At 51.1% G+C, this 121,929-nt stretch overlaps 2 protein-coding genes and 1 pseudogene across 4 annotated transcripts; 2 read left to right on the forward strand and 1 right to left on the reverse strand.

The window, feature by feature from the left end:
• Positions 1-3,155: 3,155 nt before the first annotated feature.
• LOC121443537 (Fanconi anemia core complex-associated protein 20-like) lies at positions 3,156-12,799 on the forward strand. The gene is made up of 6 exons (XM_041645300.1): positions 3,156-3,298; positions 5,619-5,667; positions 7,065-7,255; positions 7,737-7,881; positions 7,982-8,262; positions 12,210-12,799. The coding sequence occupies exons 1-6, from the start codon at positions 3,156-3,158 to the stop codon at positions 12,280-12,282; spliced, it is 882 nt and encodes a 293-aa protein (XP_041501234.1). The 3' UTR covers positions 12,283-12,799.
• Positions 12,800-15,748: 2,949 nt separating this feature from the next.
• LOC121443525 (protein kinase C zeta type) lies at positions 15,749-120,444 on the reverse strand. 3 transcript variants are annotated; one of them, XM_041645275.1, is made up of 18 exons: positions 120,227-120,444; positions 116,444-116,565; positions 115,283-115,369; positions 113,576-113,626; positions 54,046-54,131; positions 47,692-47,823; positions 46,954-47,035; positions 44,953-45,005; positions 43,939-44,127; positions 40,244-40,341; positions 27,542-27,628; positions 25,907-26,042; positions 25,668-25,755; positions 24,049-24,168; positions 23,535-23,614; positions 22,774-22,863; positions 16,852-16,967; positions 15,749-16,721 (listed from the first exon to the last, which is right to left on the reverse strand). In XM_041645275.1, the coding sequence occupies exons 1-18, from the start codon at positions 120,295-120,297 to the stop codon at positions 16,634-16,636; spliced, it is 1,776 nt and encodes a 591-aa protein (XP_041501209.1). In that variant the 5' UTR covers positions 120,298-120,444; the 3' UTR covers positions 15,749-16,633. The 3 variants fall into 3 exon arrangements, with proteins under 3 accessions (XP_041501209.1, XP_041501210.1, XP_041501211.1); XM_041645276.1 differs by lacking the exons at positions 113,576-113,626; positions 115,283-115,369; positions 116,444-116,565; positions 120,227-120,444 and adding an exon at positions 101,234-101,258; XM_041645277.1 differs by lacking the exons at positions 113,576-113,626; positions 115,283-115,369; positions 116,444-116,565; positions 120,227-120,444 and adding an exon at positions 54,398-54,419.
• LOC121443519 lies at positions 62,070-69,549 on the forward strand (annotated as a pseudogene).
• Positions 120,445-121,929: the final 1,485 nt, after the last annotated feature.

Here is a 121,929-nt window from a genome sequence, read left to right on the forward strand (position 1 = left end):
CAGTGAGCTGGACCCTCCCACATCAATCATCAATTAAAAAAATTGCGTCGGGCCAGGAAGTGATCATGCACACCTTTAATCCCAGCACTCGGAGGCAGAGACAAGTTTCTCATAGATTTCTCACAGATCTCTGTGAGTTCAAGGCCAGCTTGGGCTACAGAGCAAGTTCCAGGACAGGCTCCAAAGCTACAGAGAAAAAAGTCTCATAGGTTGCCTATCTGATGGGGGCATTTTCTCTCTTCTCAAATGACTCTGTCTTGTGTCAAGTTGACTGAAAACTACCCAGAACACCTTGGTTGGGTCTTCCAGGATGGGGACTCCAGTCTCAGGTCCTAGAGAGGGCTACTTCATCCCCTGACCCCTGATATCCAGATGGACCTCACTCATTGCTAATAAGCAGGGAAGACTTGGCTTCAATGCCAGCTTGGTCAGTCACTGTCATGTGTCCCGTGACATTTGGTGCATGCCTTGGGCCTCAGTTGGGCTCATCTGTACATGTATCAATCCACAGTACCTCCACCACACACAGGTCATGGAAAGCACGCATAGGTCACAAGGTTGGATGTGGCGGGGAACAGCAGTTCTTAGGAAGAGGATCACATGGCTGTGGTGAGGGTTGAGATCCCAGGGGCCAGGGCGTATGGGATGTGACTTGAAGAGGATAGACCCAGCAGTCACCCTCAGCTTGACATGTCCCCTCTGCTCAGGCCCCAGGTGTAGACTCTTACCTGTTGCCATTTTGAGGAATCAGGGTACTGCCCCTACCTCCATCCCAGACAAAGTCTTGGGGCACAGGCCGGCTCCAAATCTGGAAAGTGAGACACTGCTCCTACCCAAGCAGCCCATCCTGGCTGAAGGGGTAAGCGGGCCAGCATCCGGTTGACCCCAGAGAGAACAGCCATGCTGAGTGGAGCTGACTACAAAGAGAGGAACACCTGACTCAGCCAGGTCTCAGTCAGGCAGATTAGCCTTAAGTGCGGAGATCTGTAAGGAGAGTGACCTCGCCACAGAACGGCCCACAGAAAAGAGGCAACAGAGTGGAAGGTAGAACATGAGGTGGGGTGTGTTTCGACTCCACCCTGAGCTGTGTGTTGGTCGTAGTTATGGGGCAGAGCCGTAGATTCAGCCAGGTATCAGACACTCTCTGTGGACAGAAAGCCCCGCTGAGGGCGACTCACAGTCCCTAACCAGCTCCGCACAGGAGGCCCCTAGCGAGGAAGACAAAAGCTATCCATCCCATAACTACCTTACACAGAAGTGGGGTAATGTAGACCTGATACTCTTGGTGCTGGGTTTCAGGGTGGCACATGGTGAGTAAGCTGGGAAAAGGCACCTCCTTGGGCACCAGGGAAAAGATGTGGCTGAGGGAATGCAGGATAGTATCTGGGATCAAGGCCTGGGAGTCACACAGTGCTCAAGTTTACTGGGACAGCCCTACTAAGCCTGCTTCTCCAGTCTACAAGGAGCACAAGGTGGGGAAATATAGAAACCTTGGGTCAAGGGGCTAGGGAGACTGCGCAATCAGAAAGTACTTGCTGTACAAGCATAAAAGGACCCGAGTTTGATCTCCAAAACCCATCTAAGAAGATAGCCACATTTGCAATTCCAGCACAGGGGAGGTAGAGACCGCTGTATTCTTGGGGTTCACTGGCCAGTCAGCCTAGCCTAACCGGCAAACTTAGTCCCACCGTCTCAGAAAATAAGGTGGACAGCTGCGAGCTCCTGTAATTGACCCCTGACCTTGACAAGCACATACACATGTGGAACCCACAACACAATTATGAATGTACACTTGCACGTGCACACACACACACACACACACACACACACGTGTGCGCGCACACACACATTAGTTGAGCCGAACGCATTTCAGATAATTTTTTTCACTATAACATACAATTCTTCCAGGTGAGCAAATAAGACAGACCCCTAGGCAATGCCTTTTCAATTCCCTGCTCACTGGGTTCTGGTTTCTTATAGAAAGTGCTGTGAAGCCCAAAGAAGATGCTCTTGTCCTTATGTTCCTGGATCTCAGGAGCCTGAGCTTTGTGCCAAGCCCGGATGGCTCACCTGCTTGATTTTCTAGCGCAAGGAGTACCCAGGGTGTCCACGCGGTGTCATTCCAAGTCAGACTACATGCAGGGGTGCAGCTCAGCAACACAGCATTCAACTAGCATGCCTTGGGTTCTATCCCCAGAAGCAAGGGCAGAAAAAAAGAAATCACAAAAAAAACCCAAACCAGAAAGTTAGAGTGTAGCGGCCACAGCCCGAAACTGATGGCGGAGATAAACACCACCCATGATCTATGCACTTCAGATGCTGCTGGAAACCTGAACCCCACCTGGCTGAGGGGCCCAGAAGCTCGAGGGACCTCCAGCATCTGGGTCAAGGGCCTTCCCATGAGCAGGTTTCCTGTAAATGCTCTTGGATCCGGGTCAAGGCTGACTCTGTGGGAGCTGAGAAACCACAGCCTCCTTGGGGAGTCCCCTGGGGTTCCCACTCACCCCTTACACCAGGAAAGCTTGGTTTCTGCTTGACTTGTTGTCTCCACAGGAGGGGCCCCCAGTTTTCCCCTTCTGCTGCCCCTGCTCCGTAGGGCTTGGTCCTTATCTCTGCTGTACCTGTGGTCCCGCAGTTCCTCTGAAGCTCCGGACACAGCTGGGGCACAGCATACAGGACTGCCTTCTGGAAATTACCATGCAGTAATTCAGGAAAACCTAGAAGGGCATGGGGGGGGGGGGCAGGGCTGGGAGGCTTCTTGTTAAGGCTGGGCCTTAGGGCTGCAGGAGGTAGCCACCTGGGGAAGGGCCGACAAAGGCACAGGCCCTGGACTGAGTGTGAACTGGGCCATAAGAAGGTTTTGTAAAAGTGCGTCAGAAGGACCGCCGTGAACAGACAGGAGTGGCCAGGTAGAAGCATTGGCCAGAAGGGGGGCCAAGGAGTGAGAGCTGAAACAGGCAAGGTCTAGTCCCCCAGTGCACTCTCTCTTAGCATCCCTTGGCATTTTGGGTAAGGTTGCCCCACCCTTGGCTTTGACCCGCCGACCACATGCAGGTTCTAGCCATGATCCTAGGCTGGAGGCATGAGGAGGTACCATATGGGAACCGTAATGTCTGAGCCTCCCCCTTCCCCGCAAACCCTTGCCCCCACACTCCATGTGCAGGCCTGAACAACCACTCTGCTGCCTGACGGATCCTGCGATGTTTCCCAGGCAACTGTCTCATACAGCCTGTCTGCCTGGCATTCCCACACCCCATAAATGCCACCGTGCCTGGCTCCAGGCAGCTTTGCCTGCTTGGCATACACAGACCAAACGCAGCCCGCCCGCTGCCTGACTCTGTCGCCCGGGCCTCTTGGACATCCTCACACAGCCGGTGAGCATTGCTGGGGTACCCCATGCAGCGAGTGTCCTGCCGTTCTGCCATACAGAAGAATGAGGATAGCTGAGTGGCACCAGCATGTACCCAAGCGTGCTCGCCTACCACGGGTCCCACTTGAAAGCTAGAGCCCGTGTTCCTTTCCGGGCTCAGTCACAGACAGATACTGTCATGGCCCACATGTAAGGTAAATTAATGGTAAACCCCTGTCTCCAAGAAGGCAATGAGGGTATAGAGAGCCGAGTAGGACTCAGACTACCCAGCAGCTGAAGACTGGGGCCTGATGGACCGCTTCATCTAGTCCAGCAGCTGAGAAGCCCCTGTTAGTGGCAGAGACCAACTCTGGGACCAGCCTAGCATAGTGAGGAGTTAGAACCCTGTTAGCACCACCCTGAGAAAACGGCTGTGGAGACACCAACCTCAGAACCTCCTCATTTCTGAGACTAACTTTGGAGGGTGGAGTTTGGGCTCTTCCTCCAAAAAATATGGTCTGCCGGGGTTGTGGTGGCGCACGCTTTTAATCCCAGCACTCGGGAGGTTGAGACAGGTGGATCTCTTTGAGTTTGAGGCCAGCCTGGTCTACAGAGTGAGTTCCAGGACAGGCTCCAAAGCTACAGAGAAATCCTGTCTTGAAAAACAAACAAACAAATAAACAAAACAAAAAAAACAACAAAACCAAACAAACAAAATGTCTAATGGTGGACAAAGCCCAGGAGATGGAGGTCTTCACCGTGAGGCACTTTTTGGATGCAGGAGGCTTCATTGCTTCCCACACTGGAGAGCACTTTCTGCTTCCCCCGTGTGTCTCCTCCAAAGGGCTGAAATATCCTTTTGTAAATGTGAATTTTCATCTCAAAGTTGTTTCTGCAGTGCAAGGGTCATTCCCAACCAGAAAAATTATTTTCCAATAACATTAATCCCTTTCACCACAGCACATGGCTCAGGAGATGGGTCTTCTCATCAAGTTCAACTTTTACTCTTTAATTGCTCCCCTCTGTGGCAGTGTGAGGATGGACATGAGCACCACAGGGCGGGCATTGAGGTCAGATGACCTCCATTGGTGGTCCTCACCTTCTGCCTTGTTTGAGACAGTCTCCTGTTTGGCACTGGGTATACAAGGCTAGCTGGCTCAGAAGCTTTAGGGAGGGGCATGGATCTCCTGTCCCTGTCCCTGTCCCTGTCCCTGTCTCAGAGCAGCACTGGGATTACATACATACATACATTTCATACATACATTACATTACATACACATACACTCATGCTGTCATGCCTGGCTTCACGTGAATTCAGCGCCTTACCTTTGCACAGCCAGAAAGGATTTACCACACCGCTCCATCTCTCTAGACCCAATTCAACTCTTTGTTTGGTTTAATTTTTGAGACAGGGTCTTTCTACAGAGCCCTGGCTGTCCTGGAACTCACTCTGTAGACCAGGCTGGCCTCGAACTCACAGAAATCCACCTGCCTCTGCCTCCCAAGTGCTGGGATTAAAGATGTGAACCACCACTGCCCAAATTCGATTTTTAAAGCCTGTTGTGATACTTTGCAGACAGCTGGGACAAAGTAGGTTTGTTGGGGTTGCCCATCACCCCTATTTCTGCCTCCTCAGGTTCTAAAGATGGTTGGATTGGGCCTAGAGAGACGGCACAGTGGTTAAGAGCACTTGCCGCTCTTGCAAAGAACCTGGGTTCATTTCCCAGCACTCACATGGTAGTGCACAACTCACCCCACTTCTAGGGAACCAAGACCTTCTTTCGACCTCTGTGGGCAACAGACACACTTGGCATAAATACATGTATGAAGACAAAACAATGACACAGATAAAAAAATCATTTTTTTTTTCTTTAGAAATGGCTGGATCCTATAATTCCTGGGTGAACTCAAGCCTCAGGGACAGTGGTCAACAAGAGGGATTCAGATGTGGGCAGAGCTTCACTCGCTCGGCACAGAGCAGCAGACCTCCCTTTATTCCGTCCTCTGCTGAGGAGTTCCAGGTTGCTGGCCACAAGGCCTTTGCTGGCCCCTGCCCTGGTGGCAATGAAGAAGGACAATCCAGGGGATGCAGCAAGTCCCAGAAGAACGGCGTTTCACACCTGCCTGAGTGCCAAACCTGGAGGACCTGTGTTCTGCAGCTGGGGCAGGCTATCCTGGGGTCAGTGCCCCTTTCTTCTAACAGCCAAACGTCTATCAGAGCGGCCAAGGCCGAAAGATAATGGGGTACCCTCACTCTCTGTGTCCTTAGCCTCAGGGTGCTTGAAGAGAGAACTCCTTCAGGTGTCCGCAGTTTGGGGGTAAGTCTGCCTGGGTAGCCACACAGGCTCCGCCCCTGCTTCACGCTGACCCTCTGGGCCAGCTGGTGTTGCACCTGTGCAGGCAGGCAGGCCATCTGGGCTCTGTAGAGGGGTACGGAAGAGGCTGGAATGCAGAAAATCTCAGGGAGGCCCCTGTGCTCTGGTTTTAGGGTGTGCCCGAGCTGGGCCTTCTTGCCCACACAGGGCCCTTTCAGCACTTGGCTGGGCACCCTCCTCAGGCCTTCCTCCTGCTTGGAGGTTGGAGCCAGACCTCCTAGAGTCCTCAAGGTTCCCTGCAAAAGTACAGTGATACTTTCATCAAAAGCCTAGGAGCCAGGTCAGTGGGAGCCAGGGCCAGGCCGACTGGAAGTGTTCCATCAGCATGCGCTTCTTAGACCTGGGACTCCTCACAACTGCCTTCTCACCTGGGTGGCCCAGTCCCAGGTCACCCCTGATGGTTCAACACCCCACCCTGGCCCTTTCTGCATGGGCAGCCATCGGCTGCACCTTTGGCCATCGCTCTGGGTTCTTCAGTCTAGTAGAGGCAGGTTCCCAAGATGGCCACTCTCTAAAAGACCTCAGAACAGAACCTGGTGTGTGATCTGGGATCCTTTAGAGATTAAACTTCTCATCCTCTTCAAATCTGCAGAGATAAAAAGCAACCTCAGTCCAGAATCCATCCCCTGCTTCTAGGCTGGACCACACACGGGGGTGGGGGTGGGTGGGGGTGGGGGGTGACCTCGCCTAGGGATGGGAGGCAAGGTTCTGATGAGGGGAGAGCAGGGGGGGGAGGGAAGAGGACCTAGGAAGAGGGAGGGGTCAGGGAGTCAGATGGTTGCCAACGGGGCTTTTGGAACAGCCCTGACCCCTGGGGGCTGTGGAGAAATAGCCACTAGTGTACGCCAATATAAACACTAAAGTCCCTGGGCGTCTGCTGCCACCAAGTGACGGACTTCAGAATTGCAGGGCGGGTTTATTGGCTGGATAGGAAGCCCGGGTTTCTGTGCTTGGTCCCCTGAGCTTTGCGGCTCCGTTGCCTCTTTGGTGGAGAAACCCAGGTCCTTCCATAATAAGAAAAAAAAAATGGTGGTAAAGTTGGATCTGGAAGTCCTGTCCTTGGGACCATCCTGGGAAAGGCTGCAGAACTGGAAACTGAGGCAGAGCATTGTCTAGTACCGCCGGGAGGAGGCACGGGCAGGGCAAGCCTGACAGCTATCTGCACGTGCTGTTAACAGAAGGGCACACCAGGCTCCAGAGTGGCCTGCACAGGGTCGGGTGGGCCCAGCCTCGCACGCCTGCAAGCTGGGGGGGGGGCAGCTCTACCGTCCCGCCCCTCCCTCAAGGCGGCAGCGTAGCGCCCCCCAAAAGGTTAGGATTCCGGCGCCTTAATTCTCAAGTGCCACAAAGGGGAGATGGCACTCGGCAGAGTGGGCAGTGGGGGAGTCTGGAGGCCAAGAGAGCTGGTCCGGGTCGGAGGGCGGGTCGGGTTGCACGTCTCACTTCCGCCGGACGCTCTTGGGAAAAGGATGGAGGAGGAGCAGAGGCTCCGGGGGAGGCTGAGCCGCCGCAGGCCGCCCGCAGGGGGCGGGTGAGGCGGGATGGAAGGGAGAGGGTGGGAACGCTGGGGATTCGGGCAGGCGGTGGGGCCGCGGGAAGACAAGGGGGGATACCGCGACTTTCCCGTCGAGGTGCGGGGTTCCTTGCACACTTGCACCCCGCCACTGTGAGGCCTGCCTCCAGCAACGCTCCGCCTTTCTCCGGGCGCGGTCGCTTCTTCCGCCCAACCCTGCGGTCCCCCCCCCCCCAACGCACACACAGCCCCTCCACCCCTCTTCCCGTCGCCTTTCGAGGCTCTCCCTGAGAGCCAGCCCCGGGCTCCATCGCCCCTAGAGCCCACTTAGCCTCCAACGTGAACTGCACTCCTGATCCCTTACTTCGGACTGCCCCCCTCCATGACTCCACCGTCGTTTCCTTCCGCTCCCCTCCCCCAGTCTTGCTACCCCTCCCTGTAGAGCCCCTCGTGACCTCCCTTTCGGGATTCCCTGGCTGACACTTCTTGTGCTTCCCAGGGCCCCCAACTGCCCGCCCTGGTTTCTCTTGGAGGACCGTCAGAGAGAGCCATGGGCTGCCCTGCTGCGTAGCACTGTGAGCGGGAACGTGCATTTGACCCCGAAAGTCGAGCCATTGCCAACACTGCCAGCTTTGCCCAGCCAGGTGTGTCCAGAAGCACTGAGGGAAGTCGTAGGAGAGGGTTCCCAGGCCCTGGGAGGTCATGGTGGCGGCGGCTATGACCTCATGGGCTTCTGTTTTTCAGGAGTCTCTGCCTGACCCAGAGCCCACAGTGCCTCCTGAGGTCTTCACTGTGGGATCCAAGACTTTTTCCTGGACGCCTTTTCCGCCTGCCCTTGGTGGTTCTGGAAACTCCTACGAGTTGTTCCGCGGGATTGGAGGCTCCCTGGGGTCACCCACTCCACCCCTGAAAGGATATTCTGCACCAGATTCCCGTCAGACTCCCAGCACGGAAGAGTGTGTGTCCGTGCAGAGTCCACCCGTGTTGCTGAACTGCCCATTGTGCCAGAAAGCATTTGACCCGAAGTGAGTGTTCCACCCCAGACGTTAGGCTTAAGATTTAGCCCGAGGTAAAACCTCCTGCTTGGGAGGCTGAGAGAGTGCCTGGATGTGGCTCTTTTTATTTATTTAACTAATTTTTTGTTGTTCTTTGTTTTTTTTTGAGATAGAATTTCTCTGTGTAGCCCCAGCTGTCCTGGAGCTCAGGGCTGTAGACAAGGCTGGCCTCGAACTCACTGAGATCTGCCTGCCTCTGCCTCCAGAGTGCTGGGATTAAAGGTATGGGCCACCACCGCCAGGTTTATTTAATATTTTTTTTTAAATATTTATTTATTTATTAGGTATACATTATTCTGTTTGCTTGTATGCCTGCAGGGCAGAAGAGGGCACCAGACCTCATTACAGATGGTTGTGAGCCACCATGTGGTTGCTGGGAATTGAACTCAGGACCTTTGGAAGAGCAGGCAATGCTCTTAACCACTGAGCCATCTCTCCAGCCCTATTTAACTAATATTTAAGTTAAAAATAGTTACATGTATGTGTCATGGTGCACATGCATGTGGAGGTCAGAGGAAAGTTTGCTGAAGTCTGTCCTCACGTTTCACCGTGTGACCCTCGGAACTGAATTTACTACTCAGGCTTGGCAACAGGTGCCTCTTCTTGCTGAGCCATTTTGCTAGCCCCCCCCCCTTTTTTTTTTGGACTCTCGGTGATGCTCTTTATTCTGCCTCCCAAATGCTGGGATTTCAAAAATGTACCACCACATTTGGTTAGCTTTGGTTACTTAAAGTGACCCAGAAACTTGCAGAACTTGAGCCCACTGTTGCCGGCTCGCAAGGCAGTGTGTTTTAGATGGTATTTAGCTGGGTGTACCTGTATCCCCTGTGTGACGTAGAAACAGCCTGGGAAGGAAATGGATTCTCCCAAGTTCGCTGCTAAGTTGACAAAACCAGAAGTGAACCACAAAGTTAGCTTGGTTATCAGAAGATAAGGCAGGTGGAACCCTAGTTCAGAGCCCAACAGGTCCGCCAAATATTCTTTAAAAGGATTTGTCCTGAGCCGTGAGTGTTGCCCACGTCTTTAATCCCAGCACTCAGGAGACAGACGTCTGTGAGTTTAAGGTCAGCCTGGTCTATGTAGTGAGCTCCAGAACAGCCAGTGATATGTAGAGAGGCCCTCTCTCAAAAAAACAAAGCAAACCAAAATGTTCTTATTACTGTTTGTGTGATGTATGTATATGTCCATGTAGGTTTGTGTGCAGACGTGCCCATGTATATGGAGGCCACGTCAAGTGTTTTTCCTGATCACTTTTCACCTTATTTTTTTATTTTTTTATTTTTTTTTTTTTTAAAAATATTTATTTATTTATTATGTATACAATATTCTGTGTGTATGTCTGAAGGCCAGAAGAGGGCACCGGACCTCATTACAGATGGTTGTGAGCCACCATGTGGTTGCTGGGAATTGAACTCAGGACCTTTGGAAGAGCAGGCAATGCTCTTAACCTCTGAGCCATCTCTCCAGCCCCTATTTTTTTATTTTTAATTTTTAAAAAAATTTATTATGTATAGTGCTCTGCCTGCAGGTATGCCTACAGACCAGAAGAGGGCACCAGACCTCATTCTGGATGGTTGTGAGCCACTGTATGGTTGCTGGAAATTGAACTCAGGACCTCTGGAAGAACAGCCAGTGCTCTTAACCGCTGAGCCATCTCTCCAGTCCCCTTTTGAATTTTATTCTTTCTTTCTATCTATCTGTCTGTCTATCTGTCTTTGGTTTCTTGAGACAGGGTTTTTCTGTGTAACAGCCCCAGTTGTCCTGGAACTAGCTGTGTAGACCAGATTGGCCTCGAACTCACAGAGATTCACCTGCCTCTGCCTCATGAGTGCTGGGATTAGAGGTGTGCGCTACCACTGCCCAGCCCCACCTTATTCTTTGAGGCAGTCTCTCACTGAACCTAGACTCATTGTTTTGGCTAGGCTGGCCAGATGAGTTCCAGGGACCCACCCCTGTCTGCTGCCACCCCCAGTGCTTGCCCTTTTATGTGGATGATGTTTGCCCAGCAGGTACTTTATCAAAGGAGCTGTTTCCCCAGCCTCCAGACTGTGGCTTTTTTATCAGAATCAAGTCTTTATGAATTTGGGAGGGGCCCCAATCCCAACCCTCAGCAACAAGTATCTCTACCCATAACCACATAGCTCAGACAAAGGGATGTTGGGTGTGGGCTGGCTCGAGGCAGGTTGTGGTTATCCCTGAGTGGGTCCTGTTTATGTGACAGTGAATGGTTTGCAAAGTTGGCATCTCCATGCTTCTTACCCATCGGGAGAACCAGGGGAAGAAGCTGGGGTTGGGAGCCCTTTTGGGAAATCCATTCTCGCAGAACCCGTGTGATCTTGCCAGGGTTCCCAGCCCCTCTCGTTCCAGGAGGGCTTTTTACCTGTGCCGTCTTTGCATTTCAAGGCTGAAGTAGTCCTGAAGATAGGACTACTGAAGGGGGAAGCTCTGCCCACTGGGCGCCTCTCAAGTGGCTGTCCAAAGTGGGTATCAACAAGGCAGGCTCAAGTCTGCAATGACTATGACAAGCTGTTACATCAAACTGTACAGCAGCTAGGATGTATTGGGCCAGCCTTACTCCTGGAGGTGGCAGCCACATCGTCGGGCTGCCTGGGGGGAACTCATGTCTCATGCTCTTGAAGGAGCCCTCTTTCATTTCTGCCCCTGTGCAGGATGTTGTCACAGTGGGCAAGACCCAGGCCAGGAAGCAGACTGGCGTTGGGTGGGTCAGCAGCTAGACCCAGAACGAGCTGTCCTGTTGTCCCCTGAGGGCAGTCTGTGCAGCCATTGCTGCCCACCCTCAAATGAGCCTGGGATGCCCTTCAGGGAGGCCAGGCAATCTTCTTGCTCAGCCTTCAGAGTAGCTGGGAAGACAGGTGTGTACCACGCCTGGCTCATAGCTGTGACTCTATAGTTTGTTCATATTCCGATTCTGGGCCTGACATCCCTGAATCCATGCTGGTTAGCCATAGCCAGGACTCAGCTGTGGCTGGGAGTTAGCAGAAGCCCCGCTGTGAAAACAGCTCTGGAGGAATCCCTGAGAACCCACTTGAGGGATGCTGCCTGGGAACTCCCGACAGATGGCTGAGATGCACACGGAACCTTGATGTTCCTTGGAGAAAGCCAGAGGGAGGAAGTGCTAATACCTTGGTTAGATTGGCCGAGGGGCTCTCAGGGACTTCAGAGACGATTTGCCGGGGACTGCCAAGTTAGGGGGCCACTGGACGTCACGGGAACTGGGACTCAGGCGAGGGACCTTGCTGTCCGTCCATTCTCTGTTGTTCATCTTAGGGGAGGTCTGTTTCCATTCTGGCATGGATCCGGGCGGACTAGGATGAGGTGAGCAGGCCAAGGCCTGGGGTGCCATGACGGCAGGTAACGGGCATCAGGTTGGCCAGCAGGATGTCCAGAGGATACTTGGGACTCCTGTGGGTAAGCTCACCAGCCTCAGACATTCAAGCTGAGCTGGCTGCTGCGAGAATTCTTTTCTTTTATTGTGTGGGTTCTGGGATTGAACTCAGGTCATCGGTCGCTATCTTGCTAGCTCCAGAGAGTCTTTTGGGTCTAGCTTTTGGCATGGCCAGGATGAGTGATCCAACAGATGAGGTGGGAGCTTCTCAGACATTGGTTAGGGTAGGAGTCTGTAGGACCAAGAATCTCTGGTGTAAAGAAGAGTTCTCAGGCAACAAGGAAGGCCTAACTCAACCCTACTGACCATTTCCTCCAACTGACTAGTCATGGAAGAGTCCAGGATTCTCCTCAGTGGTTCAGAAATAGGTGGAGTTGCCAGGCGGTGTTGGCACACACCTTTAATCCCAGCACTCGGGAGGCAGAGGCAGATGGATCTCTGTGAGTCCGAGGCCAGCCTGGTCTACAGAGCGAGTTCGGGAGGCCTTGTGACTGTTTCCTCCCTCTTACAGGCTAGCCCAGCTGGATGTGGATAGCCACCTTGCTCAGTGCCTGGCTGAAAGCACAGAAGACGTGGTGTGGTGAGCAGCAGGAGACGTAGCGTGGTGATGTGACTGCTGGGACGTGTTCGTGTGGACATCCGAGCACGGGAGTCTTCTGGTTTCGCTCGTGGGCACTGAGAATAATGCTGATCGCTGTGGTGCAGACAGCAGCAGGTCCCTACCATGGTTCCTCTCATTGCCGACTTAACTGGGTTTAGAATCACCTATCAGACAGACCTCAGGCTGTGTCTGTGGAGCTGTCTCCAGGGATTAACTGAGAATGGAAGACCCACCTTGGATGTGGGTGGTGCTGTCCTGTGGCCTGGGGTCTCACTGAATGAAAAGGGAAAAAGGAGAAATTGAGCTGCTTCCTTACTGGGGACGGATGCTCTTCTGACCTGGCCACCAGAGCTACAGCAACATTTGCTGCTGTGCCTTCCCTGCTGCGATGGACCGCACTTCAGCCATGAGCCAGAATAAATCTTTTCTTAAAAAATTATTTATTTATTAATTATGTATACTACATTCTGCCTCCATGTATGCCTGCAGGCCAGAAGAGGGCACGAGATATCATTACAGATGGCTGTGAGCCACCATGTGGTTGCTGGGAATTGAACTCAGAACCTCTGGAAGAGCAGCCAGTGCTCTTAGCCACTGAGCCATCCCTCCAGCACCCCCAAGTAAATCTTAAGTTGCTTTGATCAAGTATTTTGTCATAGCAAGAAGAACCCCACCCAGGCAGGGGAGCCAGGCTCTGTCACGAGGCAGAATTGGGTATCTCTACCCAAGTCAGCATTTATACACAGGTAATGCCCTTCTCCTGACTAAGAGTGACATACTGGATTACATTCCACAGACATTAATAATAATAATAAAAAAAAGCTAATGATGTGTATTCGTGTGTCTATGTGCATGTGAATATGGTTGCCCAGAGGCCAGAGGAGGGTATTGGATTCCCTGTAGTTTTATGGGCAGCTTTGAACTGCTGGGAACCAAACTTGGGTCCTTTGCGAGAGCAGTGTGTCCTAACCATTGAAGCCTGTCAGTAGCCCCAGTCACGCTTTTACTTCCCCAAATGCACTCAGCTCTCCATTCAGAAACACAGTGCTGCAGGCTGAAAGCTTCGCTCTCACTGACTGTGCTGAGGTCCTCACCCCTAGAGACAGTGGTGTGGAGATGGAGCCCTAGGGAGGTGACAGGTCATGAGGGCCAAGCAGCCTAGCAGACAGGAACCCCAGTGGACATGGACCTCCACCAGAACTCAGTTGGCACCTTGGTTTCCAGGACCAACCATGTTGGAAGCATGGTGTCTACCTATGGCACGGCATTTGCTCAGCCTGAACCAACCCCTGGTTCTAGTAGGGCACTGGGCAGCAAGGAATGTGTCCTGGGCAGCTAGATCTGACTTCCACAGCATGTAGGGTTTCTGCAACCCTACCTACCGCTAAGGGGCGGGGCTCAGAGCACTTCACATCAAATCGGTTCCTGAAGAATGGAATTTAAGGGAGCGCTATGGGCCACATCTTGCCACCCACACGTGAAATGTGGCTGACATACAAAAGCAAATTTAGTTTTGTTTTTTTTTTCTTCTTGTGCTAAAGCCCAGATTCTAGATAGGGGCTCCAATACCAGCCTGGTACCCTTCCTTCCCCCTTTGTGTTTGAACTCATTGTGTGGCTGAGGACAACTTGATTTTCCTGTTACTACCTTCCAAGTCCTGGGATTACAATGTCCACTACTAAATTTGTTCGTGTCTAACCTTCTTGTCTACGGAAACTAGCGTTGGCCTGGGGTTAGCGGTAGGCGTGGCTTGAAAGCTCGAGTTAACCAGAAAATCCGTATTTTCCTTTGAAGAACGGTTTCCATGAGTTGGATATGGTGGCCACGTGGAGTCTCAGCACTTGGCAGGGGAAGGCAAAGGAGTTCACGTCTTCAGTTTTGAGGACGGACTCACTTCATGGGGATGTTGACAGTGGCACTGAGTATCTGGGACACTTACTTGTTCTTCTGTTTTGTGTTGTGAGCCTAAATGTCTTCTAGGAAGGGACTTCTAGGGAACAGAGTAAAACCCTTCACTCTCCCCAGACGCCTACGTCGAACACAATAACAGTAAGGGCGTTTTCATCAAAGTTTTTAATAGATGTGCAAGAATACGAACGACCTTGGCCATGGAGGGCGAGAACAGCATCCACAGAAGGAACGCCGGCTGGCGATGGGCTCCACCGATCAATTGTACAAAACCACATGGTCATGGTTACTGCTTTACAATCGTGAGAGTCACCAGTGTTCGCGAACCATTGTTAAAAGACACGCGCTCTCTTGCCCGGAGCCGTTTGCAAACGTTAGGGTATTTCCCACCCCACCCCCCAGTCACATTTCAATACATCCTTCACTTTCTTTAGTTTATAAAACAAATTACTATATATAAAAATCTCCCCTTCTGGTGGGCACAATATTATTCACACATTTGTACATGAGCAGCCGAACCAGTAACCAGTAAGTCATTTGGCAATAGGGCAGTATCCAAGTATACACCCCCATTTCTAACAAACCAAGGGCCCCTGTGCTGTTTGGGCAAAGGAGTTGTTGCTGTCCCTAGGCAGCACACTGGGAGGAAAGGAGCTAGCAGGAGCCAGTTTGCTCTTGGACCACTCGTGGGCTCTTCATCATAGCAGTGTGGCTCATAGGCAAGTGTGACCGCACAGCCCTCAGATTGGGGCTCCAGCCACTTGGACATCCCCAGGCTGGGCTGGGCACCACTGGGAGGCCCAAACATTGGCTCTTAGGCTGTGTTTGCATTTTTTTTTCTGACCGGTTGCTGGGAGTTAGTCTTACTGATGGACACTAGGAGTGCTGGTTGAAATGTGTCCACGTTCAATGGGTGTTACAGAGCCACCCAGAAGCCTGGGCCGTCTGCTCTGTCCCAGCACCTGGGTGTGGCTCTGATGTGTTCAGCGCCAGACATGGCGATGGCCTGAGAAACCTGAGTGCATTGGGGCGAGGGCTGCGGGCGGCTACGGGGCAGCATGGCAGACAGCGCCTCTGAGTTTTCATTTTCTCTGACTTCAATTTTCAACAGGGCCGCCAGCCCCCGAGGCCTGCATGAAGCAGCCATGACTGGACTCCACCCTGCCTCGTGTGGAGATGCCAGGTCTCGCTCTGGCAGGGTTGGGGGGTATGTAGCCTGTTTGCTACCTGGGTCAGCCTGGCTCAGGGAGACCTGGGGTACTCCATCACTGTAGTGCGGCGTCTGTCTCCGGCCCACTCCCAAGGTGCTTAAATGATGGCTCCTGACACACCTGACCTGAGGACTTAGCTAACCTCTTTCCAGAAAGCCTTGGGCTAGCCTCCTGACTGCCTCTAATCTGAGGAGGAGGATGGCCGAGCACAACAGTTATGGAAGCGGACACGCTTCCTCAGTAAGAGTACAGGATTATGGGTATTCTGTCACGTTAAGGCTAGGGTCCGTCACACAAGTCTTTAAATTTTTCTAATCTGGAGTATTAGTGATAAAAATATTTTCCAAAAAATCTAATGTATAACACAAGACATCTTGGAGGCACTGGCTAGTGTTTTCAGAAATATATATTTTTTTTTTTTTTGCGGATTTAGTTTTCAATTATTCTTTCCCTTTTTATTTATTTACCTATTTATTTGGTTTTACTGGTGCTTTGGTAAGCAATGTTTTAGAATCGCTATAATCCAGTTTCCCCCATCAGAGTCCACGGGGCTGGTGGGAACAGCATCACCAACCTGGCCAGGATGTCACTGCAGCCTTGGACTACCATGGCTAGCTGCGCTGGGTATGAAAATACATGTTAAATATTAACAACAAAACTTACCGGGATTTAGAAAAAAGTTCCGAATCTGTAACAATTCTCGTTGCAGTGCATTCCTGCAGGCACTTGGGTGCCCGTCCCCTGCCTACGTTCTGCCTGCTCGGAACACGCAGCTCCTCCTCACGTGGGGGCTGCGCTGGGGACGTCAGGCGGGTGCCACTCAGAAAAAAGGCAGCAGAGGAAGCTTCGACATCATCGGTACATTTTATTCCTCAGGGCATTACACGCTAACTTTCCTGGAGCGGGTCAGTGCATCGAGTTCTGTTTCTGTGGAAAATGTGCACCTTCGAAATGGCGTGACTGTCTTGCCCTCTGGTAGGGCTGCCACGGGCACAGGAAGCTATTCCTCCAGCACAAAGCCAGCCTCTGGGGCCTGGACACAAGAGACTGCTCTGTCCAGAAGTGCCTGCTGGGTGCCCCTCTGCGGTCTCGGTGGCCAGCATCCCTCCTTGGCTGCTCGGAGCCTCGTGCCCAGCCTGGCATGCATATGCTGTGGTTAAGGGTAAAGTGACAGGGTCATTCACAGGCGTGTCCACAAGGGAGACGCTCATGGCCTCACACGGACTCCTCAGCAGACAGCAGAAGCGGGTTGATGTACTCAAAGCCTTCAAACTCAGACTGGTCAATCCTCTTTATGACGTCCCTAGGAGCACAGGGAGGAGGTGAAGAGTGGCACCCGTGTCCCTCCCTCGGGTACTATCCTTCCCACCAGCCCACGCAGCAGAAACAGGAACCCAGGTCTGGAGCCTTGCAGGGTCGTGCCCAGGACTTACTCGTCATCTGGAGTCAGCTGCACAGGCTCGCTGGTGAACTGCGTATCAAAGTTATCCAGGCCATAGTCGTCTGTGATCTGGGGCTGGAAGGGAGGCAGGGCCTGCTTCTTTTCCAGCTGAGAATATCGACAAGGGATTGTCAGACAGTGAGATGGTCAGATGGGTGTCAGCACCCTCTGCCCTCTTCTCGTCTTTGTATGCACATAAATCACGGAATAAAACGGGAAGCTCAGCTTTTCAACAGGCCTGGCATTTCAATGCCAGTCCCGCCCCCATCAAAGTATAGAATCTAGGAGAAAATATCCAATGCCAGGAAAAGTCTACTTCAGTTAAAAAGTGATGGATGTACAGGCCCTGGAGACATGTGCCAGGGGAACAATGTTACTGCCAGTGGCTGGAAGCTTGCTTGCTCTCTCTCTCTCTCTCCCTCTCTCTCCTTATTCTTTTCTTCTCTCTCTCTCTCTCTTTTTTTTTTTTTGTTTTTTTGAGACAGGGTTTCTCTGTGTAACTTTGGTGCCTGTCCTGGAACTAGCTCTTGTAGATCAGGCTGGCCTCGAACTCACAGAGATCCGCCTGCCTCTGCCTCCCGAGTGCACCACTGCCCGGCAGGATTGGTTATTTATAATACAGCTGTTCAACCAGGTAGTGGTGCACACCTTTAATCTCAGCACTCGGGAGACAGAGGCAGGCGGATCTCTGTGAGTTCGAGGCCAGCCAGGGCTACATAGAGAAACCTGATCTTGAAAAACAAAAATCAACCAACTAAAATATATAGCTGTTCTTCTTTATCAAGCAGGGTCCTTGGGCCACACAGGGGCAACACACGTAGGGTATTTCTCAGCATTCGGTGCCCAGTGCGAGAGCTTTCTTTCCAGCATTCATTCGGCTCTTCCAGGGGAAGGTGGGTGACAGCTGGTCCCAGAACAATGTATGTATCTGTCCTATGAGCCCCACTGCCCTGCCTAAGCTAGGGCTGCAGGCCTTGAAGAGACTGCATGCATCTGCACTTGACCTCACATGTGGCTGGCATGGGAGCTGATGTCTAACACTCCTCTAGTCTATCGGATGCTGGCTCAGTGTCTTGGTTATAGCTGCATCTCTGTATTCTTAGAAACAACAAACCTCACCCAACAATGGCGCACAGCATGCATGGGTGGGTGAGTCAGAGAGTAAGCGAGAAAAATGGATGGAGGTGTGGAGAAGGGCTGGATTCATGGCTGAATAAGAGACTAAGAGCAAGCGAGGGTCCCAGCCTGCTAGGACAAGAGAAGACCCGGGACTGCGTAGCCTGTGAGGTTTGTCCTTGTGTTCAGAGGGCGACTCTTTCCCAGCACTGCTGTGGGCAGGGAGATTAGCAGAGAGTACATGGACGGCACAGGCTATGCTGACTTTTAGTGTCCAAGCAAAGAAATGCCCCGAAGGCCAGGACAGCGTTGCCACCATTGCCTTCTGAAGGCTGGGCAGTGAGGGGAGCTGGTCCTATTCAGTCTTAAGGGCAGAGAGGCACACAGCAGCTGTGACCCCATTTCTGATGCCCCCACCTGGCTGTGGTTCCCACAACTGCCTGTTTGTCCCTGGAGCCCCGTGCCTGGGCCTTCAATGGGTGGCCCTTTATCTTATCCCCCTAGATCTTCCTTTCTTTTCTCTCCTGGCCACAGGCACACGCCACGACCAAGGACTCAGTCCTTTCCTTTTTCTTTGGCAGGTTGCCTGGGAAACCAGAGGGTTTAGTGACAGTCTGTCCTCCTACTTGCTTCCCTCTCTGGAGTCTTTCTCCTAGAAGCCTTGGACCTATTATTTAAACTTTAAAATATTACATTTATTTAACTGTGTGTGAGTGAGTGGGCACACATGAGCCAGAGGACGACTTTCAGGAGACAGCGCTCCCATTTCATCCTGGAAGTCTAACCCAGGCTGTCAGCTTGGTGGGAAGTACCTTTACCCGAGGACTGGTCTGGGCCCATTTAATTTGCCCGACAGAGGGCAGGAGTGGAGGCCATCAACTTCCTGTCAGCTCTCACAGGTCAGGTCTCGCTGATGTCAAGAAAGCTTGTTTTAGCCACACTCTGACTCACTCCTCAGGGTGGACTTGCCATGGCACCTGCCAGTAACCCGGAACACAGTAGGTTTGATGGCAGGGGGTAGCAATGCCCAGATGGCTTCTTCAACTCTGTCCGGTTCATGGTGGGTCAGGGATTTGCAGCCATTGGAAAGATCCGACATGCTGTCAAACCATGTCTGACGGAGCACCAGACACAGAGGGTCTGTGGACAGACCCGTGTGGTAAGTAGCCTAGTCAAGTTTCCAAAGGGAGTCAAGACTTTGCTGTATAGACTCATTTCTCTCAGAACCAATCTACTGACCAGTCACAACCCTGCCTGGGACTGTGTCCAACAACTTTCCCATGGTCTTCATGCTACCATCTAAACCTTCTGGTGGAGACTTGGCAGCGGAGGGTGTGCCGGATGGCCCGTGATGGACTCTGTGTGCTCAGTGGAGCATATGCTCCTATCCTCACATCCCAGAGCGGGGCAGGAGGACTGGCCCCACAGGCCATCCCTGTACCCCTAGAGATAGATGGCTGGCAGGTGACTCCCTTCTGACTGTCTCTCTCTCCAGAGCAGTGGAGGGGGATGGGAGACGAGCCCACGGCTAAGGTCCAGGGAGGACCCTGAACACCAAACTCTAGGGTGGGTGGCCGCTGCTGTGAGGCTTAAAGGCTCTGGTAGCGCCAAGGTCGCTATCAGGGATGGCTTGCCATGCAGACGGTAGTTCTCAGATCAGCCAGCCACTGGAGTAGGCAGATGGATCTCTGTCCCCAGAAGAGGGTCTCTCTCTCTCTCTCTCTCTCTCTGAGACAGGGTTTTTCTGTGTAATAGCCCTAGCCATCCTGGAACTAGCTCTTATAGACCCGGCTGGCCTCAAACTCACAGAGATCCGCCTGCCTTTGCCTCCCAAGTGCTGGGATTAAAGGCGTGCACAACCATTGTCCAGCTGAGGGTCTCATTTGTATCTTTACCCACTTACATTCATCAAGACCACCCCCCTGGACTTGTCTGAAGCAGAAACCTTGGATTCAGGTGGAACCTTCCCTCCCCCGGTCTGTGAGGACAGCCAGTGTTATGACGATTTGAGCCTGCCATGATGCCCTCTGCCCCATGGCACTCAGGATGGAGGATGGTCCTGGGGGACCTTAGAACAGGCTGTGCCATAAGAACAGTGTTAGTTCAGGGAGGAGGCAGGTGTAGTAGGCTGGCTCCTGCCAGTCTACCAGGCTACTCACAGGGACCTTACCCCATAAATAAGCCATTCCAGAGCCTGGATCTCCTCAGCTCTGGCGTCCCAGAGTCTCAAGTTACAGGAGTTTGGGTGTCGTTCCTGTCTCTCAAAACCCAAGCTCACAAGGGTCAAAAAAAAAGGCGGGGGGAGGACACCAGGGACAAGCCTGGCTTTCCTCTGGCCACATAGCCTTTAATCCCTGAAGGAGACCCATGCCAGCTGGCTTTGTGCAAATCTTAAGAGGATGGCAGAGGTGGCCTCAGGTCCAGTTACCACCATGGCCGCCCTGACGGTGCTGACAGGAGTGGCACTGGGTCAGCTAGGGGAGGGCTGGGTCGGCGAGGGGAGGAGGGCTGGGATTAGGAGCCTCTCCAGTGCTGTCACGGGGGGGCTCACGGCAGGGCCCAGTTCCGATTCTCCTTGCTGTCCACATCTGTCTCCTCCTTCACAGCACCAGACCTGCACCAGGGACCAGCATCCTGAGTTCCATGGTGACATCTCTAGACCTGAGCTCCCCCCTCAGACGAACAGTCCTGACACTGTAATCCCTGGAGCTGTTGCTGGGCTGTGCAGTCCTCAGGTCCTAAGAAGTCATGGGGTACAGCCCCTCAGGAGGTGGGATACCCAGTGACAGCCTGGACAGTGGCTCATCTGGAGGAAGATCCCCCAGAAAACTAGACAAGAGCCCCAACAGACAGGCTACACAGGTCGCTCAACAATCTAAGAACCAGAAGTGGACCCTGCCCACGTGACCACCAGTGGACAAACACGTGGTCCATCTGCGCAATGCAACACCAGATAACTGTGAAGGCATGTAACATGTTTATCACCACGACAAAGATGATCCTGGAAGATGCTTCACCGAGCGGAGCGTGCCATAATGCAAGGTCACCTCCTGGATGGACCTCCTTTCAAGGCAGAGTTGTGAATCAAACCGCAAGACAGAGCACAGTTGGCTATGGCCAGGGAAGGGGATGGAAGTATAGACGTGATGACCCATGGCATGAGTCCGCTGGGCTGGGGTGGAGAGGCTCTGTGACAAGACTCCAGGCCCACAAGATGTACTAAGAACCACTGAGCCATGGGAATGATGCAGAGGAAGACCTCCTCCGTCCTCCCCTCTTGCTGCTCAGAACCACTTGGCTAGCCGGCCTAGAGGCAGCTGGGCTGAAATAAGACACTATTTATACCATATCCACTCTCTTACGGCGAGGCAAGGGTAGGCAGCTACTGATGCCATGTGGGAGGCCAGGGCCAGGGCCAGGGCCAGAGGAAGAACTCAGATTCTACAGGCTCAGAAGAAGGCGGACCATGGCGAGGCAAGCTCAGAGGAGGAACAAGGATGCAGGATTCTCCCTGTACCCCACTCTTAGATCTGACTCCGTGTCAGAGTGGGGGTGACAGGTTTCAAAGACTGGGGAGTCAGTGAGCCTGTTGTAACATTTGCCACTACTGGGCCTGGGCCAAGACTGAGTTAGAAAGAAACCCAGGCTTCCCTCTGATGCTACCAGAGCTAGAAAATGAAATTAAAAGCTGACAGAATTGGTTCTTAAGTATCAAGGCGAGTGAGATGGTTCAGCAGATAATGGTGCTTGGTGCCAAAACTGACGGCCTGAGTTTGTCCCTAGACCTATATCGTGGGAGGGGAGAAGCGACTCTCAAAAGCTGTCCTCTGAGAACCAACTCTCAAAAGCTGTCCTCTGACCTCCATATGTCACACCCACACACCACACACACAGACACCCCCCAGATACACACACACACACAGACACCCCCCCAGACAGACAGACAGACAGACATACACACACCCCAAGTTAAAAAACATCAATGCACCGAATAGACATTTACACCCAAACAAGGGAGTGAACGAGAGGTTCTGGTTTTGTGGCTCTAGAAGGGCCATGGGTTGTGGGCATCGCCTGTCCTGACCACCTGCTGCCCCTGCAGCCTGGTCCCTCCCCATTCCGCACAGTACGCTAGACACAAACAGTCCTGTAAATAGAGTGACTGGTTGTACCGGGTAGTGGTGGCCTACACCCTTTGATTCCAAAAGCAGGCAAAGCTATGAGTTCGAGGCCAGCCTGGTCAACACAGAGAGAGAGAGAGAGCTGCAGGACAGCGAAACCCTGTTTTGAAAAACAAAAACAACAACAAACACGTGGCTGGTTAAATGATAAGATCCTTCCCCGGGGAATAGACGTTAGAGCTGGTGGGGGCCATCTGAAAAGGTCAAGATGGGTTGGGGAGGAGGGTGTCCAGTGTGCCACAGCCGGGCAAGTTCCAGATTTACTCAATGGGTTAGCTTTTATATTTTCCCTCAAAAGGGTGTATTATTTCGACACAGGGTTTCTCTGTGTAACAACCCTGACTGTCCTAGAAATCTCTCTGTAGACCAGGCTGGCCTCAAACTCACAAGAGATCCGCCTGCCTAATATCAGGAATGGACGCGACTCAGAAGCTCAAAGTCTGTGCCTGCTACCCTGCCAGTAACTAGTGATACAGATGGGGTTTGGGCAGCTTTGGGTAACTAACTACACCAAAGAAAGTGCCCTCGGGGCCCAGACACCATTACCAGGCACCCAAGTGCACACGGGGCCACTCTGACTACGGGCACAACCCATCTCACAGACCCCTGAGGCTTACCAGGTCCCAGTCTATGCTGCGGAAGAAGGCATGGGACTTGATGTCAGAAAATCCAGTCTGCGGCCGGCAGCCAAGCCTCTCTTTGGGATCCTGGGGGGTCAGAGTGCAAATAACGGTGAGTCAGGACTCCCAAGAAAACCCCTGATTCAGCCCCTACCCAACGGGATGACCCAGCTTCCCCCACGGGAGCTCACTGTCTCCAGCCGCCCTCCTGTCCTGCGGGGTGTGACCGTCCCTCTGTTGGGATCCCTTCCCCAAAAAGCTACTTTCTCACTGTTTGTTATGCTAAGTATCAATAAAAATTAAACTCACTGGGCAGTGGTGGCACATACTGTTAATCCCAGCATTCAGGAGGCAGAGGCAGGAGGATCTCTGTGAGTTCAAGGCTAGCTTGGTGTACAAAGAGAAACCCTGTCTTGAAGAAAAAAAAAAAAGAAGCAAACTTTGGACTCTCATTCTTTTGGGGTTAGAGATATGGCTCTCAGTGGTTAAGAGCACTGACTGCTCTTCCAGAGGACCAGGGTTCAATTCCCAGCACCCACATGGCAGCTCACAACTGTCTGTAACGCCAGTTCCAGGGGACCAGACACATCCATGGTACAACATCAATGCACATGAAACAATAAATAAATAAGTAATAAAGTCTCTGAGTGCAGAGAGCCCCAGTGCCAACGCCTATGACCAAACACAGAGAACAGCTTCAGTAGGGGGACTCTGCCCACCCGCTCCCAGAGTATTCTGTCACCAAGGCCAGAGCATACCTTATTTAAAAACCCTTTCAGGACGTGTGAGGCCTTGACGGACAGGAAGCGGGGGATCCGGATTGGCTTTTCCAGGATCACTGTGTGGATAGAACCCAAGTGAGATGACCCTTGGCAGTATTCACTCTTCCCGGAAGCCTACAGGACTCCTGAACTCTGTCTTTTGGTCCCAGACACGTGGAGGCCTCTGCACCGGTCACCAGAGGGCGCTGAGGGACAGCCCTGAGGGCATACTAAAGGCCATTAACTCTGGGCAGGAGTAAGGTGTGTGTGGGGTGTGTGTGTGTGTGGGGGGCTATCAGGGGCCACAGGGAATGAACCTGGCTGGGCAGAGGGGGGCTCTGGCTACATCAGAGCATTCTCCCTCTAGGTGACTGATGGTGAACTATGGTCACCTCACCACATTCTCTGCCGGAGGAATGGCTCTGTGCAGGCTTCACCAGCCTGGGCACTGCCTCCCAACCTCACCTTTGAGAAGGAAAGAAAGGGGGTGGACACGCTGCGGGCCACCAACCTTGGAAAAGGTAATCTTCAGTGTTCATGTCCGGGTTGTCCGTGATGATATCAAAGGGGGAGCGTCCAGCCATCATCTCAAACATGAGGACGCCCAGCGCCCACCAGTCCACGCTGAACCCTGGGGAAAAGTGGGCAGTCACTAGGCGGGAGGTGGCTGGGAAGCTGACACACTCAGCCCGTGACTGTGAATGTGCCAAAGGATGCGGCATCCATCTCTGCGGGCGGCTGGACCGCCGGGCATCCTTTTCCTTAGAAGCTGCGGAGCTGGCGCGTGGCTGTGACTCCTCCAGCTCACTGTGGGTTACCCTGGCTGTTACCCGGCCCGCCAGCTCTGCTGGGATTGCTGCACAAACATGCAGAATGGGTCCAAGAACGAACCCTGCTTTGCTCTGGTTATTACTGTTATTATTATTATTATTATTATGTGGATCTTGCTGGCCTTCAAACTGGGACTGCTGCCCCAGGCTCTGGAGTGCATGCCACCATAACCGGCTTTCTTCTTGTTTTCATTTAAGGTTACAAAGTCCCCTTCTCACTGAGGAGCGCAGCTCAGTGGGAGAGAACTCTAGCTTCAATCCCCAGTGCTGCCCAAACAGAACCGGCCGGAACCCACTTCTCTGAGGTAAGAATCAGTTTGCTATAGTCCCTTCTGCCTTCACTACTTTGTCTTTCTCTGCTTTTTTTCAGCTCTGTTCTAGACAGCCTGGCCATCCCTGTGGTCTCTGAACATCTGCTCCACCACACATAGAATCAGGTTGGAATCATGGCTGGTTCTAGACTGGTTTCTGGCTCCAACCTGCCATCTTTCCTTCTCTGGTTCCTGAGCAGCTGCAACTGAAGCAGCTTCTAGGAGCCCAGTCATTCTCTCGGGTCAGTGATCTGCACACGCTGCCGGCACACTCGTGCATTTATGACTGCTTTCACCAACGCCACCAACATGAGTCAGGGATAGATAGCACATGTCTGTAATCCCACCTGCGAGACAGAAAACTCTAGGATGCAAAGGTGTGTGGGCGCACAAGCACATACATACCATGTATATGTTCATACGTAATGCACACACACACACCTACTGCATGCTATATACTCTCCCCTACCACGTGGATGTATATGTACCTGTATATGTATGCCACCCCATCTCCACACATGGCTATGTATGATGGCTTCCACTCAGAGAAAGAGGAGGAGCAGACGTATACCATTGTGTCTACAGGGTTTCCCAGATCAGTCGCCCTCTGCTTTGGATCCTGACTGGGGGCACTTCTACCATTCCCAAGGATACTTTGATTCTTCTACACACGCATGGCCAGTGGCCGTCAACCTGGGGGCCTGTCTTGTCTTTGTTTCAGGCTCCTTTTCATCCTCCCCACCCTGGCTCGCCAGGGAGAGGACATTGTTCAGGGTCACCTGGTGGGCTTGAGAAGGTATGAAGGGGGTAACAGGCATCCGGGAGACACCAAGGGGTGTGGTGTGTTGTCTCTGGGTGTCACATGGCCATGGTGCTCTCCCTGCCTATTGTTGACAGGGCGGGTTCCTGCTCTGGGTGAACATGCCAGGTGGCAGCGACTTCTGTAGCGTGTCTGCCTACATTTACCTCCTATGGGTCCCTGTACTCACCGTATTCTTCTCCTCGCAGGATTTCAGGGGCAATATAGTTCGGGGTCCCACAGAAAGTGCTTGTCGTGTCACCGGGGCCTAGGCCTTCCTGTGGGGACACAGTTATCAGGAGGGTGACCCTCGCGTGCAGCGGCGCCCCTTAGGAGTGACCGGTTACGGGCAGGGGTGCCTTGGCTGAGCTGTGCCCAGTCGGGATGACAAGGGCAGACAGGCAAGGTGGGGGAGGGCAGGGCAGGCACCTTGCACATGCCGTAGTCTGTCAGCTTAATGTGTCCGTCAGCATCAAGGAGGACGTTGTCCAGTTTCAGGTCCCGGTAGATGATCCCTCTCTCATGTAGGAAGTTGAGAGCAATACAGATCTCAGCAGCATAGAACCTGAGGTGGGGGCATTCTGCAGTGAGCAGAGGGACTGTGGCAGCCAGCCAGCCAGGGAGCTGCCACACACAGAGCCCCACAATGCATCCTGGTCACCAGGGAAATGCAAATTTAAATTATAGTGGGAGTCTACCTCCTAGCCACCAGAATGTCTATTTAACACGACCAGAGTAAGTGGTGAGGACATAGGAAGCTGGAGCCCTGTGTACCACTGTATGGAATTCAATGAATGAAAAATGTGACCCTCAGAACATGAAAACTGGGGCTGAGTGCAACTCGATGGGAAAGCTCCTGCCTAGCTTCATCAGTATGGTCTACAGCACCAGAACAAACAATCATGAAAAAGAGAAAGAAGACGTGCTAAACACCTCTACTTATGCACATGTGTCCAGGGCTGGAGACAGCAGGACCAATAAGAACAATGTATATGTGAAAAATGCCATTATGAAGTCCATTACTTTGTATGCTAATTTAAAAGTAATTTGAAAGTAAAAAAAAATTGTAAGCAGGGCCTTAAACACGTATGTTTAATACTATGTCCACAGCGACCCTATTCATAAAGAATAAAATGCGGGAGTAAGCACTGACGGGGGAGTGGATAGAGGATGCATGGGTGGGGAAGGATGGCTCATGGCTGCAAGTCTGAGGCCCGTCTAGGTAACAGGAGAAAGAGATGGCTACACAGTGAATCATGGAGACATTGTATCCAGTCATATAGAAAGACAGGTAGCCTGAGATTCCGCTCAGGGAGGACTCTGGAATCAGACAGAGGGAGGGAGGTGCCAGGGCTGGGGATCAGGAGCCTGGGAAGTCACAGGGTACAGGTTCCGTTGTGGGAAATAAAGAGGGGCTCTGTGCAGCTGTGTGGCAGTGTGGTCAGCTTTATGGCTCTGAACTACCCATATACTTAAAATGTCTGAAATGATAACATCAATGCTGTGTGCATTTTACCATGAGTTTTATAAAAGGCAAGTGGAAAGGCAATAAATGGTTGCTGCTTCTGCCCACTTCCCTCGGAGGGAACCTAGGTGATGATTCACAGGACTTCATGGGGGGATAACTAAGGTGGATAAGAAGGGACCACCCAAATTTAAATCTCCCCAGCCTTCCTTCAAGGCCTGGGCTGCAGGGGAGGTACCAGGACAGTGGGCTGGATGGCAACCGTCCAAGGCCAGAAGCAGGACCAGTGGGTTCTTTCCTGATGCCAGCAGAGACCTGCTGTGCTCTGCCACTGAGAGAGTGTGGGACTTAACAGAGGGAGAAGGGCAATGCCAAGATGTCACGACTGTGAAAACAGCCCAGAGGGCCTGCTCTCCTGAGTGGGGGCTTCTGCTCAAGGTCTGGGAGGGGTCAGCTTCCCCAGAGGTTCGGGAATCCCTTACACCATGGCAAAGTCCCATCTTTGCCACCTTCTGCCCAAACTCCACCCTGCTCTTTTCACTGCTGGCATGAGGGAGGGGGGGTTCCGCAGGCCATGCTCTCCGTGGACGTAGACCCACCTGGCGTGCTCCTCTGGTAGCTTCCTCTGCCTCTGCATGTGGAACATGAGGTCCCCGCCATTGACGTATTCTATGACCAGGAACAACCTAGGAGGAGAGAAGGGCAAAGGATCAGGGACCGAAACTGCCCTAAAGCCCGTGCTAGGTTCATTCCAGTCAAAGGCACCAGCAAGGTGGCCAGAGTGAGTGGAACCTCCACAGGGGGTCCCCTCTGGGTGCTAGCCTGCTGCCTCTCAGGGTGATTCCTAAGTACCTACAAGAAGGGGGTGTGGGCTACCTAGGAGCTTAGGGGGTCAGCAGGAAAAAACCTAGGGTGAAAGGGAAGGTGAGGCTGAGTTTGGCATTTGGATCGGTGAGGCATGAGGCATGGGTTCAGATCCTGACATCTGGGGTCCAATACCATGTTGGATGTGAGTTTATCACAGATACTAAGGTAGGACACTGTTTTTATGAAAGAAGAAAGAGACTTAGGTATTTGTTTGCCTATCATTTGTCTCTGTGTTTCCAATGGTGCTAGGTCTGTTTTAGGGCGCACGCAAGGGCACATACACACAAAAAGGCAGAGATGTGGCAGTCCCCGGGGTTAGGGATGGATGAGCAGGTGACCAAAGAAGGAGCAGAGGACTAACAGAGCCTGAGGTAAGGAAAGAGCAAAAAGCTGGGGGCCGTCCTGGAGGTGGGACAAGTCTGGCTCAGATGGTCTAAGGGCACCCACGGGGCAGGTGTGGAAATGTATCAGGGGACATGGCTTAGGGGTTGGCTGCTCTAGTCTCTGCATGCGGATGGACCTCAGGAACATGTAAATGGGCAGGGCCAGGAACCACAGAGTTGCCTGTCCACCTGGTGAGAGAGGGTCAGCGTGGATCAGGGAGAAGAGTGAGGAGAAGCCAGGCTGAGCTGAATGGATCTGCCAGTAGCTGGACACGGGGAAGATGGACAAGAATGGGCTTGCCTCAGGGGTGCAGCCTGGCTGCTGGGGACTATAGGTAAGAGGAAGGGCAGCAGGGGTCAGGCAGAGGTCAGGATCCAGCACACGGCCCTCACGTCTCCTCACACTGGCCATGTGTTTTCTTTCACTAATGAGATCTTTGCTGCATTTAATAAGACTTAATTTTCAAAATCCAATTCACAATAATTTCCCGAGATGCCCCGCTGAGGGCACCTTGGGGACATCTGGGCTGGCAGCTCACATGTGCCTGGACTGTTTATCTGCAGTCTGCGGCTCATGGTTTGCAGGCCCACCAGCAGAGGGTGGGAGCCAGTGTTGGAAGGAACAAGCAAACCCTTCACCTCCTGGCTCCTGTAAGGGCTCTCAGCACACACTGGACTGAATGAACCTCGTTGGCTAACTGTGACTCTGCTGTGGGCAGATGCCAGCATTCAGCCTCCAAAGCTTGGGCAGGGAAGATGGCAAGTTAAATGGCGATAAACCACTCGCCAAATTTCAAATTACATACTTAGATGAGAAACAATTCCTAATATGTGGAAATTAAAACAAAAGACCTCGGCACCAGATGAGGAGCTATATAGTTCCCCTAAGTCAGCCCTAGATGTCCTGATCCCAAAGAAAACCTAGTATGCTTGTGTTAGGGCTGAGGACACCTCCTTCCTCCAATCGTATTCAATATTCCAGCCTCTATGGAAGGCTTTTCAGTCTCCTATGGAACCCCTTGCTTTGCCCCCGGGGATTCACAGGCCTGCTGCAGACTACTTTGAAAGTAAAGTTTTACTGAAACATTGTCATACTGTTTATGTATATAGTCGGCTCTTGGTATTTCCCGGGAACTGATTGCATGACCCTCTTCAATGGCAAAATCATTGTTGCTCAAGCCTTGTATGTAAAACGGACCCTCTGCTACAGTGTAAATCAGGTCTGCATTGCTCACAACCCTCAACACAATGAGAAAACCATGCAAATTGTTACCTTGTATTGTTAGGGAATAAAGGCAAGGGAAGTCAGAACCTGACCTGGGGTGCGGTTCAGCAGTAGCGTGTTGCCTAGCGTGTGTGGAGCCATAGCTCCACCCCAGCACCACACGTGCCAGCACATGTTCAGCACAGACACACGCTCCCCACAGGGACTTCTGACACCGCGGCTGAAGCTGCAGAGGAGAACCCACGGAACACGGCAGAACCAGCGCGTGCCAACTGCGGCAGCTTTTCTGTTGCTGTTCACAAAGGCAAAGGTGTTTGTGCTCTGGCCCTTAGAGATGCAGCCTCCCTGGTGCAGACAAGCAGGGCATGCAACCCTGAGCCGCAAAGAAGCGTTCAAGTGTCAACTCTCATAACCACCATGGCACCATAGGAGGCGGGTCCCGTGATGCTTGTCAGACTCTGCGAGACGCCTAACATCTCAAAACTAGTAGGAGGGATCTCCTCCAGACTCTCTGGACGACCACAAAGCACAGTGTCTTTCCCCCTACTCGGAATCGCAAACGTGACAGGTCCTGCCATCAGGGAGGGGCCGAGCCCTTCCCTTGGGTGCCAACACTTCTAGCAGACATTGGTGATAATGGTGTCCCATAATAGGGAGAAACTTCAGTCACTTCCAGGAAACACAGGCAAACATCCTAGCCTGGAGGATGTTAAGCTCCCCAAAAAGCGGAAAGGCAGAATCTCTGTCTAGAGAGGCCATGGTGGATTTCTGTCTCTGTGCCGGGGCTGTGTCTCTCTTCCTTCCCTCCCTCTCGAGGAACTCACAACACAGACCAAGACGCTCTCTTTGTTCCTCCTGCCTTGGGCTCCTGAGTGCTGAGATTACACCACGATGCCTAACTTTCTTTCACCTATTTGGCAGGGTGTATGCGGTATTTCTAGGGGTGCACTGTCAACAACATGCATGTGAGGGCTGGGGACAACTTTCAGGGGTCGGTTCTCTCCCTCTACCTAGGCTAACAGCTAAGCCATCCTGCTGCCTCCCTGCCCCCTTCTTCCCGTTCCTGTCGTAAAAGCAGCTGTGACACTAAGGACTCTGGAGGGGAGGGTTCCGCAGACGAAACCTCAGTACTGTTCTCAACATTTTTTCACAGCAGAAATCCCCAGGAGTACCGTGTGGACTGCCCCGTAGGCGACTTGGGTTGGTTTGGGTGTTTGTGGCCGTGACAACACAAGGTCCTATCTGCTCCCACAGCTCGCTCTGTATGCCTGGCAGGTACTTCCTGCACCAAGTTCTTCAGCCTCAGATGCTGTCTTGGGCCATGGCCATGTTTCTCAGTCAGGTTGAGGTCAACACCTGAACACAGGCACCTGTCACTGTCCACAGTCCCTTGGTCACACAGCCACACCAACCCTCAAGGGAGAGGTATTAGGATGGGCAGGGGTCTGTTGAGGGCACTGCCCTCAACACTCTACAGTCAGATCTCTAACGCTTTTAAGGTCACACCACTGTAGGAAGGAAGCAAGTAATGGCTCAGATGGTGGATATTATCACTTATTCTTAGCAAAACGTGCAAAAGTTACTAACACCCAGTAGAAACGGATCCGTCCGCACAAGCACATGGGGGAAGGGTATAAAGAGAAGCAGTGAGCGCCCGGATCCTGGGCCAGAGAGTGGCAGAGTTGCAGGCAGTGGCCAAGTCCACTGCTCCCCTCACCAGGAGAGGACCCAGATGGGACCCTGTGAGGACCCCTGTTCCCCAGCAACCTAAGCACCCAGCCCTGACTTGGTCTAGAGGGAAAACCTGATGGCACAAGACAACGTGGGGACAATCAAGAAGCACCTGGCTGGCTGTTTACTGCCTTGTGTTTTATCTGAACAAACCATGCACATTTTCTTCCTTTCTTCTTCTCTCCCTCCCTCCCTCCTTCCTGGTGGTGGGGAGGGGCTTAAAGTAGCCCAGGGAGGTCTTGAACTTTTGATCTGCCTCTGCCTCCAGATTGCTGAGATTACAACCACACACACCACCGTGTCTCTCCGTGCCACTTCTTAACATTTGTCTGTGGCTTTTGGGCCGGAACAAGCAGCCACAATGAAGACTATATAGCTGAGAAAGTGAAATTGGTCATGAGCCACAGCTGTCACCAAGTGACGTCACAGCCTAGCCTGTATAAGCTATGACAGTCAGGAACACACTTGTCTAATGACAAGTTCCCCAGATCACATTGCTGCTGTCAAGATACTGTGCTACGCTGATTAGTCATTTGAAAAAGGCTGCTAACTCTTGGTATAAATAGGAACAGTGACACAAAAGTTTCGGGGGCCCACACTCTATGGAGAATTCATTTGTTCCCAAAACTATGAGATAAATTCTGCCATTTTCCTGATTATATGGAGAGAGACACAGGCACCAAAGGTTACACAGTCCTGATATCAGACAGTCTATTCATGGGGACCTCATTTCAAGGTCCGGCCTCTGTTCCCAACAGATGAGCCATGCAGATGACAGAGCAACGGCAAGGGCGAGAGGGACGTGGAGTATCAGCCTAGAATCCAGCCGGTGTCTCAGAGAACAAGGAGGAGAGGGATGTGGAGAGTCAGCCTAGAATCCAGCCGGTGTCGCAGAGAACAAGAGGCCTAGAGAACAGAGGTGAGGCTCAAACTCCTGCCACACCAAAGACAACCCCCGAGCAGCACAGTGGGAAGGAGGCGTCAGATTCCACTTCCCTGGCCCAGACAAAGCTCTGTGTTCCAAGAAAGATGTGGACAGACAAGGAAACCCGAAACGGTTGATCCAACAAGAGGATTTTAATCTTGTGCAAAGAAACCGAGCAGGGTGGGGAGCGGGCAAACTGACTTAGGCGTCTACAGGGACAGATGCAGGCAGAGCGTGCCGTGAACTGTGACTCAGAGGGGCTGGTATCCTCAACACCACAGGATACAAGACACACACTCTTCCCAGGGTCAGAAACAGTGTTTGACAGAGAAACTGAGGGACAGGAGAAAGCAACCAAATGGCTTGGGAGAAAGCCGTCATTTAGAAACCCCCAGATAGCAGGGGCAAAGGCACTGAGGAAAATTCCCACAGTATCTACCATGAGGTAATCCTGGGCCTGTGGTTCAGAGTGCTCACCTGTCATGTATGAGACTCTGGCCTCTCAACCCAGTACCAAAAAGGGATGGGGAGGGGGTTGGCTGGAAAGGTGACTTACTGATTATGAGTATATACTGCTTGTGCACAGGACCCAAGTTCAGTTCCCAGCACCCACATCAGGTGGCTCACAGACTCTATAACTCCCGCTCCACAGAATCTGCTGCCCTCTGTTGGTACCTGTATGTGTATACACACACACACACACACACACACACATCTTAAAAGCAGTTGTAGCTGATAATTGCCATTATTTAAGATTTTCTAAAGAATAAAATATTGAATCTAATAAAGATTGCCTAAAAAAACTATAGATCAATTATACATCACGATAGATAGCAATGGAAAAAATCCTTAACAACAGCAAAGTTTGAAAGCATGTCAGACTAATACCGGGCATGGCTATCTCTGAGCATCCAGGGACAGCCTAGCATCAGAACCATTTTTGCAGTGTTTAGGTGACACAGTTCATTTCAGGAGGCTCCAGGGAGTAAAAATTCAGCCATCTTCAGAACTGGTGACCTTCCAAGGAAATATGCATTCTTTTTCTTTTGCAGGGGACTCCTTTTCATGTGTATCCATATGTGATGTGTTTATACATGTGTACACATGCTTGCATATGTGTGGACACATGTGTGTTTAGAGATCTTAGACTGGTGTTGAACGTCTTCCTCTATTCCTCTTCCACCTTATTCACTAAGGTAGGGTCTCTCAATCAAACCCAGATTTCACTGATTGATACTGCTCCTGTTGGGTCTCTCAGTCAAACTCAGATTTCACTGATGGACACTGCTCCTGTTGCTAGCCAGCTTGCTTCGGCCAAGGCTTGAACTGGAATTGCAGGTGAACGGCCCCAGTCACCCAGCATTTACATGGGTTTTGGGGATCCAAACTTCAGTCCTCTTGGCCTGTGCAGCTTTAACTGCTGAGCCATCTCCCCAGCCCATAATGCTCTCCTAACAGGATATAATCTCCCTGACAAGATATAACCACCTTTCTGAGCCGTTCACAGGTTCCTCTTCTTGCCCACACTGCCCTCTTAGTGTCTCTAGAACATTCTACCACCTGCAGGACTTCAGGTGGCCGGGTCTAGGATCGGAGGGATGAGGGATGGTTCCTCGTCTCTTACAACTACTGCCACAGCTCTCCTGGGAACCAGAGCCTGGAGCAACAGCCGAGGGTGGAGCTCGCTATTGTCCCTTCCAGTCTCACACTCGGTGAGCACCTCTCACCCCCTTTCTGTCTGTCTTTCTCAGTTGTTTTTTCTGATGGCATGTGACTGATGCTTGTGGCTAGCACTGTACCGTCTTAGTCTTCTATCCCTGGCAGAGGACAGTGCTGTCGTTCTTGCCAGGCACCTGGAAGGAGGAGAGCCCAGTTGGCACCAGCAGCCTGAGGGAGATGCCCTGTGGGGGAGGCAGTGTCTGCCACCCAAAATAAAAAAGGAGGGGGCGTGGAAGTCAATTCTGGCCTTCGCACGCACGCACGCACGCACGCACGCACGCACGTCTACCAGCGTATACACACATACGCCCCCCACCCCACAAGGAATCCACCAATCCAACCACAAGGAGCACCAACCAATCCACAACACAAGGAGCTGAATGCTAGGCAGGGTAGCACATGTGTGTTTGTGAACCTAACACTCAGCAGATGGAGGCAGGAGGACAGAAAGTTCCAGGTATAGCCTATGCTTCACGGTAAGACTATGGGGAGTGGGGGGGAGAAACTGACTTTCAGGGCTGACCCTGAGAGTCACATTAACAAAAGCAAAGCCTGGCACTGTCCCCAGGGCAAGGCGGAACACTGCAAGAAGAGTGTTCAGCTCTGAATGGAGAGAGAAGCACACTGCAATCTCATATCCACCTGGGTAGCAGGACCACCTTTAGGTCTGTCAGTCAAGGCCACTGGCTCAAGGGCGGGGCTGTGCAGAGTGTGACCTCACTCCCACCCCCCCCCCAGCGATACACCCAAAAGCAGCCAGTCACTTCCTAGCTGGGAACAGACCACTAATCTCTCTCATAGATGGTGGAGGGCATGCCCTAATGAGAGAAACACCTCTGTGTTGTTCAGTGGACACACGCTACATCACAGGGTCCCAAGGGTCCCTCTGCTGCCTGGAGCTTCATGATGACTCACGATAAGCTACCCCATGTTCCTAAGATGGCAGAGAAAGCTAACATTCAACAAAAACTTCCCCGGAACTTCTATATCTGGGTGAGCCGCCATTCATCTGCCTAGTGGCCTGGGCTGTGTTCTACAGTAAGGGGCTGCTGGGGCTGCCCTAGAACCACTTCAGGGTTTGCGATGTTACACCGTCGGCATCAAGGCTGCTCTAGAACCACTTCGGGGTTTGCGATGTTAGACTCTCGACATGAAGGCTGCCCTAGAACCACTTCAGGGCTTGCAATGTTACGCTCTCAGCATCAAGGCTGACGTGGCTCCCACGCTCAGCTCCACGGCTGCCACTCAGCACTCGTTCTTTCTATTCTGGGCTCCAGTGTGACGACAGCGAGTGTACAGGAGCCTGACAGAGCCTGAGTCACCACCTGCCTGCCCTCCCTCCCTCCCACGGCCTCTGAGTGATGCTTGCCCAGTTCACGGGAGTGTGGGCCCTGTCCCTCCAACTTGCAGGAGGAAGTGGTTCTGAGGGCTGGACCTGGTCCGCCCTGCCCACTGTCACTTCCTGGTTCTTATCACGACGACCTCATCTGCTCTGTCTCCCACACCCACTGGGCTTCTCTTTACATCCAGCTCAGCCCTGCCCAGGGATCACTGGGCTGCTTTGCTTATTCCTGGGGAGTTAGGTAGGCTCAAGTTGGGGGACTTCCTCTCTCTCCACTGTGGCACGGGATAGGTACCTGAGGCCCTGTGGCTGCTCAGTCCCAATGTGTCACCTAGCCAAGCTTTTCCTCCTTCCCAGGCATACCTGTGGACCCATAGGCATCTTCTTCACTCCTATGTCCTCGTCTGGATGCCAATCTCTGTGCCCCCGCCTCCTGATACATCTATGACCTATTCCAGGGGGATTACTTCCTGATCTCCTAAGAGAAGAATATCTCTCCTGCTTTTGCACCGTGGCTGATTTTATCGTTATCCATAAATACACACAGAGGATCAAGTGGTATTTAATACCCAGAAGCCACTTTAGGCAGAACGAGTTTCCTCAAGTATGGAAGACAAGATACCTTTGGGGAGCTTCTCTAAGAACAAACAGTGAGCAGGTCTGTCCTGCCTTAAAAGTAAGAGCTGGGTGGCAGCAATAGGCTTGCAGAGCAAGCCTGGTGACCTGAGTTTGAACCCCACAACCCACATAAAGGTAAACGGAAAGAAACAACTCTCTAGAATTGTCCTCTGACTTCCAGAAAGGCTGGCACACCCCTCCTCCCACACACAATGGTAATAAAAAACTCCACAGCAGGCCAAGGAACTTTTTTTTTTTTTTTTGGTGCTCAGAACTGAACCTAAGGCTCTGCCCATGTTAAACCTACACTCAGCTGGGCGGTGGTGGTGCACTCCTTTAATCCCAGCACTCGAGGGCAGAGGTAGGTGGATCTCTGTGAGTTTGAGGCCAGCCTGGTCTACAGGATAGGTAGAACCCTTACACAGAGAAACCCTGCCTTGAAAAACAAAACGACAAAACAAAAACACACACAAAAAACCCCTATTCTCTGTCTCAAGCAAGTCTGTAGCCAGCAACAGACACTCCAGTGGCGGCCTGCATCCCTGTCCCAGGCCACACTTAAACTGGGGGCACATACCAAAGGGTTCAAAAGGTGGCCTTTTTGGTTGCCATTTTTCCTGGAATAGTGCCAGCTGAAAGGATTTCCCTGTTTTTAAGAGGTATTGTGGCAGATTTTTAATTTTGGTTACTGTTGGAAAAAACCATGGAGCCATGGGGTATGGTTCCTCGTACACAGATGCTTAGTGTTACAAATGCTCCATCCTTGTAACCCGCGTTACACACATCCTGGAAGAGGAGCTGGCCTATGAGAGCAAGGGTTCTGTGAGGCCCACCAGAACAGGCACCACTAGATCGGGGAAGGGAAGAAAGAAATCCTTATCCCTCGATCCCCCAAGCCTGAAGAGGCCTCTTTATAATCACCAGGCACATGTGGAAACCATTGTCTTTTATTTACTAGATTTCCACTCGCGGCTGCCAGCGAGTGCTCGCGCGCATCCTGTCTGGAGTTTCATTGGTTTCCTGTTGTGTGTGATCTGCCGGGATGCAGAACACACTGACATTCATCCAGCCCCTAGCAACAGGCTCGGCGAGACCTCAGGCTGACTTTCTGGGAGACGTCTTTATAAGCCGCGTGGTCACGAGGTGGGTGAGGCAGGGCAAGCAGGCATCAGGTGTATCCCATACCCAACTGCAGGCACCAGATTTTCTGTTCCTGGAAGCTCTGCCTCACCTTGTGACCAGAGGGAGGACCTGTGGTCAGTGTCTCTGAGGGAGAAGCTGGCTTCCCTTTCCTTGGGGCTGGCTCACAATGCTGCCACTGGCTTGTGCAAAAGACACAGCGCCAACCGGGAGAAGGGCTTCCCACATCAAGTACCTTCCAGAACTTTCCAGCTTTGTTCCCATTGGAAACACATGGGTGTTTGCGCAGGGCAGGAACCAAGAACTAGGAAGGGTGGGCTTCGGCCTTGACTGACTGCTGTCAGCAAATCTTCAGGGCAGACCAAGTGAGGATAAGACATCTTAGGGGATCAGGAACTGTGTGGCTGGTGCTGTCTCTGATGCCTGTTTCTAGAGTTTTGTGGCCTGTGACAGGGGCCAGTCTGTGAGAGGGGCTTCATGGACAGTAACACGAAAGAAGTGTTTCCTAGACCTGCCAGTTAGGTCTGTTGAGTGAAGGAGCTTTGTCAACCCTGTTTCTGAGCCGTCGTGAATCCACTGACATTCTAAGCTGCCACTGTGCCAGGGCTGGCGGCAATGTCTTGCTGGTTCCCTTGCAAGTCAGGAAATCTTGGTTTTGTTTGTTTTTTGAGACAGGGTCTTTCTGTGTAACAGCCCTGGATGTCCTGGAACTCTCTCTGTAGACCAGGCTGGCCTTGAACTCACAGAGACCCGCCTGCCTCTGCCTCCCGAGTGTTGGCGTTAAAGGTGTGTGCCACCACACCTGGCAACAAGTCATGAAATTTATGAGTGCACATTTTATGTTTGTACAGGAAACATGATTTTACCTTAAGTCTTCCCCACTTGGACCATCACAGTTTACTGACAGGCACCCAAACGCTGGAGGTATAAAAACACATAGCAAGCCCTTCTCTGAGGGAGTTCACAGCAAGGGAGACATACATACATATACATCCGCTGAAGGTCAAAGTAGATGGACCCAAAGGAAAACACCACGGGAGAGATGCAAACCCTAAACAACCCAGGCCAGATGCTTCCAGGGTCAGTGAGAGAGCCAGTGCAAAGAAACACGGGCAAAGAAACTTGACAGTAGTGCCCGGGCGTTATTCCTGGGACCAGGCCGTACCGCTGTGGGTGCTGAAGCTGCTGTATGGCCATTGTCCCGGCATCGCTTTCTGCACTGAGGTGACCTGGGTGGAGCTGCTGGGACTCCCGAGCCCTGCAAATGCGGACTAGACCAGACCAGTGCTTTGCGGTCTCACCCCTTGAGAGCTCCAAGGCTGGGCTGGGCTGCCTTCCCTCAGGCTTGTTCCCACTCACAAGAGACGTGGTCAGGGCCAGGGCAGTGTGGAGACAAGGCCATCGGGGTGCACAAAGGGGACCATTGACTGCTGAGCCTTTTTGGTGGCTCTGGCTCGGGGGCGGGGATGGAACAGGGAGAAAGGGCTCTATGAGGCAAGGGCAGGGGATGACTCTGGAGTGCGGAGATGGGGCCTGGGCACAATGTCCTTTCTCCCATGTACAGGAAACCTGCATTTCCTCCCAGTGGTGACTACAGAGTAATCAGAGCTGCCCCGGTCAGGAGACAGATCTCAGAATTCCTTGGTTCCATACCATGGAAGTAACAGTGTGGGGAGCTCAGGGCCTGGGCATCCTGAGGCAGCTGTGGCCAGGCTTCAAGCAGGAGAAAGGAAAGAATATCAGACACATTCAGGAGTGAGAAGCAGGGAGGGGATGACAACAGAATTCCCAACAGGTGACAGGAATGCTACCAGTCACAATAGACTTATACCCAACTGGTCTGGGAAAAGACCAGTTCAGTTCAGGGCTTTTCAGATAGAATCACACCAAAGGCCAAAGCTGGGGAACTTGAACCACAAATTGGTCCCTACAAAATGTGCCCTACGGCTGGGCAGTGATGGTACATGCCAGCACTCGGGAGGCAGAGGCAGGCGGGTCTCTGTGAGTATGAGGCCAGCCTGGTCTACAGAGCAAGTTCTAAGACAGGCTCCAAAGCTACAGAAAACAAACACACAAACAAAAAGTGCCCTATGTAGGCAGCATGGCTCATTGTGCCAACTGCACACAGCGAGGGCTTCAGCTTATGATTTTATATTAACTGTGCTGACCTAGCTAAGCAGTATCTGTGAGTGTATTTCTTAGTATGTTTCTATGTCACATGTGAAAACACAGAATAAGCAAAGCAGAGGTCCTTCCCTGAATGGGGGAGATGGGAATCAGTGAACACCCATCCGCAGGGCTGAGGGGTTGGGCAGTCTGTCCTTGCCCTCCACAGCTGGCTTTCCTGGTCTCGAGTTCATGGTCTATGACAAGAATACTTCTAGATCAGGACTTTTGGCCTTTATAACCAGTCTGATAAAACTGCTGGAGGGCTAGGACAATGTCCCGAGATTTGTGTCTAGCTTCTTCTGGAGTTTGCCTTAAGCACCATTTTCCCTTTGCCCAGTTGGCTTTTAGATCGGATTTTATTATTTAGTTCAGGCTGGCCTCAAACTCATAATCCTCCTGCCTCTGTTTTCTGAGAGTCACATCTGGCTCAGCTTTGCCAGTTTTTATCCTTTTGGTTCGATAAATCCTTGCCTTGAGAAGGGGCTGCAAAGCTCCCACGAGTCCTGCTAGCGACAGACCGAGTGGGGGACGGCTGCAGGGACATTGTGGATAAACACGTTAGTCCAAGTCAGCTGGTCCCCAGATTCTCCACAGCATACGGCTGTGCTCTTAGGCCACGGAAGTTCAAACTTTTTTTTTTTTTTTTTGGTTTTTCTCTGTGGCTTTGGAGCCTGTCCTGGAACCAGTTCTGTAGACCAGGCTGGTCTCGAACTCACAGAGATCCACCTGCCTCTGCCTCCCGAGTGCTGGGATTAAAGGCGTGCGCCACCATCGCCCGGCAAGTTCAAACATTTTTAAAGCAGCAGAATTTCAGCATATATCGTAAAGCTCAGAAGTGACACCTGTAGTGCTAAGTAATGCAGGTCTCTGCTCAGCGAGCAGCAGCACAGGATATCCGCGATTGCTCCGGCACCCTGCGTCGGACCTACGACCTGCACTTGGTAGGGTGCCTTCAAGAAGGTCCCACGAATGGTGTCACATACACTCGGAGACGTGAAGTCTACTGAACATAACACCGACTAATGGGAACCACAAAATAACCCACGCTCGTGGTCGGAAGAGGCCCGTGTGGGACACCTGGGACTGCACCTATGCGGGACACCTGGGACTGCAGTTCAGCTTGGCTTCTGGGGGGTCCGTATCAGAAAGCAGCAGAACCTAAGGAAACCCGTTTCTCCTTACCGGCTTGTTGTCTGGAAACAGGAGTGTAAGCCAACCAGGAAGGGGTTGCTGGATGCCTGCTCGAACACGTGCTTCTCTGTCTGCACCCAGTCGATATCCTGAAACAGAGACCAAGCAGTGCCAGTGAGGCTCCTGAGCGCCGTGCAGGGTGCCCTGGAGAAGGCAGGGGTGAGACGGGAAAGGATTTCTTCTCTGAGGTCGAGAAGACAGTTTGCAGATGGAAAAGAAATGCATCACAAGCAGGTGTGGTAGCTCACACCTGTGGTCCCAGCACTGAGGCAGGCAAGGCAGGAAGATTGTTGCAAGTTCAATACCAGCTTGGGCTATACAGTAAGTTCCTAGGCAGCCTGCAGTCTGAGAGAGAATGATGCTGTCTCAAACAAGCAAAACAAAACAAAAAATACCAAACTATCACCATCACTACCATCATCCACCCTGTAATCCTCATCCTGACACCATCGTCCCTCAGGGTCATCGCCACCATCACCCATCCATCCCCGCTTCTGTCATCACCATTATCACCATCTCCACAGCACCTCCATCAGCCTCCCCCCGTCAAGATGCTTGCTGGGGTTGGCTCTCCATACCCTGGCTTGTGTTCCCCATCAAAGTTCTTGAAAGGTTGTTTCGTAATCAATTAGGACACACCAAAGGAAGACTAAGGAAGATTCCTAAGGCCCACGGTCACTGAGTCTGCAGACAAGCCGCAGTTAGGTCCAGGGCTCAGCTGCTGCCACAGGGCCATCTCCCCCAGCTCTGTGCAGCTCGGTGGGATTCTGCAAAGTCTGAGACTACAGCTTGGCTCCACCACAGCCCCAGGGAACAGAGTGGGGTGAGGCTCCCAACCCCATCTTGATATGCAGAAAAGTGAGAAGGTAGACATGTTCAAATAGTGCTGTCTTCACTGGAAGGTTTTTGGAAAAGAAGATAAGCACCCAATTAGTGGGCTGGAGACAGCCATGGTATGCCCTCTGTTGCTCCTGATCCCTAGAAGCTAAAGTATGAATATCAAAAACCCGGAGATAGACAGATATTAGGGTTCAAGCTGAAGATCAGAAGAGTAAAGCAGCCAGGCCACTAGAGTGTCTCAGTCTGCAGTCACTCTGAGAACAGGATCGCCCCTTTATTTGTCCAAGTCTTGGTAGTAGTAAGAACTCTCTAGTGGTTGGCTGCTTTGCTTTTCTGATCCTCAGCTTGAACCCCAACATCTATCTCTGGGCTTTTATTATTTGTGCTACAAGAAGATCCACCTGGTGGAACAGCTTCGGCCTTTCTCCACGCAGAAGACACCTAGGCATACTTCGTCTGGACTCTAGACCTGCTCACCCGGTGGCTACCCGACCTGATTGTCACACTCAGGCAGCCCACCCAGATTCCTGGGTGGAAACCCAGCGGGTTGGCTGTCTTCCACCTCTCCCAAGCCTGGGCCACCCTGCCCCAGTGGCTACCGGACCTGACTGTCACAGGCAGCTCAACCAGATTCCTGGGTGGAAACCCAGCGGGTTGGCTGTCTTCCACCTCTCCCAAGCCTGGGCCACCCTGCCCCAGAAGCTTCACTATAGGCTCTAATGAACACCTGGCACCATGCAGGGCTGACGCTGCCGCACAAAAAGAGGGGGCTTGACAGCAGCTTGGCAGGGAACAAGCTGGAAGGGCACCGGGAGAACCAATGCATTAGGAGATGATTTTACTTGAAACCAGCCAAGGCTTGGCAAACCAGCACCGCATAACAATGCCTGGGGCCAGGCGGGACAAAGCTGGTGAGTTCCCCGGGAGAGAAGCTGAGGGGCTGTGTGTCCCAGGAGTCTCAGCTCTGTGCAAGCAGAGACCAGGTTCAAGGACACCAGGAGCCACTGGGTGTTTGTCAATGGGGGACTCAGGCCTTGTTCAGATCCCAGACAAAGCAACCTGGGAAACGCAAGACACTTGGGAAGCAGTGGCTGCGGTGCAGCCAGGGGCAAAGGTGACTCAAGAAAGAGAACCAGTTTTAGCTCAGGAGGGAGAGGTGACACCTGGTGGTGAGGACAGGCTTAAGTCATGGGGACACCCACTCACTCAGCAGTTCAGCATCCAGGGACACAGGGACAGCCTGACAGGCTGTTGTAAAGAATAAAACTCAGGGACAGATATTGGGTTCAACCTGAAGATCAGAAAAGCAAAGCGGCCAGGCCACTAGAGAGTTCTCACCTCTCTGACATCTTCAGACTGAAAGAGAGCGAGTTCCTGTCATATCCCACCTTACACTCCTCTCTAGTGCGGGGATTAAAGGTGTGCACCACCACTGCCTGGCCTGTATGGTTGACCAGTGTGGCTGTTTTACGCTCTGATCTTCAGGCAAGCTTTATTTAGTAAAACACAAGTTAAATATCACTACAGGCTGTGCACTGTACAAATGCACCCTTCACATGAAGGTCCCAAAACAACCTCAGCCCCAAGTCCTGAAGGCCGGGGTGGGGGTGGAGATCCTTGATGTGACCTGACAAACACGACACTGCTTAGTGTGGCAGCAGCCAATGGGCAGCATCACTGATATCACGTACTGGCCTTTCTCTGCCCCTGAGAGACAGAACAGGCATTCAGGATAACAGCACAACAGCAAACGGACCTGAAGCAACAAGCAGACAGCAAAGAGTCAGCCCAGCCATCATCAGAGTTGCTGCAAGTCAAGGCCACAGTGGGTACTCACACACGTGACTGACACACGTACGGGGAGGGAAGGACACACAGTGGGTACTCACATACGTACTGGCAGGGAAAGGCACACAGTGGGTACTCACATATGTACTGGCAGGGAAAGGCGCACAGTGGGTACTCACACACATACTGGCAGGGAAAGGCACACAGTGGGTACTCACACACATATTGGGAGGGAAAGGCACACAGTGGGTACTCATGTACATACTGGGAGGGAAAGGCACACAGTGGGTACTCACACACATACTGGGAGGGAAGGGCACACAGTGGGTACTCATGTACGTACTGAGAGGGAGAGGCACACAGTGGGTACTCACACACATACTGGGAGGGAAAAGCGCACAGTGGGTACTCACACACGTACTGGGAGGGAAAGGCACACAGTGGGTACTCACATACACACTGGGTAGGAAAGGCGCACAGTGGGTACTCACACACGTACTAGAAGGGAAGGGCACACAGTGGATACTCACACACGTATTGGGAGGGAAAGACACACAGCGGGTACTCACATACACACTGGGTAGGAAAGGCGCACAGTGGGTACTCACACACGTACTAGAAGGGAAGGGCACACAGTGGATACTCACACACGTATTGGGAGGGAAAGACACACAGCGGGTACTCACATACGTCCTGGGAGGGAAAGGCGCACAGTGGGTACTCACATACACACTGGGTAGGAAAGGCGCACAGTGGGTACTCACACACGTACTGGGAGGGAAAGACACACAGCGGGTACTCACATACGTACTGGGAGGGAAAGGCGCACAGTGGGTACTCACATACGTACTGGCAGGGAAAGGCGCACAGTGGGTACTCACACACGTACTGGGAGAGAAACAACAAAGTCAGAAAGTGTTGGTGAAGATGGAAGATGGAGCCCTGTGTCCCACTGGCAGGAACATAAAATGATACAACCATGTTGGACACAGTTTTGGAATATCTCCAGAAACTGCACCCAGAATTACCACGCGACTCTCTGGTGGGCCTGCACTCACCTCGTCGTCATGGACTAGTTCCTTCTTCACCACCTTCATGGCATAGATCTGGTCGTTCTTCTTCAGCCGCACCAGGAGGACCTTGGCATAGCTCCCACGCCCGATAACTCTGATGAGGTCGAAGTCCTGCAGCCCCAGCCCCTGAGAGATTTTGATCCCATCTACCCCGTCAATGACAGGCTTAAGGTCCTAGGGAGACCAGAGAGGGCAGGGGACACCATTGGCCAGAATCCAAGAATTGTTCACCCTCACACGGAAGGCAGCAAGGCCTATTCTCCAGCGCGGAGCCAGGCCCATGCCCCAGCACCCGGTCCCATCTAACTCTGGTTAGAACAACTAGAGCCAAGACCGTGGGCTTCTAAAAGAAAACCAGAAACATAGCTGTGCCTCCGTGAGGGTTCTGGGGGACGCAGGGGCTGTTCACTAGGTGAGGCTGTTTAGGCTGTGAACCTGGGCGTGTTCTGTAAGAGTAGGAAGTTCAGTGACCTGGCTCCATGAGGGTGGGAGAGTGGGGACTTGCTTCAGGAGCATAAGGGAAGCAGCATGTGTTCCCTGAGGCTGAGGCAGGTGGAGAGAGCAGAGCCCATGGCCCCACTTGGTTCAGCGAGTGAGGGCAGAGAGGGTAGGGCCTGCTCCGTGAGGTGATCAGCAGAGGCCGTGAGCACAGCGTGTTCTTCTGCTACCCCAAACAGATTCATCCCCAGAGCTGCAGGTATGAGGCTGGACAGAGACAGATGGAGCCCGTGGGTCAGATTCCGGGAAAAAGTCCGACTGAGGGAGCAGCTGAGGGCTTGCCAGACCAGGAAGGACAAAGGAAGCCACAAAGAGGGGCAGCTTAGGAGCGGACAAAAGTGTGGCAAATTCATGACTGTCATCAGGCCATTGGTCTCATTGGAGCCCAGCTCAGGAACTTCCTAATATCCCTCGGCCATACTGAAATCCATGTAACTGCCCCAGAAGCAAACTAACAGGCTTCCTGAAAAGACCCCGGCAACACTAATTTTATTCACTTACCTCAGAATCATCTTTGATATTGTCATGTTTCCGAGATGAAGAAATATAAGCAACTAGGAAAGAGAAGGAAGGAAAGAAGAGTATTAAAAGGGTCACAGGAGCACAAGGACCCAGAGGACCCTCACCCCAGTGCAGGGAGCTGGGGCCTCAGACAGGACGGCAGCGCTCAGGGGCCAATCTGTCACACCAGACCCCAGTTTAAGGAGTGCTAGGCTGAATCAACATGGCTGTGTGACCATGGGGGAGGGTAGGATACTGGGAAGAAGCCACAAGTTCCTTGGCTTAAGACGAGGTCACGGCCTGATAAATCCATCAGGCTGGAAGTCCTAGGTGCTGAAAACACAGTGTGCATGGTTCGTTTAGAGCTGGGTGTTGTGGGGCGTGCCTGTACTCCTAGCATCTGGGAAGCTAAGCAGGATTGTACAGGGTCACGTAGTAAGACTGTCTCAAACAGATAAAGGGGGCTGGAGACGTAGCTCAGTTGGTAAAGTGCATGAAGCCCTGGCTTAATCACCAGGGCCACAGAAAGCAAGTAGGCATGACGGCAAACGCCTGTAATCCCGCGTTCCGCTTGGGAGACAGAGGCAGGAGGATCAGACGCTTATGGTCATCCTTGTCTACATACTGAATCTGAGGGCAAGCTGGGCTACAGAAGACCTTCCCCCAACAAACAAAACCATGGGGTGAAGAAGATAGTTAAATGCTTGCCACACGATTCTGAGGCTCTGGGTTTGGATCTGTAGCACACCATAAAAGCCAGGTGTGGTGGAACATGCTTGTAACCCAAGCACCAGGGACTGGAAACAGGAGGATCCCTAGCAACAACATATAAACATACACACACACACTCTGTGTGCATACACATGTGCACACGCACAGAGAAAGAGAGAGAGAGAGGAGAGTATTGAAGGAGGAGGAGCAAAAGAAGAAAATACATTCAATATACCATCTAATAATGACTGAACATATACCCACAGTGGAAATACGGATGTGTGGGTAGACCCTTGCACTACCGTAAAGTAAAAAATCTTAAGTAAAATCATTGAACGTCTGGGACCATATGGAGGCACGAGGTTTTGGTGCATAATCTTCCAGTTTTTCTTAGTAGGGTGTGGATAGAGGGGACATAGGTCAGTCCATGGCAGAACGGGGGAGGGCAGATGTGGGAAAGGCAGACAATGGATGGACGATGGATGGTGGTGGGTAAGGGATGGATACATGGGAGGGGAAATGATAAATAGATGGACAGACGGATGATAGATGGTTACAGGGATGAATAAGTGAGTGCTAGACATGATGGACAGGTGGACGGATAATGGGTAAGTAGAGAGCTGATGGACAGTGTGTGTGTGTGTGTGTGTGTGTGTGTGTGTGTGTGTGAGAGAGAGAGAGAGAGAGAGAGAGAGAGAGAGAGAGAGAGAAAATGATGTACGGATGGGTGGGTAGGTAGGTAGGAAGAGTACCGGAAGGAACAACCCCTCTCTCTCTCTCTCTCTCTCTCTCTCTCTCTCTCTCTCTCTCTGAGACGGGGTCTCACTATACAGCCCTGGCTGACCTGGAACTTGCCAGTAGACCAGGCTGGCTTTGAACTCATGAAAAAATCTACTTGCCTCTGCCTCCCAAGTGCTTAGACTAAACGCATATGTCACCGAACCTGACTTTTATTTTATTTTTTTTTTTAAGCAGCTACGTGTCATACAGAGCCCACCTCCGTGGAGGTCAGCTCTGTGTGGTGCCCCATACGTGGGAGGTGCCTGGCCTGGGGGGGGTCACATATCAAGTGCTGTGCAGAGCAACTGGAATCGGCACAGAGGAAGACGCTCTCAGCCTCAGGTTCCCAGCGATGAGGGGATTACTGCCCAGTAGCTACCAGGGAAGGCCAGCAGCCTGGGGACAGAGGGGTGGCTGCCTACAGTGCAGCTTCCCAGCCCAGCCCACCCACACTGACTGTCTGAGAGCAGGAAGAGGGGGACCCGCTCAGCTGGGGAAAGGGGCACCTACTTCCATCGGTTTCCTCTGAAGGAAGGTCTACACCATCGTTCTTGTCATCTACTGGAGGCTCTTGGGAAGGCATGACAGAATCCTGCAAGAAAACAGCGGTGTTGGAGTGATGGGGCAGGAGTTACAACCCCGCTTCGATGTCATGACTACAAACGGCACCGCTGTGCGTGCGAGTGTGTGTGTGCGTGTGTGTGTATGTGTACATACAATGTCTGCCACCTGTGAGTCTACGGGGTGGCGGTCGAGGTGGTCACTCAGTCAGGCTCTTAGGGTACTGCCTTCCCAGCAGTTGTTAGATAGAGGGGATGCTTTTCAGCACTTCTGGCAATACCCCCTTGTTACACTGTGGACATCGTGCTGGCAGCCAGGCTCCCAATCATCAGTCTAAAGGCCCTGGGATCCCGCGTAGCTGAAGTTATATCAGAGACAGCTTATAGTGATGGCCCTTAGGGTCCAACCGCTGACCTCACTGAGCTCTGATAGGTCATATTTCTGGGTTCATTTCATTATCTTAAGGTTAATGTGGTCCTGTAGGGTCAAAGGTCATGTGTGCCGTCAGGATTTGGAGCAGACGCAGCAGAAAGGAGCTCTAGGGAGAATGGTGTTGTGGGACACTCATGCCCCAGTCTGGATCCTGTTCTTACTTTGATACATAAAATACAGATATGCCACCTCGGGGGCATCTTTCTTCCTCACTCTGGCAAGATGAAGATGAGCCCTCCCCAGGTCCCGACTCACCATATGCTTCCTGCAGGTCAGCGGGACGAGGACGTGGCAGCGTTTATGGACCAGCAGCTTGCAGTTGATGCACCTGTAGCCCTGCCTCGCGAGACCCCATATCCTTTGGCTGCACTGGCCACAGTAAGCTCTCTGCGGACGGGAACAGCAGTGGTCAGGCCCAGCCGGCCCTCCTGGGAGCCCAGGCCACACTTAAAACTCAGGCAGACAACAACTTCGCTGGGAAGATACCACACAAGAGGGGTCGGACGCCTCCTTTCTGAGTGCAGGCCCGGCCTAGCCCAGTAGTTCCCTGAAGGTCAGAGGCGGTGAGTGAGACCAGGCTGTGGTGCCTGCCACAGTCAAGAGGAGCACAGTGGAAGCCCCTATGACTCTCTTTCCAACCGACCGTCACCACCCCAAAGGGCACCGCTGACATTCGGACTTGGGAGAACTGTGAATGGCTGCGGCAAATCCTTTATTATTCACGATTTCAATGAATCCGAAAGCAGCGACTGTCGGCTCCTCTGGTGGGACTTCCATGACTTTTGTAATTTTATAAGCTCTGTGCGAGAAGAACCGTGTTCAGAATCTGGCCACACTCTGGCAACAGGACATACCTCTGGCATCTAATTGTGGCCTCTGCATCTACAAATAGAAATGTGGGTCCCCTGCTGTCCCAGAAATAGCAGCTCCCTTAGCCGCTTTGACTTCCAACCTTTTTGAGACAGGGTCTCACGTAGCCCAGGCTGGCCTCAAACTGCTATGTTACCGAGAACGACCATGACAACCTGCCTCCCCGCAGCGCGTGGCGTCTGCACTGGTGTCCACCTCTATCGCTCTCTGCCTTCTTCCTCCGAGGCAGGGTCCTTCCTGAACCTGGAGCTCATTTGGGGGGACCCAGGGACCCTTCTGTCTCTGTCTCACTCAGAGCCTGCATGACCATGCCTACCTAGCTTGTCATGCAGGTACTGGGATCCGGACTCAGCTTCTGAGCGTTGTGCAGCAAGCCCTTGCCGTCGCAGAGCCATCTCTCTACCCCAACCTAAACTTCTGCTTCTCCTGCCTCCATTTCCTGAGTGCTGGGATCACAGGCATGCACAACAATGCCCCGTCTGTCATGTGCTGCTGGGGTGGGACTCACGGCCTTGTGCATGCTGGGCAAACATTCTACCAACTGAGCTATGTTCCCAGCCTCTGATCATTCTGAGAAAAGGTCTTGACGTGTAGCCCAGCCTGGCCTCGGCCCCCCCCAGTTCGCATCACCTGTAGTCCAGCCTGGCCTCCCCAGTTCTGTGATTATAGCTCTGCCTCACCGTATTTGGACAAGAGCTACTCTGACCAGGGTCAGCACAGGCAACTGCTGACCAAGGGCAGCATGGACTTGTCAACATGAACTGGACTGAGACCTCATGTATGTTTCTCAGGGGAGCCACCAAAACTGTACCAATGGCTTTTTTTCTTATTTTATTTTCTTCTTATTTTTATTTTTTTCCCCCTGAGACAGGGTATCTCTATGTAGCCTTCCTGGCTTGGAACTTGCTATGCTGAACAGGCTGATCTCAAAGTCACAGCGAGCTGCTAGTCTCTCTGTGTCTACAGTGCTGGGATTAAAGGTGTGTACCACCACACCTAGCAAGGGGCTCTCTATTAAAAGAAAGCTATACTTACATCATCAACGTTTCTGAAAACGTGCCATTGAAACAATACAGCAAACCCAAAGCCCCAGGCTTCTATTCTCAGGAACTCACAGGAAACGGATTAATGGGATAAAAACATTTTAAAGTCTGTCTCACATGCTGCCAATTTGTTCCTTGTTCTTAATTTTTAATCATGTGTTTTAATTTTTCACAGATATCAAGCGCTCGTTTTTTGCACTGGGCCAGGCCGCGCCTTCCAGCTCGGCTTCCGCTGGCTTCTGACCAGAAGGACCAGTCTCCTACGAGGTTTTTTACGTTGCTGATTGTGAGCCCAGATGTCCAATTTACTATCTGTGGGAATCCTTTCACACTTCCTCAAGAGGGACGGTGCTTGCTTCTGCCAGCCGCCTGGGGATGCTGCTGGGCTGGACCCTCTGAGGGGGCATAAATCTGGCTGTAAGGATGCGTGAGGTCCGGTGTGAGCCTTCAAATTCCCAGAAAGAGAATCCCTTCTCCTCTGGGTTACTCGACCTGGGAAGGGTGGGGCACATGGGGGGGGGGGCCCAGATCTGTTTCTCTCAGGGCCTCGATTCCAAGTTCCTAGCGAAAGGGTGTGCAAACCACAGCAGAAGGTGAACCCTCGCTCATGGCCACCACTCCCCCCTTTTTCGGTACATGAAATTTTACCGGAATATAGCTGCACCTATGGGCACACGTACTATCTGCAGCTCTTGGGCCACAGCGGCAGCACTGAATGCTGCAGTAGAGGTGTGTGTGTCTTTAAAAACGGAAAATACAGACTCCGGTCTCTTACAGGAAACGTTTGCGAACCATTTTAGTTTCTTCAGACAAAAGATCTTAGAAGAAACCTTTGACGGTCCTACGGGTGGCATGTCCTAAACCTGTCTTCCTGCCCACTCCGAGAAGCTTCTTTTCTTGAGATCCCGGAGACAGAGGGCAAGGTACATGATCTCCCCAGCCTGCCCTGTAGCACGAGGACCCATGTGCAGCGCACAGGGCCATGTGGCCATCACAAGGAAGGAACCATCAACGGCCAGGGTTTGTGTGCAAGAACAGCGTGGGCTGACTGCAGGGGGTGGGTCCTCTCGGACAGAAGCAGGGCAGAAAACATCCTACAAGGCAGAGTCCGTTTCTGCACCCCACCATGGGGCTATCCAGACCCCACTGCAGCTCACACAGTGAACCCTAAGCAATGATTACATTCAGTTCCCTTGACACTGTCTGAGGAAGATGTCTGCCTTTAAAAGATGTTTGTAAGAGTCAAGCTGTCTGTATTTATAAGCAATTACACTCGTCAGACACCCACAGCCCTGCTCTGTCCTGGCATTTATCAAAGGCTGACTTGAAGAGGGTGGGGACTGGTCGCTCTGGTATACCTCCAGTTCCAGAGGATCCGACTCCCCCTTCTGGCTTCTGTTGGCACTGCATGCCCAGGTCGCATAGGCATACAGGAAGGCAAAACTCCCGAATGCAAAACATTAAAAATAAGTATCTCAAAGAAAGAAAGTCAAAGAAAAAAGGGTAATTTGCAGGAAGTCCAAAATGGCAACCATTTGTGTTCCTTTGATCCTAAAGGGATAACTTTAGGTTTTATTTGTAACACGCATTTTTCCCCTAGGACCGGGAGATGGCTCAGTTTGTAAAGTACTTGCCTTGCAAATACAAAGTTTGATGTCAATCACCTATGTGGGGAAAAATCCCAACACTGAGGAGGTAGAGGCTGGCAGGGTCCTGGGATCGGTGGCTAGCTCGGCTAGCCTACCTTATGAATATTACCCTGAGAGTCCCTATCCCAATAGATGGGCATCTGAGAAATGACATCCGAAGTTGCCCTGTGGTCTGAGCGCACAAACACACAGATTTTCCTATGCGGTTTCTGCATTTAGTTTGTTTAGAAACCAAGGAAATCTGAATTGTCTAATGTGGCTAAGTCTAAAAACCCCTTTGGTCCCCGGTGCCTGCTTTTTCCCTGGAGGATGCGTCACTTCTGGTTTTTATCGTTTTCTTAACCTCGCTCTCTCTGCAACTGGTGGGCAAGAGAGCTCGGATCTTCCATTTCCTTAACCAACATTCTCCGCATAAGGGGCAGGAGAGTACGTCTCCCATTGCGTAAATGCTAGGCCTCGGGTCCACAAGGCAGGCCCTGCCTTCTCTGTCAGATGGCCAAGATGTCACTTCTAGATCCTCCTTTTGAGTCTCACAGAGGAACGTTTTCCTTCTGAGAGCCAGAGTGAGGTTGGAGGGCAAACACGGGGTGGCACAGCTCCTAAGAACTCACACCACATCCCTCTGGTTTGCCAATAAAGAACACGGGAAGGGGCGAGGGAGATGGCAGAGTCGGGAGATAAAGAGCGTGTGATATAAGCATGAGGGTCTGAGTCTGACCCCCTAGCGCCCACATAAGGAAGGTAGGTATAGTGCATGCCTATAATCCAAGCACCGGGAACAGACACAGGAGGGTCCTTGGGGTTCACTGGCCAGGCGCTCCAGGTGAATTGAGTTCCAGGCTTACCAAGAGACCCTGTCTCAAGGATTAAAGTGGGAATGACAAAGGGATAACTTGATGCCAACTTGAGGCCTCCACCCAAACCTGTGTATATGTATATGCATATCTGTCTGCACATGGACACACACGTGACCACACACTGTGGGAAGAGGCTCCTGGTGCTGCCGGAGTTCTGGCCTGTGTGCCCGGTGGATGGGCGAGTGTATGGGCTTCGTCCTGGCCATCGGTCATCCGTTAGTGAGGGAAACACGCACAGGTGACAACAGCACTTTCTGATCCTCTCCAGTGCCCTGGGAGGAGGTGGCTGCCTGAGACTCCTGCTCTGGTCCGTGATAGGTTCACAGGAGAGAGGGCACCTGGCTGTCCAGATGGCCAGTTGCTTGTTTTGCAGACAAATGCTGGGGCTGGCACTGGATGCTCTTAGGCCAGGTGCCTCCACTTCTCCATATTCCCAGAGACAACGTGTACCCCGGCTATCTGGTTGGCTTACTGCAAAATCCCATGAACATATTCTGCCGGGCAGCATCATTCCAGCCCCTGCTGTCCTCTGAGCACCTGGGCTAGCATGCTAATACTCGACATTTGGAACCCCTTTTACCTCTGTCCTGATGACACCAGGCCTCTCCGAGGTGAGCGGCTGTCTGTGGTCTCTCTACTGCCCATGCTGGCTCCCAGAACTCTGCTCATTCTCAGCAAATACAGCCTATTTTTTTGTTCCCCACTCTGCGTCTGCCCAGCTGCCCAACCCCAGTCTCCCTGAATAACCTTCCAATCGTCGGTCACAGTAAAGAGCAAGGCAGTGTGTTCAGTAGGCGCCTACTACGTGTCAGGCCTGAGGAGTACCAGGAGCGTCTTAACGGGATAGCAGAGACGCAGGGTCATTGGAATCGTCCCCAGCCTGGGTCTCAGTGTACCCTGATACTATTTGGGTTCTACTGTGCCTGCTGTATCCTGGATTCTCAGCATCTTCTCTGGGCTGACTTCCCAGACACCTCCTTCCAGGAAGTCTCTAGGATCTCTGGGCAGTATCTGGCTGTCTTCCGAGGCACTGACCCATGTCTCTCCCCAGCCCAGCGCTGTCTGAGGTCCGGTTCATTGCTTCTCAGCCTTCTGGCCGAGATCAAGTGTACATACACTCCCGAGTGGTTGTTCAGGAGCTTTTCCTCTGCCCCATTACCACTCCAGACTCACTAGCCACCAGGGGAGGGGGGCAGCCCCAACTTCTTGAGGCATGATGGGCACAAGAGGTACAACCCACACTCCCAGGATCACCCGGGAGTACAGCTATAGCCTTGAGAAGAGACCAGAGAGGTGCAGGTCAGTGGCTGCCCTGAAGATGCAGATGACTCTCACACCATGACAAAGGTCGACTGGACCTGTGCTCCTTCCTCATCCCTCCCACCGGTGTTCATAGGTCACAGACCAGGAAACAAGACAGAAGGGAGCTCTTGTCTAAGACGCAGCAGCACTGGGGCTGACCCCACAGCTCACTGTTAGGCCTGTGGCCACTCAAGGCTAAAGAGTCGTTCCAGCCTGGGAACAGAGAGTGGAAAAGTACAGGGCTGGCTGGGCAGTGGCACTTGAGCATAATGGCTCCGTGCTGTCCCCGTGTGTTCACAGGACCTACACTCCTCTAAAGTATGCTTCCTGGGCACAGCGGACAACAGGCACTGCCCTTGGTTGTGAGAGGGAGCCACCACAGAGTCACCCGGTCCCTGCACACTCGAGAACAAAGAACCTCTGTGACGAAGAGACCCGAGGGACTGAGCCAAGTGTCACTGGGAAAGGACTGGCCACTGGAGTAACAGGAGACAAGAAGGTAGAGGCATCTGGGACTTTTGGGGTCCAAGGACACCCTTAGAGCCCTCCAGAAGCACCATGTGTCCAAACAGGCAGGCAGGCCAGGTCCTCAGGGCCAGAGACAATGAGCAAAGGCTACATAATCAGGAGCAGAAAAGGATACCCAAGACACAGCCGCGTTCTCATGCAGCCGCTGCCATTCAGCGGACTGGCTGGAGAGGATCCGAGCACATCTCCACGGCCCCGCAATACTGGTTAGGCTGGTGGCTCAGGACTTTTTTTTCCCAGGGCATGGCATTAGCCCAGACCTGCACAGCAGGAGCAAGGACCCTTCCCCCTTTTTCTCCACTTGTACAAGCAATAAAAACGACCCGTGCAAGGGAGTCATTGTTGGAGGGACACACTCACCCGGTTAAAGCGCTTGGCTTGGAAGAGGTGGCCGTTGGCGCGGTATAGCTTCCTCCATCTTCTGGCCCCGCGGCGGTAGATGGATTCTACAGAGGATGTAAAATCGGGTAAGGAAGTAGTATTGTGATGCAGGAGCCCGTGCCCCGAACCCAAGGTATAGATGGGAATGGGCCATTCCCGTCCGGGTTGGCTAAGGCTGCAGTCCTGGCTGGGGGATGCCAGAACTGAAACGGCAGCTTTTCCGGGTAAAGGCTCCTTTCACCTTTCCTCACATGACTCTCATGTTCTCAAAGCTGTGGCTGCTGGAGCCGGCCGCTCAGGTGGGAGAGGCCCCACACGGTAGCGGAGATACCTGGCATCCGGCGGTCAGGATATCAGGTCCTCCATCCTGGGCCACTCAGTTCCCTGACTGCTTATTCCCTGCTGGTTTTCCTTCACCCTCCTTCCCTCTGGGCAGCTTCTAAAAACCAGGCCCTTTTTTCCACACAGGGACAAGGTTCAAATGGACCATGATATTTACATACGACCATCCAAGGAGGGAAAGTGGAGGGCTAGGCTGGAGGCTAAAGTCAGCCCGTGTACCAGTACGGTGACTCACGCAGGCCCAAGGTCCCTCTAGCCCAGCAGACCTCGGGGCAGAGGGAGGTCCAGTTTCCTTGAGTATTTTACTTTGTGACACACAGAACAGCTCTTTTTTTTTAAAAAAAAAAAAAACTCCACTAAGGTTCCAACCAGAACCGTACATAGCCTGATGGTTTCCATTCCACGACCCCCAAGTGCCACAAGGGCCAGCATACAGAGACAAAACCTCCAGAAACACAAGGTACAATGGGAAGCTTTGTGCTTTTATAAAATCCTGCAGCAAGAGAGACTTTCAGGAGCCGAGTCAAAGTGCTGAGAATATTCCAGAGTGGAGAGTGTAACGGAATGTTTTTAAAACAAGCAAATTACCAGCTCGAGCTGGAAACGGCTGAAATCAGGTCACAGGGACTGCAAAAATATGCTTCTCTCACTTTAAAGGGGAGATTCAGTGAGGAGCCGGAAGCCGTGGTTGGTTCCTCTGGGAGCTCAGGAGGAACGAAGGCTGGCCCACCACACCCAAGTGTAGCTCCCTCAGAGGCCCGACTCCTGGCTCTGAGGCTCCCAGGGAGCAGCGTGAGAGGTATTTGATAAAAGCCAAGCACTGACGGTGACCCCTGCAGCCCCATAGGAGACCAGGAGAGAGGCAGCCAGGCTCTGTCCTCTCCCAGTTTAACCACCTGGTAGCGTCAGGTCCACGGGAAGGACGTCCAGGCGGGAGGGGCACAACCAGGGTCTGCCTGCCCCACAGTGACAGGGCATGGCCTGTCCCCCCTGGCCCACCCACATTCCTAGGGAAACCTAGTCAAGGGAGCCCAGGTCCACGCTCCAAACAGCCAGGCCTTGCTGTGCTCCTGTATGGCTCCCACCCATCTCATATCTGAAGGGAAGGGGAAGAGTACCAAGTGATCAGAGAACAGAGAGATAAACTCAGGAGGCAACATGAGGACAATCTAGGACTTGTGGGTCGGGTCCTCCTGTCCTGTAGTTCCCGTCACAGCACTGAAAAGTGAAGGACCGTTTAATACCACCCCGGACTACACAGAAACGAGAGGAAATTTAAGGCACCCTAGCAGAGGCCGAGGCTGACCAGAGCCCCTCGACATGACAAACTTAGCAGTGGGGCAGGAAGGAGGACACTGTATTAGCCCCGGGGTTGAGAGCACAGAAATGACAAATGACTAGGGTTGATGGCAGTGCCTTGTCACCGACAGCAGGGAAGCCCGGACTTTACTGCTGAGGGATGGTGGAGTCCCGACTACCAGCGGGGTGGTATCTGGAGACAAGGCTGAGAAGGTGATTGACGTGAGAAGAGGGCGTGGGGGCGGGACCCCAGTTAGTGCCTCCCCAGAAGGGAGCAGCGCTAGCTCTCTGAAACATAAGGACACTCAAAAATGGGCTGTCTGAGATCTGGAAGCAGACTACCATGTGCCGGCTCCTGACCCCGGGCCCCCAGCTTACACCAGGGGAGGACGAGCTCCTGCAGTCTATGTCCTTGACAGGGGCGTCTCATCACGGCAGTCAGAATGGACCAAGACCCTTGCCTTCCGCCACGCATACACCTGGCCTTTTAGAGAATAAAGGGGTGAGTGTGGACAGCAGGATGACAAAGAGCTTATGGAGGAGGATGTGGGGAACACTCTGAACCTGTGGGGAGAGTCTGAAGATCCTAAGGGCAGGGGTGAACACATGTGGACACATTTACACACGTTTACAAGCGCGGGTCCAAGCAGAGATAGGGTCCCTGGGGCAAGCTGGCTAGCTAGACTAGATGGAAGTAGCAATTCATATATGATATATCACGCTATATGTATAATATTATATACATTATTTACTATAAATTAGAGAGTAAGCTAGATGACACAAAACCCAGCCTTGATACACATGTACACACGTGTATCAAGTGTGTGTACTCCCACATTCACATGTACTTCCGCACACGCAAGTGCACACACACACACACACACATACATAGGAGAAACAGAAATCCACAAAAGGTTCACTCTATGTATGAGGGATCAGACAAATTAGTATCACACAGCCTGCCAGGGTATCAAGGAAGAAGGGCACCCAGGCTATCACTCAGGCTCCTGAAGAAGGCTTAGGTTGGCATAAAAAACCAGGTCTGTGAAGAGGAACACTTGCTCCTGTGGTGCAGAAATTCCATCACTCCTTGATCAGCCTGTGGAGGGGTCCCACAGTGGCTTCCCAAGCATCTGAGAATGCTGCAAGCCAGGTGTGGGATGGTGCACACCTATAATCCCAGCACTGAGGAGGCAGAGGCAAGAGAATGGAAAGTCAGGGCTAGCCTGGGCTACAAAAGGACTCTTTAAACAAACAAAGAAACAAAAACCCAACCAAACAAAAACAACGATTTTCTTGGTTTTGTTTTGTTCAAAATAGGGTTCTCTTTGTAGCCCCCTGGCTGTCCTGAAACCTGCTCTGTAGACCAGGCTGGCCATGAACTCAGAGATCCACCTGCTCTGCCTCCCAAGTGCTGCAGTTAAAGGCAGGTGCCATCACCTCCTGGAAACAATAATGGAGCATACCTTTAACATCAGCACTCAGGAGACAGAGGTAGGCAGATCTCTTGTGAGTTCAAGGTCAGCCTTGTGAGTGCAAGTTCTAGGACAGCCAAGGCTACACAGAGAAAAGTGCCTCAAGGAAACAGGAAAAGAAAGAAATAGATTTATTTATTTAGTATGTGCATAGGAGCATGTGCACGCCACGGCACACGTGTAAGCTGGAGGACAACCTGAAGGAGGGGGTCCTCTTCTGTCACCATGTGGATTCTGGGGATCAAACTCGGGTCTTTAGGCTTGGCGGCGAGTACCTTCACCCTTGCAGGCCCCTTTAATGTGCATGTTTATGTGCTTGAGTGGACACATGCGTACCACGTGCATGCAGGAGCCCACACCCCTGGGACTGGAGTTACAGACAGTTATGAGCTGCCCTGAGGGTGCAGGGAACCAAACCCAGCCCTCTGCCAGAGCAGTGAGAACGTTTAACTGCTGAGTCAGCGCCAGCCTTCCGCCGCACTTCTTAACTTTAAGGATTTGCTATGGGTTGGGTTCGTCCCCAAAAGCTCAAGTGTTGGAATCTCCATCACCAGAGTTACAGGCTGATGGCATTTGGGGAGGCAGCTGGGGTGAGGTGAGGTCAGGTGTAACTGGGGCCATCTACACTAGGGCATTAGTGGCTTCACAGAGGGGAAAGACAGGCTAGCAAGCTGCTCGGTCCCCCATGTGGCCCTCACCGGAGGCTGACACAGCTTTCTGCTGACACCCTCTAAAACTTCTGAAATAAACTCTGTTCCCTGCAAACCACCCCGTATCAGGCACTCTGAGCTGCAACGCAAAAACGAACCAAAACTTGTTGTGAATGGCAATTGTGCAGGTCTTGGAAGCACACCCTGCACCTGCAGGCCAGGCCAGTGTGCTTCAGGTCGCTCGGGATTCTGTCAGGGTGAGTAGCCTCTGGGGGAGTCACAAGCACTTATAATGTTGGCCCCTTCACCTCAGAAAGAAAAGTTGAAACTGAGAGAAAAGAAGGGAGAAACGGGGGATTGAAATGATAGGGAAACCACTGAGAGGCCATGACTTTCTGTTGGGGGTTGACCAGAAGGCCCAAGATGACCGTGCCCTTTCCCGAGGAAATGGGCCAGTGCCGGAAGATGTCCACACAGCTCAGTCCTGCTCGGTAAGGGGGAAGCCTTGTTATTGTCGTTTTTTCAGGCTGAAATTGTTTTAAGGAGTTGCATATGGATGTCAACTTGACGAAAGGTAGACCTCTAGAGTTCCTGTGTCAACTCTGTCAGATCGAATATTGTTCTGGATGTTTCCATGAGGGTGTATAGGGATGAGGCTAACCCTCATTAACTCTGACCTTGAATATGGCCCTTCTTATTGGATGGGCCTCCTCTAGTCAATCAAAGCAATGAAAGACTGCTATCCTTTAATAGATGTGGGCTCTGAGCTTGACATGAAGTCTACATTGACTGCTTTGGACTTCCTAGCCTCCATATTCCTGTGGGCCAAGCCTTTTCACTATACGCATCCTGTTGGGTGTCCCTAGAGCGCCCTGACTTACACAGGGCCCTCTTGGACAGCTATACACCTTGGAGTTCCACAGGAAAGTAATTCACAGTTGTGGCAGTGGGTACCCCAGTAAATCACGGGTGCTGGCCCATGCCTGGGTCACTGACCAGGTGAGTAAGAAGGAATCACAGTAACAGCCAGTGATCGTCACGTAAAAAAATAAACACTTCAAATATTTTTTTTTTACCATACTCTAAATTTTCTAAAAATTTATTTTATGTGTGTGTGTGTGTTTTGCCTGAATACACATACATACACACACACACACACACACACACACACGTTTGATGCGCATGGAGGCCAGGAGACTGAGTCAGACTCCCCTGGAGCCACAGTTAAGACAGTTGGGAGACAGATTGTGGGTGCTGGGAACTGGACCGGGTCCTCTGTACTAGCATTAAGTGCCCTTAATTGCTGAGCCATTTTTCTAGCCCCTGGTACATCCTAAGGGGCTGGAAAGGCAATGGGATAATTCTTGTGCTGTGGAGGTTTGAATAAGAATGGCCCCCAGAGGCTCACACACTTGAATACCGAGTCCTCAGGGAGGGGAGGGATACTATCTCAAAGGATGAGAAGGTGCTGCCTCCTGGAGGAAGGGCAGATGGGCGTCACTGGGAGGTGGGGGGTGTGGGCCCTGGGATTTCAAAGCCCAAGGCAGTCCCAGTGTCTCTCTCTGCCTGTTGCCATTGGATGAGATGGAGATTGTTCAGCTACTTCTCCAGCACCATGCCTGCCTGTGTACCACCGTGCTTTCCCCAGTGATGATGACGCACTAAGCCTCTGAACCGAAAGCCAGCCCCAAGAAAATGCTTTCTTGTGTGAGTTGTTCTGGTCATGGTGTCTCTTCACAGCAACAGGACACTGGCTAAGAACACGTGCTGCCCCCTCATCAATGCCGACTAAGACTGGGGTCAGCATCTCGTCTCTCCTGATGGTGCTAGTCAGGCCCCCTCAACTTCTTCAGTGAGCAAAGCTACAGAGGATATCGTGTTTCATGGGACTTTTTGCCTGGGCTCTGTCACACTCATCCCCTTCTGCATTTCACCTTTGTCACAATCGGTGAAGGAAAAAGAATGTCCATACTGTTCAGATTTTCTTAATTTTCTCCAATGTCCTCTTTCCTCCCAGAACCCCACCTAAAACTTACAGTATATAATATAGTCCCCCATTTCCTTGGGCTCCTTGGGGCTGGGACTGTATTTTAGAGTTCTTGCCCTTAATAGCCTTGCTGGTGCTGAGGATTCTGGTCAGGAACCTACGGAGCATTTCCTAGTAGTAACTGCCTATGGTTTCTTAGGGTAACAACTAGGGTTGTGACATCCTTGGTTCCTGAATCAACAACGGAGCCTTTCTGGAAATCCTCGCTCTCACAAGGACTACAACTAAAACCCAAACTTTCAAACTGTACAGATTTACTAAAAGATTCCCTAAGAGCAATGTAGCCCTGGACAAAGCCACACCGAGTCCCTTATGGTTTTCTAGGCCTGTGGCCTGGGACCCTGGAGGCCCTGGGGGAATCCAGCTGCCTCTGCCACATTCAGGCCAAGTTGCACTTTCACAACCTGGTTTTGTCTGAGAAATGAAAACTCTACTCCTGACCTAAGCGAGGGTCACCATTATACGCACAGGATATGAGCGAGTCACGTTGCTGAAGAGGGAGGGGTGCTCTGGCGAAGGGGAACAAGTATGGATGGGACTCTAGGGTAAGGGAGCCCTGGAGGGTAGGGATAAAGTCTGCTGGGACTGTGTGATGCTCCCAGCACAATGTAGGAGCTGTCCTTGGTAGTCTGCCGCTTCTGTCACGAATGCAGGTGTCAGAGCTGAGCTCTGGCCTGGTGAGAGTTGGTGGTGTCACATGCTCACTGGGGACTCAGCTGCCAACCTCCCTGGTGGCTGGCACACAGTGAACAGCAAGTCCCGGAGAGTGTGTGGGCTGCCTTCCTGACAACCTCAGGGAGCTCTCTGCTTGTCTTTGAAATTCTATAATTAGGCTGGTCACAGGAATCTTAACAAGCTCTGTTTCCATGGTAATCTAGCATCTTGAGCACTGACAAGGTGGGGGAAAAAACCCTGCTTTTTAAAAAAGCTAAACTCTGATCGACTTGACTGTGGACAAACCCGCCTCTTCCAGGCTTGGGGATGAGCAGGTGGGCTGGACTCCGGCAGCAGATCAGAATGAAGCTGGGGGGCTCCGCACATGTGGGACGTGGAAGGAACAGTGTAACGAGCACAGGTCACATGGTGCCAAAGGGTGACCCCGTGTTGCCAAGGACGGAACATGTGCTAGCAATTAAGCCTCATAGAGAGCCTTGGGTCTTCGTCGGCAACCCCAGGCCAGCGGCCAGCAAAGGTAAGAAGGCAGTTAGAATCCTGAGGCTCAAAGAGGGTCCACAGAGCTTGAGAAAGATGCTGTGGAGGGCAGGGGTACAACAGACATTGCCACCTCTACCTCAGGGCCACAGGGATTTCTGTTGGGATTCTGTCTGTCTCTCTCCACCACACACATATGCAGACCAGCTTATCCCAGGACCTCAGATGTCCAGCTGGAGGGTGACTGTGCCCTGGGAAGGCAGCATGGAGGAGCCAGACTGCTTCATTACAGCTGTAAGGCTGCAGGGATCCAGGCCTACTATGCAGCACGGGTAACAAAAACCCAGAGATAGATATTGGGGTTCAACCCGGAAACCAGACAGAAAGGCAGCCAAGTCAGTAGAGAAGAAGCCTCACCTCTATCAAGGCTGGGTGACCACGAAACTAAGCAGACTCAGCCTCTCTCTCCTCCCATTTTATATTCCCTCTCCCTAGTACTGGGATTAAAGGTGTAGGCCACCACCACCTGGATTAGTTTCTACATTAATATTGTGTAGCCCAGGGTGGTATTGAACTCACAAAGATCCATCTGGCTCTGTCTCCCAAATTCTGGGGTTAAAGGTGTGTGTCACCACTGCCTGACCTCTAGTGGCTTTAGCTTTGCCTCTGGTCTTCAGGCAAGATTTATTTATCAAAATACAAATAATATACCACTACAAAATTCTGTCTCTTTGTCTTCAGTGCCAAATTCTCTCTTTAGTTCCTGAATCTGGACCCTCACACTACTGTACTTTAGAGTGTCCTGGATTCGTCAGGGCTCCCAGAATACTGTGAGAATAAGGGTCTTCATTCCTTCTACACTGCCAGGTAGGCACCATCCCAGTGGTTGGGGGTGGAACGGCCCTTCAAAGGTGGGAAAGCTGGGTAGGTAGCACATCTGAGTGTGTAGTCACCTCCTCCCGCTAGGGACTTTCCCATCCCAGGCCTGCAACTCAAACTTCCTGTTTCTAACCACCGATCTATTTCCCAGCTGAAAGGATGACTTATACATGCCACACTTTGAGAGGTAAGTGAAGAATAACGTTGAAATCACAAAAGCAGGCCTGGGTAGAGGTATGGGAACTGCTGCTGGGGGAAGTTACGGTTGCGTGGGAGATGAGGCTGTTTGTGAACAGCAGGCACAACCGTGGCTCCCACGCAGGCTTTCCACCCTTTCAGCTACTCCATCGTACACTGTCCAGGGAGTGTCCCTGTGTAACCACAGCGCACCAGAGACACAGCCAAACAGTTGGCCCACACAGGGGAGCTGCCCCGGTCCCCTCGTCTATATGGAGCCTCGGTGTATCAGTGACGGGTGAAAACCACACGAGCTGCTGCCCTACAGACGATGAGGACAAACACGCAAGAACGCGGGATTGCAGGTTCCCCAGGGTGACGCACGAGCCTCAGCGGAGACTAGCCCAGGCCACACACACTGGAAAGAGACCCAGACGGTGTGTGTGTGGGGGGGGCATAAGCTGTAATACCAGGCATGGTGGCTCACACTTGTGACCCCATTTCTTAGTTGGCTAAAACAGGAGAATTGCTATGTGTCCAAGGTCAGCCTGGCCTGCACAGCAAGATCCCATCTAAAACAAAATGAACAAACAAAAAAGCAAATCAAATCAGACAGAGAGAGGGTAACAGAAACAAGGGGATGGACACGCACGGAACACACTATGCACACGTATGAAAATGTTATAATAAAGTTCATTACCGTGTATAACTGATATGTGCTAATGAAAACACTTAAAAAGCTAAAAAATAAACCCAAACAAACAAAAAACAAAAAACTGACCCAGGGTTGGTGGATTTCTGTTAGAGGGCCTCAACTTTCTTTTCTGAGCAGAACCCCGGGACAAGGCTCCTGCCTATGGATTCCAGGGTTCTGGTGGCCCCGCCCATCCCAGCCTTGACATTGCTCACTAGTCAAGAGAAGGGCATTCTAGTGACCTCAGAGGCCAGCACACGTCCCCAAGAGAAGGACAGCAAGTCAGGCTGGCTGATTAGGCATGGTGGGCCACCCTGTGGTCACTGCTCTTTGCCCACAGGCATGACAACCGGTCTGCGGTTTCTGCATCTATCCGCCATGGTGCCCAAACTGCATCAATGCCCCCATTATCACAGACACATCACTGAGGCAGCCTGTCTCACGGGGAAAAGGACATGGGACTTGGAGCTTGTTTCTTAGGTGCTGGTGCAGACACAAAAGGACCTCTGACAGTAACCAGGCAGCAAGGTCCCTGTGCCCCGGGAGGTCTACCTGCAGGAAGATACCAGATGCCCTTCCCAGCAGCCAGACACTGCCAACAGGCTGTGTGGGGCCATCGTAGCAAGGACTGGGGAAGCTGTGCTGCCGTCTGGGGCGGCGGTGAAATGAATTCCCCCGACAGCTACCCCGTGGCACCGAGGGAAAGCAAGGGAAAGGCTTACAGTGGTGTGAGACAGTGGGCGGCTCCTTCCAGAGGAAAAATGGTCCACGTGGATAGTGGTGCTGTGGCTGGATCTTGGGGGCCCCCTGCTGGACGGTCATGTCTTGACAGGGTTTCTCAAAGTGCCTGGCTAAACCTTGCAAAAGAGAAAGGCCCCGCCCATGTCTGAGCCCCTCCCAAGGAATGGGGTCAGAAAGCAGGCAGCCAGAGTAGGGGTGTGAGTGAGGGTACTGAGCTTTGGAGAAACTGTGTGGGGAGCTGAAGAGACCGAGCAGCTTCTATGTTAACAGTGCCCCACACAGGCCCAGGGGATGCAGGAGGTGTGAGAAGAGGAGCTGCCTCTGGATCCCAGGAACCCTGGTACTTCTGTGTAGAAGCATCCTCTTGTGATCAGTGATTACAGTTGTTTGTGAGTCAGTAAGAGGCCATCTGAGGAGACAACTGCCTTACGTCCCTCATGGTAGGGAGTGAGGGGAGAGCAAAGTCTCTCAAGGTCTCTTCATGTAGGACATCGACCTCCCTGCGGACCCACCAGCACGACCCGCATCACCTCCACAGGCCTCAGCTCTGAGCCCTGCCACAATAAAGTACAGTTTCAAAATATGAATGAGGGGCCCACAAACCTTCAGTCCTTAACATTCCGCCCCTGAGACTCCCAAAACGCATGTCCTCAAAGGCGGAACATGTCCACTCCATCCTGCCTGATCCTCGTGTTAAGGTTGATGAAATGGAAGGGCACGGGAGCTGGAGGAAAGAGAGAGCAGCCGGAAGGGAAAAACAGTGCTGTCTGAGGGCATTTCCAGGATGAAACACGCGGCGTAGGCCCTCCACTGTGACAGGACCTTGTCCCAGTAAACCCACCAGAAGCTGAAAATGCTGTAAGCCGAAAGGTGTTGGGCACCCCTGACCCGGTGAACTCAGGTGGAGACAGATCTGAAGCTGGGAGAGGGAGGCGCAACCTACTTGGAGCCCGCACTGAGCAGGAAACAGGGTTCGTTCCTACAGGAAGGGGAATGCAGATCACACTAACAAAGTCCAGATAATTAGCTGTCAGCAAATCGGCGTTTTTTAAGAAATATTACTCATAAGAACAGTCCACGCAGAAGGAAGACTTTCACAGGCAGACAAGATGAAGCAGAGCACACTGGAAGGGAAGCTCAGCCTGAGGCGCATGGGGGAGGTTTGGGTGATTATGTACAAATGCTAGGGAGTCTTATACGTGGGACCAGAGTGCCCGCAGATCCAGGAGGTGGGGAGTGCACTCAGGCAGCAAGCCCCCCTTCCTCAGCACACACAGCAACCTGAGCGGTCATCTTTTATGGGACAAGGGAGGCAAGTGTGACTTTAAGGACAGTACACACAACACCCTCCAGCTTACAATGGGCTCATTTGGGACTTTCTGACTTACGATGGAGTGAGATCGATATGAATTCGGCAGGAAACCTGGTTTGAACCTGGTATGCCCCCCTGGCTAACAGTGTATGTATAGTCCAATCCTCTTGTAACACTTGACGTGGCCGAGAGCAACAGTTCCCAGTCCACCTGAGCTCCTGAGGTGAACAACTGGTCAGGCGGACCACCTCAACTTAGAGTAACGTCAATTTCCGGTGGGTTTACTGGGACAAGTACATCGCACTGGGGGGGGGGCATACGTGACATGTTTCACCTTGAAAAGGGACACTTTCAGGAGGATGAAAGTGTTCAAAAGGAAGGCACAGAAGCCAAACGTGGGGGGGGGGGCATGTATGGAACCCCAGCTCTTAGGAGACGGAAGTAGGAGAATGAGAGTTCCACGCCGGCCTGAACTGCAGAACGAGATTGGGCTCAAAATTTGAAAAGGGCTGATGATGTAATCTGGTGGCACAGCACTTGGCTAGCATACACGAAGCCCTGGGGGGAAATGCGGGAGATGGGGATGCCGGAACCACTATACTGCTAATACTAACACAAAATACCCAAGCGAAGAAACAACAAAAATCATGGAGAGAAGAGGAAAATTTCAGTTAAACTTGGAGATGTGCAACACGTTGTTTTCAATTACACAAGATGTAAATCCAAAAGGGGCAGGGCAGATTTGAACCAAACTGATCAACTCCATTAGAATACTCGGCCCGACGTACGCACCTCGTACTGCTTTGCAAACTGAACACGTCAAAAGTCATCCATATGCTGGGCCTTGACAACGGTCAGGAACGGAATCTTGACTTCTCTACCCATAGCGAAATAAAGCTAAGAATGGCGGGAGAACAAATGGCTGTGGATCAAACAGCAATGCATTTCTGGTTCTCGAAATATGGTTTTGTTAAATTGGATGGGCTGGGCTCTAACTCATGGCAATTCCCCTGCCACAGGTGTCTGACTCCCTGGACCAAGCAGCCACAGAGTTCTGTACATTTTTGTGAACCTAGGGCCTGGCACACGCTAGGTAAGCACACCACTACCTAGCAGTGTCCCAGCTTCTCAATAACCCAACTGGGTGTAGTATTTGAAGGAGAATGGTCCCATCGGCTCACGTGTTTGTATAATTGGTCCCCGGTTGATGGAACTGCTTGGGAAGGACTAAACAGTGTGACCTTGGAGGGGGTGTGTCACTGAGGTTGGGCTTTGACGTGTCAAAAGATTGGCACCATTCCCAGTGGATTCTCTGCCTCCTAATTTTGGATCAAGATATGAGCTCTCAGCTGTTCCTGCCACCATGGACTCTAACTTCTGAAACTCTAAGCCCAGTTAAATGCTTTCTCTTTTAAGTTGCCTTGGTCACGGTGTTTAGTCACGGCAAGGGAAAAGTCACTATGACGCAGGGCTTGTTGGATCATGCACTGGGAAGGCTGAGGCAGGAGGATCCTGAGTTCCAGACCAGCTTGAGCTACATACACAGTCAGATCTTGTCTCAAAATGCCACAAGAGCACAAAAAATCCCTCCTTAAATCAGGTCTAAGAAAGAGGGCAAAAGGAACTAAACTATCCCAACTACTTGATGATAGTTATTCTAAACTTGGGGGCACAGATACAGCACACTTAGAGAAAAAACTAGCAGGGTGGAAGAACATAGCAGAAAGGGGGAAAAACTAAAAAAAAAAATGATTTGTGCATCAATCTGTATGAACAAAAAACAGCAAATAGGCGGGGCGAGGTGGTACACACCTGTAATCCCAGAATATGGGAGGTTGAGGCAGGAGGATTGTGAACTGAAGGTCAGTTTATTTAAGGAAAAATATCAAAGGACAGCAATTTAAACACAAAGAACACCAAAGAAGAAAATAATAAAGAGAGAAGTAGAAACAGAACACATAGCTGGGTGGTGATGGTGCACACCTTTAATCCCAGCACTCAGGAGGCAGAGACAGGAGGATCTCTGTGAGTTCGAGGCCAGCCGGTCTACAGAGCATGGTCCAGGACAGCCAGGGTTACAGAGAGAAATCTTGTCTTGATCCCCTTGCAACTTCCCCCCAAAACAAAGAAATACATACAAAAACATCAGAAAAGAAAAAATAAAATTTGACTGTTTGAAGAGATGGCCAGATTTGGTAAATATCTTACAAGACCTACAACAGTAACAGAGTGTGAAGTTCTAAAAGCAGGAATCGGTGCTGCGGTTTCTACAGGTTTCGTGGCTGTTTATAGGATGTGCACTACAACGTCACGAGGTCCTGAGAACACGGCTTACCAAAAGTGACCAATGAAACACAAAATCTGTACAGTTGACTTTCATTTGAAAAACTGAGCCTGCAACGTAGAGAAAACATACCCGTAAGGCACACCAGACTCATGTGAGTGACTTCACGGATGAACGTGCCAAGGAGAAAAAAGCCGAATATTAGTCTGTCATAAAAAAATCCTCTTGAATATAAAAAAAGCGTTCTTTTTTAAATTTTGTAAGGCCAACAACCCCAACAGTTGACAGCATCACAAAAAAGGAAAATCACAGCTCCACCTTCTCATAAACATAATTACAGAAACTGCAAACACGGAATTAGCAGATTGAATTGCTGAAGTATGAAATGGGGCGTGCAGGCTGAAGAAGCCAGTCAGACGGCGTGAAGAACCAACGATACAATTCTGTACGAACAGAACAAAAGAGGAGACTTCGCTCATGTCAGAAGAAGAAAGGAAACAGCCTTTACCGGGAGTCAACGACCACAGAGGAAAAGGATGGCGGCGTCACCTTACTGCCAGAGTGGGGATTTACAACAGAACACACGGCTAACAGATTCCTTAACGGTGACTTCTGTCACAGCGGAGGTGCCCGATGTCACCGGTCTTGTCCCACAAGGTTTCTGGAAAATAAACAGTACTAGGAAACAAAGGGGGCAATAGCACTATCACAGGTGAAATGGCAGTGTCTACAGGACACAGGGCGTGCAGTGGGACCCTTGCTCTGACTGCCAATGGCAGGTCTGTGAAGTGGGACAAAGGGCAGAATGAAACGGTTAAATCTCCCACACAGCTCTATAACCAAACAGGACACAAAATTCTATAAGTAAAAACAGCATTAAAATATCACTATTAATCTAAGAGAAAATGTTCTGGGATCATTACACCGAACACATACTACATGTGATTACGAATGTCCCTGAAGTAGCTGAATGAAGGCATAAACACACACATGCTCACGGAATACGAGCCTGAACATTGCAGAGATTTTCCCAAGATCAATCCATAAATTGATCTTCAATTTAAATAAAACTTAAAACAAAAAAAAAACAGTGTATTATGGAGCCCAGGCTAGCCTCAAACTTGATACTGGCCTTGAACACCTAATTTACTGCCTCAATCTCCCTTGTGTTAGGATTGTGGGTATGCACAACCATGCCCATCTTCCAAACAGAACACCCATGTGTATGCGGGGGTCGGGGGGAATGATGGACGGACTGGGAATGGACCTTAGGGCCTTGAGTGTGTGGGGGGGTGGGGGGGTGGGAGGGACGATGGACAGACTGGGGATGGAACTTAGGCCTTGATTGCTAGGGTGGGGTGGGGGGGTGGGGGTGACGATGGACAGACTGGGGATGGAACTTAGGCCTTGATTGCTAGGGTGGGGTGGGGGGGGGGACGATAGACAGACTGGGGATGGAACTTAGGCCTTGAGTTGCTAGACGAGTGCTCTACCACTGATCTTCACCCTGGCTGGTATTCTGAAAACTAAGAAGCCAACTATAAACTCTGTATAGAAATGTCAAAGAATAGCAAATACAGTCTTGAGGGAAAATAAAGCTGGAAGCCTTTACAAGTTAAAAAAAATCACGGGTCACCCTCCCTGGCGTCCCAGGATCCTCGAGGCCCCGGGTCCTTCCCGGGAACCGGAAGAGACGTAAGGAAGGCGGGGCTGAATTTTAGAAACCGGACTGTGAAGCTTTGTGCTTCCTCTTTCCTGCCAGCACCGAGCGATGGGCATCTCTCGGGACAACTGGCGCAAGCGCCCTACCACAAGAAGCGGAAGCACGAGCTGGGACGGCCTGCGGCTAACACTAAGATTGGCCCTCGTCGCATCCACATGGTCCGTGTGCGAGGAGGCAATAAGAAGTACCGTGCCCTAAGACTGGATGTGGGGAACTTTTCCTGGGGTTCTGAGTGCCGTACTCGCAAAACAAGGATCATTGACGTCTGCATCCAATAACGAGCTGGTCCGCACCAAGACTCTGGTCAAGAACTGCATTGTGCTCATTGACAGCACCCAGTACCGACAGTGGTATGAGTCCCACTATGCACTGCCCCTGGGCTGCAAGAAGGGGGCCAAGCTGACTCCTGAGGAGGAAGAAATATTAAACAAAAAACAATCAAAGAAAATTCAGAAGAAATACAATGAAAGGAAAAAGAACGCCAAGATCAGCAGTCTTCTGAAGGAGCAGTTCCAGCAGGGCAAGCTTCTGGCCTGTATCGCCTCAAGACCAGGCCAGTGTGGCAGAGCCGATGGCTATGTGCTAGAAGACAAGGAGCTGGATGGAGTTCTATCTGAGGAAGATCAAAGCCCGGAAAGGCAAATAAACCATCCATCATAGCTCATGTAATAAAGGTGTTTATTATTCTGTAAAAAAAAAAAAAAAAAATCACGGGGCACTGATTACCAAGCTCAAGAGGTCAAGATAGTGTGGTGTGGGGAGGCTGAGGGAAGTCACACAGAGGCCCCACAGACGGCCTCGTTAGCAACAGGCCTTTAGTAAATTAGCTAGAACCCCACACCTTACACTACTTAGAAAATTCACTCGTATTACTTGGAGAACTCACTAAAGCCTACAAAGTACGGCATGGAAGAATATGTTAGTGGTCTTGGACTAGGGAGCATTTCCTCAGCAGGATCAAAAACAAAAAAAAAACAAAAAACCAAGCACTAAATATAAAGATTTCATTTTATGTTCATCTAAAGACATCATCAGAATAAAGGACTGAGTAGGGAAAGGCATTTGTAATACAAAATCAAAGACTCAGGGTCTGGACAGACAGCTCAGGGGTTAAAATGCATCACTGTTTGGTTCCCAGAACCCATATTGGGTAGCTCCAACAGGATCTGACATCTAGCACCAGCACCTGCACTCCCGCACACACGCGCACACACACACACACACACACACAAAGAGGAGAAAAGGGCAGGTGTGGTGGTGTGTACCTTTAATTCCAGCAGGAAGTGGAGGTCGGCAGATCTCTTTAAGTTTGAGGCCAGTGTGGTCTGTGTAGGAGCTCCAGACAAGTCAGAACTACATAATGAGACCCTATCTCAACAAATAAACAAAACCCGAAGAAGAAAAAAGACACTGTCCCACAAATATTTTTTTAAAAAAGTATCTATGAATCAACAAACATTATCACCCCAGTTTAACTAGTTTAATAAAAATTAAAGGAAGCTATAATCTCTGCACTCAGGAGTTCATGGACAACCTAAACTACATAGAAGACACTGTCTCAAAACAAAACAAAACAAAAACTATTTAAAAATGCAGGAGGTGCCTGCACTGGGCCCCAAGAAGACAGAAATTACCAAAAGAACCCAGTGTTGTAGCTTTAAGTAGAAACCCCCCCCCCCCCCCCCCCCCCCGTCCTTTGCAACAATGGCGACCTGGACTGCCTGATCTACATCAGCCTGGGAATTTTATTTGGTTCCCTCTCCCTGTCTGTCCCCGCCTTACAACAAAAGCAACTCTGAGAGGATAGTCGTCCCTTTCTTATGCTGATAGGAACACGTACTGTCTCGGGGGATGAGGTGCCCTGGGATTCTGGGGCTGCACATAGTCAACGCAAGTCTTTGGCTGGACCTGGTACCTACAGTTTTCCAGGCGGAAGCTGGAGCCCAGGAACCCAAGATTCTGTCTCAAAACAAAACAAAATAAAACTTTAAATCTATGACAATTTTGTCTTTTGATATAACCCAGCTTTGAAAATGGGCAGGCAGGGCTAGGTGTGGTAGTGCACCACCCTTAAACCTAGCACTTGGAAGGCAAAGTCAGACAATCTGGAGGCCAGCCTGGTCTACAGAGCCAGTTCCAGGATACCCAGGGCTACACAGAGAAACCCTGTCCTACCTAAAAACAAACCAACAAACAAAAAAGGGGGAGAGGAAGGAAATGTGAATAGGTGTGTTTACAGAACAGAATCCTAAACAGCCAGATACAGTACACTATGAGAGAGTAGATTGGTCGGTCTTGGGGGTGATGAGCCAGAGTTCTTGGGGCCACAGTCTGGTTTTTTGATGCAAACCAAGAGTTCCGGGAAGGATGTGGATCTGGAGAGTGCAGGTATGGTACATAAAGGTTACTCTTATCCCCAGGGCTCTAGAGATCCTCAGATTCTCTAGAAGAATGGATTTCATATGGTAAAGAGCAACCTCAAGACCAAGATAGCTTCAGGATTTGCTATACCACAGACACGGCTACCATTAGAGAGGGACGGTGACTTTGAGCCAGACCCCCAGTCCAATTACTTCAGTCATGTGACCCCATGCCTATGGGTACTTCCAGGAGTACCCTAAAACGACTTATTGGGACTGAGCTAAAATAAACCCTCTCTCCGTTATATCAGGGTGTTATACCAGCAACAGAAATGATGTTGGAATAAGCCCCAGACTCTGACAAGGAAGCCACAGCAGGAACCCCTATCCTCAGCTGGTGCACAGGAGAGAAAGCACAGACCCCCACGAGGAGATTATATGATGCTGGGAGCCGCTGACTTCGCGCACCCCAAAGAAGCCTTCAAAAAAGATCTGGACTGGGCTTAGTGTCTCCATAGCACGCTTTGTCACACAAAGACAAACAAACCAAACAACAACAAAAAGCATGTAAGGACAGCACATCCATCCGCTCGCAGGAGTGGATGCTGGCACGCTGCAGAGTCGCAACAAGCGGGGGAGGGACACAATGCCCAGGCAGAGTGGCTGACTGGGGAACGGTCAGCACAGTGTGGACTGACCACGGATGCTGTGGCATGAAGAGGAACCAGCTGAGCACACAGTAGCAACCTGGGGTGTGCCCCTGCAACCTGGGGTGTGCCCCTACAACCTGGGGTGTGCCCCTGGAGCTCAGCTACAATGAAGAGCCAACTCTGAAGCCCTCGGCAGCATGATTCTGTTTCTATGATTGTTGAAATGACCTCAGGGGAACAGGTGGGTGGCTCGCGAAAGGGGAGTGGCTGTTTAAGGGACAGGAAGAAATGGATCCTTGTGGAGTTGGGACAGTTCTCTGTGAAGACTGTTTACGGGGACTACACATGCCTTGGTACGCTGCACACATGATAATTTCAGGGTTTGATGCGGCTGTAAGCTAGTCACCTTGACCATGCATGAAGGACAAACCTCTCTTGCCCCAAAGCTGCTCTCCTCTGTTGGAAGATGGCACCCGTCCCCTTCTCTATACTCACCTGTTCACACCCTCAGCCTGCTTCTCTTCCTGAACTCTTTATGGCGACTGTCCTTGACCAGGGTATGGAAGAAAGGTATTGCAACCCTTGTCCTCCCCAAGTTCTGCATCCTTCACACAAACCTCCAGGCTGTGTCAGGCTAGTCCCACTCTGTGACCTTTCTCCTACCCTCTCCTCACCCCCACTCCTGGTCCCCATGGTTGGCCATGGGTCCCTGCCCATCTGGGTGGATGCTCCTCCCCTTTGTCAGGTCTCAGCTGTGGTCACCTCTGTGGAAGGCACAGACTCCCTTCCTGCCACCTCCAAGATGTGACTCTCACGTGGCCCTTCTAACCACCTGCCAGCTCAATGCTCTAGTTGCTCATTCTTTTCCCCTAAGACACAGATTCCTTGGGATCAGGTGACGCACCTGGCCCCTGTATATACGCAGCCTCGAGGTCAGGGTGACTTCTGGCTGACAGAGCTCAGTTTCCCCCTGTAGCCCCTGCATGGGCGCCTGCATTCACCTGGTCATTGACGACAGCCTCCCTTCAGCGACCTCCCTTACTAAGTGAGGTTTTGGAGGAAAAGCTCAGCGCCTGGTTCCACTGCTGATGCTCAGCTGACATCCTGTGAGCATCCCCACCTCCCCACCTTCAGCTGATAAGCAAGCCCTGGGCTTTTCTGCTCTGTTGGGGGGGAGGGATATCAAAAGTCCTGGGTCAGTCCTACCAAGAAGCTCCAGTTATCCCCAGAAGGTCTCTTAATGAAGCAACAAATTATTTTCCTTTTACTGTAAATGGCATCCTTGAGCCAGATGTGCAGGGTCTATCCCTGTTCTACAGGGATCGTGGATGTAGATGCAACTTGGGTGGGTGCAGGTATTCCAGAAGTGCGGAGCTCACCTTACAGCCTCCTAGGAGGTCTGCAGAGCAGTGTCCAGACTACAGTTGGTCCTGTATTTCCAAAGCCAGTCAGATCCTTAAACTTCAAATAACAAGCACACAGGACATACCCACCCCAGCTCAAATCCATCCTCCGGGATGAAGGCAGGCCCGGGTCCTGGCATACATGTCTCCCATTCCCTAGGTCCTGGTCTACTGAGATCAGAGGACAAACAAGACCCAGAACAAGTAAGTGCTACAACAATGACCACCTCTGGGAAAGAGACAAGTCGAGCAAGCGAAGGGGCTCTCAAGAACAGGCACACATACTGGATAGCTCACTAGAAGTCAAGACCCCCTGACATCCTCTTCCTACCAGAAAGGGAAGTGAAGCCTGGTGGATCCGGCGTTCTGGGCCCTGGGTCCTGCAGTCAGTGGCTGGCCCAGGAGAGACTGTAGGAACGCCACAGCACACGGTGCAAATGGCCGAGATAGGACGAATGGATGGATGCCACATCACGAGAATTAACGCAAGGACAGGCAAATCAGCAGGAATCCAGGGAGCTTCCCCTGGGGGTTTGTAGGGCGGGAAATAAGCACATGAGTGAGACCACTGGGGAATCAGAACGGTGCTCACTTGTCTCCCTCCACACGGCAGACGTGGCCAATATATGGTTTTATATTTCCTATATTGTATGTGAGAATCAAAACAGCTTTTGGAAAAATGAACCCAGAGAAGGAGCTAAACCTCCCTGAAATGCAGCCTAAGGAGGTTTGGGAAATGTGCTAAGGGAGGCAGGGAGCTGGAGAGATGGCGCAGAGGTTAAGAGCACAGGCTCTTCCGGAGGACCCGGATTCCATTCTCAGTACCCACGGGGAGTGGGGGGGCGGGGCTAAAAACTGTCACTCTGGTTCCAGAGGATGACTCCCTCTTGTGGCCTCCTCTGACATCGGAAGGACATACATGAAGACAACACACCCATACACAATAAACAACACTAGAGTACCTGGAAAAATAAGAAAGAATGCACTGGGGAGGTGGTGTGTTGTTTTGTGGGGGTGGAGTCAGGAGGACAGTGGGCTCAAGACCTGCCCGGGCCACACACTGAGACCCTACCAGCCTGGTCCACAGAATGAGTTTCAGGACAGCCAGAGATAAACAGAGAAAACCTGTCTCAAAAAACATGAGGGAGGCCGTCCACTCCACAAGCTTATGTAAGGGAGGAGCCGCTGGGTGGAGCTGTGGGTCACTCAGGTTGGCCAGGCGGGAAGGACAATAGCCAACAGGCCTGTCCCCTCCTCCATCTCTCACTGGCTCCACCCAGCCTGTGAAGTGGTCTGCCTCATGGTGCAGCCACACTTTGCGGTGGTGAGGGTAAGGAAGCCGTACTGGACTCTCGCACTGGACGGTGTGGTCAGGAAAGCAGCATTGTTGAGGACTGATGCCACCAGAGCAGACCAAAGGGGATGCCTGTTCCTCTGTCCTGTCTCCCCCAGGGCAGGTTTGCCTATTTGCTATGCTCCAAGCTCCTGAGCTAGGGACTCTCCATAAAGGTTCTCCACTTTCTGTTCAGACGTGTGAGCTACTTGCGAGCTCCTATGTTTCTGTCATCGTGGTCACTGTTCCCAGAACCTGATTTCACTTACCAGTGAGAAAGGACACGGTATTTAGATACCAAGCCAAGGCAGGCCCAGGACCTCATAGGCCAGTAAGACAAAGAAGGTAAAGAATCACTAGGTGGGGCTGCTGAGCAGAAACAGAGAACAAATCACTGCCTTAGGAACCTCAGTGCCCGGATGTGTCTCTCCATGTGGCAGATCTCCCAACTGTTTGGCAAAGTAACTTTACCACAGCCAAGAAACACTAGGCCCAGGAAAATCTGGGGGTGTTGGTGAGCACGGGGCCAGCTGGGTCCCAGGTTTATAATTTGAGCTACAGCAAGAACCTAAAGTCTGCGGACACCCCACAGTCACAGGAAGGACGAAAAGGAGCAAGCGTGAACTAGAAGGTTCCAAGCAGGTCTTTGTGTCACACCCAGTTACGGAGATGCACAGTCCTGAGCCCCGCCTTCACTCTCAGGTACCCTCAGTGAGCACCTGTTAGCCTGAAAGTGTGCTTCGAGATTTTTCTAAACGATCCCATTTAACTTGACAAACGACCTTCAACTTAATTGGAACAGAAAATAGGTCACAGTTAGGTCTCCACAAATTAACTCCTTTGGCTTTACAGAATTAACTCAGGGGAGGGGGGTGCCTCATCCTCCCATCCCTCATGTCTGTTTTGTTCCCCTTCAGCCCCTCAAGGCATCCTCCCCACCCTCCTAGCTGTCTTTCCCCCCTCCCCCGTTACTCCTATGTTTGCCTGACTTCCGCTGCCCATCACATCCGCCTCATTTCCCTCACGCATGGCTTGTTTGCCAAGCAAGGTCTTCCTGGTTACCTTAACAGACCAGAGCCCTCACGGCCTTTGGAGCGTCTGCCCCTCCACCTATGAACCCTCAGCCACCCTCTACTGCCGTGGTCAGGTCATCTGGTCTACTGAACCCTGCCTTGACGTCATTCATTGGTGCTGCCCTGCCTGTCCTGGACCCTCCGCGGTGGATAATGTTAATCGTGGCTGGAATCGTAAGCCACCGTCTGTGTGAGAGATCTCTGCTTTGTGCTTTACCTGTCTACCTCTTTTTTTTTTTAAAAAAAAAATTATTTATTTATTATGTATACTATATTATGTCTGTGTGTATGTCTGCAGGCCAGAAGAGGGCACCAGACCTCATTACAGATGGTTGTGAACCACCATGTGGTTGCTGGGAATTGAACTCAGGACCTTTGGAAGGGCAGGCAGTACTCTTAACCACTGAGCCATCTCTCCAGACTTGTCTACCTCTTAATACAGGACAGTTCAGGGGAACGTTGTTCCCATTGTGCCCCGGTGTTGCCAGCCCAGCCCTCGGAGGGCAAATTAACTATGTGGAGGGACAGAGTGAATGAATTACAGGGCTCTAAGCAGAAAAACTCAGAATGTCGCTGAGGGTAGCTGAAGAGAGTAAATAAATAAATAAATAAATAAAGCTACATTGTCACATTTATTTCTTGATTTAATGTCCCAGCAGCTCAGGATAAGATATACCACCCCACTCCCTCCAGTGACTGGGGATGAGGGAACTTCTAGGTCACACACAACTGGGTCTCCATCTAAGAAACAACCCAGCTGGTGGTGGTGGCGCACACCTTTAATCTCAGCACTCGTGGGGCAGAGGCAGGCGGATCTCTGGTCTACAGAGTGAGTTCCAGGACAACCCAGAAGCAGCAGGGTACAGACAGGTGCAAAACAAGCCCTTTCTGGTTGAGTGAGGACCTTGCTCTAGGCCCCCAGGTCGCAGCAGTACATGATCCCACCACCTCAGTGCTCAGGCCCCATCTTGCTGGCTGAGTGAACTTGATTCAGCAGCAACCTGCAGCAAATTCAGACACCTTCATCAAACTGACCGGAAGGAAGTGCCAGGGCAGGAGTAGGGGCCTGAAGCAAGTTCATCATGCCAAGCCTGGAGCCCAGGCACACTGAAAGCATGCCCGACCAGGAGCCAAGGAATGGTGGCAAGTATCTACCTACCTACCTACCTACACACACACACACACACACACACACACTGTTAAAAAGGAGGTCAGAATCTGCCGAGTACCTCTACCCCCATGCAGCAGACAGCTGCCTAGATCTGCCCCATCGGTCAGGACGCCGCTGGAGACATCAAAGTGGCATGAATACTCACTGTTCTGACCTCTGTGACTACCTATGCAGCGAAGTTCTGCATGCCTATTAGCTAGTTAACTTTTCTTTTTGATTTTTCACCCCAGCTGCTGTGATATATGTAGAAAATATATGTAGAAAAAGCAGTTTCTAGCATAGAAATCGCTGTCCAGCCCACAAGTGAGCCTGGCCCATGAACATCCAACTTCAGGGGGAGTTCAGCCTCTCAGGAACCTGTCTGGAGGCTTCCTGGGGCTACAAGGTAACTTGGTTGGGGACTGTGCTCACAGCAGGGTCAAGGTTGAACTCCCCCCCTTCAGCAGTACCCCAGGTCTTACTGGGGAGATGTGCTCACTCTGTTCTGGACCTCACATGTAACTAGCCACCACACAGCTACTATTCCAACATCACAGGTTCAGAGTTACTGTGGAGTGCCTTGGGGGGTAGATGGTCATTGTTCACAATCGCTGGGGACATGTTTTAATGAAAGACCAGCTTGGGGCTGGACACTTTTACACACTGTTGCATTGGAGCCTTAGGAAATCCAATCAATTATCTGTCTTCACCCCTGGCATCTGAGGAACCTGAGGCCCAGAGCACAGACATTGTTTGCCTAAGGTGAAAGTGAGAAGTAGGGTCAGCTGGGTGGTGGCACTATTCTTAGCTGCTTGGCAGCAGCTACTTCAAACATGAATCAGCCTCTGATGTCACCAGAACACTGAGACCTAAGGTGCTGGGTGTACCCCTCGGGCACACTGAGTCCAACACCACTAGACAGGATGAGACACTTGGTCCACTGGAGACCCACCCTGGCCTCCATGACCTGTTTGGCCCCTGCCCCCACACAATGTTTATTCAGGAACTCCAGGCTGTGTCCCAAGCCAAGCCCTGGTCTTTGCCGAAACAACCATGTAATACATACTCTGGCCAGGTCAAGGAGAAAGACCATAAGAACACAGGAGGAGGAGGAAGTTCAACTGGGTACAATGTAACACTTTGTGATGGGTAATCTTGACTGCCAACTTGACAAGATTTAGAATCACCATGGAAACAAACCTCCAGGCATTATCTGTGAGGGATTTTTCCGGATTAGGTTACATCCCACTGAGGTGGGCAGATGATGTACCCTAAATGTGGGCAGCATCATGTTATGGGCTGAAGTGGGAAGATGTACCCTAAATGTGGGAAGCATCGTCCCATGGGCTGAGGTGGGAAGATATACCCTAAATGTGGGCAGCATCATCCCGTGGGCTGAGGTGGGCAGATGTACCCTAAATGTGGGCAGCATCATGCTATGGGCTGAGGTCCTGGGCTGAGTAAAACGGAGAAAGTGAACCGCACAGCTGCCTCCTGCCTCTTCCTTCTTCCTGACTGTGGATGCAAGGTGACCGGCTGCCATGGCCGTGTTTTTGCTGCTATGTCTTCCCCCACCACGATGGAGTACACCCTCGATCCGTGAGCCAATACAAGCCCTTCCTTCCGTCGCTTTGTCAGGTGTTTGGCTACAGAGAGACAAGCAGCTAACATGAAAGTGTTGCAGTGGTGTTGGGGATCTGGGCACCAGCTTAGGGGTGCCCCAGGTCTAGGAGTGGCGCCATCAGCTGACTCATGCGTCCACAAACAAAACCACAAGACACACTTTTCCTTGCATACCCAGTAATGACAGTAAAGCAGAAATCTGACTTTCAGGAGTTTCAGGGCAAAGGCTGTGGCTTTGGGAGTCCCAGTAGGGTAGGCATGACCAGCTGTCCTGATATGCCAGGTATAGACACAAGTCAATGAAGATTTAATAATGAATCCACACCGGGGAGAGAAACACGAATGGGGTCCAGTGACTTCAAGTCCACCTTCTGGTCACGGGCATAAGTTTTAGGCTTAAGCAGGGCAGGGGCAGAAGGCACGCATAATCACGCCGTTCTGGTGAGGGCGCGGTCTGGTTGATCATTATCTCGGTTCTGGTTCTGCGTGGTGGACACGGGGAAGTTCTTACTGCTTGGGGGAGGGGAGCAATCTGGCTCACGTGAGAGGGCTGCTCCTGCTCCTGCTCCAGGTGCAGCCTGGCCATCACGGATAATTGCCCTCACCTCCTTCCTGCTGACTGCAGGTTTGGGAGGATGACCAGGGGCCTCTGGAAACCTTTTTAGAGCTAGAACAGCACCTTGCAAAAACTGACGGTAAGAGGCTCAGCTGCTCTTTGAGCCTTCAGCTTGAAGGGACACAAGATTGGCTAGGTATCCCCGACTCCTCTTGAGGTGTTCTCTGTGTGCGCAGACGGTAAAGGTAAAGACTCACCAGGCTTTGAGCACGTTGTGCTCCGGGCGGAAAACCGCGAACGCTGTGTTCCTGGCCCCTCTTTGGTGTCTAACTCTCCCAGCTCCAAAGTGGGCATTTGATTCTCAGCTACTGGGCAGTGGTCACAGCCGCTTACAATGGCATCTCAGGGAAGTGGGTGGTGGGAAGGGAGGGGAAGGGAGAGGTGTGAAGAGAGCAATATATACCTCAAATTTAGAAATAACCATGTCGATCACGGCAGTGCCTCCTCCCACGCCCAGGGCCTGGTGCTGCCCATGCGGCTGCTGTTTCCCAGGAACTCCCACCCCTCTGCCCTGGGCCCTCGTGTTGCAGCCACTTACACTGTGTGTCTGCAATCCTGACTAGAAGCAACCATTCAGGTCTATGTCTGGACTCATCTGCTCTCCCTTCCCCATCCACTCACAGCGTAGAAAGGCTGGGATCGTGTCTTTCTGTGCCCCCCTAATCTCTGTACACTATTCTCTAAGACAAGGGCAGCAGATGAGCCTGGGCATTAAGGGAAGCAGTTTCTGGGTGCCACAGAGAGCGCTGGTCACGCCCGATTACCGAGGCCAGAGGCCAGTGGGACCAGAGCTGTCAAGGGCCATGTAATGGCTAGAGTGCTTCCAGAGAAACAGAGTGGAACTCCCCCCTCACCTCTCGTCCATAATGTGCAGATGTGGGGGGGTGGCTTGCAGGGCTAGGCTGCAGGTTCTCTCCTAAGCAGCTCCTCACAGGCCCTGCCCTTCCCCCTCGCCAACATTTCCACAGCACTGCAGGGTGCCTGACCCCAGGCTTCCTGGTGTCGGGTCTGGCCCTGTGCAGCGTAGTGACTTGGGGTCCATTATGCATGTCCTAGGTATTTTTAATGGCGCTGCTGAGAATAAAATTTAGTCTCTCACCCCCAGCTGACCACCTGAGCCTGATGCATTAAGCCTCCGCCCACTCCCAGGGGTTACGACCCTGTTCACTCCAGATAATCTGAGCAAGAGGATCTAACTGCTCACACTTGATCCCTGTGTCTGCTCATGCTGAGAACAGACCTCAGGCTTCCTTTAATGCTTAAAAACAATTTTAAAAAGCTCCCCTTTCTCCCCTAACCAAAAACAGAGCAGCTAATCTTGGAAGAACACCTCTAAGCTAGAAGTTTACATCCTGAAAAAGAAACACACAAAGCTTCACATCCCCCTGGCCTCACAGCACCTCCTGAAGGGGTGAAGATTCGGAGAGAAGGACCTTCCGACACCTCTGGCCCAGGCGCAAAAGCTGTGCCATGAGCTGGAGTCTGCTGCTCCGCCCCATGGGGTATTCTGGGCTCAGGTGACCCATGTGTCTAACCCCCTCCTTACTACTACAATAGGTTTCTTCCTGCACAGACTCCCTGTGGAATGGTGGGGCTGCCTCACGCATGTGCTCCCATCGGAAGGAAGGAGCACACGGGATAACAGAACATACAGAACACGTATTACAAAGGGGGGCCTGGACCAGGAGTCCCTAGAGCAGTGGCCCCTGACCGGATTGTGCATGAGATCTGAGGAAGGGATGAAAGGCTCACATTCTTCCATCTCATTTCTACACCACGGGCGAGGAGGAAGAAGTTACCTGTGACCTGAGACACGCGTCCCGAGAGCTGTGGAATGTCCCCTGACAACACTTCTCTAACACAAACCTTGTCCTTTATCTTTTATTTTTGTTTTTTGTCTTGTTTTGTCTTTTCAAGACAGGGTTTCTCTGCGTAGCCCTGACTGTCCTAGAACTCACTCTGTAGCCCAGGCTGGCCTTGAACTGGGAGATCCATCTGCTTCTGCCTCCCAAGTGCTGGGGTTAAAGCCATGAGTCATTAGTACCCAGCCAAACCTCATTATTCCTTAGAGATGATTTTTCATACTATAAAATTATCTGTAAAGACATGTTTTATTATTTGCAATTTTTAATCAGAAAGTTAAAAATATTTCTTAAAAAAATTTAGCCAGGTACAGTGGTGTTTACTTGCAGTTGTAACACTCCAGAGGCTGAGGCAGGAGGATTTTGGGTTCAAGGGCAGCCTGAGTTACAAGGTAAGACTCTCTCAAAACAGCAAACCACCTCATACCCCCACTTACAAAATAAGTAAGTAAAAAATAAGCATCGTCAAAAGATTATAGCAGGGCACACACAGATGGCGCGCACACCTTTGATCCCAGCATTCAGGAGGCAAAGGCAGATAGATCTCTGTGAGCTCCAGGCCAGCCTGGTCTGCAGAGCTAGTTCTAGGACAGTTAGGGCTACACAGAGAAACCCTGTCTTGAAAAACAAAAAACAAAAAAGATGTGTAGAAGGCTGAAGAGAGGACTCGGGGTGATGACCTGAGTTTGAGCCCCAGAATCTACACGGTAGAAAAAGAACTGACTCCTGTGAACTGTCCTCTGATCTCCACACGCAACACGCATGCTGAGCACCCAAACGTCCACCTACCCAGAGCAAACCAATAAATATTGATTACGTAGATAAACATGAAAAAATATGTTGAAAAACCTGGAACCACTGTATGCTGTGGGTAAGGATGTCAAATAGTACAGCTACTATGGACCACAGTACAGAGCTCTCGGGAAATAAAAATAGCACCGCCATATGATGCAGCAATTCCACTCCTGGGCACGTGTGCCCGAGGACAGAGGACGGGGTCCTGAATAGCTGTGTGCACATCCCCGTCCACAGCAGCCAAGAGGTGGGAGCAACCCAGTAACTATTTACAGATGAACGCACAAAGAAAATGTGATGGCCACACACAATGCAATGCTGTTCAGCCTTGAGACGGCAGGAAATTCCGACAGAAGCCCCAACATGGATGAGCCCTGCAGACATTACCCTAAAATTAGTCAGCTACAAAAGGACGGGTCCTGTGTAAAGGCCTTATGGGAAGTATGCCAGTTGGCTCACAATGCAGAGCAGTGGTGCCAGGGCGGGGTGAGGGGAGCTGGTACTTACAGTACAGTCGGGGGTTTTCTGTAGGATGAAAAATCATAGAGACTGATTGCATAATGCTGGTTTTAACCTTTTACTTAGTTAAAATGTTCAGTTTTACATTATGTGTATTTTTTTTAAATATTTATTTATTTATTATGTACACAATATTCTGTCTGTGTGTATGCCTGCAGGCCAGAAGAGGGCACCAGACCCCATTATAGATAGTTGTGAGCCACCATGTGGTTGCTGGGAATTGAACTCAGGACCTTTGGAAGAGCAGGCAATGCTCTTAACCTCTAAGCCATCTCTCCAGCCCTCCATTATGTGTATTTTTGAGCATTTACTTTATTTATGTGTATTTTTGTGTATTTGTGCATGCACACTATGGATGTACAGGTGTCCAGGGAGGCTGGAACAGGAGGTTGGATTACCTCAGGCTGGAGTTAAAGGTAGCTGTAAGTCGACCAGTGTGAGTGTTGGACACCAAGCAAGCGCTCTTTATTCACGTGTATTTTACCACGATCAGCAGGCCAACCAACACAACAACAAGTCTCCATGACAGCACCCTTCTGGGAAGGCACACTGGCATTCTTGAAGAACGACATTTACGAAGTGGTCTCTGTCTCTGCTTAGATCCAGAGTTTAGACTGGTGTAAAGAAAGATTCGTCTGCACGTTGAACGTGTGATAGGGATGAAATATTTGCATGTAACAAGGTTTAAAAATAAATAAACCCAAAAGAACTAAATCCCACAGCCAGGACTCCTAGAGCCCTGGACTGCCGCTCTGTCTGGGCTGGATGTGGCCCCCAAGCTCTTCTGCTGACTTCAGGGCCACATTATGTCAGCTGAGTAAAGCCATGGATGCGGGCAGGAATGCTAAACGGGGCTGAAGAAGACACAGCTTCAGGTGGGCGTGTGCAATGGCAGAACGTTTGCCGAGCGCGTGCAATGCCCTGTGTTCATCCTCAGCACTGCAAAAAATAAAACCAGTATGCAAGGGTCCATGTCTAAGTATCCAGAGAAGTCTTTGGACAGCACTAGGAGGGGAGGGAGCCGGCTGAGGGGAAAGTGCTCTCATGATGGGTGGGGTAAGGGTCTAGAGCAGACTACAGAGACGCTGAGTCAAGGCCTGCCACACAGACCTCAGGGTAACAGTGTATGGTCAGCTGCATGATTGCTGATGGGTGGACAGTTTTGAAGCATCTACGACAGAAGGCCTAGGGGCAGCTGAGATGAAAGACTTCTCAGCCCATGACATGACCAGCGGGTGTCTCACCTCTCAACGGCCCTGCTAGGAGCTGAACTTGTGAAAAGACAAAGGCAGCTATCTACAAGCCGAGGAAAGATGAAGCGTCTTCCTCAAGCCCTGCCCACACCTGGGTTGTGAGGTAGGAGGCAAAACCCTCTGCTGGTGTGGCACCAAATGTGTACCCTTCTTTCCTGCAGCCTTGGTACTGTGGCCGAGCAGGTAACCATCTACAAGTCTGTGTCAAATTCTAACTTCCTGGGAGGGTGCTCAACTTTCTGGAAGGTGAGTAGACCAGGGAGATAGACCCTTTAGGGAGGGATTGTCTTATGAAAGGGGTCCTTGGGAAGCAGACCTCAGTGGACACCAATGCCCTGACCCTGGTGCCATCCTTCAGCCTGGAGAAATGTCTATCTGCAATCTCTCAGCGTCCAGCTGTGGTGTTTTATTTTGGGAGCCCACACGAAGAAGACGCCCGAAAGGCTGAACTCTGCCTTCCTCTACCCTAAGTGTTGCCTCCACTCAGACCTCACTCCAGGCTCCAGACGTCACAATCCCCACCTCCCAGGGAGCAACTGTGCCTGGGACCTTGAAGAACAGGATAAGGAGAGTAAACCCCAGAATGGACTGGGTGAGAGGCTCTATGGTAGGTACCGCTGCTCTCACGACAGAGACAGATTTGGAACAAAGTTCACCTGTGTTGCTATCTTTGACACTAGACTGCTGAGGCAGCCACCAGGCTCGGGTCTGTCTTACACTCAGACATAAGCACAGCAGCACCGTGTCCATGAACACAGGAATATTGGAAAACTGGGAGGATCTTTGAGCCCAGGCCAGCGGAGGGTCAACTCCCAGTATCACCTTGTTTGGCAGATATTGCAGGCCCAGTGAACACCAGGGCCCGTGGGTCGCAAAGCCTCCTAATCTTGACTGTGGTCACACTGCCCAGCCTCCCTCGTCCCCCAAGCGGTCATTGTAGAACTGTGTTGGGTTACAGAGTGACTCCCAGATACAGACCAATGGCCTTCTTTCTAGCAACACAATCCTGGCTTCTCTGGTCTGCACAGGATTTTAAGGCTTGAGGGCCCTTTGTGGGCTGTTTCAGGAGGAGGGTATTAGCAGCCTGGACTCTGTTCTAAGAAGTATGGACAGAAAAGACGGCAGTGGATGTGGGCTCTGCAGGCTACCTAGTTACCTTTCTATTGCCCTGACAAAACAACACCATCAAAACAACTTTTTAAAGAAAGGGTTTGAGGCACATGGTTCCAGCAGGTCAGATTCCACGGTGAACGTGGAGGGAGCAGGGCAGCAGGCGAACCAGAATGGAGCTGGAGCAGCAGTGGAGAGCTTACATTTGATCCACACGCCTGAGGCAAAGAACTGGGAACAGAGTGAGCTTTTGAAACCTCAAAGCCCCACCCCCAGTGACACAAACTCCTCCAATAAGGTCACACCTCTTAATCCTTTTTAAACAGTTCTTCCAACTGGGGATCAGGTATCCAAACATGTAATTCAAATAAGCGAACCTATGGGGGCCATTCTACCACACTGGGATCCCATGATCCAACCTGAAGGCCATTTCCGATTCCCCCATTCATCTGAACCATACTGATCCCAGGGTGCCACTCTGCCCACCTACCCATGTAGAAGCCCCTGGCTTAGTCTCTTTCCCTTTTCCCACCTCCACAGGGTATCTCAATTGGTTCTCTTTTGTTGTTGTTTGTTTTCTGAGACAGCATTTCTCTGTTTAGCCCTAACTGTCCTGGAATTCACTCTACAGTAGAGTTCTACCTGGCTGACCTCAAACTCACAAAGATCCTCCTGCCTCTGCCTCCCGAAGTGCTGCAATTAAAGGCGTGTGCCAACACTGCCCAGCTAACACCCAGTCTTCTTAGCAACTCCTGGCCACCCTCCAGCTGCCCTTCCTTCCTGGTCTCCAGGGTCCACACAGTCTATACACTGAGAAACCAGGAGGAGAGTGGTTCCTACATCCTTCCCCTGGCTCCAGTTCATCACAGGACTTAGGATGACCACCAATGGGGATAAGACTATCAAGGAGGCATTGCTGGGAAGGCAGGTGACACACCATCATTACAAAGTCTAATGAGGGAACCAGATGGCGTATTTGTTTCTTTTCTATTGCTGTGATAGATACCACGGCCAGGGCAACTTATCGAATTTATTCCCGAGGGTAAGAGTTTGTGATGGCAGAACAGAGGCATGGCAGGTAGAGCCGGAAGGGAAGCGCTGACATCGAGAACCGCGAGCAGGAAGCGGAGAGCAAGGTGGGGATGGCAAGGGTCTCCTCCGCTAGGACAACTTCCTGAGCAAAGCCATACCTCCTAACAGTGCCACACCTGGGGATAAACGAAAGCCTGAGACCATGAGGGACACTTCATTCAAACCACCACAGATGGCGACTTCCTAGGGACGTCAGAGCCTATCGGGGTCCTGGCCGTCTTCTCCCAGCCTGGAGTGGGGGTCAGGGGAGACAGAGAAATGACACACTTCTGCTTTGCTGCAGACAAGTTAACCATATATGCTGGTTGGTTTCATTTTCTCAGCTTTTGGTGGGGGACGGGGCCAGGTAGCACATGCTGGTCAAGATCCCTGAGCTAGATCCTCAGAACCTTCTTAAACCTCCGGAAAATAAAACACACCGATGTCCTTCCAGAGAAGTTCAACTCCCGTACCCAGGAAAGGAAGCTTGGTGGAATAATCACTGGGAGAAAGGACTGTGGGCCTTCGCCAAGGACGCGGGAGCTGTTAGCCAGTAACTGGGAGGTTTAAGTAGCGCTCTATCACAGAAAGGCTCTCTTAGAACCAAAGAAAGGTGTGCCCTCCAGAGGGCACCAGCAGAGACGGGTTTAGTTTTCTAACGCTTTGCTGTGTGTTTCAGGGTCTGTGCAATTGGCATGTATTGCTTTTACTGTTTTAAAATACAAATGCAGAAGACCTTTCTCTGCTGCCACTGTGGCCCTGGAGATGTGAGGGGAGCACATGTAACCTGCTCCAAGCTGGCTCCACGCTGCTCACAGCCTGACCTAGACAGCGGAGGTGACACCATGCGTGGGGCAGCAGAAAGGTGAGGCCCAGCTCCTCCTGGAAGACCTGGTTCTGGGGCCTTTGGAGGCAGCTCCTGGTGGGCAGGCCATCACTCACCACCATCTTCACTGAAGGATGCTTAGCTCAAGATAGGGAGCCTGGGGAGGAGCGGTTGTGGGGGATCCCAGGCATGGACTTTTAGACCTAGGGCTGCACCAAGATCAAAGCAGATGGACCCCATGCTTTAAAACCTTCATGTGGTGGGGGCACAGTAGGGGATGAGACTTCTCAAAAAGAGACTGGAGAACAAGGTCTCTGAGCAGACTCTGGAGGAAGAGAACCTATAGGACCACTGCGATCTCTGGTTGGGAGGAACTGTCCAAGCAGAAAAGGAAAGCCCAAAGCAGAAGGCCCCAATTTTGTCTTGACTACACACAATGGAGGTGGAAGGGCACGGAGTCTGGTAAGGAGGTGCTGTCGCCCTGGTTTCGTTAATACAGGATCCACTGCAGGGAGGGGTGACCTAAGGAGAGGGAGGTACCTGAACCAGCCAGCTAAGCAACCCCATAAAGTGACCTTCCTACGGCTGCAGAAGCAGAGGCCGTGGAATCACCACTACAAACCAAGGTCCTGAACCCCCACAGCAGGAGAAAGCACTATTCATATCTGTCAACGCTCACTGTCAGAACAAAGGACGCCTTCAAGCCAAGTGTCCAGGCAGCCAGCACGTGCCAGTCACCAAGCAGCCTGCCCTTTACACCCATCTCCAGCATCCCCCAGCCTCAAGGCTGGGCCTTCTGACCACTACGCTAAACCGCAGGTCCTCAGAGAAAAGAGGACCCAGCTCTGCTCTGCATAGTGGATCAGCCCACTGAACTATGAGCAAAGCACGGTAAGTTCTCTAAGAGGCTGTTTCAGGAAAAGAAAGAAAGAAACAAAGCCCCAAACCACCCAGACTGTGCTTTGGTATTTACACAACAGATTATATGGGTGCCACAATCACATGCTGCTCAGATACTGGGATGTTCTTGACAATACGACACCAAACTTTTACAGAAAGGATGAGATCAAAATAATAAATTCAAAAATAATAAATACAAAGATTTAAAAAAAAACAAAAAACAACCCTCTGAATACATGTTTTATGAACAGAGCCACGTGAGCGACCTGGTGTCTCAGGACACAGGCCAACATGCTGATGTGGTGTTGGGGGGCGCCACAGTCCCAGCCATCAGTAGGTCTAGTCTTTACCCCCAACATGGAACACTCCAAATCCATCCTGTATCTGTTTTTTACAGAATCCCCTTTGTTTAATGGAATGGACAGGATATAGCTCAGGGTTAGAGCACTTGCCTGGCACACACAAGGCCCCGGGGTTCTATCGAGAAATACTAAAGAGGAGTTGGAGATAAGGCTCAGTAGTTAAGTGCTTGACGAAGCACAAAAACCGGAGTCTGGTTCCCCAGAAACCCACATAAATGCTGGGAGGCACAGAAGCCACCCATAATCGCAGTCTCAGGAAGGCAAAGACGGGAGTCTCCTGAGCAGGCTGGCCTGTGAGTGAGTCTGGGTTTGACTAAGAGAGCGTGTCTTGAAGAATGGAGTGGAAGAGAGATAGAGGATTTTTTTCCTATTTAAATGCATGTACACACATGTGGACATGCCCAATCCATGCAGACACAGACACACACACACCCCAAAAAATCTGCCCCCCCCAAAAAAAAAACCAGAAAAAGAAATAAAGAGCTGGAAATGATGGCACATACCTAACCCTGTATTCATGAGGCTGAGACAGGAAGCCTGTGAGTCCTGGGCCAGAGTGGGCTACACAGTGAGACCCTGTCTCCAAACAAAACAAGACAAAACTTCTCCATCCTCCAACCTTAACAGTGGCTGGTAAGATGGTCTGACATAAAGTTTTAGGATTGTTTTCAAATTTGGGGGGAAAGCTCTTGTGTGTGTGTGTCTGTGTGCACATGTGTGTATGTGTTCATGATCATGTGTGTTTGTGTTCAGACATGCATGTGTGCTCTTGTATCTGGAGACTAGAGGTTAACCTTGGGCAGCACTGCTCAGGAGTTGCTCACCTGTGTTTTGAGACAGGGTCTCTCCCTGGGACTTCGGGCTGACCAACTGGGCTGCACAGGTCAGCCAGTGAGACCCGAGTTTCCTCTTGCCTGGTCCTCTCCGGCGCTGGACTACAGTGTGCCACCATGCCCAGCTTTCCTTTTTGTTCCGACAGTTCTGACAGGAACACTCTGGGGAAATCTCGCTCATTCTCTCCACTGGAGACCTGCAGGTTGGTGGGGTATTCTGAGATTCCTCGTGCAGTGACTCATCTTAACACCTTTGTTGAAGCACTAACTGCACGCACCAGGCTGGCCTCGAATGGCTCATCCTCCTTTCTCAGTTTCCTAAGAGCTGGGGTTTTAGCAGCACACGCTATGATGCCCAGTTTGAAAAGACTTTCTAACGAGTCATAAGTAATTTTCTTGTCTTTTGCTAACCCTATTATAAAAAAAAAAAAAAAAAAAAAAAAAAAGCTGAATTCTCTGGAGATTTTTGCAAAAGAGAAAATATTGAAAAACTGTCAGTTGAGTAAAAATCAAATTGTTTGCCAGTAGAAAATATTGGGGGAAAATACAGCAACATGCCAGGCAGACAATAAATGATGGGTCTAATTAATATCATTTTCCTGGATTATATCAAGTTTGAGGTCTTTGTTGGTATTTAAACGTGTTATTTTTATTTCTATTCTCATCCTACCTAAATACATACGAATAGTTATATTTTAAAAAAAGAGTTGACAGGGAGATGAGAAGGCTCAGTGGGCAGGCACTTGCTGTCGAGACCGAGGGTGTGAGCTCGACTCTCAGGACTCACGCAGTGGAAGGAGAGCGCGGCTCCTGCAAGTTGTCCTCTGGTCTCACATGCACAGTATGGCGTGCACACACACACACACACACAACTAAATTTTTTAACTAAATGAGAGAAAGTAAAACACTGACAAGAACAAATGCTAGGCTACATTTTACAGAAAACTGTACACGTGCACACACGTGTGTGACTTCTGTTTCGTTTTGTTGAGACAGGGTTTCTCTATGTAGCCCTGGAACTCACTCTGTGCTCTGCAGACCAGGTTGGCCTCAAACTCATAGATCGGCCTGCCTCTGCCTCTTGAGTGCTGGGATGAAGGGTGTGCGTCAAATAAGAATATGAGGAAACAACCAAAACTACTGCAAACAGATGAATAAACCCAGCTGACCGCGATACCTAGGGCAGGGCCACCGAGAAGAACATCCTGAGAGCAAGCACATCAAGAAGAATTCATTCCCCCAGGCCAGAGCCCCATGAATCCAGGTCTGTACACAGCGGTAGGGCTGCTCCAGAGTCTGTGTCTGCCTATGGAGCCAGAGCACAGGGCTGGATACGACTGGCTAATGGCTCAGCGGGGAGATTAAAACAAAGAGCAGAGGAACTGGGCTAGGGGAAGTCCTGGTCCAGCACAGGACAGGGAGACCTTGCACATCTAACACTCAGCTCCGCCCGACCCACAGCCCACAGGGCCCAGCGGCCAAGAACACTTGGGAGGGCTTTTAAATGCCTCTCTCCACCAGCAGAAGAAAGCCAGACACCTCAGAGGCCAGGTTCATTTCAGGCAAGTGCAAGGTGATCATCACGTCAGGAAAAAGAGAAACGTGTCAAAGCGCACGGGCTGCTAAATGTGGTGAAATCTGGCTCTGACGAGATGGCTCGGTGGGTAAAGGACCTGCCACAAACTGACGACCTGCATTTGATTACTGAATTCCCACATAGTGGAAGGAGAGAACCAGTTCTTGAAAGCTGTTCCCTGACCTACACAGGCACGCATACAGGAACACACACACACACACACACATATACACAGGCACGCACAGAGGAACACACACACATACACAGGCACGCAAAGACACCCTCGTACACACACAAACACAAATTAATTATTAAAATTTTCTTTTATTTTTGTTTTTTCGAGATAGGGTTTCTCTGTAGCTTTGAAGCCTGTCCAGGAACTCACTCCGTAGACCAGGCTGGCCTCAAACTCACAGAAATCCGCTTGCCTCTGCCTCCCTAGTACTGGGATTATAGGCGTGCGCCATGACCACCTAGCAGTTAAAATTTTTAAATGGTGACAGGTGTAGATTATAACAAATTTAACTTCAAGAAAAATCCTTGGGGGCTAAAGAGACGGCTCAGCAGTTAGGAGCACTTGTTGATCTTGCAGAAGATTCAGACTTGGTTCTCAGCATCTGCATGATGACTCACAACCTCCTTTAACTCCAGTTCCACAGGATTTGACACCGTCTTCTGTCCTCTGAACGCACCAGGCACACATGTGGTGCACACATGTGGTGCACGTACATCTATCTATGCAGGCAAAACACCCATACGTAAAATTAGAGAAACGAAACTCCTTGGGCTGGTAGATGGCTCAGTCAATAAAGTGCATGTCTTGTAATCATGAGGGCCCGAGTTAGATCTTTAGAAACTGTCTTTTGTTTTCGTTTTTTATAGACAGGTTTAGTGACCTGTCACTTATAACTTCAGCAGTGGGGAAAGATACACAAGAGAATCCATAAGACTGAGGACCTGCCAGCCTAATCTGTTTGGAAATTTCAGGCCAGTGAAGACCCCGCCTCAAAAAAAATTTTTTTTTTCATCTACAAAATAAATAAAATCCAAGGTGAATGGTGCCCAAGGAATGACAGCTCAGGCATCTGAGACAAGCATGCATGTGTGTGGCGCGCGTGCGCACACACACACACACACACACACACTCCTGACTTAATAATGTCAGTTTTCATTTTTAACAGGAAGGAGAGAAAGAACAGCTCCTTAAACGACACTGTTACCACAACACAAACGAAAGCAGAAAAGAAACCTTTGCTCTGCAAGCTCTCGGCAGCCAGGTAGGATTTGGAAAACCCACCCATGATGCTGATACCGCCAGGGGGGACGGGGGACGGAGGACCAGGGTCAGCAGCCTCCCCACCATTCAGTCTCGCTCTCTGCACCTGCAGATGTCCCTCTGTGTGACAGAGTCACTCTGGGCCTGGCTCTAAGCAGACAGTCGGACGACAAGCGATTTATTTTTAAACAAATATATAGGGATTGGAGCCTATAATCCCAGAGCTCAGTAGGCCTGGGAGTTCTGGGCCAGTCTGGGCTTTACAGCAAGACTCTAGCTCAACCACCAAAACAACAAACACACAAACAAACAAAGTCATCCACGCACTGGCAAACAGGGAGATATACACTGTGGTTGCATGAGAGCTGGTTCCGGACTCTCTGGCTGGCAAGCAGTGGCACCGCGGCTAAGAGGCCTGAGCCTGGATTCTGAGACGCGGTGCAGAGCATTGCACATGTGAGCAGAGGGGTGTTGGGTGTGCCACCTAGCACGGCTCCAGGTAGGGCAGCTATGAGGGACCCTGTGAACATCCCCGAAAGGCAGACTTCATCCGCTCTCTGCATCCTTACTTTATTTTTAAATGAGTGTGGAGAGATTTTGAAAAATACTACTGATACATTTTTGCTAGAACATATATTTCCCAAGGATTACAATTCCACAACTGGGAATTATGGCATGTTCACGGGCCACACACAACCGAAGCAGAGGGTGACAGAGCTCATGGCATCCAGGTCCTCTGCCCCTTCCACTGTCCTGCCTCAAGACCTGACCTGAGCTCATTTAGACTCCTAGCTCAGCTTACAGGGGACCCCTACCTACAACCTACCTATGACTGATGTAGGAGGTCCTTCTTTCTATGTGTTGCTTGTATTGGTTAATGAATAAAGAAACTGCCTTGGCCTGATAGGGCAGAACTTAGGTAGGCAGAGAAGACAGAAATGAATTCTGGAAGGAAGAAAACAGAATAAGGGAGGCACCATGGAACCACCAGAGACAGATGCTGGGAATTTTACCCAGTAAGCCACTGCCACGTGGTGATACACAGATTAATAGAAATGGGTTAGATTAAGATGTAAGAATTAGCCAATAAGAAACCAGAACAAATAGGCCAAGCAGCGGTTTAATTAATACAATTTCTGTGTGGTTATTTCTGGGCTAAGCTGGCTGGGTAGCTGGGATGAACAAGTGGCCTCGCCCTCCTTGCAACATGTGACATCTGTCCTTCACTCTGTGCCTGACCCTCCTGGGTGATGTGGAATATCCTTCACAGGCCTGGGTTACCTGGGTAAGATGAGGCCAGAAGATAAAGGACTCCGACTGTTTCACTGCCCTGCTCGTCCACCCACAGTCCCTGGGGCTCAGCTGACCATGTATAGAGCTGCAGACCCCTGACACAAGGACTGCACATCTGTGGCCAGATACGTGTTGGAACACAATGGACAGAGGCAACTAGCTAAGCCCGTAAGGTGTGTGGATCCTTGGATCCTCAGATCCTCAGAGGGAACCATGAGTTCACTGTATCCAGAAGAAGGCAACATTCGCTTCCCAGGTTGGTGTGGAAGGGCCTTCTGTCTATGTGTTTCTTTTCTTTTCTTTTTTTTTCTTTTTCTTTTCTTTTTTTTTTTTTTATAAGACAGGGTTTCTCTGTGGTTTTGGAGCCTGTCCTGGAACTAGCTCTGTAGACCAGGCTGGTCTCGAACTCACAGAGATCCGCCTGCCTCTGACTCCCGAGTGCTGGGATTAAAGGCGTGCGCCACTATCACCCGGCTATGTGTTTCTTTTATTGGTTAATGAACAAAGAAACTGGCTTGGCCTGTTGATAGGGCAGAACTTAGGTTGATCGGGCAGGGAAAACTAAACTGAATGCTGGGAGAAAGAAGGGCGGAGTCAGAGAGAAGCCATGGAGCCACTGCCAGAGTCAGACATGCCGAAACTTTGCCGGTAAGCCACTGCCACGTGGCGATACACAGATTAATGGAGATGGGTTAAATTAATATGTAAGAGATAGCCAATAAGAAGCTACAGCTAGTGGGCCAAGCAGTGATTTAAATAATATGGTTTCTGTGTGATTATTTTGGAGCTGAACAGCTGGAAACCAGCTAGTGGCTTCCTCCAACATCCAGCGAGCATGACGATGGATGGAATCGTCTCATGAAGGTAGAGGAACCAACCCTCCATGGCACTGCCAGAATCGGTGAGGCCTTCCCAGACCAACTGTGGTAAGGGAAGAAATCATCCCAACACCACTACCCTAGAGGAACCAATAGGCGGGTTTTAGGGAAACACAGAAGAATGTCCGTGTTTATCTAGGATTAAAATACTCTGAGCTGCTCTTCATGATGCCAACCAAAACCAGCACCTAAACAGACTGAATCCAGAGGCAGGTACAAGAATCCATCTGTTCCTACTGAATCAGATGTAAAGATATGACCACCTTGACATTAATTTCTGTTAGTGTGTTTGTGCCTGAGAACAACTGTACAGCCAGGCTTGGTGGCAAAGGCCCGAAATCTCAGCTACAGGGAAGGCTGAGGTAGGAGGATCCAGAGTTCAATGCCAGTCTGGGCAGCTTAGCAAAAATACCGTCTCGATTTAGACAATGTAAGAAGAGCTGGGGCGTAGCTCAGAGGTAGGACACTTGCCTGCCGTGTAACAACTCCAGGTTTGAGCCCTGCACTACAAAAATTAATAAAAAGAAAGCAGATTCCATTAAATATTGTTATGTGTATAAATAAATCATGGATTTTTAAAAGAGACTTATTTATGCATGAGCATTTCACCTACACGTATGTATGTTCACCACAGTGCCAGAAGAGGTAAGAAGAAACCTGGTCCCCTGGAACCAAAGTTAACAGATGATTGTGAGCTACCATTTGGGTACTAGTGACTGAACCCAACTCCTCTGCAAGAACAACACGAACTCTCAGTCACTGAGCCAACTCTCCAATCCTGGGGTTATACTTTTAAAATGAATAAATAAAAATAATTTTATTTAAAATTTCTTCTTTTTCATTTTCTTTCTTTCCTTTTGTTTTTTTAGAAAAATTCATGAAACAAAGGGTAGCATTGAGTTTTTGATGCTCCTGATTGCTGGGATTCTAGGGGTGTGCCAGCGATGGGCTCTACAATGGGCCCTACAAACCCATTATAAATTGAGGACTTGCTGTGATTTCAGAGGGGCCTAAAATGTAGTCAAGAACCCGAAGATCTTAAGGCCAGTGACACAGGAGAAAGCTATGTCATGGAGAACTGGGTCTGGGGAACTTAAAACTGACCTTAACTCCAAACTGAGTAAGACAAGAGATGAAAAGAACAAAGGAGCTATCCGAGGTGGGCACCTACCACCCAGCTGGCCATCCCCACTATGAAGGTGAGGGGCAGCCCACAGCCAACCGAAGAGATACAACTCTTGATGGCTCACTATGTGAGTCCCTCGGTGTGCAAAGCCTGGAGTTGGCCTGGCAGAAGGATTTAAATCAGGGAGACAGGCCACGGGCATAACTCCTGACTCCCCGCCTGTGCTGAACACTTAATCACGTGTTTTATATTTACAAAATGATTAATTACAGTCTCTGTTCAAAGTCATTTTCTTCTGTTGCCTTTTGGCTCCAAGGTTGAGCTTTACCAAGTCTGTCCTTGAAGGACTCAGGACGCCTGCAGCCTCTCTGCGCACACCTGGACACACCTGGACACACGCAAGACCCCACATCCCTCTCTCCCAGACACGTAGCCTCTGGAGGAAAAGGCAGCCACCCAGGACAGAAGGGACGAGTGGCAGTGGCAGCAACATCACTGTGGATCCACTGAGGGCTCACATCTCTACTTTTTATTTTTATTTTTTTATTTTTTGTTTTTTCAATACATGTTTTCTCTATCTTTGGTTGTCCTGGAACTCTGCTTTGTAGACCAGGCTGGCCTTGAACTCACTGAAACTCACCTGCCTCTGCCTCCTAAGGGCTGGGATTAAAGGCGTGCACCACCACCACCACGCCCGGCCCTGAGAGCTCACAATCTTGATGGAAGAGAGAGCACAGGAATTGGGAATGGAGTTGAGTCTTTTGAAACCTTAAAGCTTGTCCCCAGTGATAATTCTAATCCTTCCCAAACAATCCCACCAAATGGGCATCAAGCATTTGAACAGGAGCTTATAGGGGCCACTGTCATTCAAGCCACCACATCTAGCCAGAGATCCATGATCTCCTGACCCTCTGTCACCATTCCAGAGCAAACTTGAGGGGGCTCCAGAGCCCAAGGCTGGGTCACCTGGGGCAGTAGAACAAGTAGAAGACTAACCCAGACGCTAACGTGCTAACGTGACACAGGCGGGAATCCAACCAATTAGTAACCGCCGAGAAGAGACAAGATTCTCACGGAGGAGACTGGGTGTTATTTGTGTAGCTTCTCCTTCCCTCCCTCCCCCTCAAGAAGGACGATGAGAACCACCTTGTGCATGGGCTGTGCTAACAACCTTCTCCAATGCAGTGAGTCTCTCTTGGTGGAGAGACACTGTCAGCAAGGCCGAGCTGTACAAAAGCTGGACATTCTGAGATGATAAGGAGGGCAAGGGGGGCCCTTCACCTCCAAGTCTTCCATCCCAAGCCCCGAGATACCAGGTGAGAACGTACCAGACAAACCCAAGTGTAGGATGTCACACATCCAGTCAGCACCTTCCAGTTCTCACAAAACAGAAGCAAGGGCCGCCTGAGGAACGGTCCCTGCCAAGAAAAGCCAGGAGACAACTGCAATATGGGATCTTGATCCTCCCACTCCCAAATACTCCTATTAAAGATACGCATCATGATACTCAGTCTCGATGGGTGCTGGGGGTTAAACTCAGGACACCTGCATGCTAACCAAGCCCAGGAGATGGACACAGTTTTAAAGAGGACAATCAGAGAACAGCAAAGATCTCTTGAAAGTTAAAAGGGTAAGAAGGGGCTAGGAGCGGTGACCAGCCCAGCACTGAGGAGACCGAGGCAGGCGGACTGTTTAAAGTCTGAGGCCAGCCTGGCTTACACAGTAAGTACCAGGGCAGCCTGGGGCACGTATCAAGATTCTATAAATACCTAAGGAGGTGGGATAGCATTTAAGGAGCTAAGGGATAGTTTGGACAAGAAGACCTGGTGGTCTCTGGAAGAGAGAAACACAGATGGGAGATAGGAGACAGGGAAGACTGGAGGACCAACCTAGGAGGCCCAACCAGTGACCAGAGGGAACCCCTAAAGACAGCAGAAAGGAAGTCAGTCACGCAAGAAAACACAACTAGGAAGCAAAGCATCTCACATCCAAACAGTGTGTGCCCCCCCCCCCACAAAGTTCCTGGTACAGGAGATCTAAGAGCCCCACATCAGGGGACGTTAACAGGAAACTTGAGAACACACAGACAAGTAAAAAGATACTAAGATCCTTAAGGAGAAACACACATGCACACACATGAACACGCGTGTGAGTGCACATACACACACACACACACCTACACCATACACACATGCACACACCCTCCAAAATGTCTGACTTTAGAAGCCAGAAGCTAACGTGAGAGTCATCACAAACACATCTTATACCTACAAGCACTGATGCCAAAGGAACAGCAGGCAGGCTGGATCAAGAGAGCCAGCAGGGGAGAGGGCAGCATTTCTGTGTTGGACACAGAAGGCCCTGAAACAGGCACGAGGGGAGTGGCAGTGCCTGAGAACTGGAGCACGGAAGGAAGGCTCCACAGCCGGGAAGACAGAACTCCCCAAAAACGCCGAAAGTGGTCTGATGAGATAGATGCCTCAGTGGTCAAGACCTGAGTCTGAGTCCCACAACCCACATCAAAAGTAGACAGAACTCGCTCTGTAGACCAGGCTGGCCTGGAACTCATGAAGATCTACCCGCCTCTGCCTTCTGAGTGCTGGGATTCACGCCGCACTGGGGAAAGGTGGGAGGGATATAATTTACGAGAGGAGAATTTAAGAAAAGAAGGCGGAACAAGCAAACCAAAATGACCACCACTAAAATAAAGCCCAACCAGGGAACAATAATAAACAAAAATACAGAAAGAACCCTTCTTTAGCACAGGTGTGCAAATAAAGGATTTCTGCTAACCTCGCGTGCTAACCCTGCCAGGGCAAGTGACTGGACAAAGCGCTAGTTCCTAGAGGCTGAGAAAGTGAGGCACACCCATCACCATAGCTGAGAGAGGACTTTATCTCCTTTTTCTCTTAGAAGAAGAGATTGAGAAACCACAGTACTGGCCTGAAGTATTCTTCATTCTAAGTGGCAAAAAATAAAATTGAACTACACAAAAAAATAGCAAGAACTGACTCTGACTTCAAAAAGTTGCCTTCCACACCCGCCACAGCACACTCACCCCCATACCGAATCATATGCATTATCTTGTGCGCGCGCGCGCGCGCGCACACACACACTAATAAATTTAAAAATTTTTAAAGCTGAGAGAAGCTAGGCTATAGCTCAGCTGGCAGAGATCCAGCTTGAACCCAACCTGGGAAGCATGAGACCCTGTCCAAACCAAACCAATAAAAACAAAACAAAACTCTGGCAGACAAATCAGGAATGCTCCAAGGAAGACTGAAAGTTTCCTGGAAGTGGGAAAGTGGCTGTATGGCTAATAGCATGCAGGATGGGACGGTAAACGGGGGGGAGAGAGGTGGTTCAACAGTTAGGAGTGCTTGCTTAATTCTTGCAGGCCTATGTTTGATTCCCAGCACCCACATGGTCGCCCACAACTGTCTTTATTTGTAATTTCAGGGGATTTGATGCCCTCTTCTGATATCCCTGGACGCTGCATCCATACGGATAACATGCAATCTTTAACAAACAAACAAAAACCTCAACCATATTGGTGGAGGGGCAGAGACAGGTCCAGGGAGGGCAGCAAACGAGAACCAGCTCAGATTAAAAAGTCTATAAATAACTGCACAGATGTGCTACAGAGAAACTTGGAAATAAAAGTCAAAAAGAAACTGCCATGGTGGAAATAATCCCAAGAAGAAATCAGAGTCAGACTAGGTTGAGAGAAACGGGGCCCTGGCCCCTTCCATCCTCAGCAGTAAAACAGAAATATGCAAAGCTCAATATAAACATTTAGCTACAGCCAAGCACGCTGATATATACCTTCAAACCCAGCACCCAGGAGGCAGAAGTGAGTTTGAGGCCTGTCTGGTCTTCATACTGAGTAAGTAGACAGGCCAGGAATACACAGTGAGACCTTGTCTTTAAAAAACAAAACTAAACTAAAAACTGAGCAAAAATAATGCACAATGCTGAGTTTGCAAACGAGCATTCGCCAGGACAGCTTTCTGACCAGGACGAGACACAGGCTCTGCCCACCATGAACCTATTTTACGGCAGAGCAAGTGAGGCAGTGGTCCAGGGACTGTGACCAGGACAGCCGGAGGTAGGCACTGGCAGCCTGTATCCCACTCAGATCCTTCATTGCTTGCCAACATACGGTGGCTCCATCTTGTTAGAAACCAGACTTTTCAGAACCTCCAGTAAAAAAGATGTTTAAAAAGGAGATGATTCAAGGTAAAGTCCTTGTCACGAGAGCACAGGGATCCGAGTCTGGATTCCTGGTTACCCAAGAGTCTGGAACGAGTCTAGTGCTGGGGAGGCAGAGGCAGGTAGGTCCCCAGAGTGCTGTGGCCAGCGGTCTAGATAAACTGATGAGTTCTAGGTTCAGTAAGAGAAGGTGAAAAGAGAAGACACCTGATGTTGGCTTTGGTCTCCACAGACACACACACACACTCGCACGCACGCACGCGCACACGCACTCATACACACAAGTACACACACACACACAAGATCAGACACATTCAAACCCCCACACCATAAAAACAAAACAATAAAGAAACCAACGGGAACTGAGGCAGCCTCCTGACACCGTGTGCAACGGAAACGCTCCGCTGTCACACTGGAGACTGTCTCACACTGTCACACACCTGTCTCTCTGTTCAAACGGGCACCTGGTTCCCTGTGGCCACCCTGAGAGGGGTGGAATCTGGCAGGTTCTGCAGAGGCCTCAGAGACAGAAGCAGGAAGGCAGCTTGCGATAACGAGGTGCCCTACTCCACATATTTAGGGTAGTCCTAAAAATAAAACACGGTGTCCAAACATACTGGGGCAGGGGGATGCCAGGTTGTCTCTCGATCAGAACTGAAGAAGTGACAGACTGAGACAGCCCACTTTGGACAAGGCTTTTCTGACCCTTCTAAAAGCAACACATCTGAGCCTGCTCCCTGCGTGACCCCTTAGCAGAGAGCTTCACTCCTTGAGGTTCTTGACTTTCCTAGGAAGTGAATTTGTGGGAACGACAGCCCGAGAACCATTTCTCCCACCAGGAAGGGAGGACACAGAACAAGCAAAGGCCCTGGGGCATGAGACAGCAAGAGGCCGTAAGTGAACAAGACGATGCCAGAACCATCAATGCCTTGGAGCACCACAGCACAAGTTCAAAAATGAAATAGTCTCGGTTCTTCAGATACTGCCCCACGAAACAGCCCACTCAGAGGTGTTCCCCTCACCCAAGATGGTCCCTGCTTAGTAACATCCTCACAACAGATCCAGGTCAGCAAAGAGAACAACAACCACTCCATATTAGGACAGTTCGGAGCCCAAACCCCTGGACAGTCTCCTTGTGGTCAGACCTTGGCTCATTTGCGGTGCCCAGAACACTCCACAGACGTATCAGAGATTAGACAACACGATGTTGGAAAACTTCCAAGAACATTCACTGGCCCCGCGGCCAACTTTAATGGTTCCTACACCCCAGCCGGAGGCCCGAAGCTACCGGGGCACCTACCTGCAGCTCTTGGAATGAACCGACAGGAGCTCCAGGGACCCCATGGACACTCTGACCTGCATGACAGGAATGACAGGCAGGCCAGCAAGTGCTGCAGGGTAGCACAGCCTGAGATCAGGGATGAAGTCTAGGAGGCAGGAATATAGCTCACAGCTAAGTTCTTACATAACTACCGGTGCCTCAGAACTTTACAGAGACGGGAAAGGGGTCCACTGGAAGCCGGTGACGCTTAGATAAGAAGGTGGTCTCCATGCAGACTTGGTCAGGATACAAACACCGTTAACAACGCAGCCACGACCCACTCTGTGTTCCGCCAGCATCCGTAGGGGATGGCTTTGCCAGGGGGATCCGTTGGTTCCTGGGAGCTGTCCCTGACCATGTTTCTGTGAAACTACCAAGGAGCACTGGGCCAAAACCTACCAGGGAGACCTCACGCCCCAGTGCCAGTCTGGAAGCCCTGGTTACCGGTCCACTTGCTGAGGATTCAAGTTGGCTATGCACCGCAAGCAAGCCCTCTGGCAAACGGAAAGAGGCCACGACACTCATGCATCTCAGAGAACTATGACACAGCTCGTTTCTCCTTCCTAGCAAGCAAGCAAGCACCCCTGTTGCCGTTCTTGTCTCAAACCCATCCACAGGCCACATTTGATAATTCTAGGGCCCAAAACAAACAAGCCACCCTTGAGACCCATTCTGGTTGCATGGAACAGCCCATGCCTGGGGGAAGGGCAGTCTATACACCCCCCCCATGGGGGGGGGATGTCTCTCTGCACACTCCAAACGAGGGAGCGATACCTTTGGACAACCTGGTTCTCCAGGCCCCAAGGCCCCTGCCAGCTTGGTAGGGGAAGCTGGTAGTTGTTTTTGTTTTTGTTTTTTTTTAAAAAAAAAGCAAAAACCCTTGCAAAATGGTCGTCAGAAAAGCATTCCCATTCCCATGCATGCCCCTCACCCTCAATCCCCGAACAGCCCTCAGACCCATCTCAATCTACCTCCAACCATCTCAGGGCAGAAAATGGGGCGCCGAGGCCGCACTGCCTGCCGACATCCGAGAACCCGGGTGCACGTCAGTACCTTTCGTGTCGCCCAGACTCCAGCACGAGGCTGCTGCCCATGCAAAGCCACCGCTCAGAAAGGCAGGGCAGGCTCGCCCCTGTAAGCCGACCAGCCAGAGATGCGCTTGTTTATGGAAACAGGTGCTGGTTGTTTGAGTGCCAGGCGGGAGACCAGACCTCACCATTGTGGTCCCACTAATCCAGCCGCTAGCAGCAATGCAGGGAGAGGAGGAAGCGGCGGAGATGCATGTTCCCTCCGACCACGACACAGATTCCTGGCCGCAAAATCCCAGTCACAGCAACACACTGCCCAGTTGCTGGAGGCTCCCCAGGGCTAGGCTAAGTGAGGGGAGAGGCTTCCCGGGGACCTCGCCGGGCTCTGCAGCAGCTCTGCCCACCCCAGGCCTCCAGCATGTACACCCGTGCACCATCTCCTTCCCTCGCATTCCCGTCAGCTGCACAGGCAGCTCGGCATGCTTCACTATATGGCTTATTTTTCTGAAAACCTGTCACCAGGGAAGACAACAGCCTCTCGGCGTGCTTCTCCCGACATCACTGCTGCCGCGAGATGCTGCGGCAGCATCCATGCCCTGGTCGACTCGGTGCTGGAACATCTGTGCAACACGCAGGCTGTGGCGGAGCCAAGATGAGACCTGAAGCATTGACTTGAGCTCCGCGGCCCCAGCCACCGCATCCATGAGGCCTGCAACACCACCACCTTAGGCCTGGTGGAAAACCCACAGGAGAGCCGTGCATTACTTACCGGCTTTCTCGGCGTCCTCCCCAGCACAGGATTCTTTATGCTCTACCGAAGGTGGGCGTGCAAGGAGGCATCTTCCGTCCCTTTAAGGAGCCGATGCTGCGACCCTGGCCTCCTGGACCGACAATAGGCGGGGTGGGTCTCCAGATCGACAAAAGGCAGGGTGGGCTGCTGCCGGAGGAGCAGACATCTAATACAAGGTTGGCTGTCCTGCTCCCCGCCTCTCACATCTCTGCCTCCTCATGTCTCCAGGCCCGGGTGGTACCCAGCTCCCCTGGGAAGCTACAGCCGGCAGCTGAGGCACAAACTAAAACACGGCATGGATACGGAGGAGCTGACGTCACACGAAAACAAGCGTCTCTGTGCTGAGCCTGCCGGACAGGAGGAGAGCCAGCCAGAGCCCAGCCAAGGAGGGCTCGTACTTAGCAGTCTTTAAAATGCCACATCTGGGGAAACACCCCAGGTGACTGGGGTCCTCCTGATTAGCACCAGGCTGGGATTCTGGGTGCAGCAACTCCAGGCGTAACAATGGCCTATGATATGCAATCAGATGGACTCGGGTCCCAAGCACTGAAGGGCTGTCCAGTACCCAGGATGAGAGGACTACGGCCCATTCAATGCAGGCCAAATCCTAGGTCAAATGGCCTTTGCAATATTGTAGGTGCAACCATTACATGGACCCTACCACATGGAGAATACAGTGGACTACCCTCCACGTAGGAACAGGAAAGAGTTTTCCCAGGGATCTGAGCGAATCTCGCTGGCCTGGTACCACCCTCAAGGAGGCCAAGGTGAGGGGGTGATCCATCACACAGTGTGAACGATGTGGGACCTAACACACGGTGCTGTGCCTTGCCGGGCTACAGCCAACCTGGTGCCCCAGACAGACTGGGAGTCAGTGATGGACTGCTTGACCCCATGCCTTCCCACGAAGACCCCCTCCTCGGGGCTGGCCCATCCTGACCTAATGGCTATGCCATGTCCGCAGCACAGAGGCATCGGCTCACAGGTCTGTGTTTGTTTGCCTGAGCTCTGGGTTCAGATCCAGCTCCTTCAGTCAGACCCTGGAGAGAGGGAAGCCACGCCTCCAGGGACAAAGCTTCCCTCTTTTGGCAGCTGACCAGCTGTGCAAAGGCACTTCAGAAAAGGGGAAACTTATAACACGGTACTCAAGGCCCCTCTTCTACAAACAAGGCAAGGCAGAGCATGGCACCTGGTGCTCCAGCCAAGCAGGGTAAGAATGACTCTTGAGCCAGTTGTGGTGGTGGCAGACCTGCAATTCTACCATTTGAGAGGCTAAGGCAGGAGGAGGATTGCAAATGGAAAGCCGGCCTAGGGTTGTGGGTGTCGTTCAGTGGTACAACGCTTACCTACTCTGTACGAAGCTGTGGGCTAAATTTCCAGCCCTTAAAAATACAAACAAACAAAAAACAAAACAAAAACCCCAAAACCTTATATTTTTAATTGGTTAAATAAGATAATAATATTTTAAAAATCATGACCATATCTGAACTAGTCTTTGGTGTCTGTGAAAGTTTTATCGGGACACTCACTGAGGTACAATACAATGACATTCACTGAGGTACAATACAATGACATTCACTGAGGTACAATACAATGACACTCACTGAGGTACAATACAATGACACTCACTGAGGTACAATACAATGACACTCACTGAGGTACAATACAATGAGAGGAGCTGTTGGTTAAGACAGAGGTTTTACAGACCACAGAGCCCACTTAGGTCCTGGCCCTGTGCTAGAAACCTGGCAAGCCCTTGACTCAGATTATAAAATCATACGATAACTGAACTGTGACATCCATGAGGGACCTCAACAAGAAAAAAAAATGTGTCTAACATAAAAATTAGCACCACATCACAAACACTGTCTGGCCAATCTCTCTCCTCCAGTCCAGCCCAAAATATCCAGCTTTGCAAAAAAACTCCAGAAAATGCAGGCTGCATGGCTTGGTGGCTAATTTTGTTAGGAGCCTATTTTAAGAGCAAAAGTAGCTTTCCCAATTTGTCACAAATAATTTGAGACAAGTCTGAACGAAAGGAGACTTTTAACGGAACAATAGGCCCTACCTATAAATACTCGCCAGTCGTGCGGGACGGGAGGAGACTCTGCATGTTTGCTCAGGGCAACAGTCCACCAAGATCTACCTCGGTTTACCTGCCAGCTCCCACCCTGAGCCTGGCTCACTTCCTCCCAGGACAAGGGAAGGACCAAGCAAAGGTTTAATTGCCGGCACTGGGTCGGGAACTCCCGTTTGCACCTGATCACCCCTGGTAGGTACAGCGGGCTATCAGAGAATTGGCTTCCCTGAACGTATTCCAGCGAAGCCTTTGTTTTTATGGCTCTTTGTTCTGTTTTTCTGAGACAGGGTCTCGACTAGTCAAGGCTAGCCTCAAACTCATTAGAGAACACTTGGGAGCTTACCTCTCAAGTGCTGGGAACATAGGCATGTACCCTTCTAAAGGTCATGAGTTTCACAGTCCTCGCTTAGAGAGGGGGAAACTGAGGCACTACACACTTCCCCTACCTGCACAGTCACACTGCATGTATGGTAGCCAATAAGGTGGTAGCCACACGAATGTCACACAAATTCATTTTCTTGTCGTCTCTCCAATACTAGGGATGGAACCCAGGTTGGGAGCACAGACGGAAACCAAGAGGGAGGTGAACTGAGATGAGAGACAGACCTGGAAGTTTTTCCTGCCCTGCATGAATCTGATATCCACTTCAGAACCCCGGGGACCCAACCCCAAGAGGTGCCCCACTGTCACCCCGGTCACACACAGCCTCTAGCACAACAGTGTAAGTCCACCCACAAAGTGGGACTGGAAAAGAAGTCAGAGCAGCTCACCAACCTACAGGAGCAGAGGGCAGATGGACCTCAATTTAGCCACCAGCTGAGGGTGTCTGAACAATGGCGTGCTCACTGTGACGTGCCCACACCCTTCCCCTAAAACTTACTGGTAAGACCTAATTTGTAGATGTGGTTAAATCAGAAGCCCAAGATGGGTGTCTTTATCATTGTCCCAGTGGGCCCTGAATCTCATGATCAGCATCAATGGCCATTTAAAAAAAAAATCCCCAATAAAACACTAGCAAAACAAATTTAGCAACCTAGTAAAAAAACACTATATATCATGACCAAGAGGAACTCACTCATAGGATCCAAGGAAAATTCAAATTAAAAAATTGATTAGTTTCAGACTGAAGAGATGACTCAGTAGTTAAGAGAATTTCCTGCAAGCTGGGTAGTGGTGGCCTTTAATCCCAGCACTTGGGAGGCTGAGGCAGAGTGGATCTCTGTGAGTTCGAAGCCAGTCTGGTCTACATAGTGAGTTCCAAGACAATTAAAGACTGTTACACAGAGAAACCCTGTCTTGAAAATCAATAATAACAACAACAACAACCTTTTTGCTTTCTCCAAGGACCCAGTTCAGTGCTCAGCACCCACACTCAGGTCAGGAGGATAACAGCTTCCTGTAACTCCAGCTACAGGGGATCTGATGCCCTCTTCTGGTCTCCACGGGTCCCTGCACTCATGGCCACACCACCCTCCACGTCAGTAAACAGCACTGGTCAGTGTAGTGGACACATTAACAGGAGTTTTGAAAATAAACAAACAAACATGATCATCTCAATAAGTACAGAACAACCCAATGACAAAATCTAGTATCTAGTCAACCAAAAAAACAAACAAACAAAAAAATCAAACAAAAAAAAAAAAAAGAAAAAAATCCCATTTTAAAATTAAGAAAAAAAAGAGTCGGGTGGTTGTGGCGCACACCTTTAACCCCGGCACTCAGGAAGCAGAGGCAGGTGGATATCTGTGAGTTCAAGGCCAGCCTGATCTAGAGAGCAAGTTCCAGGACAGGATCCAAAGCTACAGTGAAACCCTGTCTTGAAAAACCAAAAAAGAAAAGAAAGAAAGAAATATTAAGTTTCCCAGAAGTCAAAACAATTCTGACAAAGCAGACTGCATGGGGAGTGTGTGTGTGTGTGTGTGTGTGTGTGTGTGTTACTGGTGATTGAATGTAGGCCCTTACATATCGCGGACAAGTACTCTGCCACCGTGTTATATGCCCAGTGCCCTGCACTTCTCCAGTCTGGGCACACAGCTGTAATCCCAGAGGCAGAAAGACCAGCATTCAGTGTCATCCTTTGCTACATAGCAAGTTTGAGACCAACCTCGGCTGCAGGAGACCTTATCTCAAAGGAAAAAAATAACAAAACCACCTCACTGCAAAGTTACAGCAACCATATCAGTCACTTTATGCTCAGGCCAGCGGAACGGTGTGGTCGGTTATCACTTTCCAGATAAGAGCTATGTGTGGGAGAAGAGATGTGTTTGGTTTGACAAGGCAGAGTCCACCACGTGGGCAGAGGCATGGCAGCTCCGTGGTGGCAGGAGCGTGTGAGCTATAACACTAACCCTACTCAAGTCATCTAGGTCCAGTGTCCAAAAGGTTTCCAAACTTCCCAAGTAGCTCACTGAGTTATAAGAGCTAGTGGGACAAGCCCAAGCTATGGACCAAGTCTTCAAACACATGAGCCTACGGCTGGCATTTCATAATCGAACCATGGCAAACAGAAAGCCAAGAAACAACTCCTTTCGTATACACGAAAACAGTTAACAAGCGTGACAAGACCTTCATCAGGCAAAGGAAAATCTTTTCAATAGTGCGGGCAAAAGTTAGACTCTTACCAGACATGAAACATGGGAACTAATCTAATATGGATCAACGACTCAAAGATGAAACAAAACCCACAAAACTTTAAGACCGTGGGTGAGGCTTTGCAGTGAAGTTCTTACCTAGCCCGTGATACGCCATGGTTGCATTGGTGCACCAGACACATGCACCCAAACACACAATTAGGGCTCAAACTATAAAGCAGTAGAAGAAAATTCAAGCAAAGACATCATGCCAGGGTGAAGGCAACAGAGGAGAAAATAGGCCAACTCCAAGAAAACTTTAAAACACTAAATGTCAAAAGGAACTTTCAACCCCCCCCTCCCAACAAAAAAAAGGCAACACACAGAAAGAGAAAGTATTTGGAAATCAACATTGACCAGAGATGAAAATCCAGAGTATACAAACAGATCCTCACACCCACAAACAAAAACAGCACAGTTCAAATACAGGCAAAGGATGCTGCAGTCCCAGCTACTCCAGAAGCTGGGGCAGGAACACTGCTTGAATCCAAGAATTCAAAGGCAACCTGGATCACTGAGATCACCATGTCAGGAGGGAAAAAAAAAGAAAAAGAAAGGAAAAAAGAAAAAGATTGGGTGATAAAAATTTAATAACGTGTTTCTGCCAGAAATTTAAAAAATTAAAAACAAACAAACAAACAAAAGGGACAGATTGCTAACACGCTACAACACAGAAGAACCTCAAGATGCTACTGACAGAAAGTGGGGCATAAGCCCACGGATCACGTGAGTCTCTTTATACGAAATGTCCAGAGCAGACAAACCCAGAGACAGGAAGCAGGTCAGGGGCCCAAGCTAGAGCCAGGGAGTAGCTGCTGGAGGGGTGGGGTGCATTCTGGAATGGGCTTGGGGTGGTGGCAGCCGAGCAATGGGAACTCTAAATGCTGCTAAGGAGTTTGCTTCCTCGTGGTAAATGTTAATTATGCAGTTTACAATTCAGAGAGTTAGTTTAGAAGTCAGCTAGAGCCTGGCCAGTCCCAAGGGTGAAGGGGTTGGAGAGGAGACCTGCTGAGAAAGGATATTGTGAATGTATTGCTTACTTGATAACTGTTCTTAATGTATATGGTTGTATTATATTAGAGCTCAAACCTTTCCTCTTTATTTAGACAAAAAGGGGAAATGTTGTGGAATGTTCCTTTACACTGTGAAGATGTGTCACTGTGACTGGTTTAATAAAGAGCTGAATGGCCAACAGCTAGGCAGGAAGAGGTTAGGCAGGGCTTCTGGGGACAGAGAAATCTTAGGGAAGAAATGGGGAGTCGCCAGTCAGATGCAGAGAGCAAGACATGCAGGAGGTCAGGTCAAAGCCACGCATCATGTGGTAACACACAGATGAGTAGAAATGGGTTAATTTACGTTGGAAGAGCAAGTGGGACATACCTAAGTTATAGGCCAAGCTTTTATAATATGTCTCTGTGTTGTTTTGTTTTGTTTGTGAGCTGGTACCCCTCCCCAAAAATTCTTCTACATATAGCATCCAACATGGTGCCCAAATATCCAAACACAGGGCTTGAGAAAGATAAGAAAAGCTCTGAACAAGAAGCTGGATGTAGCTTCCTAGTCAGGCAGTCTCTCAGGCAGGCTGGTGTTCACCAGCACAAATAGATATGGCTACTGGAAGTTACCTGCAGGCTGGAGCCAGCCGCCAGCGCCATGCACTAAGCTAAGCAGGGCTGCAGTTGACATAGCAGATTTGCCTCGTGTGGTCAGAGATATCTGCAGATGCTTAGTAAAGCCAGGTATGTTTGTATGTTGACACACACACACACACACACACACACACACAACCACTCTAAAAAGGTATAGTAGGTTTTAAAATGTGCTTTGATGCTGAAGAAAAAAAAATGGGTTCAGAGAGTCATAAAAAATAGTTTAAAAATAATAAAAGTCTTTAAAAGAGAACAAAGTAAAATAAAAAAGTTACATACGAATAAAAAATATTACAACACAGGGAGTTTGGACCTTGTATGGTGCTTTGTTAACTTTCAATTCTTTGAATGCTAACGAACAGAGAATGACAGCGGCTGAGAGACACGGGATTGTGGAAGGCACTGCTGAATTAAACCAGCCTGGATACTTTAGAAATGCCTTAACCCTAAAATGGAAGTCAGAAAATGTATTGCTTTGGAGAAGAGACTAAACAAAAAGGCTGTGGATCCATTCAAGACTGAAAATCCTGGCTATAGACATAAAGAAATAAACCTGGAAAACCTACAAGACAGGAGATGTATATTCCACCCGCTCAAACATTAAACAAAATATCATCTTTGGCTGGTCAGTGTACAAGAGGCAGTCCACACTTGTGCTAATATAGATATGCATGTTACCATTGAAAGTCTGTGTGTTTTCAGAGCAAGGAGATCAGCCACCAATGAAAACAGGCGGCCCAGGTGGCCCAGCCTCTCAAGCCTCTGTTGCCTTCTTCTCAGAGTTCTAGGTCCAGACCAGCTTCAAGGCCGCTGGCTGAGATGGTCCAGCCTCACAGACTGCTCCAGCCAGAACTGTCCCATTGCACAGAGACTGGACAACAAATGTCATGGCTGGTGTTCTCAGTTTTCTCATGGTCCCCCAAAGATGCCATCACCCCCAGACAACAGAAAGCAGTCCAGAGAATATGATGCCCACATTCCCAAGAGATGGGATAGATGGGTCATGAATGTTTGTCATTGTTTGGGGGGCAGTAGTTACAAGTTGTTAGTGGTCATGGCCAGGAGAAAAGCTGAACAAAGGAGATTAGATTCAGGGATCTCTTTCTTTGTATGTTGATACAAATTTAAGGTTATAGCTATACTTGTATATATGTGTCTACTCTAATTTAAAGTATTATACCTATGCAGTTCATTTAAGATTATAATGTAAAGTTTTAATCCTTGAAAGCTATTTAGGATAATAAAAAAAGACAGGTTAATAGTTATCTATAACATCAAACTTATAGCCATGTTAGGTATGTTTTCAAGGTTATACAGAGACATATTTTAGATAATAGGAGATCTTCAAAAACTTAAAAGACCTACAGAATATGGCATTTAAATGTTTTAATAACACAAGGCTTTCATGACAGTGAGACACATCTGCTCCTGGCAGCACCAATTTACTTCAAAAAATGATGATGGACATCAAAGAACCTCCATACAAAGTTTGCTTTCACTGTGGCAAAAGTTAGCTATTTGGGCAAGAAACTCCCGTTGCCTTGACCGCTGACAGTATGCTGTCCAAACTGGACAAGCAGGACACAAAAGAAAGAAACTGCCAGACTTTGCCAGGACAAGTAGGTTAGTCCTTCAAAAACTCCTGCTTCACAGAAAAATTGGTCAGACATTCTAGGCCTGTAGACTGCAGATGGATGCCCCAACGTTGCAGAGGAACCTGGCAGTCAGATGTCTCTGTCATTTCTATAATTTTAGAAGTTGCTTTCTCTACACTTCCTGTTTACTCAAGTAATATTTTATCCTTCTCAGGTCTCTGGTGGGAATCAAAGACTAGATAGCTACAGTTTTACAGTTTTCCTTGTTATCAAATTCAGAAAAGAAACTTACAAAAGAGGTGTAAAGTTTATGACTGAGAAACAGAAAAGCTTAAGTAGTTTATCTAAAAGGATGTTTAAAAGATCTTTTTAGGAATGGTAATACAATTTGTGACAAGAAATGGTTTAGGTATAAAACTGTGGCCTAAGATAAGATACACAGTGGAGTATTTTCTCTAAATTTGCCAAATGTAAATGAAATGGACGTTGTAACTATAATTCTTACTGATAATTGCTCTTATTGTATATAGTTTTACTGTCTTAGAAATGCGGAATATTCCTTTACAGTGTGAAGATGTGTCTCTGTGGTTGGTGTAATATAAAGCTGAACAGCCAATAGCTAGGCAGGAAGTATAGGCGGAACTTCTGGACAGAGAGAGCTCTGACAAGGAGAAAGGTGGAGTTGTCAGCCTGATGCAGAGGGAGCAGAACAGGCAAGAGGAGAGGTGCAAGCCATGAGACACACGGCAGCATGAAGATCGACAGAAGTGGGTTAACTTAAGTTATAAGAGCTGGTTAGAAACAAGCCTAAGAAAAGGATGAGTTTTCATAATCATTAAGTCTCTATGTCATGATCTGGGGACTGGTGGTCCCTAAAAGCCTGTTCCACGGCAACCAGGTCCTGCAAAGTTTTCAAACTGGTATCCACCGCTGGCTGTGATCTACCCATGTGTCTGTTCATCTATCTCACACTGAAGCTCAAGGAGATTCACCCTTGTCATTTACATCCCACCAGCACGCCTGGCAGTGGTGACGCACACGCCTTTAATCCCAGCACTCGGGAGGCAGAGGCAGGCAGATCTCTGTGAGTTCGAGGCCAGCCTAGTCTACAAAGCGAGTTCCAGGAGAGGCTCCAAAGCTACACAGGGAAACCCTGTCTCAAAAAACAAACAAACATCCCACCACGCAGACCCTCCTCATTGATCCTCAGCAAAACTATAAACACAAATGTTCTTGCGGGCAGCAAAGTCACGCGGTTTTGGCATGTCAGAGACAGGTACAAACATCAGGTGGGAAGGGTTACACGCTGGGGAAAACAGAACATCAGCACACAGAGTAGGAGACCCTGTGTCAGGATCCTATTGTTTCACACGGTCCAGACCGCAAGGAGACGAAGGCCTTTCTATACCCCGGTGCACCAGCCAGCCAGGGAAGGGACAGTCCTAAGTGCGAGAGGAAGACCCTGGCTTGTCAACCATCCATCCATCTCCTGTGGTACTCAGCAAAGGTTCCATGGAATGTTCTGACAAAACTGAGTGTCTATCAGAGGCGGAGCCACCCCAGCAAGCATCTCAAGGACCTACTCGTGTGACCGGGTCAGCCCTTCTTAAGGCTTAGCCGCATTTTCTGCATGCCCACAGGACAAAACGGACCCACCTCGTCACACCCAGCTTCCACTTCAAAAGAGACCCCAAGCTCTTCGACATCCAGTGGCAGTACTGTATGGTGACAGGCCACCTACTCGAGGGACCCTCCCTACAGCACCTACACGCAAACCAACAGGCTTGCACCCTGGGACAGAGCTGAGACAGAGCCGAGACAGAAGCACAAACCCTCTAGCTCCTGTGGTTTACAGGGGCCGCCTGGATGTAAGGCAAAACACATGAACATAATCTTGTTACCATGACCAAAAATCCACCCAGGTGACAGCCAGGCACCACCCGAAATGTCCCTGCTGACCCCGCAGTGTGAAGGTCAAGGAGGGAGATGGACAGGACGACCTCATCTTCCCTCCTCGCTGCTTCAGCTTGTTCTTTTTTAGAATGGCGTTTGTTGAGCTATACATTTTTTCCTGATCCTTTTTTTAAATTTTAGAACTTTGTTATCATTGTGTGAGCATACATATGCGTGTATGATGTATGTGAGTGCAGATATATGTGTGCCACAGTGTGACGTGTATGTGCATATGATGTGAGTACCATGTTCGCTGTGTGTTTGGAGGCTGTCTCCATGGGAAGCAGGGATTGTACTCAGGTCATCAGGCGAGAACTGAACCATCTTGCCAGCCCACGCTTTATGTTACTGTTTTACATACTCATACACACGCTGTCCAGATGCCTGTCCCTCCGTGGGACGCAGGCACCCCAGAGGGAGGGTCCTGGAGCATTAGGGAGTATTCCACAAGGACAAGGAAACAACATGCTGGCCACTTGCCCTAAGGACTCTGCACGGGCTGCCTGGGACTTGGGCTAGAAAGTCCCGTGTCACGGGTTCCACACCACCCAGTCTGTCAAAGTCCTCTTCGGGCAACCCCATACACAAACATACACGCCTGACTGATAATCTCACCTGCTGTCCTACCCTGTGGCCCTAGGCCAGTTCCCCATCCCACCAGAGGCAAAACACATGAGCTGAGCACCTGCCTCCTAATCACACTGGGTTGTGCAACCTCAGATACTTCTTCATCGGCCAGGGAAGCCAAGAGTTGTCACCCCCAGGAGCCTTGTCACCCCTTAGCACCCAAGCACGGCCTCCAGGGCACAATCAGAAGCAAGAACAAAACCCCCCTTGGATCCCGCCACTCCTGGGACCTGCTTCCTTCATCTTCAACCAACAGACGGGGGGGGGGGGGGGGGGGGGGGGGGTCAACAGATCAACACAAGACAGGAAGAGGACAGAAAGGCGCCCGGAGTGGTCTGCGTGGAGCAGATACAGCGATACAGACGCATAGGAGCAGTATCCGGGCGTCCTGGCCTGGGCATTTTCCTCATGGAACAAACCAGGACGCTTTGTAGACCTTCTACTGTGCCACCTGACAACCAGGCCGACCACACCTCTTTCCCTCACCTCCCCAACTGCCGACAAAGCACCAGTCAGCCGCAACATATCCATGGAAACCGGGGGAGCCAGCCAAAGTGAAAAGAGCTCTCGAGGTTACGGTCCCGTTCACGCTGAGGTTGGATTCCTCATCGACTCGGGGTCCCCCGGCTTTACACGAGGCACCCACCCACCACCCTGATACGACGGACCAGCTACCCATAGCACATGGCGCGTGTTAGAAATTTAAAAATGGAGCACTCAGGCTGGAGGGATGGCTCAGGGGTTAAGAGCACTGGTTGCTCTTGCAGAGAATCTGGGTTTGATTCCCAGCGCCCACATGGGGGGCTGATAACTATGATTCCAGTTTCAGGGGATCCGACGCCCTCTTCTGGCCTCTGCAGGTACCAGGTGCTCACGTGGCTCAAAGACACAGAAGCCGGCAGAAAACATCATATCACATAAAGTAAAACAAAGTAAAATTGAGAGGAAACTGAACACTCACTGTCTTCCCCAGGACAAGGCATGCCTGGCTGTTCCGGGATGCTTGGGAAAACTGGACAGAAAGAAAGAAAAGGACAAGATTAGTAACAGTGGACCGTTAACACCGTCTCTCAGGCAAAGTCCTGCCCTGGTCAAAGCGCTCTCCACAGTCCCCATGAGACCACTCTTGGAAGACCTTCCTCAGCAGAACCTCAAAAGCCCATGTGGTCAAACCCTACTTGTAAGTTCCAGGAGAAAAAATGCTTTTGGAGAGCAGAGCTATCAAAGGAAAACCAGCAGTTCTCGTGAATAAAGTAACCCAGATGTAAGAAAGCACAGCGATTATCTAGAAAACCGACCTTTAAAAGCCACGCTAAGAACTCAACCTGGGGTCTTGAGAACGCTAGGTAGGCTCTGTTCCATTGAGTCTACGTCCTTGGCTCTGCCCTTTCTACTTTTTATTTTGAAGCCAAGTCTCGCTAAGCTGTCCACGCGGGCATTCATGAACTCGACAGCACGAGTTGTTGTCTTGAACGTTCTCAGTCTGTCTACGAGCCTGTGCCACGAGGCCCAGCAGAACGTAAGTGTGTGTGTCAGATGATGGCTCAGGGTGTAAGGTGCCTACCATCAAGCCTGAGCTCCGATCCCAGGGACCTACGTCATGAGGAATCAACTCATGGAAGCTCTCCTCTGATCTCGACACACGGATTGTGGCACCCATGCATACACACAATAGATAAATACATGAAACGATACATTTCTAATTAATTTATTTATTTTTATGTGTACGTGCGTGTCTCTGATTCAATGTGGGTGTACCACATGAATGTGGGAGCCTGCATAAGTCAGAAGAGGCACTGGTTAGCCACCATGTGTGTGCTGGGAACAGAACCCAGGTCCTCTGTAAGAACAAGTGTTCTTAACCACTAAGCTATCTCTTCAATCCCATAAATTTACTTTTAAAAATACATAAGTGCTAAGGGATGCTTATGTATGCTACAAATATGCACCAATATATTATTGGTGAATAATAAAAGCTATTTGACCAATAGCCAGGCAGGACAGGGTTAGGTGGAACAATCAAACTAAGGAATAGGATGAGGAGGGGTAGAGTTGAGAGAGACGTGAGCAGCGCCCAAGGAACAACATGCCAGCAGATGGGTAAAAGCCATGGCCATGTGGCAATAGATTAATAGAAATGGGCTGATTTAGATGTAAGAGCTAGTTAGTAATAGAACTGAACTATAGGCCAAACGGTTTGTAATTAATATGTTTCTGTTGCTGTCTCCGTTCACACATAAGAACATCATCATGTTTTCTACTGCCAGGCTCCATGTGCCTTCCCAATCATCAGGCAATCAGACAAAGATCCCCATAGCTGAGGAGAGCCCCTCAGGCTATGTTCTGGTTAGTTTTGTACACTTGACACAAGCCACGGTTATCTGGGAACTGAGAGAAAGCCTCCATCAGATTGGCCTCAGGCAAGTCTGTGTGACGTCTTCTTGACTGGTGTGGGAGGACCTCGGCCACTGTAGGCAGTACTGCTCCTGGGTAGGTATGTCTGCTTCAGCTCCTGCCTCCAGGTTCCCGCCCTGGCTTCTCACAAAGATGGACGGTGATCAGGATGTGTAAGCTAAATGAACCCTTTCCTCCCACGTGGCTTTGGTTATGGTGTTTGCCACAGCAGACCAAGAGGACAGAGGAAGGGTCTGACCTCCAGCTCACCCACCATGGATGATGAGCACTTCCCGGCCCTGACACACCAGGCGGAAGGCCTCCTCCAGCTCCATCTGCGAGGACACGGTACAAGGGTCGCCTAGGGGGAGGAGGCAAGAGGCACCAATGAAGCGACCGAGGCACGAAGGCAAAGAGGTCTGAGCTACTCAGCACTTCAGACAGAGGTCTGGGTGGGCAAAGTCTCACTGCTCATGGTCAGCACAGAGCAAGCGTGAGAGACTCCACAACAGCCGTCCAAACCAATGAGTTAATTTTCCCTCGTGGGACCTCAGCTTCCCATGTAAGAACCCATGTATCAACCCCAGAAGGAAGTCATGTTTACTCACAGCCTTGGGAGCTCTAAGAGCCTGCTAGGCAGCAAGCAAGAGCTAGAACTTCCTCCCAGGTGGCCTAGGTAAAGGAAAAGGTCCTTGCCTTCTAGGCTTGATGGATAGAGAGGCGTACAAGCAGCCCCATGTATCTGTAATTCTGCTGAAATGGGGGAAGCCAACTGTTCTGCCTGCCCCACGGTGCTTCCGACTGGCAGCTGTAGTCGGTTGTGCAAAAGGAGTCTCTCCCGACACCCCCCCCCCCCCCCGTCTCATCCCAGTTTCTATGAGTCTGAATGTGGGAAGGAAAGAGGAGGAAGGAAGAAACAGAGACAAGGATAGAGGGACTCAGAGAAAGCAAGAGAGGCGGAGGAGGGGCAGAAAGGAGGGAGAGAAGAAAGAGAAAGGGAAGAAGAGAGAGAGAGGAGAAGGGGGAAAAGGAAGTAAGAAAGTAAGAGACGGGAAAGAAGGGGAGGAGAGAAAGAGAAATCAAGAGGTGGGAAACAGATGCCTCGCTGTTCTTCTATGGAAATGAAGAGCCAGGCCTTCCTCAAGCAGCTGCCAGAACACCCCAGGATAAGGCAAGTCAGAGAAGGAGCTGTGTAGGCTGGGGGCCAGGAGGGGCTCAAAGCTTCCCCTGCAGCTGAGCTGAATCCCCGACGAAGCAGGAACACCCCCTTCCTGCCTTGCTTTTAGTGCGGCCCCGACTGCCTCAGGTCCTATCTACCCTGTTTGCAGCCACCCTATTCAGGAACTGTTGGATCTAGCGAGTTCAGCGGTACTTGGGGGAGGCTGCCTAGCCAAAGCCCTGGAGTTCAGGCTGATCATCCCAAGACGGGGGCTACCTTCGCTGTCCACCCACTTGAGGGTGAGCGGGTGCTGCTGGTGCAGGCCGCACATGTCTCGCACTTCCTCACAGAGGTCCTTGAACGTTGTCATGGCATCCACGCTAGTGATCAGGATGTCCCTGGGACAAAGAGGACAGAGGTATCTGTCACCAGATCTCATCTGAAGTAGACCAAACGCTGCTTTTGGTTGGACAAGTTACTGACTAGAAAAATAAAAATCTTCCCCAAAGATGGTATGACAGCCCCGCCCCCAACACGAAACAGAACCAATGACCAGTTTTTAAAACGACCCGCATGGGCTGGAGAGATGGCTCAGCTGACTGCTCTTCTGGACGACCTGGGTTCAATTCCCAGCACCCACATGGCGGCTCACAGCTGTGTGACACCTTCACACAGACATACATACAGGCAAAATACTAATGCAAATAAAATAACATCTTAAACAAAACCAGCCACCATGAGTGGATGAAGGACCAAGTTTAAGTGACCAATGGCGCCCCCTAGTGGAGGCCTGGGGGCCAGGCAACAGCACCTATGGGGCACAAAACGAAACCCCAGGTCCATTTGCCTCATTTAGGTAAAACACCATAGTCAAGCCTTTCCCCAAAGCCTTGACGATGACAACCAGGGTGTGTTGTCCAGAAAAAAGGGAGAGGAGGATAATTAATTAGTTAATTAAAGCAGCTCTTGGATGTCTCGGCAGGACCCGACCCACCTCCATCCGGCGTAGCTGTGAAAATTCTAAAAGGAATGCTTTTTGGCAACCTCAAATCTCAGAATGCCCTTGCCTTAAAAGATAAATCTTCTCATTCCCAAATGGGATTCAGATCTCTGTAGCAGGAGATGGCTCAGAGACGTGCCCTGGAGGAGGAAAATGAGAAGCGGGGGGGAGGTGGCTCCCCTATATTCCTTATAAGGAAGGGCAGCAGCAACAGGTTTCCATGGGAACTAAGCAGGAACCATACCCTCACTGGAGTCTCAGTAAAAAGCAAAACTCACGCCTCACATCCGTGGAGAAAGAACGGACTCTGAAGCAGGGTTATCTAAACTGGGTCACACAACTGTCTATAAACAAAGTCTTTGTCCACTGATGACAAGGATCCAGCACCTACCCAGTCCCCCACATGCCATCCAGGGCCTTCAGAGACCTGCCTGGCCCATGGATCTCACCCACTCTGTAGGGCCAGGGAGAGATGTCCCCAGATACCCCCCCCCCCTTTTCTACCAAGACCAGCCAGCCAGCCACCTTCACAGGCCCCACATAGGAACTGACCCTGCTCCTACCCACCACACCCTGTAGAAACTGAGGCACGGAGAGCCTCCAACATCTAAGCCCCCATCCCCAGGTGCCTGTCACCTGGGGTCACCCTGACACAGTGCCCACACTGCCCATGGCACTGGCCAGCCTTGGAAATGGGAACTCTGGAAATCAGGTCTGCAATCCCTCTCTTGGATCTCTTCCTGAACCCAGGTGGATGGCATCCTCCACCCACACCCTTTAGTGCCCAGAGGACAAGCGTGGACTGCTCCTGTGAGACCCCAATGCTTCGGAGGTGCCACACGAGGCTGAACTGTATCACCCTGGACACATCTCGCCTGAGTCAGAAGGGTGAGCCTTCCTCACGACACAGCTCTAAGCGAGAGTGTCTCCCAGAAGTTAGGGCCAGCCTGGAAGGACCACCCATCCCTGACTCTGCCTCTTGCATCTTCCAGGGCCACAGCAGGTCCTCCACATTAAAGTTCTGAGGCGAGATCCTCAGAAGAGAAGACATCACCACTGTCTGTGATGTCTGAAGCTTCAGAAAAGCAGGCACCTCGGCTCTGAATGTCAGGCTCACCTGTAATCCCCCTGAGAACACGGTGTTGCCTGACACCCCTGGAATATAGGTGACCACGGGTGGCAGTACTCTGATGTCAAGCCTCAAACGGACAACGGACAATAGGAAGACAGACGGCTGTCACGTTACACTGCTCTAAGGACAGGACTGTATCTCTGACTCTCAGCTGTGGCTCCAATACCTCCCTCAGGGCGGTGTCTTACCTCACGCCCCCAGAACATTGTCTTCCGAGACAGAAGGCCCCCTCAACCCACAACCTTCACAGCGGAGACAGTATCTGCGTTTCTTACATCACTGTCTGGGGGGGGGGGGCTCAAGCTCTAGAGAGGGACCTAGATGGCAGATTTCAGGGTAAGTGGGGAGGAAGGCTGGGAAAGAGCCCTGTCTAAGGGGAGATGAAGGGGGGGGGGGACAGAGCGAGCAGGGAGTGGAGTAGACAGAAAGGGAAGAGGGCAGGAAGGGGTGGAGAAAGGGAGAGAGGGGAGGTAGGGAAAGGAAGAGGAAGGGGGGGGCTCCACTTTTGTCAACTGAGGAAACCGGAGTCAACAGGTTGAATTACAGAGCCAGTAACCAAAGTGCTCCCCAGGGGCAAAAGGGAGGGAGGAGTGGGCAAGACAGACAAGTCCAGGAAAGGGGGCACTGTCCAAAGTGAGCCATGACCCCCAAGGTGCCGGCTGAAGCTGCCCTAAGGAAAGGATGGATCCCCCATCCCACCCAGGGGCCTTGGCTTTAGTAAGGGCCAATCCTGAGCATGCTCAGCTTGGGGGTTCCACGCAGGAGACACGGTCTCTCTGCATCAACATTCACTACGGAATCACGGGGTACTCCAGGCCTGAGGCAGGCCCCCCAGAAACCCTTCTTCTTCCTGCAAGTCCAGGATCACCAGAAGTTGGCCATATTTCCGTAACAACCTGTGGGGCCAGGCAGTTCCTGAGGCTGGAAAGCCAACCTCTCCTTTCTTGTCTCTGTGGCTGGGACCGGCCACTAATAAAACTCCCAGGAATGCCGAGAGCCCAGTTCAGCCACAGGGCCAGCATTCCACTCCACTCCCTTCCTCCTTTCCAAGAGCGGTGACCCTTGACCCTTGACCTGGGAGTACCCAGGTCAGTTCCAGGAGGCAGGGCACCGTTGGAAGCAGCCAAAGTGTTAGGGCCTCCACCGCCTTCTGTCTACACAATCGAGGCGACAAGACCATGGGATTTCCAGACGAGCCTGGGTGGACCAGCCACCAGAACACCGACGCCATCACTCCGCTTCCCAACACTCAATGCTCCCGGGCAACTATACTGACCACGGTCAAGTGCCGATGCCCCCATTTCTCCTGAAAGCAAGGTGGAATCCAGGGCTCAGGGCCGAGTCCAGCCCTGCAAAACCACCTCCAGGGAAGAGACGAAGGGTTCATCATGCCCGTCCTTAAAGGAGGGCAGGGTTGTAGTCTTTCTGGACATCTCCAAAAAGTTCTCCTGTCCCGCAAACAAAAGCCGCAAAAAGTGCCCTTATGTTCCTACAACCCAAGGCATTCTTGCGGGTGCCTTCACCTGGCTCAAAGGTTTCCCTAACACTTAAACCGAGACCAAGTTAAATAGCCTTGGTTTGTTGTTGTTGTTTGTTTGTTTGCTTGTTTTGACGTACCAAAAGTTTCCATAATCTGGTGAAAACTTTTAGACGTACAAATCTGTCCTTAACACCCCTGACCAACTGCGTGCGACCAGGGCGAGGAGCGCAACAACACCGGCCCGCTGCGCGCGCCCCGGAGAGACCCAGAGACCCGGAGCGCGCCCCGCCCTCGAGGCTTCCCTCCGGCCACCTCCAAGGGCGCCGCAGCAGACGCAGCCGCCGCCTCCTCCCCGCCCTGCCTCCCGCGCGCGGCGCCCCCGACGGCCCCGAAGCTGCACCGCCGCGCGCCCCGCCTTGCCCACCGTCGGGCGCCGCGCGCGCTCACCCGCCGTAGTGCGCCTTCAGACGGACGCGGCCGCCGCTCCCGTCCATCTTGGGGTCCGTCCTGCTGGGCATGGCGCGCTCCGCCGGCCGCCGACAGCGCCGCGTCCAGGGCGCTCAGGCCATGGCTAGCGGCCCCCCACGCAGGGCCGGGTTGCCAGGCGGGGCGGCGGACAGCGGAACGCGGAAGGGAGCGCGCAGCGCGGGACCGACGGCGCCGGCCGCGCCAACTCCGCGGAACTTGGGCGGCGCGCGGGGCGGGGGGCGCGCTGGGCAGGGGCGGAACCTGGCCGTCCCGAAGGCCAATCCACGGGGGCAGGCGGCACCTGTGGCCAATGGGAGCTCCTCGGGGCCACCACCTGAGCCAATCCTCGGGGGGCCGCACGGCCCGGCCCAATGATGAGCGCGCAGGACGGACTACCTGTCGGGCGGAGCGCGGCCACCTGCGGCCAATGGGAGCGCGCGCGGTGTGGCTTTGCCCGGCAACGGGCGGCGACCTGTGTAGCCCGGGGACTGTCGGGCCCCCGGGCGCCGAGCTTCTGAGTCTCCCGGGGCTGTGGTGCCGAAGAGCCGGACAAACTTGTTAGAAGTGCAACTTGTCCGGCGCTCTCAGGCCCTCGGCGTGTGAACTCCGCGGGGTCCCCGAGGCTGCGAGCAGCTGAGCGCCTGGTGGCGATGCGAGCTGGTCTGACTCTCCGGTTCTAGCCCGCGACTGCAGCGGCATCCCGCGTCCCGGCCAAGGGATGGCTGCCTGCACTCGCTGCCTCTGCTCTAGCTCGCTTCTCTGCAGACAGATCTGGACAATCGTAAGGCATTCGTACTCCTTCGCGCTTTACATTCCACACGTGAGCCTGGTTCTCCTTGGTGCCAGGCACTGGGGTGACCCTGAAGGGCGGGGGGAAAAAAAACAAAAACACAAACCCGCAGCCGCCCTGATCTTGGATCCTGTGTTCTCCCTAGAAGACACCCTTTGGCAGCCTGCTGGTCGTCTACTTCAAGTGCTCACCCCCACCCCCCAAGACGGGATTTCTCTGGGTGTCCAGGAACTCACTCTGTAGACCAGGAGGGTCTCCAACTCAGAGATCCGAGTGCTGGGATTAAAGGAGTGCTCCACCACCTCCCGGCTTCAAGTGCTTTTTTTTTAAAGGTGTGTGGGGGGGGGGAGCACACCTGTGATCCCAGCATTAGGGAAGCTGAGACAGGAAGACCTGGAGCCATAGGCCAGCCTGGTGTGTCTCAGATAATTAAAAAACAACAACAAAAGAAAACCTTGTAGCCTCTAAATGGCTTCTCCATAACCTCTGTATAGACGCCTGCCAGCGCTGTGTACCCTGCTTATCGTCACCCCATCTCCGCTTTCTTTAGGACCCTTACTTCACCCCACTTTCACTACCGACTCCAAGGCTATACATGTAACTGTCAGTTCTCAACTTAAAAAACAGTTATGAGCCAGCCTCTCTCTGTGCAGCCCAGGCTCTCGAGTGCTGAGATTACCAATGCCTGTGACCACTCTGAGCTCTCAGACTCCGGTTTATTTTAGCGTTGGGAACTGAACCTGGGACCTTGCACTTGTTAGGCAAGTGCTCTGCCACCAGCTACCTCCCTTGATTGCCTTTCGACTTTTTGTTTTTTTTTTTTAAGATTTATCTTTATTTTATGTATGTGCAGATTGTTTGCCAGCGTGTGTCTCCGTGAGTATTTGCACAG

Source organism: Microtus oregoni, unplaced genomic scaffold, assembly GCF_018167655.1.
Source record: "Microtus oregoni isolate MIOR12 unplaced genomic scaffold, Mior012 000109F_ref0000275, whole genome shotgun sequence".
In the NCBI taxonomy this organism is placed as follows: Eukaryota; Metazoa; Chordata; class Mammalia; order Rodentia; family Cricetidae; genus Microtus; species Microtus oregoni.

What these genes read in the sequence shown, in the direction of transcription:
- LOC121443525 (XM_041645275.1), bottom strand. Translation starts at nt 120,297, where the DNA reads ATGCCCAGCAGGACGGACCCCAAGATGGACGGGAGCGGCGGCCGCGTC. An exon ending in ATATCAAAGATGATTCTGAG is followed by an intron (nt 44,128 to 44,952) that starts GTAAGTGAATAA and finishes TGGTCTCCCTAG; the next exon opens with GACCTTAAGCCTGTCATTGA. An exon ending in TGTTTCCAGACAACAAGCCG is followed by an intron (nt 27,629 to 40,243) that starts GTAAGGAGAAAC and finishes CTCTCCTCCTAG; the next exon opens with GTTGTTCCTGGTCATAGAAT.
- LOC121443537 (XM_041645300.1), top strand. Translation starts at nt 3,156, where the DNA reads ATGTGCAGGCCTGAACAACCACTCTGCTGCCTGACGGATCCTGCGATG. An exon ending in CAGGCAGCTTTGCCTGCTTG is followed by an intron (nt 3,299 to 5,618) that starts GCATACACAGAC and finishes CTGTGTCCTTAG; the next exon opens with CCTCAGGGTGCTTGAAGAGA. An exon ending in AGGCCGCCCGCAGGGGGCGG is followed by an intron (nt 7,256 to 7,736) that starts GTGAGGCGGGAT and finishes TGTGCTTCCCAG; the next exon opens with GGCCCCCAACTGCCCGCCCT.